Raw genomic sequence first — 143324 nt, 5'->3', positions numbered from 1 at the left:
TGTGATTCATGGTGAACTGGTCAAACTAATCTCAATCACACAGCAGATGACACCGAGTGATAACTGATTTAACAGATGGTCATCTGTTAGCTGTCCTGTCCTCTCTCACAGAAACAGGAACATTAATGAAGGACAAGTTCACTTATGCTTTACTAGGCATTTTCAAATAATATAAATATGTAACATAGGAACCAATTTTTTCCTTTCCTCTAATTATAGACTCTTTAATTGCATTTGACGAGTAATTGTGTATATGGCAACCCTTTGTGGCTTCAGGAAGCTGAGCTGCTGAGGGGTTTAGAAAGTATCTTTGGCATTTTCCATGAACATTTTTCAATTTACCATCATCTTGAACCAAAGCAGGTTCCTCACCCAAACTGAACTTGGGAAGTTCCTTGCATCTGTTGTAGCAGCTGCCCATTGCTGATCCTAAAAGGAGTGAGGCACGGGAGTAAACAGTTGTTAGAAAAGGCTTTCCAAAAATTGACTTGTCAGACTTTTAAAATGCTGAAAGTGTGTGCCCCAAAAGAAATCTTCTCTCTGTGTCTTCACTCTTCACCAGGTTTCAGCCTGCACATTTTCACTGCTGGACTCAGGTATTCTCTGCCAGGTTTAAAGATGCCTTACACATGTTCTGCTGCATCAAATCCAGAAATTCTCAGTAAGCTGTAAGTCATCTATAAATAAAATCAGTTGTCAGTTTTTCCTTCATATTTTTTATTAGTCACCATCAACAAAAAGTTGACTGAAATGTTGCTATTGATGATAGTGAAATCAAGAGGCGGAATTTTCCAGGTATGTTTTCCCAATTTGCTTTTGGAAACAGTATAATGAATGGATTCATTATCAGAGATAATGAATGAATTTTTGAAGTCTTGCAGTAAATTTTGTGCCACAGATTATATCCCTGTCAGGCCAGGCAGCAACTGCAAGATGCTTTTATGGCTGAGAACGATGGAGGTCTTACAGATCAAAAGAATTTCTACCACAAAAAAAGATCACCTTCATGAGCAGGTAACAGGGTCTAAATAAAATTACCTACTGTAGACAAAAGGTGGCTTTTGAACTAGAAATTCAAATCCGGTACAAAAAGCATTATGTGGTCTCAAGAGATACGTTCAGAAAAATCAGAAGGATGTTTCAGAGATGGTCTGTGACACAGCGCACGTGTCCAGCCTAGCGTGGGATGGCACAGAGCCTGTAGGGGTGGGGCTGCAGAGTGCCCCCCATGACGGGCTCCGTGCTGACCGTGGTCACTCCCTCGGGCAGGCGGAAGGTGAACGCCCGCAGCAGGCTGGCAAAGAAAATGAACAGCTCGGTCCTGGCTAAGTGCTCCCCCAAACACACCCGGTGCCCTGCAGAGGGAACAGGAGAGGACAGTGACTAAACAAACCTGACCCCAGCACCAACTGTTTTCCTCCTCACACAGCGCAAAGGTGTTTTTGCCAAGCCCAGAATTTCTGTAGGACTTAGTGCAATCAATGACACAAAGATTCATGTATTTCTTCCTTCAAAGAATTTTATCTGCAGCTTCAAAGAATTTTGTCCATGTAACCCTTCTGCTCCCTTCAATTACCTCAAAAGCCTCATCTTCATTTGACTGACAACTTTAAAGGATTCATTCCCCCATGTAAATGAAGAATAAGGGAGTTGTCATGTTCTAGTGTTGAATGCATAAAGAATCAAGAGGACTGCTTAAAAGTGCTTTCCATACATATGTCTGGTATGAAATGAGTGCCCAAAATCATTAGCAGAGAATGTCCTTCCAAAAATAGGGCAAGTTTGATGTATCTGTTTGTCAGGACACCTCTGATATTCCAGGTTATTATTTGTCCAGTAGAACATATGTTACTGAAAAGAATCATGTTGATTTAAGCAGTGTTTTCCACTGAAAGGTTTAGAATAGACAACCAATGGGTTTTTAGTAGACATCTTCATTCTACAGCCCCAATCCAAACTGTTGATGTTTGTGCTGTAGCCCACTCACCTATTGAGAATGGTAAAAAGGCTTCTTGAGCCACAAAGTTTCCATCCTTATCCATGAAGTGACCAGGGTTGAACTGTCGAGGTGTTTCCCACTGCTCTGGGTCATACAAAGATGAAGCAATATTTGGAAGAACTATGGTGCCCTGAGAGGAGAAAAACATTCATTCTGTTCCTTAGTCACATTCAGACCATAACCCAAAGGCATCCAGCCCCCCTTCTCTTGAGGAGAATGCCTGGCACAAATAGATTTTAATCCACACCATGCGCTATTGAATACAGGAAAAGTCTGTAGCAACTGAGAAACTGTGTCTGTACCTTTTTGAGGGGAAAGCCAAGCAAGGTTGTGTTCCTCACACACACCCTGGGCATGCCAACTGAAATGATGTTGCTGAAGCGTTGGATCTCATGGATCACAGCGTTTGTGTAGGGCAGCTCTCTCCGATCCTCATAGCAGATTACCTTGGAGGGACCCAGAACAGCATCCAGCTCCTTCTGCACCTTCTCTGTGGAAAATATTCCATTTCAGGCAGAACAACATAGCAAGTATTTTCAGTGATTTCATTTTCAAAGACATTTTCAACTTAGAACTATGAGAACAACACCACAATTAATTTAGAAAAGTGAGTAACTTCTTCTTATGAAGAAAAATAAAGTAGCAGGATGTTCCAACAGCTTAAACTTATGAGAACTCTGCTTCTGGGTCTGAAGTTATTTGATCATAGATTAAGAAAAGACATTTGTTTCTCAAAAATTTAAAACTAAGTGTTGCCTTACTACCACAAATCCAAGAGATAACAGATTTATCTTTGTGTTTTCTTTTGGCTAGGTGCCTCAAACTCCTGCAGCCAATTAGCACATTAAGCTCACAGGTCTCTGAAATTTATGCCAGGTGAGTCTGAGCCTTAAAAGTCTAATTCCTGTTAAAAGGACATTGTTCTCACATAGAGTGTCTGTTAAGTGAAGCAATGCCAACTAGAACAAGATTTGAATACCATTTTAAAAAATGGATCTACTGCTTGGCATCTACCTTTTAATCAAGAACAGCATGTTTTAAATTACTTATTGCACAGGAGTCTTGGGGGCATTAACAAAAATAAAACCTTTATTTATAAACTTCAAGAAAGGCAGTACACACATAATAAAAATACCTTAGATTTTTAATAAATGTTCCTGTCTTTTTTCAGGCTTTTTGAAGCAACAATAAGATGTAGGGAAGTCCATCCTGCATTGATCAGTCTGTGCCCATTCACATCAAGCATGCCCTGTGACTGCCAGCAGTCCTTCATTAAACTGACAACAGAGATTTAAGCACCTTACAGAATTTAAAATGTATCTTCAGAAATATTTTTAAGTTAACTTCCTTCTATGAAGAACTATCTTGCAGAAGCACTTGAGAATCCAGGTAGCTTGAAGTAATCAGTTACTGCCTCATATAAACACACATTTCTATTCCTGATTCAGTGATTAGGCAAAAACTTCTCCTTATGGTACAGAGTGGAACACTGTCACTGGATGTCAACACAGGAAAAGTATGAATGGGTTCAAAAAGAAGCCACCGATTATTTAAATGAGGACAGACATACTGGTGTCAGCTCGTTCTGAGAGCCCTGATGCAATGTGTTACTCAAGAAGCCCAGGAAGGATCACTCTGCACATGATCTGCTTTGCCAAGTAAGTGCAATATTTAGCTAAATAAAATTATACAGGTGAGTCAGTGCTTTCATAACTTTAATTAGAGTAAGTGATAGCAAAGCATGTGATAACATGAGATTAAGCAGAATTTCTTGTCTGACAGCTACAAGTTGACCAAATTTTTCTTACTGTCATCTCTTTCATCCATTTAAAATCCTGTTCTCCTCTGGGTAGTTGCACATATTCTGCAACCAAACTGTGAGATTTCTGTTATTCAACATAAGACATGTTTCTTCCTTTGGTTTTCATTCAGTGCTCTATTAAAGGGATTGGTGGTTATTTAAAAACTAGACTTAAAACCAAACTCCTTAAATACACAGAGATGTAACAGAAGAGCCATCTCTTTCCACTCCTGACTAGAATAATTTATGTTACAAGAAATCCCTGGATTCACTGATGCTGCCTAGGGCAGACCTACAAGTACAAAAAGGTACATGTGCCACTAGATGCATATGAGAATCTAGGAATAATTTCTGATCCATGAAAATGTTATGGAAATTGTTTTTTCTATTGCATGAAAGATATCTGTGATGGGCTTATCTATTCACCTTGGATGTCTGGGTTTGCCACCATATAGAGAAGGCCCCAGTTCAAAGTAGTGCTTGATGTCTCTGATCCACCCAAGAAAAGGTCGTTTATAGAATAAACCATGTTGTCTTCATTGTATGTTGACCTGGGTTCATCTTTGGACTGCAAATGATAAGAAAAGTTAGAGGCTTACACATGAAAGTTAGAAAAAACAGAATTGGATTAAATGTGATGTTATAACTGGTTCCAAGCTGCACTGTCTTCTCCTTATAGGACAATACTGAAAGACTGCTAAGGACTGTTAGACACCACAGATGGCTATCAACACAAAAATTAACCCTTCACAAACAGACAAGCCATGTTTGTTCCACTCTTAATCATAAAGATAAATTATGTTCTTTGAAAAAAAAAAAATTAAAAAGGGATTATTGGCCTCATGGGCAAACAGTGGTTAATTTAGAGTGTTTCATATGTAAATTTTGCTTTAAAGATGTGTACCAGTGTATCATTCTTCCTATCTCAAGTCAGAGTCCACCACTCAGTTGCTGTACCAAGCCATACAGTGACCAGGCAGTGAACACTGGGCTGAGTAAAGTTCTTAACCTGTGGCATTCGGGTTTCTTCTACACAAGGGCACAATGACTCATGTACAGCTGCTCTGGGGTTTTACAGTTTTCAATTAGGAGAGTGAGGATGTGTATGTATACACTGGAATTATAAATAAACATGGCTATGGTTTGGGGGAATTCATTGTCTATATTTAGGGAGATTTTGCTCAGGGGTGTTGAACATTTCTCTTGCCAGTGGAGCAATTGAAAAGAAGGAGAGATGCTTCTCCCTGCTGTAATATCATCTAATCTTTTTTTATTGCCCCTGTTCACCTATTACAGACAGTTCAATTTTTTTAATAAACAAACTTGGATGATTTCCACCCAACAGAGTCCCAGAAGAGCTCACTGAAACAATTTCTGGTACACTGATGTTCAAGTCTCATAAATTCCTAGAACAGCAATGAAAAGCTTTAGAAACAGTCAAATGCTTTGGAAGGCCAGGTGTGTTAGTGTGCTGATATAAAAAAAAATTAAAACAAGAGAATTTAAGGAGGTAGAAGCCATTTAGGCTGACATCCACACAGTACATAAGAACATAGCAGCTGATGTGGGAATTAATCAAAAAATAATTATCAGGGAGAGGTAGGTGAGTGCTGCAGCCCCAGGTTGTGGCTGCCTCTGTTGCTGCTACCAGCACATGAGAGTGGTGAGAGGGACACTGGCTGTCCCTGCAGGACAGCACTGCCCCCAGGAACAAGAGTCACTTCCCAGGGCCTTTGGCTCTCTGGGCCACTCTTGCCTTGCCACACCCCAGTAAGACCAGTCTCCTCTTGCCACTTTCTCCTTTTTCTTTCTATCACCAAGCAGAACAGGAAGATGAAAATATCCTGCCACAGGAGGAGAGGAGAAAATAAAGGAAAGGTGATTTAAGTGGAGGTAGGAGTTACAGAGGGGAAGGGCAACTGAGAGTCCAGGGATCAGGGCTGGGATCCAGTACCCAAGAGGTTCATACAAAGTGATCCTGGTATGGTCTAGAAAAGGGAGAGGTCTTGTGACCTCCTACAGCCCTACAGATTCCCACCTACATTTACTATGCCTGCCTGACCAAAATGCCCTTATTTGTCCCAGTTCCTTTATCTGGTTGACACTTCACTGACCCTGGCTCTCTCCTCTTCTCCAGTCTTGCCTGAAAGACTGCTGACTCCTAGGTTACTTCTCCATAAAATGTTCTCAAAATCCTGCTGTCCTCTTGCAAATTCTCTTGGCAAACCTTTACTGGGAAAATATCATAACCAGAACATCCCACTCTGTCTTCCAAAGGCCTTCCCAGCTCTCTTGTTCACTTAGTAATTCACGACTCTTTCCTGGAGACCTTCAATCATTTTACGCCTTGTGCCAATGAAAAAAGCATGCACTGTATTAACCTGCCTTTTAATGAAATGATTGCAGGGTGCTGTGGCATATCAATGATAAGAAAGGATTTAGGAAGATCCTGGTTATTGGATTCACATTACCATATCTAGAAAGGCAGAAGATTGTGGTGATTCAGACTGGTTGTGCTGATTCATTGGTCCATGTCGACCTTTTCCCCCCATGACTGTATAATTGGGCAGAAAAAACTTACTTTTTCAATGTGATCCAGGTAGAAGTCAATGAAGTCCTGCAGCTCCTCTGGTGCCCCACGCTCTGTGTGCATCTGGATCTCTCTCCGTGTGAAGTTGCTCAGGACATCATAGCAAGCCAGCGCCTTCTTGTGAGGCCCAGGGAGGCGGCTCATCAGCCAGGGGAAGATTTCATAGAGCTGTGGGAGGGACACACAAGAGGTCCTGCAAAGTCTCTATCACGACAAAATGCTCTAGGGAGGCCTGCTACAAAGAGAGGTAACGTTCATGTCAGTTTGGGATTAGGGTCTCATTGGTAAAATATCCTGACAAAGTCTGCTCTTGGGCTTTCAAGCTGTGAAAAGTAAACTGTATAATTTCTAGTTTTGATGTAAGATTCAAACTTCCACTGGCTTTCAGCCCAATCACAAGCCAAATCAGAATTACTGTAACTAGAATGAATGGTATTCATCTATGCAGTTACTCATATCTTCAATTGCTATGAGCTGCATTCAGGCATTTTAAAAGTGAGCTCCTGCCCTCCAGTGGAGAATACCGGGAAGGGAGAAGCAAAAGTTGGAAACGCCTCACCAGGATGCTTGCCAATGCAAGAGCTGGTCCCCGATGGCTGGCTTTACAGTAACAGGCTGGGTAACCCCCAAAGTACTCTCTACCAATCGACTTCTCAAAGTTCCTCCATGAAATTTCAAATATCTGAAACCCAGAAAAACTAAGGAACAACTTTGAGTACTCTCCTCTATAAAGAAAGAGTTAGCTGCCACAACTAGATTATTTTTTCTTCTGTTTTACAATTTGGGAAAATCTGGCCTAAGAAATAGCTGATTTTGACCTATTCTGATAGCTAGAAAGTTAATTCTGGTTTCTAGCCTACATTTATGTCTGGGTAATCTGTCTATTCTTGTATCTCCAACATACAACGTTCTCTTAATAGTTCTTTTTTTCTGCTCAAAATATAATTCTATTGTTTATTTAACAGCAGAATTTTTATCCTTTCTCAGTCTTCATTTTGCTGAGCTCTTCTTGTACTCTTTTAATCACACTACAGAAAACACATGTTTAGGTGTTTGCTGGAGTGTGGTTGAATTAGACTGTACTTGTATCTTCTTGGGAAATGAGTTCTTATTGTCAGACATCCAATTATACATTAATGATTGCCTTATCACAAAAAAAGTACTTGTCCAGTCCTTGGTAAATTCACTTAGAACTTCATATCCTTTTTGGTTAGCTCCATCTCTGGTATTTTTTTATTTGCAAAATGTGTTCAGAAGTCTTAGACACAACTGTGGTCTGACTAATCACATAAAGTTGCCAAGATAACAGGCATTCCTACTCCCAAAAGTCTGCTCTGTCTCCCACCACGGCACTCTAACTGTAAGCAGAATTTAGCTGTCAGTGTTCAAGACATGAACTGTGTCCATCCACATTCCTGGGTGCCTGCCAAAACTCCTCCTCAATTTATAGAGGGGCCCAATCCACAGTGTCCCCCTGTTCAGAGCCTGACAGCATGAGATCCACATAAAAAATGGGGATGTGGGTGAGCAATATCCACTTTTTTGCATAGTACTCTGTACTCGTCACATCTGGGACGTGGGGAGATGGTGCTCATCCCTCTGGAATGGTTTGATCCCCTGTTCTTATTTCCGCAACAGTGTCTTATTCACTGCACTAAACCAAATCAAAGCCAGGATGGGAAGCAGAGAAGAAAAGGAGGTATGTTCTCTGTCCTAAAGCCAGGTGTTCACCTGCCACCACTACACTCAACTTACAGGACCAAAGCTAAACAAAGAAAAAGGGACCTTGAGCATAACTCAGTGAAAAGAATGTTCCATGGGATATGGAGAGACATCTGTATTCCATGAATGGCTTATGTATTCTGTATTTAAAAGGTACTCATAAGATGGGTAGGACAACTTCAGCAGTGGAACCAGAACTCCCAGGAAATTTTTAATTACTTTTGTGCAAAGTAGGCCTCTAGTGTCAGATGCATCATTGACTCCCAGATTGTTTGATTGCCAAGCCTGCAGTTATATTTGCTGTCTCTGCATTTCCTGCCTTCTGCTGCCTGTGCCTGGAGCTGCTCCTCACTCCGGGTGAAGGAGTAGAATTTCTCTGGGAAAACTTCAAGTCTGTGTCTTCCAGAAGAAATGGAGATAAGTAGCCACAGGCAAAACACTTTGGTATTTGACTCATTCCTTTCTCTGTTGACTGTATAAAAAACAGTGTCTCAACTTGGCACTTGAGTCACACTTTCAGACATAACATTTAATATTTAGGAATCATGATGTCCAACACAGGAACCTGTGGTGTTCAGGGGTGGAGAAACCAAGTAACAAACATGACCCAGGAGCAGTCCATAAACCTGTACCTTATTGCAAAGATTTAGGGGCAAACTACCACAGTACCCCACCACAGGAGAATGAACACAAATGCCCAAGGCTGGCATGTGGAGCTTCACCATCACACTTTGAGAGAGTTCACTGCCCAGTAAAACTGCGTGGGGCATCACTCACCCATTCTAAAACTTTGCCTGATAGCTCTCAAATCTGCATTTCTCGCTCTGTGTCTTAGAAAAATACAACAGATCATTCACTTACATGATGGATAAAACTTCCCCCAAACTTGAAGAGATGTTCTGTAGCTTTGATCAGCTCATGAAAGCCCTCATCCTCTCTGGAGAAACGATGTCCAAACACGACAGCACAAATTACATTTGAGACAGAATGGACCAGAGGGAAAGAAGGATCCACAGGTTTCCCTGCAACCATAATAATTAATAATAAATATCACTGTTAATGTCTCCTGCTTTAGTGAAATGTGAGAGTCTTCTAAGTTACCCACAGAACTTTAAAGAAGGCATTGCATTTCACAGAGAAGCAGCAATATTTTTTTCAAAATTGTAGCATCAAACTGATTCCTCACAACCATGTTGCAATCCCGTAAGCCCAGGAATGTGTGGCATTCTAAAAAATGCCAGATGTGTAAAATATTGCATTATATGATAGAGCAAATTTGGGGGTAAAGGAAAAAAATTCTATGCAAATTTGCTTTCTGGCAAGATCAAAATATGTCTCAAGCATGGGAATGACTGAGAACACTATGGACAAAGGGAACCTGAGGGTAGAAGAGCAAGAGAGGCAGATTTTTCAGCAAGGACACAGGCATGCAAGGCTACTGTGTTTTGTCTGACCTTGCTAGAGACATCCAACCTCCAGTAAGATAAAATGTTGTAAAATGTTTTGAACTCCTTTCAACATATTGTGTCAACAGTATAATAACTAATTTTAAAGCAGTTATTTAAAACCTAATCCCAAGAAAACTATTTTGTGGTTATGGAATATATGGCCATTAAAAACTCTATTTGTGTATGTATTGATGCAACTGCCAAACATCCAAGGCACAATTCTGATTAGTAACTTACTGTTCTGGGGTTTTTTCCTTGCACACATGGTTACACCTCAGTCTCTCCTAGCTGTTAAACCATGGGATTGGACTCAATCTAATTATTTTTAATTTATACAACACTAGCCACAGCATGTCCTGATTTATTGTGCCTTTGCATAATGATCAGTATTGGGAAATCCAACTCACATGATCCTAACTGGGTTGATCAGGGTAGAATCTTGTAAAGAAGACAAGATTCTAGTCAGTGCTTTACAGAGTGCAAATGGCATTAATTCATCAGCACTGATTTTGTCTTTTTGTGCACCAGCACCATAAGAGAGCCAAAAATGTGCCCTTGAGGTAAAAGCCAATATTATCCTGGGCTGCATTAGGAAATTAAATGGTGCCAGGCCAAGAGAGGTGATCCTTCCCCTCTGACCAGCACTGGCAAGACCCAGCTGAAGTTCTGGGTCCAGATCTGGACTCCCCAGTATAGGGACATCAGCATATTAGAACAAGTTGAGCAAAGGGCCACAAGGACATTTAAAGAATTGAAGCATCTGGCATGAAAGGGGCTGAGAGAGATGGACTATTTAGTCTGGAGAAGGAAAGACATAGGGAGATATCTAAATATGTATAAATACATGGTGGAGGGATATAAAGAACATAGAACCAAACTTTTCTCTGTGGTATCAAGTGGGGCAAGAGGTAAAAAATGTAAATACATTAAATTCTGCATAAACACAAGGAATGTTTTTACCATACCACTCACTGAACAGTGGAACTGGTTACCCAGAGAGGTGGTGAAGTCTCCATTGCTGCAGATATTTACAACTCAGCCCTAAGAAACCTGCTCAGATTGACCCTTCTTTGAGTAGGGCTAGACCATCTTCAGAGATCCTTTTCCACTTAGGGTGCTCTATAATGTAAATAATCAATGAGCTCTGGTTTTTCTTCTCAATTTTAGTAGTTTTATAAATAATTTTGAGCAAGAATAGTCTCCTTGAAAACACAGGATGGACTGGTGGCTTTGCATTTTCAGTCCATTCCACACAGTGTAAGACCCTGCACACTCCCTTGTGTAACAAAAGCTGCCCTCCATTTCAGGACAGGACAGAGAAGTTCATACACTAAAGACATCAGACTAATGGCAAAAATGTATTGATATTTGTTGCAGAAATACCTTTCATACTTGCAAAGAAGTCTACCAGGTAGTGAGCTTCTTCTTGCACTCGGTACTCCAGACCTCTTTTCCCCAGACCAAGGTTGCGTAAAGTCCTCAGAGCAAACCTCCTCTGCTGCTTCCAGGTGTGACCAGTTGCCAACATAATCCCTGCATCCATTAAAGGAAGAGCTCCTTATCATGCTAATATTAATCATAGAGAAAGACTACATCAAAGGATTTACTAAGCCACAGCACATAATTAAACTGTTGCCTTGCCTGTGAACACAAAGGCACCAAGGAACAGCTGTGACCTGTAATCATGTTGGGAGGGCTGAAGTGGGCAAACTCAGCTGGGTATAAGATGACTTGCAGGATTAAGTTTGATCCCAGACAATCAGGTACCTCAGGATATCTCAGCTGCTTCTCTAGATACTCTTTGCAGTGCTTGCCTCACTTTCTTCTATGCATGAAGCTCACCTGAATGAGGGTAATGATTCTCATGAAGGGAAAGTGGTAAAGAGTCAGAAAACTGTCCACAGCCAGAGAGAAAAGTTCCTGTCTGCAGGGCAGGAAGGTTCAGTATTTAGGCTTTGTAACAGACTTAGGAAATTTCTAGTGTGGTTGGTGGTATGAAACCTAGAGCAAGGTTGAAACAGAAGCACACTGAATTTCTAGGTACAACTGTGCCAGCAGGAAAATATTCCCAAAAGGAAGGGAATGGGAAGAAGGTCCTACTGTCAAACTCACTCTTCATGGAAAAATGTCATAGTGGGAGGCAGCTTGTCCAGGACAAGGAACTGTTTTTTCCTGCTTTTTCTCCATTTCTCTGTGACACAACTCACCATTGCCTCATGTCATCACCTCTGAATCTGCCCCAGTGAGTATTCCATAGAAGATATTATGAATCCTTTTTCTCTTGCTAGTATTTTCCTCCTGCTATTTCTTTCTCCAAAAGCTATTTCACCTCTCTGTACCTTGCAATTCACCTGGCAGTCATTCCTCACAGACAAACCCTGCCTCTGCTACCTCTGAAGGTGGTCACAAGCTACAAAAGATACTGCAATTTGTCAAGATGCACTATTTATGTGCACTATTTATGCCAGGAAATTCTCACCTTTTCCTTTGGCCATTGCTCTGAAGAAAGGTGATACCAGCCTGCCAGAAACATCTTCAGGGTGTGTGGTCATGCCATCCTTCACTGCTTGAAATCCGTTCAGTATAACCACTGGGGCCCATCCAAACCATAAGGTGAAGATGTTGCCATGAATTTTTGCCAGCTAGAGATGGGAGAGAAGCCAGGAAAACACAGATGAAATCTCACACACTGCAAACAGTGAACCTGTTCTTGCACTGATTACAGGACCAGCCCTAAGGTGGAGTGATGTTCTCCGTTTTTCCCACCGGACTGCAATTATCATTGAGAAAGCATTAATGACTTTTCCAGCATTCACTGTTGGAAACACCTGTGTATTCCCACTTTTCAGAGCCACATTCCTATGTCAAGAAACATTAAGTACCTTTCATTACTGTATATAAGTCAAGGCTCAGTTCACAATCGTTCATGGGATAAAGGATATTTTCTATTTATTAATTTATTTCAAGAGGTTTCTATTATTTGTACAAGTAAAGTAGCACAAAAGAACACAGAACTGTCAGAGGAGTAATTAGCTTAGAGACTGGACTTTCTTCCTTCCTCCCATCTGTTTTTGATCCTGTCAATACAAACAAGCTGATACTGAGTGCAGGCTAGTATCTATTTACTGCTCAAGCTAGAGAGTGCCAGTGATCAGAAAGCTACAAATCCATGCAGTGAAAGTAATTTTTTAATAGTTTTTCCCCCCTAACTCCAAATCTAATGTATAATCCCTAAAGATATTTAATTTTCACATGAATTCATGACATTTAGTGGCAAGGGGTCATAGAAAGATATCAAGTTTCACACGCATTTCAGTGAAAATCAGTGTTAAAAGGGGACAGGTTTAAACACCAGAACAACCTTCACACATTCAGAAATTCCAATACCCAGTTTCTTAGCTTGGCAAACTACTTTACACTGCAATATCTTTTTCTTATTTTGCAAACCAAACCAGCAGTTCTGAACCAAACCAAGTGTGATATCACAGTGGCCAGTTAACAGTTACAGTACTACCAATGTAGTTTTGGGAGAGGATGTTTCGTGTAGCAAGCAACATGAGAAAGAAGAAATCACAAAGGCTTTTAGACAATTAGGAATATCTGAAAATAAGTACCTGCATGAGAAGATCACGATTAAACTGAAAGTTCAGCTGTATCAGTGTCCCAAGGATTGGGAGAGGGACTGGTCCGGGAGGAAACCGTTTCCGCACTCGCTGCAACTTTAAAAACTGCGTAATTAGAAGAAATACAGCCACTGCTACAAGGGCTTCACTTATGCTCAACATTTTTGTGTCTGCCTTTAGCAGCTTGCCTTTATTCAAAATTGTCTATTGAAGCTATTAAGGCTGGTTGCTAAACCAGTTTTTTCATAAGAGCTTGAATTCACATAATAAATATTCCCCGCCTCTAACCCTACCTCTTTATTATCAACCACTCCCTTTTTGTTCCACTCATTACATTCTCATGCTCCAGCATATTAATAGATGCACACCCTTCTTCTTCTCATCCAGATTATACTTATTCAATATGGATCACAGGATTTGTAGGAATGGTATCTTAAAAGACTAGGGCCAAGATTTTCCAGGCAATGGAGATGCATGTAAATTCTCCATCTAGTTTTTCTGAGCCAATTTTGAATGGTATGTGTTCCTACAAATACTCCAGGAATGCTTTTAGAAAAGCAATAGCCATACATACAAATTAAGCAGGCAAATATAAGTGGATATTAAATCTTGGAGTTTTTAAATTGGTTTGTATATGTTCCAGGTACACGTTATATCTAGTAATAGCAAGGCTGATAGAAGTTAAAAGCCCACATTTATCTTAAGATACATATACAACTATCTAATGCTTAATACAAAAAGCAAAATTTGTTACACTCTTGAACATAATTGAAAACACAACTGGATTAATGTATGACCTCACTTTTTTCCCTAACGTGTTAGCACTAGGAAAACTCACAGAGGGTTTTGTCTGCTTCTGCATTTCCCCATTCAGTCTTGACATAAGGTGAGCACCCCATATGATTTGAGAAATCATCAGAAAGTATGTGAGATAAATAACGCATATTTATGGAGAAAGTACATCTGGTGTTAAATATACAGATTTAAAAGACAAAAAAATTTAAAACATGGGAAAAACCTAGTAGGGATCTTGAGCTACCGCCAGAACCAAGGGCCTCAGCAAGAACTAGTCATGACATGAGTGTGGATCCTTGGTAGCTTGAAAACAGAGTCTGTAGCCAAGGTTCTTTGCCAAGCCTCAACACCAGCAGGAACCACAAACACGGCACCAGGGGAGTTCACAGGCTGCAATCAGACCATGGAAACCTCACAAGAGGGGTTCTGGGTACCACGTAACCATGACCATTGCAGTCCCTGCTTACAGATCCAGAAATGCTTCCCTCTCAAAATTGCCCATCCCTTGAGAGCAAAGCACTTGTGAAAGAAACATGTTTTCACTAATCTTCTGAGAAAACTGCCAAGACTTGTGCACCAGCTCACTTCTTGCAAGCTGACTTTGGGACAGATTTTGTGGCTCTGGAACACAGAAGACCCTTATCCAGAAAGAAGAGCCTGGAGTCTGCCAGCATATGGTTTACAAACCTCCAGATCAATTAGCCTTCTTTACCACTAATGCATAACTGATTAATGTGCATTAACCAAGGGATGTTTATAGGTTTCCACATAAGCTTTGTTTGTGTACACTAAAAAGGTGATTTTTCAAGACAATAATTTCTAATTTATCTCTCCCTTTCAACAGCAAAAGTAAAATTCTCTTTAAAAAGAAATTGGTTAAGTTTTGCCTTCTCTGTCTGCAGTGCAATCTCACAAACTCAGCTGCAAATTCCCCAATTTATCATCAGAACTTTTAATTTTGAATCGATATAATACATTCCCTTTTCTTTTAGATATGAGAAGATTTTCCATCTAAATGATTTTTCATCAGGAAAAGTCATTTTTGTCCACTGGAATTTAAGCCCCAGTGCCTTCACCCCACAAGGGCTTCAGTCTTACACCTTTAACCAGTGTTCAGCTGGAGCCAGCCTGGAATACAATTGTCTCACACTGGAAAAGGAAGATCACTATGGGTCGGTTCAGATCTGAGGCATGGGATTTATCTTACTTTATTTGATGGAAAATGTATTTATGAGATAGACAAGGCTCCATTTTCTTAATAATTACTAAATGCAGCCAGCAGCAGCATTTCTTCAGCACTATCTACCGGCTATTCTTTAGGATTAATGATTTTTATCTTGCCAAAGGCAAGCAACTGCTACCTCCCCAGATCCAGATGGATATAAATGAATTGTTCTCTTACCAGTGTGGAGCTACTGCCAGGGGAATGTTTGTAGGTCCAGTGTGAGGGGACTTCATACCAACCACCTACATGCCAGGACATGGGTAGAACAATCCCATAAAGGTAATCCTGCGGGACAAGAAACTGCAAACCCAGGTTTCATCCTGTATGCACATCCCTGCCTGTTAGACTGGGGTGCTTTAAAACACAAGGTAGGCAGAGGCACCTGAAACAAATACAGCTGTGATGATGATGTCAGTCCTGGAGATGGCACTGTCAGCTAATCAGAGTATAAAAATAATCCTTCCTATGTTGGCATGCAGTATCCAATTTGTACCTCATACAAGAAGAATGTATCCCAATGCCATAAAGGAAAATTCCTTGTTAACTGCCAGTAAGCAAACCAGCAAAAAACCTCCACTTCTGCCAAGTCCTTGGGCACCTGGCTCATAAAGGCTTCCAGAATTCTTCAGTAGTGCCAAATCTGCTCTTGGTCATGATGTGCTAAGTGAAGTCATCTAGCTGTAATAAAGAATCCATTTTAAAAAATGAAAGAATAAATTAAGGTGAATAAATTTTTGGAGGATCTGGAGCAATCATCACAAGTAGACTACCTGGCATGAAGTTCCCATGTCGTTGGCAACCAGTGAGCTCATAAAAAAAGATAAATTATCAACACTCTGTAATTGCTCACTGTTGTCATTTGCCTTCCAGTCCTTGCTCTTTGCTTGTGATATGAAAAGCTCTCCAAAACTGCCTGATGAAGCCACTCTTCTGTTTCATCAGAAGGGTTGAAATGCTACCTGGATTAGTGGGTGAAACCCTGAACTGTCTTCCTAAATGACAGCATTGCATACAACAGGCTTGCTCAACAGCAAACCATATCAGTCTAAGGGAATATGTTATCACAGATCATACTGCCTGCCTCTAGAAAGGTTCCTCCAAGAGCTTCTTTTACCTCCTGCACCCACTAATATCCCAAGACAGACTGGAAGACCTCTAAGCCTATCTCCACAAATGCAACTGTGGCTCATGAGAAAGAATCTTTATTCATGAGTCTTCCAATTCATAGACCACACTTCAAGATCATTCTCTGTAAAACCTCTTTCCAGTTGGTAATATATAAGTCCCAATTGTAATTCTTCCCTTAATGCCTTTATTTGTTACACATCACAAGAAATTTACCAATATTTTCAAAACAGAAAAAAAAAAAAAAATGAACCCTTTATAATTATAATGTTCAGGATGCAACTGTATGTCAAGAATCTTTCAGAGTAGTGATTAACCAAATGAAGAGGAAAGCAAAAATCTTAGGACATGCAAGAAGGAACTGACATACAGAAGCAGCTTTACAGAGTGACTCTTCCCTGAATCTGCCATTTCCTATCGAGGAATGGCACAGAGCTGGTAGGGAGGTGGCTTCATCGTGCTCCCAAAAACAAACTTGGTGTTGACTTCCTTCACTCCTTCTGGCAGGGTGAATGTGAATGCTTGTAGCAAGGTGGAAAAGACAATGAAGAGCTCCATCCTTGCCAACAGCTCCCCCATGCACACACGGTGCCCTGTGAAGAAACAGAAAAGGCATTTCAGCCACAGGATTTCTATCACACCTCCCTTTCTAAACTGCCTGGGATTTTCTTTGCTTGTTTTCTGCAGATTTTATCCTTTTCTCTTAAGTTTGTCATTTAATGATTCATAACTGAAAGGTTGCTTGTATTTCCACAAAAAGTTTCAATGTACATTTACAGCAGGCAGTAAAACATTATAGAAATTGTCACCAGCGTGGCACAATTCATATTTGCAGTCTTCCCAGCACCATGCATTTTTCTGTTACTGCTTTGATAGCTTGATCTCTTCTCAGAGAGAAACTGGATCTGTCTTCCAAGAAAGACTTATCTATGTGTCATTCCTTCTATTCCAATCGTTTTCACATACAACTGGACTTCTCTCTTCTTTGAGATCTTTAAAGCAGTTTGTGTATGCCCATTTGTAGGTGCCTTCCCAGTTATTCTGAGGAATTAATGGATCTGAAGTTGTCACCACAAGGAGTAAATAAATCCCTGTTCAGTGCACTTACCTATAGCAAATGGTAAGAATGCTTCTCTGTTTACAAAGTTTCCATCTTTATCTAGAAAGTGGCCGGGGTTGAACTGATCAGGTGTCTCCCATTTTCCAGGATCAGCCAGAACAGAGTCAATATTTGCTAAAACTACTGTGTTCTGAAAAAAAAGGAGCAGTGGCTTCAACAAAAACTGTGACTGTAGAGTCTACTGATATCTAGGACAAAGCCTTGTGAAAAGCAATCCACAGAGACAGTCAAACCTTAGAGGCACTAGAACAAGAGTTCATGATGTCCCCAGTCAGAAAAAACCTCAAAACGCTTTCTAAAATCATCTAATGGACCAAAGATCAAATTGATTCAAATATGCAGCACATTTGTACCTTTGGAATGTGATATCCCAGCAGCTCCGTGTCCTTCACACTCATTCTGGGCAATGCAATTAAGAGTATGTTACTGTATCTCTGGATCTCGTGAATTACAGCATTTGTGTAGGGCAACTTTTTCCTGTCCTCATAGCAAAATACATGAGAACAACCCACAACAGCATCCAGCTCCTTCTGGACTTTCTCTAAGGAGGAATATTCAGCTTTAAATATATAGCAAACAATCTATAAACTCTATAGTCATAATTTTCCCTGCTGCTTTTTGCAGTTAGAATGGCGTCCAACCAGAAGAAAAAGATACTTTATAAAAAATAATGCCTTCAAATTCCCATACAGATAGCCTGAAAAAATTTCATGTTGAGGTTGTTTATAGGTTGCATATATACTTTTAAAATAAGATAGCAGATGAGGTCATTCTATAATAATATGTGGGTTCCTGTTACATTTACTGCTCTAAGGTAATTTATAAAAATACTTTTATTCATATTTATTTCTACAGGCAGGGAGTCAACTGGAAAAAAATATTAATTGTGTGTTAGGGGAACAGTTTAGTAATTGATTGAGGATTGTTCTTCATTAAGAAACACATAGATTTTGCTTGTCATCTACAGGTTCCTAACTGCTGCTCTGTAATTACTTGCCTTAGGAAGCACTTACACAAATTAATTTTTCCCAAGGACTTCTTTTTATTTTTTACTTACAATCCGAGCTGAAATGATAATTTCTGATTATTTTTTATTAACACTACAGACTCTATCATTGCAATTAGAATTACCCTCACAAAACTTAAGAACGTGTTACTATATCCTGAGGAGATGAAAAAATCATGTGAAAATTCAGTTTGTGCAACCCAGTTTCAAGTCTTTTGAAGGTAACAAAAATGGGACATCCTTTCTTCTTAACACTTCCACATTTTCTATTTGCCAGGCTCCTGCTATGCCTGGTACTAAGCTTAGACTCTCAAATATGAGGCCTTTAAAATTAGTTTTGTACCTTCTCATCCTTTCTATCCCATACACTCTAGCTCTTCTTTTTCAGTCATTTTACTCTGTCAAACTATATCTTTCTTCTGTAAATATCCTTTTGTAGAAGCACACATTTTCAAGCTACTCCCCCCAGTATTAGCAACCCCACACTGCATTTAAGTTATTTCTGCTGCAAGAGACCAAGAGCAAATTGCTGCAAAAAAGAGTAGGAGTCAGGGATTTACAAGGATGAACCAAAGACTCCTTCGTGGAAATCTAAGCATTACTGTCTGTGGAGGGGTGATGGTGCAATTTATCTCATCTGAGACGAAATTCCTGCAGCTGATTAATTTAATCACACCCTGCATCTGTTAAAACAAACAAAACAAACAAACAAACAAAAAAAACCCCACCCTGGAATGATTAGCCTGTATGTGAGAAAGGATACAGCAAGAAACAAATTAATGCAGTTCACCTGATTCATACTTCAGTAATTAGTTCCTCTACTTTTCTTTGAACAGGCACAACCAGTATTTGAACTTGTGTCATTGCCACACTTGCAGACCTCTTTGGATGTGCTTACCTTGAATGTCAGGATAAATCACCATGTACAGCAATGCCCACAGTAAAGTGGTGGCTGTAGTTTCTGTGCCTGCTACAAAGAGGTCAGCAACAGTCTGGATCAAGTTTTCTTCATCATAAGTTGCATCAGCATCTCCTTTAGTCTGCAGATATGGATTGAAAAGAAAGTTATGGCACACAAAAGAAGAAGTAAACCACCTGGAGAAATCATATGCTTCTAAATTTATATTAGACATCATTATAATCACTTAAAATCCCTTGTTGTTAGTGAAGTGTGAGAGAAGTTCAGAAGTACTCACTTTATCTATCTCATCCAAATAGTAATCAATAAAATGTCGATTTTCATCAAGCTTTCCTTTTCCTTTGTGACTTTCAATTTCCTTTGCTAACAGAGCATTCACAAAATCTACGCAGGACTTAACCTTTTTAACTGATGGCAGAAAGTGACCAGCAAGCCAGGGAGACAACTCATACATCTATAAAAGAGATATTTTAGATATGTGATATTACATATAAATATGTGGCATTTGGCAAACTAAATTTCAATCCTAATACAGGCTTCTGGATAGTGGAAAAAGCAAGTGAAAGGTTGATGACTGAATCAGTATTAGATTGAAGGGATAGTGCCTATCCCATGATTCATTAAAGATTAAAGCCTTTCTTAATTCTATTTTTCCCTGGAGCAAAATTAAAATTTCTCTCAGTTTTATAGTATGTAGAAAGAATAAATGAAATTCTTCTCTACCCCAATTCTTTGCTAGGCTGAACTTTAGTCACCTGAACCAAGGGTCTCCAATGAAACCTCTCCCTAGTCTCACTTTATCCAACATATATATAATTTATGTTTCATCACTAAAAAACCAGATCCAGGCTGACTGCCTTGACACATCTGTTAAGTGAAAATAGAACTATCCAAATCCAGGTTTATTTTCTTACAGCAGGACTGTGAATGGATGGGATTTTACTCACATTTGTGTTCTCATAGATAAGAAGCAAATTGAACACATCTGTGTGATGGCCAAAGCAACTCAATGACCCAGAAATACTGAGCTGTGTGGATTCCCTCCCATTTATTCACTGTTCTAAACATATTCACCTTCTCGTCCTTATACTCTCATAAACCCACATATCAGCAGAAAAGAAGTAAAACAATTCTTACATCCATTCCATTCTTCTACTTCCTTTCACTTTCTTTTTCCCCCTTTTACAGACTGCATCATGTCCTTCCATTTCCAGAACTGCTGCAGTTCAAATTATCCATTGGGCCATAACTTCTGGGCTCACCTATTTAAGTGGCAGCTGCATTACAAAGATTTATCCCCTCACAAGCCTAGTCAGATTTCCAGCTCCATTTCTTCTTTGGCCTACTACATAATTTTCCTTAACACTACCTGTCCACTCACCAAGAAAACAGGTAAGTGCAGCCAGTCATTAAGGGATTGTACATTCCTGTGGAAACACTGTGAAGAGCAGGACACAATGAAATGTTGGACTAGGACGTTTTTGTCAGCTCTGGACACGCCATTAAGGTGTTTTAAAAACAATTTGTACAAATACCTACTGAGAGCAATTTGGAAATAACTGAACCTGTGTCTACCCTGATTAGAAGGGTAGCTTAGGGATTATTTCAGTGGCATCTTCTGGGATAGTTACTAATAAGTAATTTTATTTTGGCTTATCTACCCAAAGTATCAAAATAGTCCTTAAATTCTCTAGGACCTTGCTTACAGAAGTTTCCAGTTAGTCAGAGAGGGTGGAAATCATACAAGACACAGAACTGGATGAGTTCCAACAAGTTTTGCAGAAGCAGCTGCCTTGTGCACAGGTAAATTCACTTTTTGGTTAACCACAGTACTGTGGTTCCCCTTCACAAATGATCCATAACAAAACTGCCCAGGTCTGAGGCCACCTGTTCTGGCAGCTGCAGTCACAGATGCACATACAGAAGCAAGAGAATTTCTCTCTCCAGTGGACCAGATGTGAAGTTGGGAGTTTGTGCCTTGAATGGAGACAGATATCATGCAGCAGCTAAAGGAGGGTGACTTGCAGTGTCACTGTACTCTTGTAAGGATGTGCAGATGTGGTACAGGTGTTGCTGCCAAAAACTGTAGGGAAAAGCTGCCATTAAGCAATTTCATGCCATGTTACCTTTGCACAAAACAGTTGCTCTGCTCCACTTTCTATGAGGTTGGCTGACAGTAGAGAAGGAAGCAGTAAAAAACCATTTATTCTTGACATTTTTTGACAGCCATGTCATACAATAGAGTGAAGAAAGCCAGATTGCCAGACAGAAATGATGATAAGCCTATTTCAGAGCTTTTCAGATAATTTAACCCACATTTTACTACTGATTTCAGATATAGTTTCAAACTCTGGAGTTGTACAGGTAGCACTTTTAAAAAGAAAGTCCTTTGTACATCTCTCAGCCACATTACAAATCTTTGCATTTTCATCCCTGCCCCCCATACACAGGAAATTTCTGTGCCATGATGAAGCATAAACAATTGAAACAAGTTTTGAACTAGGCATCTTGAAGCATTGTTCTGATGTGCTCTCCAGAAATTCCAGGTGCTATGGTATTTTTTTTGTTTTGTTACGAAAGTAACAAGCAAGTTGCCTTTTTTCACTGTCTATCTATAGAAACCAAGCAAATAAACAAAATCGATTTTCCTCACATAAAAGGAGATGCTGTTCAAAAATGCTGCCAAGGTGTCAAAGGACTCAATCAGGCGGTGAAAATTCTCGTCATCTCTGGAGAAACGATGTCCAAAAAGGATAGAACAAATGACATTTGCAACCGTATGAACAACAGGCATAGTGGGGTCCAGAGGTTTTCCTGTAAACACAAGGGACTGCATTCACCATTAACACTTATTGTTCCAGCTTTTCCCACTGACAGGAGAGCTGATAAAATTTCATCAACATTTCTGAAGTTAATTAGAACACTGGACGGCAAATTGTATTTTATTAGTAAAAGGCTCGAGTAAAGAAGTAACTTCAGGCATCTAAAAAACACTGTTGGTTTAAAAAATGAAAAACTGCTGGTGGGAATGGAATAAGTATTAATTATAAAAACACCCAGATTTCATCAAACCTTGGCATCAGCAGATCTCACGTTTGGCAATAACCAGGGTACAAAACCAGCTGAGATGTTAAATACACAGATGAGTTGAGAAGAGAAGCACCTTCTATTCTTTGCTCATATCATTTTACACTAGAATATTTCAGCCTACCCTGTGCACCCTTGGTCAAATCAATGCATATTTTATGCATTTTCTTTTCTACACAGGAATAGGAAGCACTGTGACACTGATTTTTTTACTGTTTGCTGTTACCCTGATGCTGTTAACCATAAGTAATATACAACTGACTCAGAAGTAATAACACTGATAGGGACCAGAATATATATAGATAGATAGATAGATAGATAGATAGATAGATAGAGATATATATAGGCATATTATATATATACTGGTATATTATAAATATATAACTAAACACGTATATAACAAGACAGACTTGCTGTGGGGTTTCACACTTCCACAAGTAAGTATCTCATGCAGGTAGCATATACAGATTTTTGAGACTCAGCTCTGCACACACACTTTGAATCCATTTTAGTAATCAAATAGTTTCAAAAGTTACCAGTGCCCCATTCTCCCCCTGCACAGACTGCCCTGCCCACCCTCACATACCATTTGTTTTCTGTAAGTATTCCACCAAGAGAGCCGCCTCCTCTTGCAGTAGATAATCCTGGTCTTTTTTCCCTACTCCCATCTTCCTCATCGTTGCCATGCCAAAACGCCTCTGCTGCTTCCAGAGATGACCATTAGAGAACAAAACACCTAGCATCATAATGAATTAATGCTGTCAATACCTTATAAATTAATGGCTTGGTAAGGTTGATACATCCAAAAAGCTTCTCTTTTCTTCTAATTTTTTCACATTTTTTACAGCAGTCTGGCAACAACCCTCTTTTCTTTCTTTTTGTATTTTAGCCATTGATCTTCTGTATAGAAGCTCTTACATTAACTCTATGCTGTCATTATTGTTGTGACAGAATATAGAATAGAACTGTTTTTAAAAACTTGTGAAAATAGAAACTTTTTTCCTGATGTAAATTAAGGACTTTGAGGCTCTAAATCAGTATTCAAAACTAGGGATAGAACACATTAAAATAATTCCTGAGAATAAAAATTACCATTTCCACGTGTCATAATGTGAAAGATTTTGCTTTCAGGTCTTCCAGCAACATCTTCAGCATGGGTAGTCAGACCTTCCTTCACTGCCTGAAACCCTTGCAGGACAACTGCAGGAGTGTTTGAAAGCCATAAGGTGAAGATATTGCCATGAATTTTGGCCATCTGTAGAACAAGGTAGAATCAGAGTAACAGGAGTCAGAACTGGTACTTTTAAATCAAACAAGATGAGCCAGACCTTCTCCCTGGGCAGATGCCCTAAGAGTGACTGACTTTGAGAACAGAGCATCAGGTATGTTCTTACATACAATATAGTTTGAAATCAGGTTTCTATCTAAAGTCTCATTTATTAAAGATCATGATGTTTCTAAAATGTCAGCCAATATTGCCAAAGTCCATTATGTCATTTATTATGTCTTACAATTCAAATTCATTGTAGATTAACTCTTCCATCCTCACCACTTATTACAAGACAGCAGTAGCTCATGAATTTGATGTGAACCATCTACAGATGCCCCTTTGTGTGTCAAGTGTAGCAGAAACAGTTGAGGAGCTGAGTAATGCAGGAATCACCCTGTCCTTTCCAGCTCAGCTGTGTCAGCCTTGTCTTCAGCTGCTGTGCACACAGGCATCCCTGGCAGTGGGCAGGACAATCCTTCCCCTGGCTGCTGAATCAGGAAAAGTAGCAAAATAGGCTGGAAAGAGTGGTGTGTTTCCAAGACATCCCAAGAAATGCAGGACCAGAGGACAACAAAATTCTTCTGCCTGGGAGCAAACAAGAGGGAATGCTTATGCACAGTGAGCAAAAATGTATGTGCTTGTACTTGCACGTTTGTGTTTAATTTCATTTTTGTAAGGACCTGTTCACGGCTTTTGAGACCTTGGAGTGGCCAGTACTACTCTTCCTGTCTGGGATGTCAGAAATAGAAGAAAAACACAGCAGACAGGCACTAGCTGCTATTTTATGTTAGGGAATAATAACACTTTGCCTTGAAATATGCAGCTCAGGAGGACAGAACTGGCAGGACTTGGACATAACAGGGAAAGGGAAGGTTGAGAGTGAAGAGGAAGAGTGAGGTGTTATTACTTACATATTTAAATGTTAAATATTTAGAATAGCTGTATAAGAACTATAAAACAACAGGATGCAAACTTTAGAAGTCCTGCATATTACAACTGGACATAGAAAAAGTTTGAACATACTATGAATTATTTATCCATTTAAAAGCTCAGTCTTGCTAAGCAGACTGAAATCTTTTGTGAAAATCTGACCAAATGGTATGTCAGAAAAAAATTTATTCTAAAATCTTTCAAAAAATCCATTTAATAAATATTAAAAAATCATCCTTTCTATACTGGAAATACACACTCAGTAGTTATTTCATGGGATACTTAGAAAATGCCAGTGCAACAACAGTCAAAACACAGACATCCAAAAGACTGCACACAATTAGTGAGTTTACTTTAAAATACAGCTTCTTCCTATATGTAAGACAAGACTATTATCATTATTGTGTTTTTTGTTCATAAGGCATTAAATATATATTTCATAGTAAGTGCAAATTTTCACACAAAGAAACAGATATTTTAATTACCTCCACCTATTTCCACATTTATGCAATTTAGAACAAATCCCTCCCTAGCATACAAAATAAAGCCATGTTAAACATATTTACTTTCCAATCAGCTTATCAGTCCATTAATACATTGCCAGAAAATACATACTTTTTTAAGGTGCTCATGATGAATTTTGAAGTTCATCTGCAGCAGATTTCCAAAGAAGGGATATGGAGTTGGCCCAGGAGGAAATTGTCTTCGCATCCATTGCAGTTTTAGAAACTGCATCAACGGCAGAGACACCACTAAAAATACCAGCACCTCAGTCACTGTTAACATTTTAATTCTGATTTACACAGCTACGTTGTCTCTCTATAACTGCTGTGTAGGCAGAGGAGAGATCAGTTTATCTTGCTTTTGGGGTACCTCCCTGATAAAAGAAAAAACACTTGACGCTCCTGTGACTCATCTCTTTCCCTCTATATCACTTTTACTTCCCCATCCCAGAGAATTAAGCGTTCTTATTTTTAAGCATATATAACATCATTGTGTTGCAGCTACACATCTGTCAATTACCGCCTCTTCAAGGGACACAAAATGTAGGTTAATGATACACCTCCTTGTGCCATGACTGCTGCTGTGACAAAAATCTCTGCCCACGGTCCTGGTTTCATAAAAAAACTCTTCCAAGAATGAGAAATAAAAAAGGTTTCCTGAGGGTTGGCTGCACACCAAAGGGCAGTAGGATTATTGAAAAGTTCAGGCTCATCAATAGCCATCACATGCACCAACCATGTGCTCTGCTACTTAGCTCACCCCATACTGTTGATTCTGACATTCTCTGCTAATCCTTTAATGTTTTTCATAGTTTATATTGAAAGGTGTTTGGGGGATGGCTCTACCTTTTAATTTTTTGCTTAGAGCACACAGAGACCATAAAAGACTCCAACTGATCATTGGGTAACAGGAGTTTGTTGGCAATAGTGAGATAACACCAAGTGTCCTCCCACTCCCTGCCCAGCTGCACAGGTAAGTGGGGTTGCAGTCTCCTTGACCAAGCACAAAGCAAAATTTCTTCACTCCTCCACCTGCCTGTGGCTAATCCCCCTGGATTGCCTGCAGCAGGAACAAAGATGAGATAGATCTGCCTCTGAGAACTCCTTTCACAAGTGCTGTCATGCAATTGAGCAACTCCAGCTCTGCAAAGGGTGGCATTTGAACATGATCAACAGAGAGTTGGCACTTGTACAGGAACAGCATTAGCTTAGACTTGGCTCTGACTTAGGCAGGAGCATGTGGCACTCTGGGAAGTGACCTAGATTGGCCTTGCTGCTCATATACCAAACTTACAGAACTGGCACAGCTGGAAATAAAAGTTGTGAGGTGTGAATGACATTGATTTACTCCAGAAACGGCAGAAAAATAACATTTACCCATCCTGCTGGCCACTGATCGAACTGAGAGCTAGGATCAACCTGAAAAACTGAATTACCCATTTTGAGACCACTTTTGTGACTTTTAATTCCTTCACTGGTGTTACATTTTCTGTATCTCCAACTGCTCCCAACTGAGTTTAGTATTTTCCAAAGTGTTCCTGGGAGGACACTCACAGCCCCAAGGCTTCCCTGCCCTGCTCACTTGCAGCCCCATCTGGCCCCTGCACAGTCCTGGCTGGCTGCTCTGCATCTTCCCAGGCTCTCCAGGCTCACTCTGACTTTTCCACACACATTAGCCACATTCTGGTGATTGCACCTCCCAGCCTAGACATGAACTGCCTGCCTGTAGGAAGGCAGCTGCCAAACAGCTTTGCTAAATCTTTGGGAGATATGTCAAGGGAATACAAATTGCTTTTCTCCTCGTACAAGATGTGCTGGAGGACTGGGAAGAGAGAAACCTGATAAGGTTTTGTAAGCTGTATTTGCCACAGCTTCCATGAAGAGAATTGAATGCCTGGGGTAGCAGGGGTTAGAGCTGTCTGACGGCTCAGAAGAACAGAAAAGTATCCCTGTAACAAGTGAATCCTCCTCCTCTCACTCTTGCCAGGAGAGCTGCTGGCCCGTTCTCTTCTCCCCCTTTCTTTCAGCCCATGACACAATGGACAAACAGAGCAATGCCAACTAGTCCTTGAAGCATGCTTGTGATAACAATTGTAAAGTCTTTTCTTCAAAGAAGAAAGCTGGTAGAGCAACAGTAACCCTCACTCTGACCTTGAGTTTTAAATCTTATCGTGTGGGTAACAAGGCCAGTCTCACAGTGAGAGTGGCTTCTGGTGCTTGCCATCCACTAGCCCTGCTTGGGCACTGCTCCTGCCAGCTGCACCTTGCACAGCTCTTCCCTCAGTGTGCATTTGGACTCAGCAGGCTCAGCTCAGCTGTCAGAAGGCTGCTTGTGTGCAGCTGCCCCTGTGCTCACAGAAAACTCTCAAGAGCTGTGATTCTCCTGCAGCTTTTGCAGAACACCACATCAATGTCTCCTGCCCTGCCCCTCCTTTGCAGATGCCAAGCGTTGCTGCACAAGGCTGCAAAGACTGCAAGCTGCCCCCTGAGCTGTGCTTTGGGCATCAGTGAAGAGACATGGCCAACCTAATCTGCTGTACATCATTGTCATTACGAACCCTGGCATGTGAGATGACTCCCGCCTTCATAGAAATGCCTCTCAAATGCACCACAAGAAGTATATGTCAAAAAAAAAAAAAAATTCCAGGCCAGCCCACTGGTCCTTATCCTTATTCCACCCACTGCATTTCACTGGGGCTTCCCTCTGCCATTTCCAGCAGGCAATAGGGGGGGTTTGCCTTTGCTCTTGGCCTGAGTCACATGCCTCACAGCCAAATGAAGAGCTGCACTGTTGTGTCTCTGTTACTTCCAGTCTCAAGCACTCATCTGCCTGTGGTTCTTGGCTAAATAGACAAAGCTGCTCCCAGCAAGTTGAGATGCCCCTCCACAGCATTGAGTGCCCATGCAACCATACCTGGGAACTCTGGCAATGCCCAGAGCCATCACCTCTGGGAACAGCATTCCCAGCACACCATTCTGGATTTGAGAATGTAGGGGAAGACTGCTCAGAGTCTGGCCCTGATGCTCCTCCTCCCTCCAGTAAGATTCTGCCAAGACTGCACAGTGCAATAATTGTCTACATTTATTTCATTTGTAACACAGCAGAAAAAAAAAAAAGGTACAGACACTTTCCAGACACAGGAAAACCAGAGTATTTTTCAGAGCTAGCTTCTAAGGCATAAAACAACAAGGACAGATTTTCACTGAATTTGAGCTAAAAATGAGAACCATAAAGCTGCACAAATCCTAGCACACTACCAAACCTGTGTCTGTGTCTCAAATCTCTAATGCTGAGCAACCTAGCGCAGAACTGCACAGAGCTTGTATGGATGGGGTTTCATGGTGCTCCCAAAGATAATGTCTGTGTTGATTTCCTTAACACCTTCTGGTACAGTGAACTTGAATTTCTGCAACAGGCTGCAGAACATGATGAAAAGTTCCATCTTGGCCAATGCCTCTCCCAGACAAACACGGTGACCTGCAAGGGGTGAACGGAAAGAGAAGTCAGTCCCCACCAAGGTCTGTAACCAGCACCTGTTTTCCAGCTTTTCACAGGAGCATTGCTCACTAAGGAACAAAGAGCTTTGCTGAATTTGACAATTTCCTTTCAGATTGAACTGGACGTACAACTGAGATGTCTGCAATTCATTGTTGCAGGTTCTCCCCAGATTAGATAGAAGAGATACCAGAGATGCTTCTCAGAAGTTTCATTCTTGCTTCCTAATCTATAGGACTCCCCAGTTTTATGAAAGGGATTTCAGTCTTTTGATTCCAAATAAAAACAAGAAACCTTTAGGTTCCCTCACGGCTTCTGCTTTCTACAAACTGACTTATCTTCCCTAATAACAGCAAAAAATCAGAAGACAGAGGACGTTCTACACCTGATGAAACATTTTCCTGCATAATGGTTTCAGTGAAAACAACTTGCTAAAGAAAAATCTCTTCCCAATTTGTCAATTAACTCTGTCCAGGATATAATTCCCAGAAACAGACAGTGACAAACTCTGAAATGCAGTAGTCAGGTCATTCAATTTGGATGTGAGAAATCAATTCCTCTTCTGCTTAATTTAGACCAGAAACTTGAGCCTGACATTTTCACAGCTCAGCTAACAGCTCTGACAATCAGGCTATTCCCTCCTGGCATGACCCACCAAGAGGTTTTGTTTGTTTAAACTTCTATAAACTCACACACTAGTGAAAGAGTGATCCCAGAAACTCCACAGGAAAGACATAGACTTCTGGATGTATTTGATCCAGCTTCTGGATCTCCCATTCATCTCTCTGCACTAATGAATTTTGAATTATTTATACAAAATAAATCAGCTCCAGCACAGCAGCCTGCCACACAATATCCACTGTAATGGCATAACCCAGCATATACAGAGGAGGACCAAGGACAACAGGGTTAGGACTCAAGTTCCTAAGTGATTGGGAATTCTGGGACCTTACTCATTACTCTGGGACCTTCTCTGCATTTTCACAAAAAAATCTAAGATCAAGTGTTTATACAATTGCCAAACAACTTATTTTTGCAGTCAAACATTTTTCTTGGCTGGGAAAACCATGTGCTCCTGCAGTTTGGGGTTACACTCCTCTTGGGCCTTCTCCACAATGAAAATAACACGGTTTCATCTAACCCACACGCCTGGGCTCAGTTCTCAGTGCACTCACCTGCTGAGAAGGCCAAAAAGGCCTCTCGGGTCACAAAATTTCCACCCTTGTCCAAGAAATGGCCGGGGTTGAACTGGTGAGGTGTCTCCCAATAGTCAGGGTCAAAAAGAGCCGAGTCTACATTTGCCATGATTAGAGTGCCCTGAAAGGAAGAGGCAGCTGGCACAGTTCTGTCTCTCACACATCAAGAATAAAAGGACACAGATTCCAGCTATAATTCTGCACACAGAAAGGCAGCAGAAATTAAAGATTACATAATTATGGGAAAAACAATAATCTCAAGGGTTCTGAGGAAGATTTTGTCAAAAAAAAAAAAAAAAAAAAAAAAGAAAAGAAACTTCAGTGTTTTGGGTTCAGAGAGCTCCCTGCTGTATTCCTTCATGTCTTTTTTCCCCCAGTCTTAAGCAAATGCCACAGAATGTGTGGTCTGCAGTTCTTTAGTACCATATCCTAAATCTAGCAAAATGATCTTCTTGTCCTGAGCTGGAGGGGAAAGGGTTTAATGGCAAACCTTTACTTGTGGCCAAAGATCACACTGGAATAGAAGGGATATCTCTACCTTTGGAACACGATACCCCAAAACAGTGGTATCCTTCACAGCTTCTCTGGGAAGTGTGATTAAAACAATGCTGCTGAAGCGGAGGATCTCATGAACCACAGCATTTGTGTACGGCAGCTTCTTCCGATCCTCGTAGCAGATGAGATGGGAGGGACTCAGAACAGCATCCAGCTCTGTCTGGACTTTGTCTAAAAAATATTTAAATATCCATTCTAGATGTAAGAACATTGTTTTGGATGAAACAGCTTTTCTTTCCTTTTTGGAGTATAGTAGTGATAGAAAAAAATACAATATATAAATAATTTATACTTACCATATCCTAAAGTGTAAATACATTTGTATAAATGTATCTATGTAATGCATTTATATTAATATAAATGTATATATTAGTGCAATCATACATTTATACAAATGGTTATGATTTGTATAAATCATAACCAGCTAGTTGTGATTTTACTACACTCACAGGTTTTTATGTTCAGCCCCTCTTTCACCAAGCCCAGCAGATTTATGGAACATTATATTTAAAGGAGGGGGAGAAAACTGCAAGTACAACAGTTATTAAGACATCAATTCAATTAAGCTGTTGATTTTACTCTAGGTAAATACAGACTCACAGTACACTAATGAGGGTGTTGCAAGCAAACCATCACATCAAGCTGACACATGTAATGCTGAGAACTGAAACAGGATAATATTAAACCATCATCAAGTATTAATCTCTTTGGGCTGCTATCTAAGCTTTACTAACTAGCACACCTTATACAGTCTCAGATAGTTTGGGGTCAGATGTCATACTTAAAACTTAGGCTAGTAAGCTATGAGGAATTTTTTTCTTTATAATTTATCAGAATTCAAAGTGCATGTGTGTGCACAGGCTCTGTTCTTCTAGCATGAAAAGAATTTCTAGCCCTCAGCCTGAGAGTCAAGAACATGTACTTGGCATAGTAATTCATCACCTCTGAAAACCCTCTACCAAATCACCCAAAAATTCTGAAACTAATGCACAACTGTGCTCTTGTCCAGAATTTCTGGATCATCTTTTTGTCTTCCCATTATTGTCTTCCTTGTTTAACATTCCCATGCATTAGAATAAATATATCTATTTTACAGAAATTTGACTGATGTCTCAGTTAATTAACTTAAATAATATAACCTTATTACACATTCTGGATGCCAGAAAAGCATCACTTTGCCCTAACCCAAACTCTTATTTCACCTTGTGTGTTTTCAGACTGTATCTTCCATTATATGCTTACAGTGCTGAAACAGTCTGACAAAAAATCAACAGGACCCAATACAGTACCAGAAGCTAAAGATCCCTGAAATTATTTTGAAATCTCTGTCTGAAAAATTTTTACTACATTGGCTTATTAAAAGCAAAACTCAAAAAATATCTTTCAAGTAAGTTTGATCTTGAAAAACCTTAATCTTAGCCAAAAAAAAAAAAAAAAAAGTAAAACAAAAAATTGCTCCACTTGAATCATATCCATGCTTGTGTGTGCTACTCACCTTGGATGTCAGGGTAAACCAACATATAGAGCAGAGCCCAGCGCAGAGTGGTGGCTGTGGTCTCTGAGCCACCCAGGAAAAGGTCAAAAACAGACTGCACCATGTTGTCTTCATCAAATGTAGAATTGGGGACATTTTTAGTCTAAAAGTGTCAGTGAGAAAGGTAAAATGGAGTATAGCTGTGTAAGAGCACTGAGACAGACAGTGATCACTGCATCTAAAGGAACAAGATTTTTAGAGGACAAAGAAAATACAGATTCTTGAGCAGAACACAGATAGAGGCAAAGACTTTACTCAAATGAGAACAGTGGTATTGTTAAATTACAGGTGCTGTTGAATGTGTCAGGTGTATAAGTCCTGTTATGCTACCTTGTAAAGTGGCATGTTGACTTCTGTTAACTTCCACAGCAGAAAAACACATTTCTAGGTAGTTTTATCCCACCCATACCACTTTCAGCACATTTGCTGATTTCAGTAATTTATCTAATATATAATGTTATCCTTTTAGAGATTTATGCTTTTTTTCAGAGCAGAGCCTGACAACAATTTAAGATTGTCATGATACTCATACAGCACTACTAAGCATAAAAATAATACAAGGCAAGAATGAGAATTCAGCAGCCATCTAAATACCTGCACCTTTTCAAGGTCCTCCCTACTGCCCAGCCCTCACTAAGGATTCCAAAATACGATAACAAACCAATGTAAGTAATTTGTACTTCTAGAACAAGTTATTGAGCTAACTATTCAAAGTTCATATTTTGAGTTTGGCAGCAGAGTTTTTCAGCTGTGCTTGCAGAGCTCTGCAGTAATGTTATGTTGTTGTGGACAGACAACAGCAGGGAAGGGGCAGGGAACCCATTATGGTTGGATCTGTGTCATGCACTGCATTAATCACTCACTTTCTCTATCTGCTTCAGGTAAAAGTCAATGAAATCTTCTGGTTCATCTATTCTGCCTTTTTCCCTGTGGCTTTTGATTTCCTGCCTCACAAAGGAGCGAACAAAATCCCGGGAAAATCTTGCTTTATGTAGAGGTCCTGGGAGGTGCTCTGCAAACCACGGGAACATTTCACACATCTGGGGAGCAAAAATTCGGCACAGAGGCAGTTAGTGACATTGTAGAGAAGCCTTGTGATAGAGATAGAGCATTTCTGGTGCTAAACTGCTGAATTAATTTCTCTGAGAAAACTCCTGTGGCATCAAAATAAATGTTTAGTACATAAACACACATTAAAATCACAAATTAGGGACAGTACAGTTTCCACCCTAGACTTTTCCCATCCTTACTGTATAACTCCGTTTGTATTTGCCCTTTGTAATTCACCAACAAAATAATCTACTTTTACAGTTAGACGTATCAATATTAATAAATCTAATGTTAATAAACATTTATGTCCATCACCTTAGCACAGGAAAAAAAAAAAACAAACACCCTCCCCCAAAAAAAAAAAAAAAAAAAAAAAAAAAAAAAAAAAAAACCCAAAAATATTAATAAATCTAATGTTAATAAACATTTATGTCCATCACCTTAGCACAGGAAAAAAAACCCCCCCCCAAAAAAAAAAAAAAAAAAAAACAAAAAAACAAAAACAAACCTAAAAGAACCCAACATTCTCCTTTATTCTCACACAGAGTATCATCTTTTCACCTTAACAATACTGGTATTTCCATTGCAGAAAAGGTCATTATCCCAAGCATATTACCTTTGCTAAGACATTCTAATAAAGATTATTAATACAATATTCATAATTGAATCATGTCAAACCCAAAGCATTGCAGGTCCAGTTCATATTCACAGTCAGAATATTTATCAGTATTCAATAATGCAATGCTTTAGTAATATACATAGTGATATAATTATATTGCAATAAATAATGAGCCAAATGATCAAATAAGTTGCATGTTAGTAGTATTCTAATAAGTGATACATAATCTCATAAGTAATATTCTCACATAATAAAAGTGGCTGTTCCCAAAAGCCACTATATGATTGAAGGCTTCAATCAGCTGGCGGAATGTTTTATCCTCCAGTGAGAAACGATGTCCAAAAACCACAGCACAAATCACATTGGAGACAGCATGGACAATGGGGAAGGAAGGGTCCACAGCTTCTCCTGCAGACAGAGAAAAACATTCATCTCCAAAGCACTTCCTTCTCCTCCTTTGCTATTTGTGAGAACAAGATTACAGTGACATTTTGTAATAGATGTCCTCTGTGATATCTATACTGTTTATTTATACACAGAAACACCCACTATTCACTAGGAAATGTAAAAAAAGCTAAACCTCACTCAAAAATGAAGACAGGAAGGCCTCAAGTCTCTAACTCCTGAGAACAAGATTACAGTGACATTTTGTAATAGATGTCCTCTGTGATATCTATACTGTTTATTTATACACAGAAACACCCACTATTCACTAGGAAATGTAAAAAAAGCTAAACCTCACTCAAAAATGAAGACAGGAAGGCCTCAAATCTCTAACTCCTGGCCTTGTTTTTTTTATTTGTTTACATTTTTGCTTTATTTTTTTTCTTTTTTAATCTCAATCTTGGAATTGATCCCAAAATACAAACTGCTGAGGTCCAACTGTACAAAAATCTCAAGGGTTCTGAGGGGTTTTTTGTCAAACAATAAATAAGCAAAGAAACTTCATTATTTTGGGTTCAGGAATTTCCCTGCTGTATTCCTTCATGTTTCTTTTTCCAGTCTGTTAGCAAACGCCACAGAATATGTGGTCTGTAGTTCTTTAGCACCTTATCCTTAATCTGCAAATCTAAGGTGTGCTCCAAATCCATTCTATTCTGTACCAAAAGTAGTCTTTACCCTTATAGTCAAGCAGTGTGTATTGTGTCTGCTCCCAAGCACTGTGTCAATGCCATACCCTCCTTGTCTCTGAAGAACTCCACCAGGTAACGGGCCTCGGTTTGTATCCCACGCTCCATTCCTTTATTCCCCATTCCCAGTTTCCGGAGAGTTCCGATTCCAAAATGTCTCTGTTGTTTCCAGATGAGACCATTTGAGACCAAGATACCTTTAGGCATCAAGAATTAGTGTTATGTCATAATAAAGTTCATACAATTGTAGATGATAAACACAGTAAGAGTCATCTTCTCATCACGCTGTCGCTCAAAGAGGAGGGACATATCAGGGCAGTGTTCTTTGAATTGAATGTTGTTAGAGACTGAGAAAACATCTTGGTTAAGATATTACCATCCCTGCAAAAAAAACCCACTTGGACCTCTGGACTCACACACCTGCCTTCCAAACCTAGTCCTACTTTGTGTGACGTGTCTGCCTCTGGTCTTTGAGGGATCCTGTTCTACCAGGATCTTTATACCAAATACCAGGTTCTCATCCTGGAAAGGTCCCTTCTGGAAAGACAATGAAGCCAGGGCAAGAACCACCCAGCCAAAATGAGAAGAAAAAATAGGCTTTAGCCAACCTGCAAACAGCTTCTTAAGATCAAGAGTTCCTGTGGGGCAGAAAGGAATCCCAGGCTGCTCTGCTTGAGTCTGTGTTCTAGCAGAAACCACCCAGCATGAGCCATTTAATCTGCTTGGTGGGGAAATTCCCTCCACAAGTCTAGCCTGCAATTCCTCCTGGGAAAGTCAGCTCACTCCCTGAGACAACTGCTTCACCAGAGACTGGGATAACTGTCCCTTATTTCTTCTGCTGTCCTGGGAGCCAGGGAGAGGCAGGTGGTATTTGTGCTGCAGTCACAAATTTGCAGCTGAGCTGCAGCTGTTGGTTAAAGCCATCCCTACTACAAATTATGAGTTTTAGGGCATGTGTCACAACCCAGCTACTTTTCTGCACAGCACCCCAATAAAAAGTGGCAATACAGATCCTTCCAAACGGACTGAAATGGCCCCAGACTTAATAATCTCTGTACCTTAAAGTGGTTTTTCTCTACTTACATTAGCTAGCATTACAAATTAAAGCTTTCTGGACTGTAGTTCACATTAAACAAATCTTGACTGAGGGTAAGGCATCTTCTGTACATTCTCTGGATAAGAGGCTGATGGAAACAAGTTCAATTATTTCCGTTTTAAACATATCACTATCTTTATTCTCTCTCCACTGTGATTCAGCAGTGTTTGTGATAGCACAATACAATGCTTTGAACACTCTAGCTAATAAATTTAAAGCTCCACTGACCTTCCTGTGACTTTGTACTTCAGAACAAGACCAGATCAAAGTTCTGTATATGCTTTCTTTACAGCTGCCTTTGCTGTAAACAAACAACTGGGAGCATAAAGATTTACTTTAGTCTCAGCTTGCAAAGGAAGCTGCAGGCTCAGGATTATTTCAAATCAGGACACGCAGACAACAGTAAGAATGTTGCCCATGCTGCTCTGATAAGATTCTGAAATGTGTGACAGTGGGATTTGGAGACCACTTGGGATGATGCTTCACAATGATATGATTCACCTTCAGCAGACAGAAATAAGTCCGTGGGGAACTAAGGGTTTTTCAGTAAGAAAAGCACAAGAGGAAACAAAGAAAGTCAAGGGTGAAGTCCTTCCATGAACATGAACATCTTACCCTTTCCATCTGCCATTTTGTTGAAAATGTAGGTCTGCAGTCGCCCCGAAACATCCTCCGAGTTGTTGGTGAGACCATTCTTCACAGCTTGGAACCCATAGAGCACCACCATAGGTCTGTGACCCATCCACAGGGTGCAGATGTTGCCATAGGTTTTTGCCAGCTGCAGGTAAGGTCAGTGCCCAAATAAACCCCGTGGGAGAAACATCAAAGAAAATGCACACACCATGCCTGCTGCCTTCAGCACAACATTGCTCAGGGGTTCAGGAGGTGAAAAGGGACAGTGCTGTGTTTTGTGGTGGGGGTGCTTTCTGCAGGAAGGGTCTGGGCTCTCTCTGAGAACACACCACCCACAGAAAATGTGAGCAATGAAAGAATAAATGGTCCTTTTCTAGAACTTGGCCTGGGTTACCTTTGTGATATCAACCATAGGGCAAATGCCCTTGAGTGTTTATGGATCTGTACAAGGGTTTCTGTGAAATTTCACCTGCCCATTCTTGGTTACATTTTTCAATTCCATATTTCATTTACTCGTTCAGCAACCAGAATTTCTTGAAATTATGAATTCCAAGTGTAACTCCCCTTCTAGAGTTCTACGTACTGCAGATTTCACATTTCAATGGCAAGAACTCTTCCCATCTTATATACTTATATATATTCCCATCTTAACACTGTCAGCTGAGGCACCTAATAAGCATAGATCCCATCTCTGGGTACTGAGGGCTCTCAGGCAATGCTGTGGGTATTCTGCAAGGACAAAGTCCCTGTTGCTAGACCAAGAACCAGTACAGATCTGTCCTCTCACAGTCATCAACATGTACCCATCAGAAAACTTTAGCATCATGCTCTTTTAAGCTCCCTTCAGCTGCAGCCAGGTACCCTCTGACCTGCAAGTTGCACTTAGCACATAAGGAAAGGCAACAATTTGAAAAATATATTAACACACTGGGTTTTCTTGTGACCTTTTGGCTCAGTGGAGGATGTTGAAAACTGAAAGAATCTATATTAACAGGCTTAGCATGGACCTAATTCTTCCCATTGATTATTTCCTTTCACCATCATTTATGTCTTTAGTTTATCTGCAAAGAGCACATCCCAGACTGGACTTCAGAGAAACAATGGATGAAAGGATTTGGCTACATATGTGATACAATCTTGTTTCCATCTCATGACAGCAGAAGATATTCTGGTACACTTTTCACACCCTCTGAATTCAAGACACCTAGTTTAAAATTATTTTCAATATATGCCTATGACAGGAAATTTGAGAATCACTTTTTTCTTCCGAGGCCAAAGATTCTCTTAACAATATACATTTTTTCTGAGGCAAAATTACTATGTTCAGTTCTGTTTAAGCTGCACACATATATGAAGGAGACTTTCATGTGAAATTATTAGGTTTTCATATTAATTAGACTGTTTGCAGGATTTTTACCTTCACTTGTTTGGGCACTTCACTTCCACAAATCACCCTGTGCTGGATTCTCCCTGTTACCACATCAGCCTGTCAACAATCATCACCATTTTTTCCAGGTTTTGCCTCAATAGCTCTTTAGTTCACATCTGCAAAGACATACCTTTTTCAGGCTCCCGTGATCAGCTCTAAAATTTATCCACCAAACACTTCCAATGATGGGAAATGGTGTTGGTCCAGGAGGAAATCCACGACTCTTCCATTGCAAATTCAGGAACTGTGCACTCAGAAGAAACAAAACCAGGGATATGAGAATTACACTTATCATCATTTTACACTTCCAAACTCCTATTATAAAATTGCTACAAATCTGTCTGTTGAAATTGTTCTTCTGAACTCTTCACTGGCACATTGAAGATTTCCGAATTTTCACCTCCCTTCTTTCCTACCACTCTTTCTGATCCAAGAAAATGAGAATTATTTCCATTCTTGAGTGTTATTTAATACATCACTATGCTGCAATATGCTAATAGATGCCATTATTTTAAGATCCAGCAGAGGCTAGGTCAGAGAAGGTGGGAACCTCAGCCAGAAATGTCCCTTTGAGCAATCAGTTTGAGGAACGCGTCACTCAAAATACTGACTACATGCACGCCAAGAACTCGGGTACAAAGCTGCAGCTGTCAGATGAGGGCAGGAATACTCATAGGTAGCCTTCTTGGGGCAGAGGTAAAAGGAAGCAACCAGTAGCCTTGTACAACAGTGGGTGGAGATGCTGACTTGGGAACCAAGAGCAATGAAGTGTTGTAATTTGAGTTTTCACAGTAAACAATACAGATGAACTGCAAAAAGCACAGTGAAGAATCAAACATAACTAGTGCTATTGGCAAAAAGTGTAACAGACCTCTCATTAAACTCCATTTTGGGGCTGAGTTCTTGCCCCCTGTGAGGCTTTATGAATTATTTTCTGCCTTATCTAAGTAGCAGGAGCCCTGCTCAGCAGAATTAATTCCAGAGCCTGTAATTCTTTATTTTTAATTCACAGCACCTGAAGCAGCACGTGCAATGACCTCCTCAATACAAAAAAAAAAAAAAATCCCTACAAAGAGGAGCAGTTCTTAGAAGATTTCTAGAGCACAGCTAGTGGAATAGGGTCTTTGGGATGCTGGAACCAAGCTGCCTTATGAAGAACAGCAGACCTTATAGGGATGGGGCTGTGCAGTGCTTCCCAAAGGAATGCCTTTAATTCCATCAGACAGGGTGAATCTAAACTCCTGCAAAAGGCTGCAGAAGACAAAGAACTCCACGTGTGCTGTTTGCCCAAAAATATAATAGCCCTGCAGAAAGAACACAAGAAGGCAATTACTGACCTTAATTGCTGTTTCCACCCCTGCTGTCTTGCCTGTGCTTTCTCTGAGGCTGTTGCTCCTCTCACAGCAGAAATGTCCCTGCAGGCTGTCACTCTGTCTCAAGATTTGCTGTCTAAAAAACCTCAACTCATCCTCACAACTCCACTTGCATAATCCACTGGTGTCACTTACCAGCTGGCAGAAAGGACATCAGGCATCTTTTGAAAGCTCTTTTCATGTTTTATTCAACTCATCCAAGTCCTTCAGTAGCATTCAAGGCACCTATATCAACCACTGTTGACAAGAACACTTCCCTGGAAAAAAAAATCCTTCCTTACACAGTAACTAATCTGGGTTGGATTCCAGAAATTTCTTCCAATGCTCAGGAGTCAGTTGCAATATATATCAAATATATTTGCAATACTGTTCTCCAGCAAAGAAAGGGTTGGTCCTAGGCCTCTGTCGCTGGCAAATTCATCTGAACAGATCTTAGCTTAAATTTTCTGTTCTATCCACAGCTTCTGACATTCCAAGTGCAGCATCTGGGCTAATAGATACTGCTCTGGAAAATTGTCAAAAAGAATGCTGAGGCTGCAAATACTCAAACATTAGGAAATGCCAGAAGGAAAACTCTATACAACATTAATTATTTCTTCCTGACACTTCAGTGAGAAAATGGTATGTGCTATGGTTAATTTATTAAATTCTTGTCTCTGTTCAGCTCTCCTGCAGCTGATTGCAGAGCACTGCCTAGATTACACAGCACTTCACCAACCAGGGAGACTGAAAGGGCACCAGGCCCTGGTAGCTCCCACACCATCAGACACACAGCACCACAGCACTGGTGCAAGGTCTGCATTGCTTTCACCTGAATAACACTGCATTACAACACCAAAACAGGCAAAACTGGCCGACCTAACAGCTCAAATAACAACAGAAACAATGGGAAAACAAAAAGAAGACTGTTTACAGCAGTTGCTTTCCTTCCTAATAGCTAGAGCTCATGCTTTTTCTAGCTCTGTTCTCACTGCATGCCAGTGATGCCAAAAAGTTGGTAAATGTCTAAAAGATTAGATATACTAACTGGTTTTATTTTGAGATGACTATGTATTACTAGCAGGAAGAGAAAGTGATGGATGCTACAATTCATTGTTATGCAGAATGATAGAATTTAAATTAACTCTATCACTGTGCATGAATTGCAGGACTTAAATGCAGAAATTAAGGACTAAAATAAAAATAAATTAATTGTGAGATCAAGCAGGTAGAGGCAGATGTTTACAGAGAAGCTTTCTGCAAGTTGTTTTGGGGAAAATCAATTTTCCTTGTTCCAATATCTTCATTATATGTGAACAGCACCTCTCCATGCAAGCCTTACTCATTATTATCTGACACATACTGTCACAAGAGCTCCTTGGCAGAGAAGGAAGATGTTTAGACAGCTCAGAAAACCCTTTCTCTAATGAAGGTTTTAGAGCAGAGGAGTAGGAAGAAAATACAGGGAAAGAACAGAACAGAAATAATCGTACATGCCATCTACAACTTGACTTTCATTAGTCAACCTTCAAGCTCTTTCAAAAAGTGAACATCAGGGTTGATTAGGCCCAGAGAGATAAAGCAAGTTCATGGGATCACAGACAAGCTATGAACAAATCTAGGAACAGAATCTGATGTTCAAGTCCCATTCCAGTACTTTGTCTATGCAAACTAAAAAGCTCATCAATCTTCAAGTCCCAACAAAACAGATGACAGCAGGAGGCAAAAACCTACATACTTTATTTATAATGTATGTCAGCAAAATTCTCTTTTTCAGAACTGAACAGAGAATGGGAATTTCTTTTGCTGACATTTCCCAGTCTTGTGTTGACTCCAGCTGCGCTGTAAGCCACATTCTCCCTCTCAGTGTTTGCCCGGATTCAGAGTGTCAGTGTAACTCTCCTCCCTCAAAGAAATTCTGATGCCCCCATCCAATTAACAGCTCCTGTTATGAAGCTCTTGAATGATCAGGGAGTGCAGGGGAGGAAGAGACAGCTAAGTTGAGAAAACCAAATTAGTGTCTCCACTGGAAAGTGGGCGGGGGGAAAGAACAACAGCAAAAAACAAACCCACAAGCAAATCCCAAAACCAGCTGAGCAATACCTGTGCTGCTTAGCTTGAGGCCAGGCCAGGCAGCAAGAGCACCAGGCTGTGTTTTTTAATACATCTGTCTCTGCAACAGACAAAAAACAAGCCCTGGTTTTCTGTCAGAGCAGATGACACACGCTCTGGGCAGAGGTGTGCCAGGAACCCTCTCCACCCCCAGTACACACATTCATCCTTTGCTTCACACCATCCTAAAGATGATCTTCTCTTCTTCCCACTCCTGTGGCCTGAATCCTTCATTACAAAAGCAAATTTCCTCATCTGCTCAACACAATCCAACTTTATACCTGTCATCTTAAGTGGAGATGCAGCTCTTGCAATAGTATCTGTATCAGAGGAGATTGAGCAAGATTTATGTGAACAGCTACTACTCACATGTACTGAAAATATAAACATACACAGTATTGGAACAGCTTCCTTGCTTTTTCTCTCCTTGTGAACTTCAGCCCAAGCTTTTGTGAAATAACTTTGCCTCAGTGTATTTCAGTTTGCCCACAGCTCTCACCTTGCAGCAGGAAAACACACTGCCCACAGTGTTCAAAGGGTCAGGCACAGACTAACGCTTTTGGTGGGCACCAGACCCGCTCAGCTGGACCCACATTTCTCTCGCATGAAGCCCTTTTCTTCCTTTTTGTTTTCTTAAGTTGCATCATAATCACTGTTATTAATAGGCAACTTCATGGCTTAAATCATCTTAATTCTGGTAATTTTAAGTGTATAAATCATGCCCTCACTGATGGGCATGAGAGCATCAAGAGATTTCAGAGGTCTTTAACTGTTGCAAAACTTGCAAACTTAGTAAGTGACTCTGTGCACAAATAAGAAATAGAACAGCACTCACTTCATTTTAACCAGACAGGACCAACTGGATGAATTGGGAAGAAATAAAACCAATGAAGAAAGGAAGTTCTGATGCACCAGCAGCAAGTGAAGTTAGTTTCATCAAGTAACTCCTTTTAAAATCTCAAATAGCAGCAAAATCTGAAAAAATGGGTGGATAAATAAATGCTCAATAGCATAACTCAGTAACACTGCAATTTTTGATATACATATGGAACTGACAGAATTGGCTGGAAAAATCATAAAAGTTATTGAATTTCAAATAGCTTCCCTCCATTTTTTGTTGATTTAACTCTTCAACTGTAAGATTCATAGAACCATTCTGCTGGAAATTTTCCTGTTTCCATTTCTCTGCCCAAAACACCTAAACAAACAGATAACAGAGGCACACAGGCATGGTCCTTGGCTTCTGATGGTTGCTCCACTTCCACACTTCGTGCAAAAGCATCTGCACATGCAGCACACTAAAGCAGAAGTGCTGCATGGAACTGCACAGAGAAGTCAAGAGGTGGCTGCTCAGGAAGGTAAGGCAAGAAAATGCTGCAATGTCACTGCTGCCCTGTGAAACTGCCCCTGTTTCATGGTGGAACCTGAAATTATTACAATCCACCACAGAAAAAAAAGACCAATTGTCATCTCTCATTTTTTCAAGACTGAATCATGCAAGATTGTATTCACCACATTTTCTTTTACTAACCCCCACACGCAAAAAAAAATGAGCTCATTAGAAAACTAACTGAAATGAGTGTCCATGCATGTAACTATCAGTTTCTTGAAGCTTAATTCAGTCCTTAAGAAGCCCATGGATAGCTTTAAACCTTTGTATTTCAGGATCATAACATACATTGATTCCAATCAATAACCTTGATTTTACAGAAACTTTTTGAGCTGAAAAGTGCACACTGAAAAATCAGCAAGCCTGCGCAGAGAAGTTATGATAAAATTTTGAAACAGACAATTTGTACAGTTGTATGGCTTTCCTTCATCTCCTATTTAGTCTTGAAGATAACATTAGCTAAATTCTTGAACAAAATGTTGAAAAATACTGTGTAATATATCAGTAAGTATGAAAAATAAGTCTCAAGTTAAAGTTTACTATGCATTGGTACAAACCACTCTGGTAAATTTGTCGGATCCACAAATCAGTAAGGATTAAAAGTTCTGCCCATTTTTTCCATTCATTTGTTCTTTTCCACAGATCTAATAGAACCTGTGCATGGTTTCATCTGCAAAATTTTAACCAGAAGATTTTAAAACTCAGCATAAAATTAATTTTTTTTTAAAAAGTTAGAAAACCTCATATAATCTGATGGATAGAAAAATAATCTCTCACTGTGGTTCACATAATATCATAACCTAGGATATGATAAAAGGGCAAATAAGTTTTCAAATTATTAAATTACCTTTTGATTTTCTTATTAAAGACAACAATTGAGCTCTATGCTGTATATATTCATTCTTTTACACCTCAGATATTGTGTAATGCTTCTTCTCTAAAGTAACCACACAATAATTGTAGTATTTCAGAATGACAATAACTAATGCATTTCAATGTTTAGCTACATGAAACTGCTTGAGGTGTTATCACTATGCAGAACTCTTGAAAACCTTGGATAACTATTCAATAATTGGCACTTTGACCCACTATCAAGACTAAGAAGGAAATAAAATTTAAGTGAAAAAAGAGACAGGCCACAATTCCAGATCATAAAATAAGAGTGGGTGTGGCTTGGCTAACCACAAAGGATCACATAGTTTGGTTTTCTAGGGACTTCAGCTTGGGAAAACTGTAGATTGCCAGAGAGAGATGGCTACAGGAGGCATATCCTTAGAAAGAGTTTGGATTCAGTAGCAGAAACATCTCCACAAATCCAAATTTTCCCAAAAAGTCATAGACAAAAAAAAAAAAAAAAACCCAGTGAGAAGTTAAAATTTTGATAAAATGTTGGGGATTACTGAGATTTTCATAGCTCTAGTAGCGTGTCTCCTGATTTTGCAGTTCCTCAGGCTGCAATGGATACGTACCCAGCTTCCTCCAGGACCAGCTCCTCTCCCCATCATCGGAAATTTGTGGCTGCTGGACTTCAAACTGCGCCGAGAAACTCTCAGCAAGGTACTTATTTATCTCTGTGGCTGCAAATCAGTCTGAATCTATTTTAACTTAAATTGTGCATTGCATAGGAACAGCCTAAAATGCTATTTTTTTAAACCTCAAGTTTGATTACCAGCCAGTTTCAAAGACTCTGAGGACCCTGCAGTATTAAAAAGATTTCTGAGTAATAAACATCACTATTGCTTTAATCCTTGCTATTTTCTCTCTCTTTTGGTTACATTCTCACAAGCACTGTCATAGAATGGTATTTCATTGGCAGTTTCACTGTTTCTGTGTTATATCCAGCCCTGTAAGCCACTTCTAGCAGAGCTTTCCTTTCCTGACACCTATGTCACTGGAACATCTCCATTAGAAGATCAAACATGTACCTTAAACAGACACTTTTTTAACTTGTTTTTACAGCAAAAAGATTTCTTATCTGCCATAAACAGGTTACTGCTAAAACAAACAGGAAAATCTGATTGCTATTATGTTTACAACACAACCAATCAAAACTAAGTAAGGAATCTGCTTCCCACTATTAGAAGGAAAAATATAAGCATGATGTGAGGAATGACAACAGAGGAAAATAAGAAAAATCCTGTGGAAGCTATAGCAAAGAAAGCAAGAACATTTCTTTGCTTTCTTTGTAAGCTAGAGACAAGAAAATACCATCATTTTGTACCATTAATAAAATAAAGAGAAAAGCTCTGGGATTTTGCCTGTAACAATCTGTTCTTTGATTCATAGCTAACAAAGTAACCTGCTGGTTTTCTTTCTGTAAAATTTACAGAGGTGTTCTTCTGAGAGATGTCCTTAGCATCTATTCCATAAAGAACAATTACACTTCTGTTCCCAAAGCACATTAATAACAGAAAGATAGTTTTTTCCTAAAACCTGAAATTCAATTTGATGCCAACAAATGAGTTTAGTTACAACTACAGAAAACTCTTAAATAAATTGATATTTTAGTGCATGCTTTCCCTGGTTTATAGTTACAAATTTCCTGTTTTCAACTCTTCAGTTAACCAACCTCTATGGAAATATCTACACACTGTGGATGGGACAGACACCGCTGGTTGTGCTGAATGGATACAAAGCAGTAAAAGATGGCATTGTCACCCACTCAGAAGAAGTTTCTGGAAGACCTCTCACCCCTTTCTACAGGGATATGATGGGTGAGAAAGGTACAAAGTGTTGCACAAGAATGAGCTAGAACAAGGTGTAAAGAAGGAAGATGTTTTCTTGCGCACACACATCAGCTACTGCTGTACCAGGGCATAACTGGGCTCTCACTGCAAAAATGTTTCATGCAGTGCTAAGCACGTTAAGGAAAAGCCAAAAATTCATAGTCTTTTAAAGCACATCACTCAGTCTTTTTCCTTCCCAATAAATCCAAAGGAATACTTGCCTGGAGAAGCTGCCCTTCAATTGTATCATTTCTAAACCAGGAGACTGCTCATGTAGAAGATATCTACAGACAAAGCTGTTCAGACCTCACACCAAAACCCACTCAGCTTCCAAGGACACATTTAGGAGCAGCTGGTTGTCTAAAATCCTCAGAGGCAAAAATTCAGCTTCTAAAATCTAAAATCAGTGTATGTTGTTAGTGAAATACCACCTCATCTAAATCAAAAAGGATTTCCCCTCCCAGCAATGAACTAAATGTTTGTGTATTTTTCAGGTATTTTCCTGACAAATGGCCACACCTGGAAGCAGCAGAGACGCTTTGGCATGACAATTATAAGAACTCTGTCACTTGGTAAGAACAATTTGGAGCATCAAATTCAAAGAGAGGCCTGTCACCTTGTGGATATCTTCACAAATACAAAAGGTAAATTCACTAGAAGAACAACACTTATAGCTTTTCCTGAAATATCAGAGCTGGTAAAAGTTTCACAGTACATTTTTACAAGTGATATAGATATTGTCAATATTAGTAGAATTTTCACTGGCTTCTTAACTGCATTCTTTGCAAAAAATGTTTTGTCTGCACAGCAGGCAATTAAAATTGTTTGGTTTTAAATAAAGAGAGTTAAAAAAATGTTTATTATCAGCACAGCTGGTAATTATTCTTACACTCAAGGAGTACAGAAAAACCTCCTTAAAGTACACAATGTATGACCTGCTGGAAGTCATTCTAGGACAGCAGGCTTTCAGGATTTGGCAGAGAAAGAACCCCAAAACAAGGAATGTGTCATTCAGTTATCCAAGAAAATCTTCTTTTCAAGGTTTGGATGAAATAGAAACCAATAGAATTTTAGCAAGCTGCCAAAATAAAGCAATTAAATATAAATATTCTGAGCAGCCAAATCCCTCACCCACATCTTGTTCCATGTGAAAACACAGAGAGGTTGCCTGAGGTCTCTCTCCAACTCTCCTTGGACAAGGCCCATCTCTTTTCTGAGAGCAGCATTCACATATCTTTAAAATGTAGGAGATGAAAAAAATAATCTACCTCAAGTCCCTGTACAGCCCAAAGCTTTACCTTCTATGCAATCCTTCTTAATTTTAAACTCAGTAAATGTATTTACTCTTTCCAAGAACAACCAAGGGCATTGGACTGAAGTCAGTGATGTATTTTCCATAGAGGCATACTTCAAAGGTTGTCCTTGCCATTGAAATGTGTATTTAACTTATATTTTTCTGGATTTAATTATTTTCAATGGGAGATGTATTCCACTATATTATATGAGCTTTGCCTTCTCAGTATGTGGAAAAAAAAATACATCTATGGTTGCATTGTTAAGCTGACACTTGAAAACCAAAAAGAGATAAGTCATTTCAACAGAACTAAGAAATGAAAACTCAAGATTTTTTTTCTGGGTTTTTTTGTTTAGGGGTTTTTTTTTTGGAAGAGGGATGAGGATTGTTTGTTTTGGTTTTTAACTGCAAAACTTAAATATCTACTTCCATATTTGAAGTCATATCCTCCAATTAATTGCTTGTGTTTCCACACAACCCAGACCACTAGTCAAAGAAGGGAAGAGACTTGGTCTTCTCAAAACTGATTACCACTGTATTTATAAGAGTAAAGGGCAGATTGAAAATTAAGATTCCGTGCACTTACAATTCATGCAGTTAATATGTACTAAACTAGGCTTCACTTACGTGAAATTTTTCTAAAATAGTCTGATCCCTTGTTGTTTTTACCATTTAAAAAAAAGTCTTCCTCGTTTTTCTTGCTGTAGCCTATTCAGAAGTTCTCACAGCACCTCCCATATTCACAGGCAAACCTTTTGACCCCCACACTTCCATCGTCCGTGCAATTGCAAATATCATTTGTGCTGTTGTTTTTGGTCATTGTTTCTCCAGCGAGGATGAATCTTTCAGCAAACTCATCAAAGCTATTTATTCTGTGATCTACTTTCAAGGTACTATCTGGGGCAGGGTAAGAGCCTACTTTTTTTGTTCCTTAAGGTGCATTTTACAAGTCAAAAGAAATTAAAAGTCAGAGACAATTATTCACAAACATTTTCATTTCCAAATATACCATTGTTCTACAAGCCACAGTGAAGTAATAAATCAATACATACTTGGTATATGTAATTATTGGCTTCTAATTCTTCTTCATGTCTGTAAATCACATCCTAAAATTAAAATTCTAGATCATCGCTGCTTTTCCCAGACTTCCAATGAGCAATTATTCGCAGAATACTGTGTATTTAAAATTCTTAGTTCTTAAAATGAAAGCAGCTTCTAAAATTTCACCTTCATTTAGTCTTGCAAATCTAAAAAGGCAGTTAATAAGAACCAAATCTTAAAATTGCTGCTCTTTTGAAAAGAAATCTTGTTCCAATTCATATTACCATCAAGATCTCAGTTATTCTGAGCTTTCTGTAGAAAGATACAGGTTACAACTTCATCACACCAAGAAGAATATTTTTTAAGTTCTTGAAACCCTAGCTATTGTTTAACTTGTGCAGATTTTGGCACACTGGCATTGCAAGAGACTATCAGGTTCTTCATAAAGGGATGCCTAAAAAAACCAAAAAAATTACAGCAAAAAAGTCAAGGTTGAGAAAAATCTGTTTGTGAGTCAGATTCAGCACTCAATTACTCATGCATTTTCAGAACCCCTGTTACATTATTAAGTATTGATCCAAAAAGTAAAATATAATCATGATCCCAGTATTTCACCTCTCTTACTTGTGTCTGTTGCCTCTCATCCCAATTAGGTTGCCCACGTGTTGTGGTGACTTGACAGTAATCAGGAAATCAGAGCTGGGATCTGACCCTCTTTGTTTAACTCCACAGCTGTACGATGCTTTCCCATGGCTCATGCACCATCTCCCAGGGCCTCATCAGGAGGTGTTTGCATACAACGACTTCATGCACAGATTAGTCATGGAGGAGGTTCAGGCTCATGAGAGACAGAACACAGGTGATCCACAGGACCTCATTGACTTTTACCTGGCTCAAATAACAAAAGTAAGCATCTGTTTATCACACTCTCCCCTCCTTGGCTTCAATGCCTATTACAAACACTTGCTGTTCCAATAAGTGACAAAGGATTTTTACATGCACACTCTATTTGTGCAGCACTGAAGGTGTTTGATTTGATGGGCTGCATACTGTTATCAAACAATGACAGTTTCTATGTGACTGGTGAAATATCTGAAATTTCTATTTCATAGTCTTCTTGTGAATATGCCCTACAGACCAAGGATGACCCTACTTCTACATTCAATAAAGAAAATATGGTTCAGACCGTGGTTGATCTTTTGCTGGGAGGGACAGAAACAACAAGCACCACCCTTCTTTGGGCACTGCTCTACATGGTACAATACCCAGAAATACAAGGTGAGCAAATGCACTACCAGAGAGAGCTGCATTCAACACCACAATGAACATCATTAGTGTAAGTATTAGCTCAATCACTTGTAAGACATCAAAAAAACCTCAGCTGTGCACATGAATGGTGGTATATCAGCAACTGAGATCAAGAAAATGGAAGGTCAATAAATGAAACAAACAGGTGCTTCCCCATCTGGTTCATCAGCAACACTAGCAGAAATTAGCAGTAGCCACAGTTTTACCTCACTAGAAGGGATTGGCGAGATAGAATAACAAGTTAAAGACATTTCATATGCAACGTAGTCTCCTCCTAACCTTCTAAGTAGAAAAGTTTTAAAATATGCCTGATCTGATACATATTTATAAACAATGGAAATTATACCTGTCATTTCAAATTTTAATCCATTTTTTGAAACACAGAATTGTACTATCCTCATCACCAAGTAGGTGTCTTAAATGAGACACCATCCTGTGATTCAGGGAGATGCACTTCCTTGATCAACAGAAACCTACACAGCAGTCAAACCACATGCCAACCATCTCATAGCAACATAAATTCTTTTATTTCTTCAGACAGAACATTCTCACACAAAAATCTGCTGGAAATAAAGGAGGGAAGGAGGGGGAGTGCAGAAATGGGAAATGAGAGTATTTTCATGTGTCTGCAGAAAAGGTTCAGAGAGAGATAGAGGCTGTTCTGGAACCCTCCCATGTCATCAGCTATGAGGACCGTAAGAAGCTGCCCTACACAAACGCTGTGATCCACGAGGCTTTGCGCTACAGCAACGTCACCTCTGTCGGGGTCCCTCGACAGTGCCTGAGGAGCACAACTCTGCTGGGGTTTCACATTAAAAAGGTACAGAGGATACCCCCCTCTTTCTTACATCTTTGAGCTGTTAATATTTGCCATTTATACAGCACAGAGAGAAGGAAAATCTACAGAAAATAAGATCTCTGCTGCTTCCTGCAGGGCACGCTTGTGTTGCCAAATCTGCACTCTGTGGTGTATGACACTGAGCACTGGGCAACCCCTTGGAAGTTCAACCCAGATCATTTCCTAGATTTGGATGGCAACTTTGTGAACAAAGAGGCATTCTTACCTTTCTCAGCAGGTAACACCCTGACCTTGAATATTCCTGCTTACTCTATTTTGCAGCAAGAGTAAAAATACTATTTCTAAGATCTAAAATATTAAAAATATACATTTATAAAAATATATTTGACTAGATTGACTATTTGACTGATTTGAAAGATCTAAAGTCAGGTCTTTTGCTGTAAGAGCCACAAATATTGTGCATTTTGTATTTTTCATATATTCAAACAGAGGATAAGTATGGCTGGGAGACACAATGCTCCTTGGCACAATGCCAATGTTCCTTGGCATATGCAGGGTTCCTACCATAAGGATATCTGAGCTTCTTATCTCCTAATGTGTTAAATCAAGGCAATTCTCTGTTAAATCAATGTAATTCTCCTAAGTCAGGAAATTTATTTATTTTCACCTTACAAAAAGGAAGGCCAGTGACAAAAGAAACAGGATTTTTCAAAACATACAGAGAAAATCTGTGAAGAAGTAGGAAACCAAACCTCAGTCTCCCAAATCCTACATTAATAGTCTAGCACCATGTTTTTGCGTATCTGTAGAAAATTAGCAAAATCCAGTAGATTTTGTAGGTTTTCAGTAGAATTCTATTAGGTAACTAAAAAAATTTAACTTTTCAAAAGCATATTCCAATGTACGACTTAACTAACTTACAGTGCAAAATGCAGGGATTCAAAGATATGGAGGGGGAAAAAAGAGGGGGGGAAAGAGTGAAAAGCACTATAAAACAACTCTAGTGAGTTTCTCTATTCTACCAGTTTCTCCAACAAACTGATTATGAAAACCAGCAGCACAAAAGAGGAAAGTGGTATCATTACTAAAAATTCACAATAAAACCACTGGGAAACAGCTGAGGGGTTTTTTTTTTGTGTTACTGTGACATTATACTACTACACACTTCTTGTAGAGAAATAGCAAAGAGCATACTGAGCAACACATGGTCAGGTTAAATGCAGTAAACCCAGATTTTTTTTTAATTGCCTATATTGTCTGTAAATCCTAAAATCATCTTTGCAAAACAGGTACTTATCATCTTACCTTCTTCACTCACCAAATGGCTATGAATTGAGACAACTAATTTGGGCTCCCATTTCAACTGTGACATAGGACTATTTCTTTAACTTGTTCTGGTTGTTTTCTGTTTATGTAATCTGAGTATTTATATATCCTGAATACCTATCTTTGGGGGTTTTAGCCTGGAATATATGGATATCCTGAAATATTCTGTGTAAACAATATGCCAAAATGAGTCACTGAGTCTATACATCACTGCACATTTCACTCCCTTACCTCTGACAGTGTTAGGGCTACAAGGACCCAATATACCCTTCTGAATTTCTGTTAAAGAAATACTGATTACAGCCTTCTCCTTGGCTTCAGAACTGCATCCCACGATGCTCCAGCCCTCCCTTCTTAACAACAAAATAAGGCTCTGAAATATACGAATCTTTTTAAAATTGGGGTTAGCTAAGAAGCAATTCATGGCTCTCACAAAAAGAATTAACAATGGAAAGGGAGAATTGCATACATGCTCCAGGGGTGAAAAAAGATTAAACAAACCCAATCAAAACACCAAATCAAACACTTGACAGAGGTGCACAGTTTCTCAGTTAAATGTTTCCACACTCTCCTCCTAAAGCGTCTTCTGTTCTTACAGAAGGAAATAGGAGATAATTATCTTACATTAATAGAATTTATGGAACTCAGCAGAATTTTGTGCAAAATTCTTTTACAGAATTTAACTTTACTCAGCCAACTCTTTTGATTTTCCTCTGTAGGGCACCGTGTATGTTTGGGGGAACGGATGGCACGAGTTGAACTGTTCATCTTCTTTACCAATCTCCTTCGGGCCTTTACATTCCAGCTCCCTGAGGGGGTGAAGGAAATCAGTCTGGAGTACATTTTGGGTGCAATACTGCAGCCACATCCATATAAACTCTGTGCTGTTCCACACTAGTCTGCAATACACTAAAATGCTGAGAGCTTCAACCTGTTAGTAAGTGCAGATCCTTTAAAAACACGCTTCACTATCTCAATTCTCATCTACTGAACTTTCTGAAATGAAAGTCTACTTGCAAAACTCACATAATTGAGTCTTAGGTATACACAAACACACAGTATTTCCAAATAAATGTATTTTCACACTCACAGTAGCATTGAATTAGCTGTAGGATGCTAGAGAAATGGCCTGTATCAAGTAGTTTCCTGCATGTGTGCTCTGTCAGGTATCACACTCTTAAAATGGGACAACTGTTCATTTAGGATGCTTGAGTAAAATCTGCTGTTCCTCTTCTGAGTACACAGGTCTTTTCTTAGCTCTTCTTGCAGGAGGTAACAGAGCATACACACACTTAGTGTTGATTCCTTTGCCTTTCACTCTCCCACAAAGCATTATATAGTGTAGCATAAACTTCACTCACACAAAAATGATTGTAGTAGGGGGCCTCTCATAACCACAGCCCATTTAGGAAATCCTTACATCTTTTTTTTCACTTCCTCAGTATCCAATTTCTATTTCACCACAAGTAGGGTCCATGCACTTTCACAAACATTTCCTTCTGTTTAGAAACATTGTTGTATGATCCAATAATTTCCTATTTGAAGAGAAAGGAACAGCTTTTCAAGAAATTAAGAAAATAAACGAAGATGTCAACAGTTGTTTTAGTAGGTACAGTAGAGATTTATTACTCACGGCGTTTTCTTTTGTTCTTTTTCCACATCAACAGATGTGGAAGGTTTTGACCATGTAAAATTCAGCCAAAAGCTTCCTAAATCCTTTCAAATTTTCAAAGTTCATCAGGAGCTAGCAGAAATTCTGACAGGATGTAGTTAAAAGCAAAAGCAGAATTCTACATAATTCTGGGACATAAAACTAATGGAAGACTTGATTGTCCTCACAAGTATTTCCAATTATTCCCTTCCACTAAGTGAAACCTCAGGGCTCTAACACATGGTAATGTTTGCTACCACAGAACAAATGCATACTTGACATCATTGAAATATTTCACTTTTTAAATAAAAGTCATTTTAAAACTTTCAATGTCACTTTATTTTCATTGAGGAAAATATAACATTTAAAAAATCCTGCTTGAATAAGAAACACTTTCAAACATAAATTAAGAAAAAACTTTTAAACTGCACGTTTCTTGCAGCAAGGGCAGCTCTTCCGTAAAACACATTCTTACAGATTTACAAAAGCAGTCTGACAGGATAGTTCAAAAGCTTTCAAGTCTTGTCTTTTTTATTTCTGGCATTCATTAAAGAAAAACTCACCAAAAAAATCTTTCCTTTGAACCCACCATCTGCTTGGTTCCATAGAGGGCCCAAGGTAAAGTGCTCAGCAGCAGAACTGGCAGTGTCAGATACAAACTTGAACTTTTTCTACTCCAGTGCATTTTGTTGGTTCTTGAGGTATATCCTACCTAAAAAACAAACTCCAGTTTTTCTTCTATGTTCACCATCCCTTTGGTCACATGAAGTTATTCAGTCAGGCTGATTTTTTTACCCCCCAATAAAATATTATTTTGCAATCATAGAATGGTTGGAAGGGACCTTAAAGATCATCTTGTTCCAAACCCCCTGCCATGGGCAGGGACACATTCCATGAGACCAGGGTGATCAGGGCTCCATCCAACCTGGCCTTACATGTAAGTTTTATGGTTCTCTTCCAAAACCATAGCTTGGGTGAAAACATGCACATGTTCTTCACCTGTATTTTTGAAGAACTGAGGTACATGATAATTTGCTGTACAATGCTCCTTCTAAAAATGTGGGAAGACCAAATATTCAGAGTGTTCATGATTAAAGGAGGTATTTTTTACAAAGAAGTCGTTACAGGCCTGACAGTTGGTACCAGTGAAAAACAGCTGGGCTAAAAGCATCTTGTTATTCCATTTAAAACTGAGAAGAGCAAGTGATGAGGCATTCTCCTTGGCTTCCCGATGTTTCTTGAAAAGACAGTGTCAGAATTCCACACTACCTTTTCATCACAGTTGTAAAGGAAACCTATAAGAAAATGTGCAATACAGAGAAAAAAGCTATTTCATCAGGGTTTTTTTGTAAAGAAGAAATTAAAGTGAATCAGACAAAAAAATATTTAGAAACTAAGAAACCAAAATGCAAGCTTTTCATCTGAAACACCCTTTAAAAAAAAATCAAAATCTTTAAAACTCATAAATCCTATCACTTCAGTAACTAGAGAACATAGTTAAACTTTTAGAAAAATACACTGACATCCAGATCAGCTGTTGTTACACGTCTTTTAGAAACCACTAGCCCAAAGTGAGGCAGACTGCCTGAAACCCTCACGAGCTAAACCCCTGAAAGTTTTAAGTCCAGTCTTTAGAAATGCCCATATTGTTGAAGGTTAAATTCAGACATTAATTTCTCCCACTGATAAGAAAAATATTACTGCAATTTCCAGATTCTTGAAGCTGTCCTAAAGAATCTAAATTGTTTGTTTCTTTGATTCTGTTTCAATAAATAATATAAAGAAACATAAGTTTGAATAGATTCCTTTTGATGGCCTTGCAACATTTTGTTCTCAAAACAATGGTAACAAAGGCCCTTCATTACATAGTTCAGCTCCTAAATATTAAAGTAACAGGAACCATATGGAAAGTACACACAGGTCTGTGCCCACTTTGTGAAGCACACAAAATCCATACAGTTTGTGTGGTTTTAAGAAAAAAATGTAATCACTGGTCAACATGATCCACACTCAGAAAACGAGTAAGCCAATTCTAAATTCAGGTGAAGAGTTTTTCCTACAATTTTTGTTTTGTTCAAACCTCAAAGGGAAAGACCCAAGTATCTAGATGGTCTGGTTCCACCTAATAAGCAGAGTGTTATCAAAGACATGTTTTGATCCACTAACCAAATCATGTTCAAGCCACTGTTAAAATAATACTTTATTTTTTAATTAAAAACATTTTAACCAAGGTTCTCCTCTGTACCCAGTAAAAACACCAGAAGTATTAGTTACTCAGTATTCACATCCAACCCTTTGATACTACATGCCTATCTGATCAAACAAAACAAAACCAGAATCTGAATTAGATGTCATCAACTTGATCAAAACAACTTGCACTCCAGGAGGGATTATAATGGTGTGATACTGTATAGGCTGACTGTAGGGAAACAAATAAAAGCCTTATCTTCTCATTTTGCTGTGCTTTCCTAAGCCTTTACAACACTATAACATCATTAGAATTTCAAAATCGCAATACAGAGGATACCAAATATCAAAACCAATTAGATGGAGAAAGGATACTATGTTTTAACTTGTACAGTTAAAACAAGCAGATCTGTGGTGACACCAAGAATGAATACATCAAAATATATCACTTACCTCTTGTAATACTTGTCCAAGTGTCTCCTGGCTGTGAATGCGCTTCCTGTTGAAAACCCAAACCACACTTATTTCTGCACAAAGCATTGGGAATGTTGCAAATATCAAGTATTTATCCCACTTCAAAAAGAGAAGTTGTATCAGGCTTCATTGCACATCCTTTCCCTTAGCAAATCTTTCTGCAACTCTATTGAGTCTTACTGCAGTCTCATGGAATTTACAATTCTGATTCAGAGCTGTTGTCATTCACATCATAGTTAGGAACTACCTGGAATAAGGGTGGCTACTTATTGCATTTTCTCAAAAACAACTCTGAAGTTTAAAAGGCATTGGTAACTTTCAGCATAAATCCTAACACTGATGATTAATTACTTAAGTAATTAATTACTTAAGTGTCATCTCCTCCAGCAAGAGACATCTGATAGTTACCAAGTGATGCAAGAAGATTTAACAAATACTACCTTCTTAAGTCATTCTTCCAACATAAACAAAGTGTAAGCAGTGGCAAGCATTTTGCTTCTACATATAGCACTAAGCAGGCAAACAACAGAAATACAAAGACTTCACAAAAAGTTTCCATCAAGAGAATATGTTACTGCCTGTTGAAAATATGCAGTCATTTCCATGCATCCTGTAATACATGCACTAAAAAGACTAGAAAAGCAAATAAAAGGCAACATAATTTTACCTGTCTATTTTGGTTGCTATGACCACTGTAAAATTGCCTTCTGTATTGGGCAAGTATGTAGAAGGTATAATGACATAACTTCCTGCAGGAAGCCTGCAAAGTCTGCTGACTTCCTGGGAATAGCAGTGAGGAACACAGCTCACCAGTGGCTCCAAGTGTACAAAAGAAGTAGTTTGTGGTTTCCAGCTGCTGTTAGGCACCTGCAAAAAAGAATGCAAACATGCCTACTGTTTCATCTGTTTCAGTCTCACAAAGTTTCATTCCTAGGACACCACACTGTGATATGGTCCATCTTTATTCCAAATACTCACTCTGCTGTACAGAGCTAGTGAGAAGAGGAATGGAAAAGCTTCCAGAAAACCCAGATGGCAGTATTAAGAACAGATGAATCATTCCTAGCCTGTTTGTAAACAATGCATAGAACCCACTACACACATAGCTCTGTTTTCTAACCTCACTCTTCCCTGCTGCAGCCTAAAGCACTTGTTTTCTGCCTCAGGGATCTGATGAACAGACTGTGTCCTTCCTATATCTAGTAGTCATTCCTGTACTAAAAAGTCTTATTAGACTTCATCTCAGTCTCCTATAGGAATATACAAAATGCCAATCTTCCTTCACATATTGTGTACTTGAAGTTTTATGATTACTTCTGGTGGCCAACTCCAGACTTTTCACTTAAACAACACCTTTTTTTTGAAGCATGTTTTCTAAAAATAAAGCTACCTTTCTCTGCTAAATATTACTTAAGCAGTAGCTTCTCTGGTTACATTTATGCAGTTGAACACTGGCACACACATGTTGAATCTGTATCTATCCATATCAAATCAAATCTTGTTTTGTTTGTGATCACCTGCTCAAGATATCACAGTCCTTTTGATCCAATATCATTTGCCTATGGACATTTAATTATTAGACACAAAGAAAGTAAGTTTTTGTGATGAATTACCAAAAGGTCTGGTCCTCAATTACATCAAGAATTCTTTACAAATCCTCAAAAGAGTTCATCATTGCTAAAACTAATTAAGAACCTTGTATGAATTCAGTGGAACCAATTATCTGGTTACTATGCTATGTAACTACCTAAGTTATTCCATATCTTTCATGGGCATTACTTCCCAGAGTCAGTCTGTGTTTCTCCCAGAAGCAGCAAGTCCCTTGCAAACTGCAAGGAGCCCTGTGCTGCCAGGCTAACCTTCACCCCTGGCAAACAAGCAATCTTACTGACCAGAAGCCTTACCTGGAAAATATGGAAACCTATTGGACAACACTTGCTATCCAGGCAGTGCTGACGGAGGGTGACTTTCACACTGCTTTTCTCTGGTCCTGCAGGAATGGAGAGGGGAAAGCAGGGATTGGTATGGAAGGAGGGGAAGTTCCTGCTACCTCCAGCATTTAGCCCATTCTTCCAGCATCCATGCAGCTGCACTGTCTCCCATTCACCAGCTGGGAGTTCTTCACAGAGGGCAGCATCCATGGGTGGTGGCTTTAGTTCACTATCAAACATAAGGGAGAAAAGAAACAAAAATGTATAAAACACATACTACCAGAATATAAACAAGTCTGACCAGCTTTTAAACAGCTGCCAACACTACATTTTGCCTCTACATATAGCACTAAGCTGCAGTTTAGAGTAAAGATGCTACTTCTTGTTAGTATTTCAACAAGAGGTAATAGCAGTTTCATGACAAAAACAAGGAGCTGGGAAACTTGCATGGATTCAAAGACAATACAATGCTGTTATACAGCACTCTGCACAATTCTTCAAAATATTTTGAACATTTCCACTTAGTGCTATACTTGTATTTATGTCAACAATTTTAAGAACTATTCTGTTTTGTTTTAAACCTACCTGAGAGAGATCCTTCCCGATGAAAATACTCGAAGCAAGAAATTCCCTACTGCATCTTTCAGAAAAGTGCTGGGAACAACAAGATAAAAGCCAGGTGAAAGGTCACAGCACACATGGACTTCTCTATCGTAGGAATGGCAGACGGTACCTACAACTGGAGGAGCAGAGAGGGTCTTTGGAAGGTTAAATCGTTTCTTCTCCACCTAGAATAGATGCATAATGATGTGTGGTGGTTTAGGAAAAATGAGTAGCTTGTAATAAAACTAAAAACTATCAAATATTGTTCAAAACATTTTTAAACATGCATAAGTTTACAAATGAAACAAAGGCAAGAGTATGAGCAGATGACCTGAACATCAAAGAGAAGCAGGAAGAGTTAATATTCAGGAGTAAATTTAGGAATGGCTGCAAGTAATCAGCCCAAAATGTCATGCACTAGTTTGGAACAATCCCAAGTGCTCAGTGATAAGAAGAAAGTACTAGTCCAGTAATAGTTTGTACAGACAGTAACTGTGAGATAAACAGAACCATTCCAGCATAAACCAGAGACAGAAAATTTGCAACCAGTTGAATCGTATCACTGGCATGGGAAATGAATAATTTTACTCAAATGTTTCAGTAATGCTTTTAAACTTCTATTTGCAAAGAGAAAAAATGTCACTTTTGTATTACCTTCCAGACATGCAATCCCACAGCCTGGTAATTCTTTCCCTGTATGCCTTCAGTCAAAGATGGATTTTCCTCTGCTAGGCGGGTTGGATTTTGAATCCTTCCAGCCCAGTCAGTGCTGTATTTCCTGTGTTTCTGCAGCAGAGCAATGCACACCTCACTCGACTCACAGACCCTCAGCCAGAACTTGGGGTTGGTAGGGAAGCTGCTGTTGTTGCGGCAGCCACCTGCAGACTGGCCTCTCACCCAGGATCCAAAGAGATTCTGAGAGTGATACAGCACTCTCTCTAAAAGAAATAAGAAAACAAAATAAGAAATGGGAGGATTTCAGACATGGAAAGCTACTTAATTTTACACAACAGGTATATGGCAGAGATTCCCCAGCCCAAGAAAACATGCTGTGATAGCCTGACACTTCCCCAATGCAAAAATTCACGACCAAGATTTTGAGAAGCATAAAAATTAATGCCACAGTTGACAATAACAGACTGATGACATAATTTTTACAATAAACTGTTACTAGAAATCTCAAGTATATATACCATTAAAAACAAAACATCACAGGGCTGTCCAGAATAACAGCCTTCTAGACAGATTACACTAATCTCTCAACCAACTAGCAAGTAACTAGATTTCCTAGAAATAACAATGGTTTCTCTAAAGATCTTTAATTCCTCTTGTCCTTCTGTTTTTTTAGTAGGGACAGAAAAGGCCAATGGATCTACAGAAGAGGGGAAAACTGAGAAAGAGAAATTATGGTCTAGTTGTACCCATTTGCAACTCAAATAAATTCTTCCCCTTGACATAATGTTATTTGCATAAGAAAAATGCCTTCTCATATCATACCTGTATAGAGGCTCTGAAGTTGTCCTTCCTCGTTGACTGGAAAGCCCACAGTAATCTCATCAAATTCCCTGAAAAATTCCTCTTCATCAACCCAGAATTCTCCTTCTTGGATCTGTGAGAGGAGTTGTGAAGCAACTACTGGATCTAGCTGGTTCCATCCTTGACCACTGCACAAAAGACAGAAGTTAACATTCAGCTCTTTGCCTAGCAGAGTTCAAGAACAACGTTCTACCAAATATCTTATGGAGCACGACAGCAAGAGATTTCTTCATTTTATTGCGAAATAATTGCATTGAAAATTTCTCTGCACATTGCTGGTCAGTGAGAGGGATCATAGGAAACACAAGTCATAACTTATCAAAGAAAACCTAGAAACGGCCTAATACTACACTGGATGCAGAACAGACTTTTGGGTGAAATAGGTGCTTTGTTTACAACAGCTACTACAGTAAGAAGTCTGAGAGCAAAATAAACATTTTTAACTGTTGTTTAAAAATGAGGCAAAAATGTAAAACAAGCTGCATTGTCATTGTTCTGAAAGAATTTTAATGCTTTACAACAAAAACTGACATTTGTATTAAGCAACTTACTACCCTCATGAATCTGCTTGCCAAGTCTTGATAAACCAAAAATTTCAATGCCTCATTATAAACTAGTAGTTTCAACTTTTTTCATTGTTTCACTAGCAAAAAAAGAACAGTTCTGCACTTGAATAAAACAGGATTTTAAGGCCAACCAATGAAATCCCATCCTCTTGCAACTATATGGCAACTTACTCTGACAAAGAAACTACAAGAGACCAAGTGTATAACCAAAACACTCTCAAAAGAAAAACTATCTGCTAAAGTCTCAATAAATGCAATTAAATTATCTTTTTAACTCAAGGAAGAAAAATATTTCTACAAAAATGTTCATGAACATCACCATATTGCTAACATATTTTAATGCTGAATGCTTGTTGCTTAGGTCAAGAATTGCATGTTCTTTTGTATAGTCAAAACATGCTAACATTTTCCAAAATAAGCAAATAGGGTCAGCCCTTTCATTCTTGTTACTTTTCTATTTGAGCTGCTACACATATTTCTGCAAGTCCTTTACAACAGTTCTCTTCTTTATTTCTACTTTATATGGACTCAGATCCAGCTACTCCTACTTCAATCTACAGAAATGTGATCACACAAGCAACAAGCATAAGCATCCTTCCTTCTGCTATAGTTTTATAATTACTCCTTTGCTTGTTTTCTGCAGCTGAGCCAGGAACAAATGAGGAGAGGCAAGTAAAGCTGAATGACTGCAAGAAACAAACATGATCAAAGATACTTAGATCAACGGCAGAACAACAAAGAAGCACCAAAATCAGAAAGTTAGGCAACACCTTCAGCCTGTCTCTATAAAAAGATATGATGATTTGATAAACAAAAAAAAGTTATTAAAAAATTTAGATTGCAAGAACTAGGAGATGAAATTTACTAGACTCAGAAGCAATGAGCTGTGTAAACTCCCAGCTCTCTAAAGAATTGCACACACACTGAAGCCTCTTCTCCTCTGCTGGAGGCTATTAGCAGTGTTTGCCTATGCAATACATAGATAAGTGGTTTTCCACAATGGTTTTCCAAATGAACATAAAACTGCTCACCCCTCACACCAAGGCCCTTTCCAGCACCGCCTCCCCCAAGGATTTCGTATTCGTAGCAGGAAGATTTCCTTGCCTGACACTTCAGAAAGATTCAATGTGTCTATCACAATAAAGGCATGAAATTCTCCTAGTTCACTTGCACCTGAATAGAAAAAAAATACCATTTGAAAATAAATAAAAGAATCTGTTCCATACTTTACAATAACATTAGTGAAAGAAAGCAATTTTGCAATAAAATGAAACTGGTTTTAAATCTGTATTAGAACAGCACAAAGAAACCCCAATCAGTTCATTTTAGTGACTATAAAGAAATAAAGCAACATTGCAAAGTGTATTAACTTGCTCCTTAATCTCAAGTCCCTACAAATTCACTGTGCTAAAATTAATTGAGGTTTTCAAGGTTGTTTTTGAGATGCTTTTTCGAGGGAGTGCATTTTGGGGAGGATGCATTTGTTTTTGAGAACTGACCATATTAGCATCTAATATAAAAAGCACTACTCCAAAGCAGGCCCCATCCTGAACTCATTAGCATCATTAAATCTTCATTTATCCAAACATTTCAAATTGTGCCATGAAACTGGCATGGTACTAGAATCAGCTCTTGTATTTGTTGGCTGCCTTGTGCTTTGAAGCCTGTTAACACAGACATTTGCTATCACCTTGTCTGGAGTTGAGGACTGAACAGCTTATTACACACTGTTCCTTCAGATTCATCAATCTTCTAAACACTGCCTTCTCCAAGACCATGCCAGTCTTCCCTTTCTCCACATTTTTTCCAGGGTCTTTCAGGGTCCATCTTTCAGCAATTCCTCCAGTCAGATCAACCAAAGCATCTGCCACTTGTCCTGCCCACAACTGCTCATAAGATCCATGCACTCTAAAAAATTTAAACAAAAAAATTAGAAAAAGCATGAAGAAAAAGTTTTTACACACAGCAGAACAAAAGAAACACTATTCCTACAGACTTGCAACCCCACTCTGTTATCACAGTAATGACTGTGCCCGACCTCATGACCCAAAGTAGGCAAGAGAAAGCACATACTATTGTATTTATATAGAACACAACAACTAAAGAATATGTAAGCCATTGGATATTCCACTGCTTGATGGGAAGTTTCTTACATTCTCTCTATTCAAAAAACCATTGCCTAGTACTAGTCATTTGTACCCTATTATCTATGCTCTACATTATCTTTTGTGATATACAAACAGCATTCTGTATAAGTAAAAATATTTCTTCCTGTTTAATTATTCTTTATTCACTCTGCACAAATAACTAGAGCAGCACTTCCCTCAACAACCTAAGCAAAGCAAGAGACTGCCCCACCTGATGTAGCAGATGCAAAAATATAGCAGAAGAAGTCAAGACTAAAATAGAATTTTAAGACTGAACAATAAGAGCTCTGCAGGCAACAAATATTACATTTCAAACCTACAGAGAAGTTTTAACACGGCATTAGTGCTTCACAGCTTCTGTTCAACCTACAGTGAAATTACTACATAATTGAAGTCTGCCTCTGCCCTCTGCTGGCAATCATAAAATCTTCTGCTCAGATTCTTTGGGACATTAGATGTTTATCTTACCAGTGCATTTTGTCTCCAAATTGCTTTGTCTATTTGAACAGCTTTTCTGCTGATGTGCCATAAACCACTAAATAGCTGCATTTTCTTTCTAAAACAGTAAACTAACAAATTATACAAAAGTGCAGTGAAACTCACACAACCAAAGCTTCAACTAGCACAAACTCACTAAATGTTGTTGCTTTCTATGAAAACATCTGCATGCTTTCTGCTTTTCATTGAGCTCTCATCTTCCCTAGTAAAACATCTTCCTCTAACAAATTAGATAACTAATGGACAGAGACTTAACAAACATCACTTGAATCCTGAAAATTCATTGCAGCTTACTTTTCAACAGAATTATTTCCCTAAGACTATCTTACTTCAGATGCAACTGGAAGCACACCTTACAGACCTACAGTTTAAAGAGCAAGTTCTGCACAAGCCAGGATGGGACCATCAGCAGCCACAATGCTCAGATCCGTACCCAAAGCAGCTGGGTAAAATAAGCAAGCAGAAGAAATACACCAATATTGTAGTTCTATTTCCATCAACAGCAGCGTTCACATACTTTGCATAAGCTTTTTCCAGTAGTGGAAGCCAAAACAAATCCTCTGTCTGACACTGGGAAAAGCAGAGTTTGCCCCCAAGGCAAGGCAGGCGATCATCAATGGTCACTTCTACCCAGTGGCCAAACTGCCAGACCCGGCACGTGAAGCAGCCTTGATAGGATTCATCTGTCCAGCTGGGCTGACCTGGAGGGATCACCTGCAGGGCAAAAGCCAAAATCAAGGCAAACAATGAATTAACGAATTTCAATTTTTGCAAACAAAACTAGTTTAAAATATACTGAATTTGTATCAGCCATTTGGAACAAACACAGAAAAAATATGATAATAAAAGCAGTGAATCTGAGCATAATGAAGGCACAACACTCGTATGGCAGCCTGGGACTGCAGAACAATACACAAATGTCAATTAGGTGAAGAAAAATTTCTCTAAGAAGAAACTTGTCCATACCTTGTTCAGTAAGTATTTGCTCTTCTGCAAAGCTACACAGGCACACAGGAACCAACAGTCTCCCAGAATTCCTTGTTTCACTTGTACATCCTGCAGATTGTTTGAAAATAACCGAGGAGAGGAACATATGTCCTAAAATGAAAGAAAAGGAGTTAAAGCCAAATCCTACATGACATTCTAAGGAAGTCTGTGTTTCAGGGACTGGGAAGGCTTCAGAGATCTCTCATAAAATAAGGGAATTTTTACTTCTAGAAAATTTCCTTTTCATACACAGCCTAAGTAAGAAGTAACAAATAAATGGCTTGTGGCAGTATTTTGCAGGTACTTCATGAATGTAAACCTAGTTCCCACATTAATTTTAGCACACAACTGTCACCATCAGATGTGACCTTACCAAAAGCAGTAACAAGTGAAAGACAACATAATTCATCAGCTCCTTGCTAGACTTATGATCAACTGTGACAGGGCTGATGCTATCCACATTAAACTGCACATCCCAAGTTACACAATTCTCACAATTAGAACAAGGGAAAAACCTTTCCTAGGGCACAGAAAAATACATTAATTGGTAGCACAAGAGGAAATTTCAGATGCAAAATCCTGAACACTTAATCTGATCTGAAAGTGAGTTTGTGAAATGGTTCTCCTTACATGTAAATACTGCAAGAGATGGAAATTAACTCATCAGCCCTCAGCAGCAATTGAGGTGCAAAGTACAAAAGCAGGAAGCTGCACACTTGACTCCATGAAATCATTTGGTTGCCAATTACACCTGATAACCAAGAGTTCTGTCACTGTCCCACAGACAGCCCCATACACTGGGTAAAAAAATACAACTCAAGACAACATGCTTTTTTCCTCCATTACATTTTTATAGCCTTTGTTCCCCTTCTACACAAAGGCAGTATCATAAATACTTCACCTTAAATGGGTGTACTGCAGAAATGCATTCTAGTGCTTTTAGCTCTAATACAGCTTGCTCTGCAACCCAGCTATAAGTTGAAAAGCAATACAAGTCATATGACAAGTTATAAACTTTAAAAGTTTCCTTTCTTGTTAAAGAAGAAAGCAATCACAAAAAAAAAGGAATAGGCTTCAAAAAATTGTAAAATACAACTACTTATTTTCAAGATCATTATGCAATATATAAAAAATTTTGAAATTACATAATACTGTATTCTAACTTGGTATGCATGTAATTTGCATAATGAAACATATTTATAATAAAATATCTGAATTTCTCCTACTGCCATGAAATTTAAAAACTCTACAAGAGGTTTTAAATCAAGCCTACAAACAAGCTCCTAGACTAAAACTGTAACTCGTGTATTGTTAACACTGACAAACACTGGTTTTATCACTTCTGTATTTCCAAACAAATAAGCAAAAGCAGTAATTCAATGCTAACTTGCATTTACTACCTAAAAGCCAAATTCTGCTAAAATCAGCCTTTTATACCTTAAAACTCACCTTAGGTCTCAACCAAGATATCTCTCCTCTGAATTGGGCAAGCGGGGTACAATAATTAAAAAATATGGAGGTATCACTGGCCGGGAACGCGGGGTCTGTGTAAAGGTCTCTTGCCACCATTAACTGCTTTTTTTCTCCCAGCATTTTCAACACAGCCCTAAGCAGCTTTGCCGGCTATTCCTACGACTTTAAATCGCCCGGCACCAACCTGCAACAGAAGCGAGTATTACCGGGGAATTGCAACAGGGAAACAAACAGGCATGGCGGATTTATTTAGGGATGGACAGCCTCCCGCTGTAACACGGGGCAGCTGGAACCACCGCAGTGTTGCTTCTTGCAGCACCTGAAGCCACCCTACACCGCCCAGCTGGAGAGAAGGGGGCCCATGAGGAGACCTACAGCCGCTCAGGTCCCTTACCCGGCTCTGCGCGCACCCTCCACACAAAGCTACCCCCGCCCCACCCGTTTCCTCACACCCAGCCCGAACAGGGCCCCTCCGCACACGTCGCCTCCTGCCCACCAGCCCCCCGTCCCCACAAGAGGTGCCGGCCCGGCCGCCCCCGCTCCCGGTCCCCCCTCACCGCGGGGCGGTCCCGCCGCCATTGCCCGGGGCGGCCGTAACCCGGCAACGCCGGCACGCGCGGCCCCGCCCGTCTCGAGCATGACTGACGGTGCCGCCGACCAATCAGCAGACGGTACCTGCGCGCGCACCACGCGTTGGCCCCGCCCCCCGGCTGAGGGGAGCAGAGGAGTCCCCGGGATGCGCGAGGTTCCCTGGCCGGGAATACCCGGGGGAAACGGGAAATTGCAAACTGCTTGTGTGAGGTACGGGCTCCTACGGGCGGAAGAAAACTAATCCAAAGTGTTTTCATGAAGATTGTGATGGAGAAACCCAGAGAAATTGCGGGCTCTCATCGAGTGCTTTCCTAACCTCATGGCACAGATCACATTTTCGCATAGTTTAGCACCATATAGTCGTCCACGGGCTGAACCGTCAAAGGTGATATGTTAATTTCCGTATTCTGATAGCTACCGCTGACTAGTGAAATAGAAAAAGTGCCTTAAGAATACTGCCTAGCTCAGGAACAAAGAACAGAAATGCAGAAATAAGGGCCGAACGAGGCCGTCCTTCAGCACACCAGGGTTTTGGGTTTCAGGGCACATGAAGGAGGCTGCTGTCTCTTTCCTGTTTGGGCCTTTCACATCAGTGTTTCTCAAGGAGCTCAGGTGTGGTCAATACAGAAGCTGCTGAGCCACTGTGGAAGGACGACGTGTTTACCAAAAAATCTGCCATCACACTTGCCTGTGATGAAGTGTTTGACTCTAAGGTCACCTAGTCCTTGGGTAGAGAGGTCATCTAAAGGAGAGACCACAGAAAGCACAGGCCTGACTGGTTTTTATCAGACGTTAATGCAGAAATCCTCCCCTCGAGCCAACCCTAGCGGGTGGAAATGCTCTCAGGTAACTGCAGCAGCCGTCTATCACCCTGACATTCAGAAATAGCTTCTCTGCCCCCTGGCCATGCCCGTTGTACAGACACAAGGCTTCTCCCCTGCACACTGCAAATTTAATCAATAAACAAGACTTTTCACGTTGGAGTTTTGACCCTTTTGGGAGCAGAGGAAACATTGCTGGCAGTAAGAATAACCCTCTTGTCCACGGCTCATGCGAGGGAGCTGCAGCTGCACGGCTGTGAGTGAGCAACACAGGAGAGCTCTGTTGGGGGAGGGAAAGGGGAAGAAAAGGCCTCTGTGTCAGGAACAGTGAGGCTCTGATCTGTGTGATTTCACCCCTGCATTCTTTAGGAAAAAGCAATCACACAACTGCATAAATTCCATTAGAGGACCGATTCTAGAAATCAGGATAAATGTTGAGCTCTAACTGTAAATACAGGAGGTCCAGCCTGCAAAAATTAATTAGTTAAATACCTAACTATTTATTTCTGAAGCTATTAGAAGAAGGAAAGGGATTGCTATTATCTTGGTCTCTCAGATACCTGACATGCTTTCTCTGCCCCACTGCAAGGTTGGAAAGGGGCAAATTAATACAGTATACAACTGATGATTTTTTTTTTTTTTTTCTGTTAGCCTGAAACTCTTTGGAAATAGAGAAGCAGAGAACTTTCCCTGTTACCTCTTGGCAGCCCTGCTGGATTAAACTGTTCCTGAAAACACCGGTCTTTTTTGACAAATGTCTTGAAGATAGTATTTTAAGACAAAATTATATTTGCCTTGTTGTCAACTTGTTTCTCAGTGCACTTTAATGTAGGTGCTTAATTTCTCATTGGAAAAGAAGAAAAAAGACTGAGAGGCGTTGAGTCCCATTGCTATAGAAATTTAAAAGGGATTTGTGTCCAGCTTAATAACCAGCTCATTTCCCATTTCACATTTTAATGTGAATTAAGATGATCCTTTAGAATAGTGTTTGATATTTTCATGGTTGTTTGTCAGTTTTTGGGTTTCATCAATCCCATGTTTGCTTTTTTCCCCAGCTCCCAGTGGTTCAAGGACAGGGAGAGAAGTAAAAGTAATTGAACAGCAGTGCCTGGGCCCAATGTGTGTGTTTGTTTCTGCAAACACTGACACATGGAAGCTGTTTGCAAGGGAGCTCTTCCACTTCTCTGAATCCTGATACCAGGATTAGGAAGGCACAGCAATACTCAGCTGACAGTGATCAGAGCTGTATCAAAGGAACAGCACAGTCTTTTTGCTTAAGGGAGATTTTGGAGTGGGTATTTGGGGTTATAGACCTCTCTCACTACTTCAGACACACACAGAGGTAAAGCACAGCTCCAAATTTTCAGCCTGGCTACCACAGCACACAAGATGTTTCACCTCAGTAAACATGATTTTGGAAAAGGGTCTAGTGCTCTGCAAACCTCACTAATGCCATTCCATTTTTAGAGAAAGGCTTGTCTCTAGTATATTAGAACACCTTCCTTGTTGGGCACAGAGCATATTATGTTCAACATAATCATAATTCTCTGGACAAGAAATCAGAGGTCTACCACCTGAGTTTTCCAGTGCAGAAGTACATGCAGGAAGAGGACTAAAGGGAAGTGTTCACACAGGCTCAATCATTTATTGCAGCTAGCTAGTATCCCTCTGTATAGAGTGAAAAGTCACCTCCTGAATATGGAATAGCTTTACCCTCCTTTATCTTGAAAAGGTTCTTATGTCCAGGTAAGAGATATGCTAACAAGTGTCCAAATTACTACTGTTATTAATGGAAAAAACAGGATGAGTAGACAGTATTAGTAAAAAATTCTTTTAAAGTTGATGTGGAATATACAGCAGCAATTGAGGTAATTTTTGAGAAACAATGTGCAATTTCCACTTTAAAATTATATTGAAACATCATGCTCCACCCAAGCAAAATCAATACATGAAGTTGTGGAAGACACCTTGCAGCAACAGACCAATCAATCTGTTTTCTATAAAAATTAAAAAGTACTTACATGACAAAGAGGTAAGTAGTTTATATGTGAGTAAGTAGTTTAACTTTCACAAAAAAAGCAGTAGTTTCCAGAGCTGGAAGATAAAAGTAGACAAATCCAAACTAGACATTATGTATGCATTTCAGGAATGCATGTAATCAAGAGCTAAACCAATTCACTTGGGACTTCAACAAAATCAGTGTAAAACTGTGTCCTCACAACTGTGTCTCAGAGGACAGTGGCTTGATAAATCTCACACAGTGATTTCTAGTATGGTTTCTCTTATACACCAAGTCTGATATTGTGGTCAAAGTGGCTTTCAGCTTTTATCAATCTGTAGTAAAAAATGTGAAAAGAAGTGTGACGTGATTTTAGTGTATTGACTGTACAAACAGGGAGAGCAGACTGAAGAAGTGTACTTGACCTAAGTGAATTGTGCAGCACATGAGCTTAGATGTACAGAAGGTCCTGTGTTATCAAAAAAAGGTAATGGCAAGGTCACTGCAGTGCAAGAACATAAAAGAGTTTTGGTTGAACCAGAATGTTTGGGATGCTTGATACAATTGTTCTTGGTTGATGGAGTTCATGGTTAAAATGTTGCAATGTAACAGGACACCAAAATTACTGATACAAGCTTCACACATTGTAGCTAACAAGAATTATATTGAATGTATCAACCAACATGGCTATGAAATGCTAAAAAATTAAGTCACAAATATTCCATTCTGTTAAACAGTTTGGCTCTTCAGAGCTTTCCCACAAGTGATATTTCTAGATCCTCTGTTGCCCTGCTCAAAGCTGCAATGAAATAAAGTAATAGTTTTCATTTTCAAAATAAAAAATGATAATGCAATCTCTTGGCATCTGTTTGAATAAAACCACAATTTGATGTCTAATCTGACTCAAACGGATCAGAAATGAATGTACCAAAGATAAGGCAAATAGTTTCTATTTGATCACAGTCTAATTTGCCTGTCAATGTGAAGTCTACTGCAAATCAAGAGAGCAAGTAGCCTGAAGCACCAATTTATTTTCTGTCAACTAAAGGAAGGCTTATCTCCACAAACTTGCTGCCAGGTTTTTGTCTCTACAAAACAAAAAATGGACTCCTCCCTCACAGGAGAAACAGAAGTACCTGGAGGTGGATGCATGGAATACATTCCAAAAATCTTGCTCTGCTTCAGTGTTTCAGAAAACAAGTCCTAGGTCAAAAGCCATTTGATGGGATCTCACAGAGATGAGAGCAGAAACGCTAACATACATCTTGTGTTCTTTAACCAGGAAACTGTTCAGTTCAGCCAGCATTTCCTTGCAATGATGGGTGTCTGTGCAAACACAGAGCTGGGCTGATGTATTTCAGTCAGTTGTAGTAACAAGAGATAATATTTATTTTTGATTGTTTGCTTTTGCCACCTCTCCAGCACCTTCCTGTGTGGCTTTCAAAGAGCTTCCAAACTCCCTCTATGCTGCACCCCAGAAAAGAACAAAACAAAGACAATGTACCAAGTTAGCTCTTAGAGCAGGGACGCCAAAAAAATGCCCAAAAGGCTGAACTTGTCACAAAGCTTAGTTTAATTTGACAATCATCATAAGGCATCCATGTAAATGAAAAATTCCCACCAGGGTAACAAACATTCTCCCACTAAATAAAATATGTTAGAACAGAGGCCCGTGATTCCAAAAAAATGCTAGTGGTTCCTGGTCTCAACCAGGCTGCCGCTGCTGGCAGTGGGGTCCAGGAGACACAGCACCAACAGCGGCAGCTCCAGAAGTGTAAAGTCAGCTTGTACAAATCTCTTTCAATAAAACAACAAATGAAAAGGAAAGAGATTTGTGTAGAAAACATCATTCTCCATCCTTTCTGGGAAAACAAAACAGAATTTAAAAGATAATCCCATTCAAGGAGCAAAGAGCAGAGCTTGGAGTTCTGAAGCCCAAAAATGCTGATGGCCCATTTTTAAAACTAATGAAGCACTACAGAGGCCTGAGTTTATTATTGCTTTATCCCAGTTCAGCCCAGGCTAAGGCTATGGTGAAGTCCAAATTCATTTAAAGCCAGAAAATGCAGATCCAGTAACAGCACCTAAGTCCCATCCACACATGGGTGTAAACAGATACTTTTGGTGAAGAAAACAAAGCCCTCCCAAATTTCCTCCTCTTCCTGTCTATGCAGATCCCCATTGCAGGGTTCAATTTGCCCTGAAGTATAAAACAATTTCTCTCTCACATCTCTGGTTAGCTGAGTCTTTTCCAAATGTCTTGCCTTTTGTTCATACTATCCTGGTGATGCATCAGCTCAGAGATGCCTTGTGGGAGCTCACAGAGAGCACACAGGTACCCACATGTTAAAAAGTTTGTGGCACAGATCTAAGAACCATCACCTGTATTTTGCAATACCCCACGACACTTTGCCCTTGGCTTCCTGAGACCAAACAGCACAGAGGGAAGACAGTATCTTCTCATCCTGCATGGCTGGCCAGTGATCCAGAGAAACAGCATGCCAGGGAAATGAAATGGCACCTTATTCCCACCATAAGTCAGAAAACAGACTTGGGTAAAGCAGGACTTAAAAGTTTCACATTAAGAAAGATGGTGCTTCCCTCAGATTATCGTATGACAGGGCCACTGTTATTCAGGCAAACATTATTCAAGGCAGTAAAATCTTAGCATGGATATTTTCATGGCTTACCTACAGGCCAAGATATGCTGGGAATCTTAAAAAAATTACAGGTCTTGGTAATTCCTCCAAAAGGACAGAATAGAAGACACACAGAGTGCATGCGATGCATGTGCCACACATCCTGACACACGAGCAAAGGTTGCAGCTAGACTTGTCAAAATAGTTAAAAAGATTTAGGCATCCAGCTAGTACCAGAACTGATGGCATTTGGGAACCTAATTTTAACTTTGAAAATTCAAGCCTACACATTTCTTTATTGCTTGTCCCATCGAGTGCAAAGGGAAAACTGAGGGCAGGATTAACTACAGAAGGATTTCAAATCCATCATAATGTTTCCCTGTTCTTTTTTATATATTTTTTAATATATATAAAGAGCATTATTATTATTATTTAGCCACCTCTGGGCAGGGAGGAACAGGAGCTATTAGTTTCTCATTTAAGCATTAGTCCCCTTCCTTCCAAATCACAATACCTCTGTCACAGGAAGGAGCATAACATGAAAACTTGTTTGCTGCCACTAACAATTCCTGAGTCTCTCCTTTGCAGAACTTTAGCCCAAATATTAGGACAATGACAGCTTGACACATACACACTCCCCAGCAACATACACACAGCAAGTAGGACATACTCCACAGCCTCAGTGGCCTCAGACAAAAAAAAAGAAAAAAATAAGAAGCAAAAGAACACCCTCCCATCAAACAACAAATCCGAAGAAACCATCCAGAAGAGCCTCAGGAAAGGGAACTATCCACTTTCCATGGAGAAGCAACAGCCCAGGAGTCCCTGCCCAGTAAAAACTGAATCAAAATATTTGTCACACAGCTGGTGGAGATCTCTGAAACCTGGCAGTATTACACACTGGATACTTGAAGGCACATTTGCTTTGTGTTTTGGGAGAGAAATCCAGTTACAACACACTGCAGCTGCAAGGCTGAGGGAAAGGAGGCAACGCTTGGTATCTTTCCTCTGTTCCTGTCCCCATTTTCAAGCTTTGTGGCTGGCATGAACTGGTGATCTAAGCAGACACGTTGACATCCCTGAGTGAAATGGCACCATTTGTGGCCTCTGAGACTTTGTCCTCAAGCACCATTGCTGGTGTGTCTGTAGTGACTGCTGTAGTGTCTATGGCAGGAAGTGGATTCAAGCCCTGGGATAAGATCTGTTGGATCGTTTTCCGCAAATTGGGGTGCAGCTGGTTTTGGGTCTGGTAAAAAATTTCTAAGGCAAAAGACTTGAGAGTGCCAGTGCAAAGGTCCTCGTAAAGTGGAATTGTGTACATCCGAGACATCTACAAAAAAAGGAAAACAAGATAAAAATGTTTCAATAAAAGTTAAGAAGTTCAGCTCTTCTACAGCTACACTCAGTAGCTGTAACAGCCCTGAGTAACTTCAGACTGGAGACAAGCAACACATTTCTTCAAAACACAGATGAGTTTATTCTAAGTCTGATGCAAGGATTTTTATGAATGGTAATAAAAATATCTGCTCTCTGAGACTGAGCTACTTCCACAAATAACAGAACTATTTTTAAAGGCCAAATAGAAGAGGCCACACTGAACACATGCATTAACCTTTTGCTCCAGCACAATAACAACTACTGAAAAGAACTTGATGAGCCCTAGCCTTGCTTGAAGTGTAAATATTCAAATAATCACATGATTTAGTAGTGCAAAAACTTGTGGTCTGGAAAAGCCAGGGCTGCTACAAAGCAATACATAAAATGCATGGGGCAGAGCTGGGACAAGGGTATTGAGTCAGGCTAGAAAAGCAGAGATTATCTGTAGGCATTTGAAATTACATCTGCCCATTCCTCCCCACCACTAGCAGGTGAGCCATGCTCAGCCCCTTCGCAACACACCTGGGCTACACTTGGCCAGGAAGCAGAAGTTCCAAGGTCTTTCACGTCGCATGTCTCATGCACATGTCTCATGCACTGAGAGGTGCAGTGAGTTTAATCCAGCAGTTAGTACCTGGTTTTCCAAGAAGCGACGGACTTTGTAAAGGTCTGGATAATAGTCATTTCGGACTACAATCTGCAACCAGCGGATACGGATTTCTGCGTTCATGGAGTCCAGCTGAGAGGAGTAACATTCCGAGAGCTTTTTTATCACCTCTGAAGAGAGCACATACACAGAGAAAGAACTGTGACCTATTTTGTCAATTTTGAGGGTCATCAGATAATAACAACTCATCAAATCACAGAATCATCGAATCCGTTGGGCTGGGAAAGACTTTTGAAGATCACCTATTCTAATCCCTCTGTGACATGGCCAGGGACGTCAACCTGACTTTACGTGAATTATAATGTCAGCCAGAGGCAGGGACCTTTAGAATTCAATCAATTATTCCAGGGATAATTTTCTACTATCCTGGAAAGAGTACTCACCATGTGGCAGTGGTGATCCATCCAGCAATCTGTCCAGGAAAAGCACAGTTTGGAACGTTCTCCATTTAGTGAGGTCAACACTGCTGGCAGCAGCAACAGAGTCCAGAGGCTCTGTGGTCCAGAGTTTGAAGAGTGTCTCCACTGGTCTGGTCAGACTGGATCCCTGAGATAAGTCTGGCTCAGCTAACGGAGGTCCTGTAGCATTGAGCCAACGTTCAAACTCCAGTCCTGGAATGAGGAGCACCAAAAATGTGGAGCAGAGATCTCTGCAGGTGGCTTGGCTGCCTCAAAGTTCAGGACCGCTTCTAGCATAGTTAAGGGAGGTTGCAACAACAGCAACCAATAGTTACAGTGACACAATAGTCTTAGCAGCCTCATTGGGACAACCTATGGAACACCAGGAAGAGTGCCAGCAACACTGCTCCAAACCTCACTGTGAGTTTTCTAGAGCTCAACAGTACAGTAAGTACAAGAAACAAACATGCTCTTAAGGCAGCCAGGCTGACAAGTACCTATGTTCAAATTATGCTCTAATATTTGTGTGCCTGCATTTCTCTCTCAGAATTTTGAGAAAGACTGACAAATATGGAGAAAACCCATTTCATAAAAAAAAGGAGGTGAGATGGATGACTAAACTCCTCCTACCCACCAGTAAACCTAAGCAATTTATATTTATTTATGCAACTAATTTAAAAAAAAAAAAAAGTTTCTTCACAAACAGCAGAGCCTGCTTTCCAGCAGAGCTCTTCTTCTTGACCTTTTACCACCTCTGTACTTTTCTAACTCATGGCAATACTTCCTGTTCCACACCATCTATGCTGAAACTCCTACCTTCTGCATCCCCTGAATATTAGCCAGGCAAAAATTAGCAACTTCTGTGGTTAACTCATTAGCCTACCAGTGGGCCAAATAAAACACAGAACTGCTGAGCTCATGCTGCAGCTTTCCCCACAGTAAACTCTCTCCTCTCCACAGGCAGTTTCCTCTCCACAAAGCCTGCAGGCCCCAAGTATCCTTAAGAGCTTAAGTACTCTGCTGGTCTGGTTTAAACTGTCCAAAAGGCTCAACAGCTATTCACAGGGATGGACACATGGCAGGATAACATGAGTCTCATTTCTTTAAGAAAGTGAGATAATAAGCACCTGGTAGGCCACAGACCTTCCACAAATCCACCAACAGCTACCAAGAGGTGTTATAAGGGAAAGTGAAACATTCTGGAAGATATTTTATATGTATGGGTAGGATCTTGGGGAAGTTACAGTTCTCAAAGCATGTTTTCTGTTATTAAAATAGATGAAATTTCAAAGTGTGTTCACCTCTTCCCTGCATTTAAGCATGTGTAAATCTCACAAGCACTGATCATTCTGTCTGCAGAGTGAAAGGTGAGTTAATGAGAAAGTTAACCAGGGACAATCAGCAAATTAATGCCAAAATCATCAGCAGTTTCAGAGGTTCTCATTCCCCAGTGTAGAGGCAATAGCCACAAATTCTGTCAAGAACATCTGGTTGTTGCTGAACTATTTTGTTTGCCTTAGCATTTCCCTGTGCGTTCTCCAAGCCAAGCACAAAATTCATCATCCAGGTTTTCTACAGTGCTTACAGTTAACTTAGAAAATCTCCTACCTGCTTTGCTTTCAACACATTGCTCTTTCAGCTCTGGAAAAAAATTCAGGAAGGAATCCAGAAGATCTTGAGCCACAACGCTGGTAAATTTATACTTCTCAATGTAGGCCTAAAATAGTAAAGTGTTCAAATTATGATTAGGAACAAGACAGCTTCCTTTTGGTATAGAACCACTGCATGCCACAATAATAACAACAACCAAAAAATACAAATATAAGAGTAGGAACAATTATTTGAAGGTTTAAAAAAGATGAAGAAAAATATTCTCACTTTTCACCCAGTTAAATAAAGAAGCAGCACAACATGAAAAAAATAGAGTAGCTGCAAATACATTTGACAGCTGAGTATCATTTCATTTTCCTTTTCCAAAACAAGGCCCTAGCTGACCATTTTCTATAGGTTTTGCAAGTGTGCTTCCAGGCACCGACCTGCCTCAGTATAGTAGCCTATACCCTTTGTCACCCTGGGTAAAAAAACCCAAGTTAACACTTCTTAGTAGTGAATCAATTCACATTTTTCCAGTCACAGGCAAACTGTGCTGGAACAGCTTTCTAATTACTTGGAGCACAGAACAAGAGATAACAAACATATACTACTACTCTTTATCTAGCACCTCATGAGCTCAGAATCTTGGAAATCTTGTAGAAAGATTCATGTAAGTTGATAGACAGGCCCACAACTTTCCTCTATCTCTGACACACTTGTATTCAACTTGACCCTTAACAATTAGCCACAGTGAAAGAATCTGGGGGGCAAAAACCCAACAACAAAAAAATCAGCTCTAAATCTCAAGAAAACACATATTTACACTCACCCTTAGGAAGGAGTCAAAGTGTCTGGGGTCACCACAGAGCTGGGACAGGTAGTAAACAAAGCAGTAGCCTTTCTCATAAGTGAAGAGGTTCATTAAATTACTGGGATTTACACCTGAAAGAAGACAACATGATAAGCAACTAATGAGGAGAGTGATTTCCAGCCCTTCCAGTTATACAGACTCCTTAGAAATCACCAAGGTGAGACTCAGTGACTTTAAAAAAACTAAGCTTGTTGTCAGTACATTTAAGTTACTGCAGTAAATAAATAAATGCAGTCCAAAGACACAGCCTGAAAAAATAACATTTTTTTTTAAATCAGTCATTGTAAGGTAAGTAGTAACTCCAAATGGAATAAGTCACTTCAAACTAGAGGTCACTGAAACAGATCTGGAACTTGAAAACAAATCCTTTTTTCTTTTTTCAGTGCCAGGTTCTGGAAATCACCATACCACAAATTTTCAAAGATACCAATAAAAGGTAATCACCGCTTGCTCCTTTCTTCAGGGTTTCACACATGCTTTTCCATTCCATTTGACTCCAATTTGATCTCCACTTGCATTTTAGGTTGTTTTAAATATCATCTAGATAGAAGACTGCTTCACCCACCCAACTGTGACCACAGAACTAGAGAACTACCAGTGAAGGAGATAGGTAAATCTGGAGTGCAGTCAAGCATCTGGCTCAGGGAATAACCAAACAGCCTCTGCACAGCTCATCTTAAAGCAAGTACCTGTTTATCTGCGTGCTAAATACACACATAGTTCTTACATGAACACATAAAGAGAAGAACATTGAATAGCAGAGGATTTTATATTATGTTTCCAAATATTTCCATTTTTAAATACTTTATCTTACATATCCAGAACTGCAAACCCACATGGTTTTCAAGGCAGTTTTTCACATTCTTTCTATTCAGTAAGTCTCTTCTTACACAGAACAATACCTATAAAGATGAGTTATCCAACCTTGAAAAAAGTTTGAAAGCAAAACTTCCTTACTTGTTTTTAGATGGGTTTACAAACCAATATTTCTTTCTTTTTAATTTTTTTTAAAAAAAGATATGTGAATATTAGTCATTTTTTGTCAATATTCCACCATGGATATACAGAGGTGTATAATTTTGTGTAGAGCAGCCTCAGCCAAAAGCAATACCTGGCTCCAGTTTAACCTGAAGCTTGCTGACCGGGTTGTCTTCTCCAAGGAGCTTCATCTGTCTGTGGAGAGCATCGAGGCGGAATGCAGTCTCCAAACATGTGAAGGCAGCTCCTACCCCAGAAAGTAACTTGTTAGTTATGGGAAAATGATCAGCAAAAGCTGATCTGTGCAGGACTGGCACAGGGACAAACTAAAAGCTGCTGCAGGTGCAAAAGACAGAACAGTGAGACAGAATCACAGTAAGGTAATGGCAGAGAAACTTGAGTGCAGAACGTCCTTGTAATTAGTAATGGAAGTCAGAGCCTAACCCAATGTATTTCCTCACTCTGATCATGCACCAGGCTGCACTGGAAAACAAAACACCATGAAAACTATGCTAAAGTTTACATCCTTGACATCATCTCATCAATTCTTGCAAGACAAGGAGAGCAGCACTGAAAAAAGTATTGTACAGGTAACTTTCAAGGAATAATCAAGTCCCACACAATCATACTGTCACTGGTAGAACAGTAAACACAATTCCATACCCAGTGCCAAGGATATTACTAAGCAAATGTCACCTCTTGAGTGCAAAGAGAAAAGAATTGGATTTGGTTATTGTATTACAGATCCTGTGTATATTTTTTAAGCTTTATCTATCATCCCACCTGGTTTTTGCCCTAAGTATTTCACCTTTCTCTCATCAGGACTTTTTACAGTTGTGACTGGGTAAGCTCTTCCTTCTCCCTAACTGCAATGTAAAGCATTCCATGCTTTCAAACCAAACTAGCTGCCAAGTCAAGAGATCTTTCCTATGCCCTTGCATAGGAAGCTGCAGAAAATGGATTTTCAGATTCAGAAGATACTTAACATCCATAACTATTAAAATTTTAGCCTTCTTTGCTGAGTTTTTAACCTGAAGATAGGTTTGTTACATAGACATAACCTCAGAGTCTCAATGTAACACCCAAATCCCTCATAGCCAAATGTGAATTAAGAACCAGGATATATTTGGAAAACATATATTTTGGAGAACCTGTATGAGCAGGGAAAGAAATGGACGTGCTTCCCAGGGGAAAGCAAGAGCTAGAGTAACTAGTGTAAAGGGCAATTACTTCAAGCTACAGAGAGGAGAATTAAGCAAGATCCAAGAGGAGTGGTAGTCAGTGGACTCAAATTTCCCTGAACAATATCATTGCAAAGACGCCTATTTACTATCAACAGAAAATACTCCAGAAATTATGTAAGAAATGGTAAGATTTAGATCAAAGGTTTGTCTTGGAAACAAAACAGAATGGAAAAAGCACTTAGTAAACAATTGCACAGGGAAATACGTTTTTTAGTTTCCCAGCAAATGCTTCTTGAAACAGCCAGTTCTAGAGAACAGACCAAAATCAGCAAGGATTTTGTTCTATGTCGGATGGAACAGACTAAGATGATGAACAGGTTGATATCTGCTGACCTACCCACATTACTGCCATGCATAATGTGACTTAGGACAGTGAGTACTACTCACGGAGAATTACTCAACAAAAAACAGCTTTCAAAGATACACAATATACATTGTAACATCTCCATAGATACTCAGAGCACTTTGCCTAAACTTGCCATCAGTTCATGTCCAAAAACAATATACATGAATAAAAACAAATGTTTTCTTCTAAACATTTTTGCTGTCAAGATTTCTAGGAACTTTTCTAAGATTGTTTACATTGGATGCTTGAGAAAACACATGGAACTGGCTTTTAAGAACATAACAGGACAAACTAGAAAAGCATACATTCCCATTATTCACTTCAATAACAAGCCAATTAAACTTAAAAGAAAGAGGAATAATTTACTACTTATATATTCTAAAGACTGCACCATAAAACTGACCTGTGAAATTCACTGACACAAGCAAAGGCAGGGTTTACAATCCTGCAGGAAGCCTCCAGCACACAAACAGCTACAAAAATCTGCACTTTTTTTTTTAATGCTACTGCCATCATTCTTTTTAACAGCAGGTAGCTACTAACTGATCAGAATCAAAAGGACACTTGTTCAGAGGACAGTTATTTCACAATGTAACTTTTATAAGATTTCTTACACCTTTCTCTGAACTATCCTCTGCTGACTTTGCTCTGACATATCAGCACCTCCCTGGTACCCAACAGTAGTTCCAAGTCCCCACAGCATTGTGCTAACACACCTCACCCAAAGCCCCTGGTACCATATCTGGTATTGAGCAGACTAAAGCCAAGACAACGTCAAACTCTAAGTATGCAAGATGTTCAACACAAAGTTTGGGGCTGTGTGTGGGTGTGAGTTCCAGAAACAAAACAAAACCCAACTGAAAACCAGCTCCCTACAGACTTCTGAGCTCCAAGGCAAATCCTCCAAGCAGGCAGCTCTGAGTTTTGGCAAGAAGGAGCCCAAGGAGAAGTTTCTGCAGCTGTACCGTAGGTCTCGGTGGTGATCCGGCGCTGCGCGTAGGTGGCCAGGCCCTCGCTCAGCCACATCTCCTCCCACGTGGCGTTGGTGACCGCGTTCCCAAACCAGCTGTGGGCAACTTCATGAATGACGTCAATGATCAAAAACTCATCGCTCTCCAGAATGGAAGAGATGATGAAGGTCAGGCATGGGTTTTCCATGGCAACAATAGGGAAGGAAGGAGGAAGAAAAACAATGTCATATCTAAAATTAGGGAGAGAAGAAAGAAGAAAGGAGATGAGTAAACTGCAGCTAGAAGACACACAGTAACATTTTCTGTTTTCAGAATACACAGTAACATTTTTCTTTCTTTAGGGAAGGCTCTTCTGAGACTTTCTTGTGACTTCAGGAACAAACTTTCTATAGCAGTGGTGCCTAATTCTTCTGATCAGAGGATCACAATTTATTTTGTTGGCCAAGGACCTGCTTATGTTTGGGTGTAAAGACTTGACAGTCTTTTGATGTCATCAAAAGAAGCATTGGTTCCCCTCGTACACACAAACTCATCACAAGCTGTATTTCTGGGAGCCACAAAAACTGTTTACACTATAAACAGTAGTGTAACACAGTGTTGAGTCCCCAGAGGCTCCCAGGTAAGAGAGAGGCTAGGAAGCTGTCAGTGAAGGAACAGATTTCCTACATATGCAGTGTCATCAAATAACTTTAATCTGTCTGCTTCACAACACAACAGTAATATTTGTTTTGTTTTCTAAATTTCTTTACCAGTGATCAGCACTGAAATAATCTGAGAACACTGGGCCATGATTTCAGATTATTTCAAGCAATACTTGTTAAGTCAACAACAAGGCGATCTTCCGGCTTACCTTTAGCAAAGAAACATAAGAAACCTTTGTAAACATTCTCTCCCATCCAAAGAGTGCAAGTATTCTCTCAAAACCACTCTTTTTTTAATACTCAGTCAAGCTTTTCAAGAGCTCTCAGTGTTGGTTTGGAGGACTTGGACTCTCAATGAGTCTGTACTGAGATTTTCAGTATTCTCAGGCATGCCACAAAAAATGCAGACACATTTTAAATGGTGTCTGGCTCAGTGCTGGACTTACATCACAAAACACTGTAGTACGAAAACCCCCATTTCTCAGGAAAGATACTGTTTAAAAACCTCTTATTCAAACTGGGAGTTCCTAAACAGTGGATCTTTCCACTGCAAACCAGCTAAAACACTTCCATGCCCCTCCATGGTCCTTCCTGCCACTTGTGGAGACAAAACTCCAGAGTCTGCTTTCAACTACTACAATGCTGCCAGTTGAAATGCTAGTTTGTCCTCCTACAGGGAGAAAGCATGATCATTTCTCAATTCTGTTTTATTTTGTTCCCATTGCACATTCCCAGGAGACTGATAAAACTCACCTTCCCCATATATAGGGGCCATACAGACTCTCTGCAGCAGTCAACCAGCGTTCAACAATGCCAGAAAGCTTGCTGATGGCTGTTGGCAGCAGGCAAGGCTCTGCCCACACTCTGCTCCTGTCAGAAAACAGAAAACATCAGGTGATACTTCAGCAAACTGAATTATCTCTTAGGAAAAAAAAAAATCGCCTGACTGCTTACCACACCTCCATGTATGGTAATAGAGCAAGGAGACCTCCCAGCAGACCCAGGCCCTCCTAGACTAATGCTCCTTGGAACATGGCAAGAGGTAACCAAAATCTCTTCAACAAGGAAATGAGAAAGCAGCTGTAATGACTTCAGGGAACAGTAGGCAACATTTATGAAAGAGGAACATATCTTTGCCAGTGCAGTGCCATGAATTTCCTTATACCCAACTACACTTCAAACTCTCTCTGTGCTCACAGCTCATGAACCCAACTGTTCCCTTATCAATGACTCAACATCCCTGCTACTTTACAGTATGAAGCACTGTACAGAGACATAAAATGGAGAAGGAACTCACTGCAAATCTTACCTTGGACCTATGTCTGCATGTATGAGGTCTCCAGCCACCAGGGCCACTAGGTAAGCAGGAACTGGATATTCCATGTAAAATTGATATACACCTTCCTCTTCTAGGTAGGAACTTTGGGTGGCACTCATCAACACCTGTATGCCTGCTGGAGCCTGGAAGACCATCATGGTACACATCAACTCACCAGATAATCACAGCTGAATGACTGAACCACAGATCTCTGGTCCATTTTCATCTATGCCTGATGATGTACATTAAAAATAATCATTTACATAACACAAAAAGTAATATTTCTGTGAAGTTTTTTACCACAATCTGCCCAATCCATGAAAACATACCAACCAAAGATATTACTCATCCTATATGACAGCTGCCCCAAAAGCACCCACATATTAAATTATTTCATTTATATAAAATGCAACATTATTTGATGCTGATTTCAAAAGACTTCAGGTTTTTTCTTTCAAAAATTGGTACAATACAGTTGAGTGTTATCATCAATAACCACTGTTGGAAGGGGCCAGCCAAATTCTCTCTCATATTTTTATTTCACAATTACACTTTGAGTACAAGGAAGGCAAGACCCAAGCATGGTAGGCAAGAGTCACCTTTGTGGCACTACCCTGATTCTGGCCCAAGAACCAGAGTTGTACCTAAAAAATTCAGTATTCTTTATAACACTGAATCACAATATTTTTAGCAGATGTAAACTGCTAAAAATACATGATGTAACAACACTTTCACAAGTTAACAGCAACTAAGAGCTCCGTGAACCATTCACAGGCATCCCTTACCTTGACAGTCGCTGAGTAGGTGCATTTCACTGCAGGGGTGTCAAAGCAGGGGAAGAAGGAGCGGTTACACACTGAGTGTCCCTGTGTGAAGACAAAGGGCTTGGCATTGCCATATGTCAGCTCTGGATCCAGCCACCAGATCTGTTGAAACATGACGGGACGAAGAGGTGAGGGAAACAGACAACGTGACAAGGACGAACTGGCAAAAACAAAATGTGAAATCAAGAGGACTGTGGGGGAGAAGCACCACCTCAGCTGTCTGTCTCCCCAGATGAACACCTGGCACAGGGCACATTTCCATCTCTAACAACACATCTTTCTACTCTGGTTTATTTGCCGGGAACGCTCAGAAAAATTTCTTACTGTCTGAACACTGAGTGGTGACATATAACATAGTGAGTTCCAGCCATTCACTATTTCTGTTATATCAATTTGCTTGGTTAATAACAAGTCCCTAACAAACATCCACACAACCTTCTTCTCAAAGGGAATACTCTGGCTATCTCCATGTTTATAACTCAATATGAATAGGAATAGAAGGGGTCAGGTAATATAAGCTGTAAAGAAAAAACTGACCCAAAACAAATCCAAATCCACAAACCAAAAATCCCTGAAGCTGAACAGTGTACACAATATTATCTGTGACCCTGACACTGCCCTCCTGGCTGAAGCATCAAACATTTTGACACTATGCAAAAAAGTCGGTATATGTAAGAAACATCTGGTCAAGGACACTGGGGGCCCCTTTTTACAAAATGGATAAGGAGATTCTGGGTGGTCAAAAAAGAAAAGCCAACAAAACACACCACTGAGCACGTCAATTTTCAGTACCAAACAGCAAGTAAATCACAAGTCAGACCCTCAGCAAATAATTAGAATAGATTAAGAATAATAAGAAAAAGTCCAATTATTTGCCTTTTGGTCTTTCTGTTTCAAATATTTGTGCTTTCACATGCTCCCTGCCTCCAACTTTGAAGTGCAGGAGCAATTTTAAATAAGGGTTTCCTTGTAATCCTAGAACTCTGGAGCTAAACTCTGATGGAAAATATCAAATATTGTGAAATTTGCAATAAAATTTGAACCCCTGGAAGTTTTGGAAACAGTCAAGCGCAAGGAATAAAACTTCTGAGTCTGCTGAATTCTTAGATCAAAGCAACCAATAAATCTGAGATCAGGGAACAGCAGTTAGTGCACATACTAGTTCAGTTCTAGTCCTCAAGGGAAAGCAACGAAACACAGAAGGGAAGCCTGGGCACTAAGTCTGCTCACGTTTTAACAACACATTACAACCTCTGTCTCCTAGTTAACTTTTGGAAGTTAAAGTTTTCTCTGTCTCTTTCTGTCCTATAAGGTTACTTTTTGATATCTTCTTCCCTTGCCTTTAGACCTTTTTCCTCAGATGCCAGTGTGCTCCTCTCCCAAATCACCCACTGCAGCAGCACTCCCAGGGATCAGTGAAAGGTGAGGACAGGAAACAGAGTCAGCAGCTTTCAGTTATTCCCATGGAGTCTCACACTTCTGCTGGCAAATGTTTGGGGTTTTTTAGAAGGGAGGCATTACAAAATTAAAAACCTTTATCTAAAAGTAAAATTCATCTCTTGAAATTTGTTTTAAGATTACCCTCTTCTATTTCAAGTCTGTAGGGCCAGCAACAAGCCTAAAGCAGGACTTCTGAGGAGCCCTGTCTGTTCACATCCATGTGCTGCATTTCAGGGTAGCACTGCCCACAACCCAGGGTCACAGCCCAGGGGCACCTACATAGATAGCTACAGATTTCCACTACATTTCTCATGGATACCTGCTTTCCACAACAATGAATATTATTTCTGCAATGCCACATTATGGAACTAGAGACAGCTGCTCCAGAAGTGATTTGGGGACATACGTCTCATTACACACCAATAACTTGTAACTTCTACCCAGAACACACAATTACAAAAAAAATGAAGGTGCTGTATTTAATACAGGGTAGTTTCTAACGATCCAGGGAAGAGGATCAGAAATTAAATTTCAAAGATCTACCCCAATGCCTTTTAAAAACACTCCTCTGATCAGTGGCTTTGTGCTTGTATCACAAATCTCTATCACTGGCCCTGCTTAAGAGACTCATCTTCAAAACATTGTTTCCTTTGCTTTTTGAGAGACAGAAGAGGCTAACAAGGAAAACAGAGAGATAAGGCGCCACCACACCTAAGTTGCAACACTTGAGTAGGAAGGAAAAAGGGCTGACAGACAATGTCTTTACAGCAGAGAGACAAGGGGAAGTTCTCCCTGAGCAGTGCAGGAGGAAAACATAAGCAGGAAGGGAAGGGGAACTAAGAGTTGATTCTTGTTTACGAGAAACTCCATAAATTAAGGACAACTTCTTTTCAACCAGTCCTGCTTTATTTGACATTTGGTTGAAGTTAAGCCCCACAAGCCAAGAGGGAAAACATTTGCAGAGGATGAAGTATTTTTTTCCCCTGTTTTCTAACGTCTGCAGCTACATGGCAAGCCTCTGTCTCTCTTTCCAGACACACTTGGAACAATGATGAAAGTTATCCTGAAACAATATAAATAGATCTGTAATATAAATAGACCAGGCTATGCTGCTGGACAGAGACAGGGCTACGGGCTGGGGAAAATGAGTACAAGCAGCATCCCAGAAAGGAGTGCGAGGGACAGGGTGCTGCTGGGGCAGGTGGTGGAGCATAGGAACAAAGCAGTATTTGGGGCTGTATCATCTACGCCACACGCAAATCCCTCCTGCACTTCCCCTTGGGAAATACACATGACATCATCATCATGCTCTTCATTTTTTTCTAGCTTTTCATGTATACAGGAAAGCTGTTTCACACATTAAAGCTGTTCTGTGGTGCATTTCAATCAAAAAGACCTGCTGCATGATTCCTCTGCTGAAGAAGGGCTTTTGGCAGCACAGGCTTTCCCCTGCCCACATACTGCAAAGAAGTCCACACTTTATAAGACACCTGCCAAGAGTATAATTTTTATTGACTTAGATCATAATCTTTTGCCCAAATCTGGCAAATGACAAAGGCAATTAGCTAAGCCTCTTTTAATTTTAAACCTCTCCATGTTTCTACATGCATTATTGATGAAGACGGCAGGAAGAGCTGCAAAGCCACAGCTTCTGTTCTAGGCAAACAAGCTGCTCTATCTGATGACAAAGTAAACAGAACACCTGAGATGCAGAGCACGTAACAGAAGCAAGGCACACCTGGGCATCAAGTCATTCTATGGGGACTGAGGAATCAAGACAAATCTACAGAATTACAGGGAAGTTTCTAGCACTGCAAAGAGGGCTGTCCTTTCTGCTAAACCCTGAAGATGAGGAAATGTTATAATTTTTTGTACCAGAACCCAGAGGAGGATTTGCATTTAAGGAAAGAAAATAGCACTGCTGTTAAGATGTGCACTGCCAAATCAGAGAAATGACACAGTGGGCAAGAGATAGGTGCAGATTTTTCTCTCTAGGGAAAGAAAAAAGAAAACATCACACAAAAGAGTATTACCAACAAGGGATGAGGGAGAAGGAGAGGAAGAACAGGACTATTGTCCCTGATATATCTGATCACTGTGTGCCTTCAGCCCACACCAGGAGAGATACACAATGATTGTGACAGTCTTGCCTCTGATGGAAACTGGTGATGTACTGAGCATATGGTTTCCTAACAGCACAGGGAGCTGGAATGCTCTGTGAAAGGCAGATTTAATCTCTCAGCTGTCTCTCAATGTCCATCAAACAACCAAAGATCTTGGCTTCTTCCTCCACATGAGAAATAATGGGACAGTCAAATAACATGTCCAGATGGCTCAAAGCAAGTATATCAAGACAACAGGTTTCCAATTTTAAGCACTACTATCTCTGCTGCTGATCTTACTGCCAACACATTCACACTGCACTGTAACATGTATTTACTGTTTTATAGGTCCCACAGAAAATAAACCCTGACCTAAGGAGAAGACATTCCTAGAGTGGCCAAAGAAAATAGAACTTTTATAAGAGAGAGGTCTGACACTGTAAATCTGTGCCTCACTGACAGAGAAAAGGGATTGCCAGAATATTTACAAGACACAAGTATAAACCATTTGACCCTTATACACATATGGGTTACTCATCCCTGTTAAAGTGCAGGGCTCGGCCAAAAAACAGCAATGACAGAGAGCACTACAATAGCACCAAATCGCTTTGGATCCAAACAAAATAGCTCAGCATGTTGAACATGAAGGGCTACAACAGGTGCTACTCGAGGACAAATATTTTGCCAGCCAAAACCTACAACAGAGAGTGAACAAACATGGTAGGATTTATGTCAGTGAGCATGCCTGCTCCTGCTTTCCAGTACCACTTGGGAAGGGCAGTGCATGTCCCCAGTGCTGTGACCATCAATAATCTTGACATAACTTTGCAGCTTCAGTTCAGCTGAAGCAGGACATGCTGTTAAAGGTACAATAAAGACTTCAAAGAACAGTATAAAGAATAGATAGTTCAATTCTGATCCATGGGGAGCAAGACAACAATAGAGAGAATGGAAGAAATGTCCTCCTCCAGCATCCACACAGGACTGTGTGTGGGGCCAAGGAGACAACACATTAATACAAGGTGAGACTAAATGAACATCACATCAATCAGTGCCCCTGAACCCTCCAGTGGTTTTCACATTCTCAAAGCCAGATCAGTGTTGCACTCATTCTGAGATCACTTCTCCATAGACTCAGCAGGACAGGCTGCCCCTTTGGCAACAGGGCTGGCAAAACACAGGGGAAAGCACAGGCTGGCCTAAAATAAAACAATTTGTTCAAGAGGAGGAAAGCACGTTATCATGTACTTTGGGAGGTGTGGCTCAGCCAGACTGAGAACGACTACAGAGCACACAGCAATGCCAAATTAGCTTTAAAGCCTTCTCACCATAAACAAGGCGGAGAGTGGACAAAAGAAACAGGTTTCTTCATAAACCTGGGGAAAAAATAATGAACGGAATCTTCTGAACACACTGTGAGCTACATGGCAGAGTATTGTACAAGGAAATCCTAAAGCCAGGAATTCCAGAGGTGAAAAGGAACAATATCCAAGTGGATCTGAACTTTAAAAGTGACAGGATCTTCCTTCATTTTTGCACTTTTAGGGAAAGATTAGAACATTAATAAGTCACCATACGACCACAGGAAACTTCTGTCAATAAAAGGCTTCATGTGAAACTCACTATTCCAAGTGAGCCAATGTATTAAGACTATCAAGATCATTCAGAGGATGAAATTACTTTTGTGATCTTCTATGTAGTATTAAAATTGGATAGAGAAACACCCAGCAAACACATTCTAATCAGAAAGACTCTCCTATCAAGAGGAAAGGCCTACTATTTACTTCCTGTGGGTTGTTTTGCAAGAAGCTTTTGTTTTTCAATTCCTGCTCTTGTTAAATACATTGTAAAAGTCCAACAGATCCACACATTTACTGGTTTTGACCAGTGCAATAGCAACACCAAATCAGAGGACTGAGAGACAATTCCTCTAGGCAACATAGATGCAACAAAGTTGCAAGATGCTTATAAAAAATACACATCTTTTGTAAATAGATTCATGAACCACATAATTAAAATCAGTTTAATTTCCAACCTGAACAGACTGTGCAGTAATAAAAAGAACTGATGTTTCAGTGAGAACTTCATCTTTTCACTGTCATAACTTCTTAAAAACACAAGACCTGATAAGCAGCACCTAAAAGTCTGGGAATAAAGTGCTTCTAAATACCAGGAGTTTAAAAGAAACTATAGCATTTACAAAGCATTTCACTGCTGAAGAAAGCTAGTCCACAGACATGGAAGCACCTCCATGGCTACATCCAAAGGGGTGTTTTGGGCCATTTCTCATCCCTTTTTTCAGCAGATAACTTGTAGGAACCTGTGGAATCACCCCTGTTCTCAAAGCTCCTGACCACGGAACACCATTGGAACACCAGCCTAGCTGTGCAAGGCCTGATTTTGTTAGCAGTTGGCAAAACCCCCAGGGAAACTCCTACATTGTGCATGACATAATTTATCCTGAAGGACTGAGTCGAGGCAGGAGTTTGCAAATTTTCACTCTCCTTGCCAACAACTGCAATGTCCTTAAAAGAACTAAAAACTTTCAAATTATTATAGTGAGGGGGGATGAATAGCCTTGGGGTCCACGCGATGGAGGAAGACAGGAGGGAGAGAGGCTGGATCGGTACGGGCACCGCTGCTGAGTGCGGCGGGGACCGCGGGGCTGGCAGTGCCGAGAGCCCCTGCGGGCAGGGGACAGATGCTGCTGCTGCCCAGCGGGCTGGCGCTGCCCGGCGATGGGGCCAGGACAGGACCGGAGAGGCTGGCAGTGAGACACCTTCCGCCGCCTTTGCTGAGGAGCCGGGGCGCTGCCCCGACGGTCACTTAGAACAAGAGCAAAGATGCGCGACAGGCGCGGGCGGCACGGGAGGGCTCTGCCAGCCGCCCCGGGACCCGGTTTCCTACGGTACCAACCCCCGCCCGGTACTCACGGCGGGGCCGTCGGCCGTCGTGTAGCGGACGATGATCTGGAAGGGCTGGTGCGGCTGGAGGGCGGCGGGCAGGGAGACGGTGAGGGACGAGCCGTAGTCGGTGAAGGGGTCCACCCTGAAGCCGAGCGGGCAGGCGGAGCAGGGCGGCTGGGCGAAGAGGGGCAGCGGTGGCGGCGGCTCGGCGGCGGCGGGCGGCGGCAGCCTCGGCGGGCGAGAAGGCGAAGGCGCAGGGCGCTTCCCCGGCCGCGGCACGGCGGAAAGCGGCCGAGAGGACGCGCAGCGCCGGGTGCACGTCCAGCACCAGGGCGCGGGGCTGCGGGCGCAGCGCGCAGAGCTCCAGCACCAGGCAGCCCGCCAGCGCCCGCGCCTCGGGCCGCAGCTCCAGCCCCAGGTGCAGGTGCCTCAGGCTGAAGAGCTGCGAGCTGGACGCCGACGCCACGTCCGGCGGCGGCTCGGGAGGCGGCGGCGGGGCCGGCGGCGCCTCCGGCCCGGCCGCGGAGCCCTTGCGACAGCAGCACAGGCCGGGCGGCCGCGGAGCAGGAGCCGCCATGGAGCGGCGGCGGAGGAGGAGGAGGAGGCGGCGGCGGAGGCGGCGGCTGCCGCTGCGCGCGCACCCGCCCCGCCCCGCGGCGCCTCAGGCCGGCCCGGGCACAGGGCGGGCACCGGGACAGCCCCGGACAGCGGGGCGGGCACCGGGACAGCCCCGGACGGCGGCACCGCTCCCGGGAGAGCAGCGGTGCCTTCACTCGTGCCTTCCCTCGCTCACAGGCGTGGGTATCCGTGCGTGCCCCTTGCACAGGGCAGCTTTAACCGGCCCACACCGAGCTTCCCTCCTCTCCGCAAAGCCCAGCCCCGGTGCCCCGCCCGGACACACCGATCCCAGCGCTCCTGCTCTGGGGACGGCCACAACACCCCGCTCGGATCCCTCCTGTGCCCTCAGGGCCAGCTCTATCCGCCTGAATGCCTCACTGGGCCGTCCCCCGCCCCAGCTCCGCGGCACACACCCCCAGCCCTCCTCCCCCGGCTCCCAGCAGGGCTGGTTCTCGCACCCTCATCCCACCGCTAACTAGTTTGGCTTCCTCACTCCTCCTGGTCACACCCCTACATGGAGCTCACAGCTAACCCTAAATAGCCTCCCTCCTCCCTGCATCCCCCCCACACCCGTTTTTTAAATCCCTTCTCTCCCAGCTGCCCTGCCCGTAGTTTCCTGCCTCCAGCTCTCACTGCGAACTGGCCCCAGAGCCCAGGTCGGACTAAATGTGCTTTACTCTTCCCTAGAACTCGGGGTACTCAATCACACACCCTCTACTGCTGCCTTCCTAAATGGGAAAGGGCAGAAATCACAAAGTTATCAGCTTTGTACAAGCACTTGTTTCTCTGCACGGCAACAGCAGGAGTCAGCAAGCTGGAAGGAAGGAGGTAACTGTGACTGCACTCCCACCAGCCCAAGAGAAGTGCAGTCTCTGCCCCATGTAATGGCACTTCTGGAAGTTATTTTCATTCTAATTTTCACTCTTATGCTTTGCCTACCTCACTGCCTGATGATGCTCCAAGGCACATATTTTGGACAAGACAGGAGCATTTCTCACATGGTTGTGGGTTTAATGAATCCATAGTGGTACATTCTGAAAGCCTCCCAAGCCTTACACTAACAACTGCAGCATCTGCACCAAATTCCAGCTCAGTTTCCACTGCATCACCACACCAGAGGCACAAACTGTGGCCTCAGCACGTTGTGGCTGCAGTTACTGGCCCACCAAGGGTTAAACAAATCACAGTATCACCCTCCACCGACCTGAATCTAAAGAAAACCTTTGTGTAATCACTTATATATAGTAAAACACATGCTACAGTTGCAGTAAAAAATAACAAGATAGCACTCAAGCTCTTTGGTTGCTGCACACAGCACTCTGCACTTTCTCAGTGTTTTCAAGCACCTTCAAAAAGAAATTTTGCCTTTACAATAAATCCCCTCATAACTGAGAAAAACATTTTGTCCTGACATTTTTGCTGTCCATATCCTCCTTTAATAAATCAAATGTCCTGCTTTTATCCTTCTGACACCCTCTGGTACACTCGTACCAGCTGCCTTTTGAAAAAATTTGGCTCCCTCCAATTTTGTTTCCAGTGATGCACTAAAACCTGTTTGACATGGCTTTCATCTACAGGTGGTGGGCAAAGCACAGCCCCAGAAACCTCAGGATCTTCTGACCCTGCACGACCTTCACCACAGATGAGGGTGAAATGTCCTCAGGTGATCAAGCCAGGACAACTTTAGGGCCTGATTACACCAATCTAACTGCATGTTAACTCCACAGGAATTTTAGAAGAATCCTACCTGTGCTTTGGTTGAAGTCCCAAGCAAGTGCAGTGTGCCCACTCATCAGACAGATAAGATGAGGAATAACACATTCTCTTGAAGAGGCTCTAAGCTTTTGATAATGAATCAGGATCAGCTGCACTCACAGTGTTTGGACAGAATAAGCAAAACTGATATAATGAAAACTCCAGAGAACAATACAGTAACAAGTAATCCCAGGCAAATCTCTCCTTTTGCACACCTGCTGGTCTTGGGCCACAGCTTTTGCTGTAAGATATGCTGATTTTGGCTGGGCTAGAGTAAGTTTTCTTCACAGTAGCTGGTATCAAGGCTGTGTTTGGGGTTGGTGCTGAGAACAGTGTTGATAATTCAGGAATGTTGTATATCTGTTGCTGAGCAGGGCTTGCACAGAGCCAAGGACATTTCTGTTCCCCATCTGACCAGCAAGGAGGCTGAGGGTGCTCAGGGAGATGGGAGTGGACACAGCAGGGACAGCTGACCCAACTGACCACAGAGATATTCCAGACCATATGGCATTAAAAAAGCTGGAGAGAAAGGAGGGGAAATTCAATAATGGTGCTTGTTTTCCCAAGTCACCATTACACACAATGGAGCCCTGCTTTTGTGGAGATAGCTGCCCATGGGAAGTGGGGAATGAATACTTTGTTTTGCTTTGCTTTTGTAGCTGCTGCTTTCCCTACTAAACTGTCTTCATCTCAACTCTCAAGTTTCCTAGCTTTCACCCTTTCAATTCTCTCCCCCATCCCACAGGACTGTGTGGGGCTTAGTTGCCAGCTGATATTAAACCAGAACAGAAGCATGTGCTATCTCCATGCTATTTTGGGTAGGATCTCTTTAAAGAAAGTCTCTGTCCCAATCCCAGTGTCTTATTCTAGTCCTCACAGGATGAAGTCTTCTCTGTATATCATATTATAAATTCTAAAGCAGAATCCAACTCCTGAACATTCCAATCATCATCATCAACCTCTTGCAGAATGCTCCAACAATACAGATATTTGAGTCAGATTTGTAAATATTAGTATTTCTTCCTTCCAATTCAGTGACAGGGCCCTTGGCCAGGCCTCAGCTTGCTCCTGTGGTTCAGGATGAAAGTAAAAAAATTACAGCTTCCCCTGTGAGCAGCAATACTTCAGTACACCTGTGAGAAAAGTGCCAAAAGAAGCGCAGAAGTGATCACAGAAAGAACATTTCCTTCTGTCAGTCTCCATCTTTAATTCCAAAGTAACAGTGTTGCAGCCAAGGTTTAACAAAATGGTTGAGCTAATCCCTGCTATTCACATGTGACTGTTCTATTCCCGCTCCACCACAGACCCTTGTCTGACACCTTGCTGAGCTGTTTCAGCTGGCCAAAGCTGCAGCAAAGGTTCAGCTCTTAAGCAGAGTGTAACTGGGGAGCAGCAGTTTGGGCAGCGAACACCGAGCATTCCCTCTCACACCTACGCTACTGTTACAGCCAGCACCTGCTGAGAAGAGCAGCCCCACTTCACCTCCCTTCCTGTGGGTTGTGCCTTCCTGTCTCCTCCTTTGTACAGCATTCCTGCTTTCTGCAACTTAGCTTTCTGAACTGGACCACACAAGAGCCACTGCTGGCATCGGGAAGGGAAGAGGAAGTCCCAGCCTGGAAGAAGAAGGAGGATAAGATCAGGATGGCTCCCCTTTTGCCTAGACTGCCATTAGCTCAGCCTTAGCTGCAAAGTGAAGCCACACACTGACCCCAGCAGCATGCAGAACCAGGTACATTAGCCCATTTCCTTCAAGGGAAATATTGAAGTCCATGGGGTAAACTCCAGGCCTGTGAGCAGGGTAAGGTCTGTGCTAGTTAATTCTTGCTTTGGACAGGAGTTAAGAACAATCACAACAATGCTTTGTGCTACTTCAAGCTACAGTGCAAGCTCTGTTAATACCACAATTTGCCTGTGGTACTGGTAGGTAGAAATGCTTCTGTGGCTTTGCAGTCATGTCACTCTATAAACAGTAGTGCTTTCAGGTAAAGAAAATGGAAAATCTGAGCCTAAGAAGGTCTTCTACGTGACCTCAGCCCTTCTATTTGGCTTGAATACTTGCACTATAAATTATTACTCCCTGTACTACTCAACATACACGTATTGCAAGCTACCCCCATGCTGGAGGGCACAAAAATCACCCACTACACTTTTAAAGAAAAACCTTTACTTTGAAGGAAGAAAGATCAGAACATGATGCATGACAAGGAAAGAAACAAAAAAACAAAAGCCTGCAAACCTGCTCCCCAGGGCTCAAAAAGGTGCAAAGTTCTTTATGTGCCCAAAACAAACCACTTACACCAATAAAATTTACAAAACCCAAAATAGTTTTATTTACTTTTCAGATTTCTGCCTCAATGAGACATTTTGCAAACATGCTAAGGCTACAAAATGTCCAAGTTGACAAAGACATGCAACGCTGACCATTCAATAAGTCACAGCTATCACAGGAACGACTGTGTCCCCCGGGCCACAGGTCCCAAAAACAGGAATGGTGTACAGTGATCATGGCAACGCACTACGCAGGACCCAGTAACCTGAGGTAGGTCATTTACAGTAAGAAAACCATGTCCTACACCAGTGTTACATCCTGATCAACAGGAACCCCTTTCAGGTTCCAGAAGACGTGGGGTCGAGGACTGCTTCCTTAACAAGTGTGCAAGAAAGAAACAGGAATATCCATGTTGATTAATCTTAGTTTAAGTGAGCAGAACAAAGAGTTAGTGTTACCCATGCCAGAGAAAGCCAACCTAAACCTCTGAGGAGTGTTAGCAGCTTCAAGATAAAGAGTCAGTCAGCTGAAGCAACTCTGAAAAGGCTTTCCTGCCAGCATACAGGGTACAATTTGAACCTTATGATTAATTTGTTACAGATCATTCCACAAACAGTAAGATTTTGGTTGTGTTAGATCAGCGAAGCAGGAAGAGCTTGGGCTTGCTTGCATTAAAATAAACTCTGCTGATACAGTAAGAAATACTGTGTCAGGACACTGAGAAAACACAAGGCTTTAATGTGACCCAGGAGTGGTTCTCCATTCGGATCACTAAAAACCCTGCTTTGGAGAAGCATCATGGGAAGCAGCAGCCGCTGCTGTGGTGAGCATTAGCAATGCCCCAAATAGCTCTGATAAATTACAATGCAATAGTTACACCACAGAGCTCTTCTCTGCTGCGCTAGACAAAGATGTGACAATAAAGGACACTATTGCAAAGCTTCACTTCCACTCAGACACGCAGAAAATCTGGCACTAGGAAAAGATGAACTGTAAAAGACAAAACATTGTCTGATACAGTCCAATAAAGCCAGATCTCTGGTACCATAAACTGTACAAAATTATAGAAAAGAATATGCACTGTTATTAATACAGTGCTTATTTTAATATAAAATAAACAGCTTACATTTCCACTGTAAATATAGGCTATATACAGAATTATGTATAGATATAGCTACATGTATAAAGCTTCATTATAGGCCTCTGATACATTTATAACTGTGGCTCCCTGAGCCATTTGTAGAGTGCATTTAATAACAAAAAATTAGTAGTATGGAATAAATACAATAATAAAAACATGAATTCTTCTGACACGGTTTTTAAAACTCTCTGGCTTGACACATTGTGCTAAAAATTAAAAGATGAAAAGACAATCTGCGAGGAGGAGGAAGAGCTGGCCTGCCACAGGCAGGGAGCGTAGCTCTCCAAAATTAAAGTGACTTTGCCCTGAATTTCAACCCTTGACAGCAACCTTGTTCTCTGCAGCAGCAAACATAGCATAGAAGCGCGAGTTCTCGTTGGCCAGAAGGGCAGTCGGGGTGTCGAATTCCACTACCTGAAACCAAACAAGGCAGGTAAAGTATGTCAGTAAAATGCAGCAGCGAATTGACTTCCACCCCTTGGACTTGTGATGTGATGGTAAAGAGTGGAAAACAAAGCATTCATCTTTAGGTGAGACACCAGGCAGTGAAAGTACTTGCATTTAGGAATACTGTAACCTGGAATGCTTCAAACTGGCTGAGAAACTGGAAGTAGCCCAGAGGAAGCAGCCTCTGGTGGTTCTGGCAGAGGCATATGCTATGGGCTTTTGACTTCTCTACCTTTAAGGAGCCTTGCCCAATGTTCTTGCATTTAACTGTTTATGGCCCCCAAATGAAAGTCTGAAAAATATGTGAAGTATCTGCCATAGGTGTGCTTGATGGCACAGGGCTTTATGAAAGTAATGGGAAACTGCCACTGAGCCCCAGCAGAGATGTTTATGTTATTACCCATCTCAGAATTAACGTACAAAGGAAGCCTCAGAGATTTTTAAAGACAGACTGTTATTCTATAGTACTCTCCTAGTGTGAAAAAGAAATTTTGCCATCTTTGATCTTGTCACAGGCAGCAACTGATTCTACTGGACTTTTATTAGCAAGGATATGAATGAACAGAGAGGATTTTCTGCCCTGCAGTGCAGCTGTTCCCTCAGTTCAGTCTGCACACGTGGCACCAGCAGGCCGGAGGCACAGACGCCTCCCTGCTCACCTGTCCCTGTGTTAGCACCATGATCCGATCGCAGCCCAGGACCGTGTGCAGGCGATGAGCGATTGTTAACATAGTGCAGTCTGCAAACGCCTCTCTGATGGTCTCCTGGATCAGTAAGTCTGTCTCTGTGTCCATAGCAGCTGTTGCTTCATCCAGGATCAGTATCTGAAAGCAGCACAGAATTCTGGCTGTTACCCATGGTCACACCTTCCCTCCCAGAATATAAAAATACATATAGAGGGGGCAGAAGGGCCCCAGCCAAGTGTTGTCACAACTGGCAATTCTTACAGAGTTGTGGGCACAAACACAGCTTTTACAAGTACCCTTTCAGTTTTCTCTATGTAATTGCCTTCAACAAAGCCTATAGATGACACACTTTTATTGTCACATCCTAGAGCTACACATGGGTTATAACCTGGGCTTCAAGTTTCTATTACCTCCAATTTTATATTCCTAGATGAATCTCAAGCAGAATTTTTATATTCCTAGATGAATCTCAAGCAGAATTTTTACCAATAAATTAATTTGACACATCCCTGGTGGTGACATTCCTCCTGGAATGAGTCAATACAGACTAGGCTTAATAGCTTTCTTACGCTGGGTAAAAAGTCTCCTCCCCTCAGACAAACTGATTTGGACTGATTTCTTGTCAAAACTGAACATGCTTTGTGCAGGTACTGCAGAGACAGCAGTAACTTCTGCTGAGTAGTCTCACTTTAAAAACAGATGCAGAGTGAACTTTAAAAATATTATGATATGTCACATTTCAGAAAAAAGATTGTTAAAACCAGAATCCTGATAAATCTCAATCCAAAAATCCTCTCACTGAAATTGTTTGTTTTCCATTCCTGCAAAATCTTTCACTTGGCTAGCATAGCATGGTCCCAAATTCCACTTGGAGACCACATTTTAGTGGAGCATCATGTAGAAGAAAAACACTTGGCTCATATTCACAAAAAGGTGGAAAAAGGGAAGAATCTGATGCTCCCGAGTAACAAGACACTGAAGAAATTATTGTCTGACACACTATTGTTAGCAGCTACAAGCAATTCCTTTCCAATGGTAGGACATTACAGGAGATGGCTACAGATACTTTCCTGTTTGTTTTAACCCTACACCTCTCTGGGTTGCAGTAATCATTGCTGTGATTCCTCTGACAGACAAAGAATTCAGAAAAGGCTTGTTTAATCCTATAATTCTGGTATCTCTAGCTATTTCTCTCCCTGCTGTGCTCACCTTGCAACGACGCAGCAGAGCTCTAGCTATACACAGTAACTGTCTCTCTCCAACAGAAAAGTTCTCCCCATTTTCCATCACTTCTGAATCAAGTTTCATAGGCAACTGTGCAACCTGTGTGGGAAAGAAGAGGAAAAAAAATCTTAGAGCACTGCACAAAATCATATAAACACAAACAGATCTCCTGACAATCTTTGTCACCAGCAGAAGAGTGAATCTAGTCCCTGCAGGAACTCCTGCAGCTGTACCTGCTACCTGACTTACATGAAAAAGAACTGGAAATGTCAAGACTTACTGCAGAGGGCCTTGCAAAGGGCAGGTTTTAAGTTCAGTATAAGTTTGCACATGTGACACGTACAGTCACAAATGGAAATGCAGAATGCACACCTCAGGCACATACAGAAAAATATCACTTGAAATGTTTTAATACCCTAAGAATCCTTGTGATGAAGCAGCACTCTGCTATTCTATATACTAAAAAAACTAAAGAATATGGCATATCCCAAAAAAATCCAAAAATAGCAGTCTGATAAAATCATGGGAAAAAGAATAAAAAATTGGAATAAAAAATAGAGAACAAGGGGAAAAATGTAGAGAGATAGCTTAGATAAAGACCTCTAAAGCAGCTACTAACAGATTATGTTGCTGTGGAAGTCAAATGCAAACACCCATTACCCAGAGCACATAATACTTACACACTCCTTCATGTGAGTCCTTTCCAAAGCAGCCCAGATTTGTTCCTCACTGTACTGATTGAAAGGGTCCAAGTTTGATCTGGAAGGGGAAGCAGAAAACAAGGAGAACTTTAACTCAGCAATGAAAGGCAAACCAACAGTGTGCTAATTTATCCAGACAGGTGATTCCCATCTGGCCTTCCACTAACAGTTTCCTTGCCAGGGAAATCAGATGTTCCCAGCACACCGAAGTTAGGAGAGCCAAAAAACAAGAGTAGAGATGGAAGACAAAGATACTAAAACTTCAACCACATATAAGGGAAGCAAGATTTCCATACAGCATGATCACACCCAGTGCTGCACTGGGCCAGCTAAAATCATTCATCTGTGGGGTTTTTTTGTTTCAAAACCAGAACAGAAGCTAGGATGCCTGAGAGCTACCACCTCACCAGGCAACTACTGCATTTCAGGTATAAGCAGGAAGACTGCTCAGTCCCTTCTTGCCTTCTTGTGGCCTCACTAACCTCACAGTGCCACTGAACAGCACAGGCTCCTGAGGGATTATGGAGAGTTTGCTCCGAAGATCTGCCAAGCCAATGTCATTTATTTTCACTCCATCAATTTTAATGCAGCCTCCAGACAGTTCAACGAGACGAAAGAGTGCCATTCCAAGGGAAGACTTCCCTAAAAATGAGACAGGAAAAACATGACTGGTGTTTCTACAGAATCATAACAGTTTTCAGAGGAGAAAGCATTTTAAAAGCTGTCCACATCTAAGAAAAGTTTTAGAATACCAAAAAGTCCTGGCAAGCAATGCTCTGGTAAGTTCTGAGGTTCAGCATTTAAACTTCTGAGCAATTGTGGGGGCAGCTCCTAAAGCTCAAAGAAGTCATGCCTGGAGTGCTGCCCCAACCCCACTGCCAGAACCCTGCCATGAAAACCCAATAAAACAATATAAATTACTTATTTAGAAACTCATTTTGAGGTTGATTTAAGTAATCTCACAAACAGGGGTTTGGATTCTTCACATTACAGAGTTCTGAGACGGTTCAGAGCCAAACCTGCCTGCAGCATCAGTAGAGAATCCTTCAAGAGAGTCAGAGAAGCTGCAAGGAGCACATTGTAGGCACCAATCTGTGCTGGTCAGTGGCTTGGGGAGTTTAATACAATCAACATACTGGCTCCACATAGTAGGATATCCCTGTGCTTTAAATGGAAACTTGTTTTCACTATTGTTCACAGGGATCTTGCTTATGTACAGACATAAATGGAAACCTCCACCGACAGAGTGCTCAACCCCTCCTGCGCAACCAACTTACTCAAACACAGGAGAACCAATATGACTGCTCCAATCTGTTCTGTAAAAGTAATAATTTAACTCTGCTTAGTGTTTTTCCTTACCTGAGCCTGTCCTCCCCACAATGCCAATCTTCTCCTTCGGTTTGATGGTAAAAGACACTTTTTTAAGTACTAGAGGGAGGTTCTCTCGGTACCGCATCTCTGCATTTTCAAAAACAACTTCACCTTCCTGTGGCCAGTCCAGAGGAGGAGTTTTGTTCTTAATTCGAGCAGGAGCTTCCAGGGAAAGCGTCTTTTAACAAAAATACAGAAGTTCAGTTTCTAGTAAACAAAGCACCAAAGGAAAATTATCAGCTGCAGCTTTCAGCAGTTCTTCCCTGCAGACTCAGCCCAGATCATTTATGGCAGCTCCATGATGAGCTGTTTGGTTGGATGTGGGCACAGTGGTCCAGAAGTTTGCTGTATTACACTGACCACACTGTTAATTCCCCTCCTGTTGCCTCAGTAATGACATCAGTCCTCCTATACAACAGTGGTTTCACCGATGGAATTCAAAATGTATTTTAGGCCTATTATTTATCAGCACAATCCTATTGAGCTTCTTAGCACTCCAAAGACTGGATGCAAAAGCTGGTGCATTTGCTGTGCCACACCAAGGTCACCACTGTTGATTTTGACACAGAAGAGAATGTCCAAGTAACATAAATGCCACCCTCTTCCTTCTCCTCATGTTCCACTATTCTACTGAATCACTGAGTCAGTCCCTTCCAGCCTAGTCACTTTTGCTATTTCACTCTGCCCCTTATTGAGCAGTTCACAGATTAAACAGAAAAGCAGAACCTCTGAAAGCCAAACAAAAGGCTTTATAGCATGTTTAGAGTGAAGCCAAGGTCACTTTCCCATACTTGGCACAAGTACCCTCAAAGAATGGCAGCAATCCCGTCATGGGATTCACCTCATGTAACTGAACCAGGCCATGACAACTCCTTTATAGTCTCTACAAAGAGAGATCTCTACAAATGCTATAAAACAGCATTTCTGGAGTGTGATTTTTCTCATTCTAATATAAACACTTGGAACAGGTAATAAATTGCCCTCTAGAGACACCCATTTCCTGCACTGACCATAGAGAGATCCCACAGGGATGGCAGTTGTGGACATCTGCAACATCTAGTCAGAGGCAGATTAATTGTACACCAGAGGTTTGAGAGAAAAACAGCCATCTGCTAGGACAGTGCTCCAATTTTTTGAGCTTGGTGGTCAAAACAGCAACCTTGAGCCCCCACTGCAAAAAGCCAAGCCTGGGCTTTGGTAAGACCCAGGACCTGAATGGTGTTTCACTGACCACCCACCCTTCACTTCAGCTTCAAACTAGTTTTACAGTTTCATAAATGGCTGTCTAGAGATCAAAATTGTTTTAAAATCACAGCTAGTGTTGCTTGATAGTGATATAGAATGAGAGACATAACTCTTAAAAAACCCCAACAGCCTACAGCTGTAGGTTTTGCCACTAAGGGCCCGACTCTGATAAACCCATCCCAGCCCAGTGAGAGATACAATATTTGGCACAGTTGTCAACTTGTGTGATCACCAAGTCTTCCATGTGCAGAAGTTTTCTACTTAGATGCCTCCAGAGGATTTATTTAACTGGGGAAATGGACAGGTTTGGGGCTTTTTTTTCTTCTGTTTTTTAACCTTTAATTAAATCCACACATTTTAAAAAAGCTACAATATCAACTACTAAATAGCCCTTCTAAATGTGTCGAATAGATTTACCAAATAAATAAATGTATCTCCCTCTGAGTCACAGGAAACATTAAATGGAAAAGCCTTCCACCTCACAGACCAGACCCAGTAGGAGGCTTTCTCCTGGCTACACTGTCCCCACTGACCTACGCCCAGTTCTGCACACACAAATCCCAGTCACAAAGAAAGGGTTACAGATAATCAGAGCAGCTTGCTAAGCATTTAGCCTGGCACATTTATCATGTTCAGCTGAGCACATTTCTCATGTTTGCAGTAAGAGCATTCCCTTGACTTTTCAAGCATACAGAAATATGTTACATAAGACAGCTGTGGAAAAGTAGGCTTATTAGGCTGAAGTGGAATTACTTGTAGATAAAATAACAAACAGTTATCTGTTTAAATCAAGGAATTCCATTATGTTTGGACAGAAGGATGCCAGAACACCATCCTTTTGCTATAAAATAATGTTTTGAATCCCCAAGTTACCCCTTTCACACACTCCACTCTTTACTGTGAGTGTCAGCAAGCTTCCAATAGCTCACAAAAACCCAGCAATGCCTCTAAGTTTAGTTACCTACCAGCTCAGGGGCCATTCAGGCCCCCAGTGCTGATAAATGTGCTTCACAAAACAAACTCACTCTGCAGTGTTACAGCACAGGTTTTAGTGCCTTTCCAAGATCAGGAATGTACATTCTGTACTAGGGCAAACTATGCTGAGGCCAGCAACATAACACAAAATTTCACAACAGGCATTTGAATGTAGTCCTACCTTGATATAGTGGTCAATCCTCTCCACTGAGGTGAAACGAGCTTCTGTCTCTGAAGCCAGTCTGACTGTAAACTGGAATAACCCTGTTAACTGAAGAGGTGAAAGAAAACAGATTTTTAGAGCTGTGACTTGTTATTGAATTAAGATATGAATGTGGCCAGCAGGAGCAGGGCAGTGACTGTACTTGGGACTGGTGAGGTCACACCTTGAACCCTGTGTTCAGTTTTGGACCCCTCACTACAGCACAGATATTGAGGTGCTGGAGCATGTCCAGAGAAGGCCAACAAGAGCTGGGGAAGGGTCTGGAGTCCTGTGAGGAGCAGCTGAGGGAGGTGGGGGCTCAGTCTGGAGAAGATGAGGCTCAGGGGCATCTTATCACTCTCTACAACTCCCTGAAAGGAGGGTGTAGCCAGGTGGGGTTTGCTCTCTTCTCCCACTTAACAAGCAATAGGACAAGAGGAAACAACTTCAAGTCATGCCACAGAAGGTTTAGATTGGATGTTAGGAACATTCCTTTACTAAGAGTTGCCAAGCACTGAGACTACCCAGGGGAGTGGTGGAGTCACCATTCCTGGAGGTATTTAAAAGTTGTGTAAATGTGGCACATGAGAACATGGTTTAGTGGTGGGTTTGGCATTGCTGAGGTAATAGCTGGACTCAATGACCTTTATTGCTGTTTTCCAACCAGAAGAATTCTATGATATTTGATATTCTTGACATCAGGCACCATATAACTAAAGTGTTCAATGCAAGTTAATTAAATAGTTCATTTTAAAATCACCATAATTTATGAATCCCTTGAGAAACCAGCAGCTAAGAAACTTTTCCCAAGAGCAACAGTATGTTAGTGTCTAAGCTCTTCAATTTCCCCTCGGCACCACAAGGAGGCAGAAGAGGCCAAACAGCAGCTCCAACACGAGCGCTCAGAGCCCTGCAGCTCCTCTGAGCCAGCCCTAGATGCGGTTTGCTCATTAGCAAGATCTACATTAAAAGAGAAATTAAATATTACAGTATGTGGTCACACTCACCTGCACAGCATAGGAGATGGCCAGCCCAGCATAGGCAGGAGGGATCTGGCCATGCATCAGGACAATCATAAGGCCAGTGGTTGTGATCAGAGCAATGCTGATGATGTCCAGGCGCACGGCCAGCCAGCGCATCGCGCAGCTGAACAGGTAAAACGGGGCCTGGTTGTCATCCAGCAGCTCCTGGTACCTGCAACAAACACAGCAAAGGTCAGTAGACTCCATGAGCCTGAAGTTCTACAAATATCAGATCTACTTAAATTCCTGTTCCAGTATCAGGATTCAGGGTGGGAAGACTCATCACTGACCAAGTTTCAAACCAAAACATGATGGTAGGGTTTGCAAACTTTCTCCACCACTGCTCTTCCCAGTTTTCCCTTACCCTTCCATCTGTTCTCCCAGTTTTTTTCCCCAGAAAAGTAATTTTCAGTCACAGACCCAATGATCCATCAGACCCCAGTAATAAATCCTTCTGAACGCCAGAAGCTGTTGCATTCAGCTTTGTGCTCCACCATTCCCAGATGGATATCTTCACTGACCTGTGCAGAAATTCCTGTCCTTTGTGGTAGGCATGGATTGTGGAGAGGCCCTGGATGCTAGATGTAATGTGAGACAAGAATGGAGACTGTGTGATGTTGTCCAGACGCTTGAGCTCTCGAATAAAGACTCTGGAAGGAAAGAAGCACTTTGAGTTTTGTGCAGAACCACCACGTGCCAACCACTATGCTGTACTTGAAGGTGAAAGTATCTGTTCTTTCAGCCAAAGCAGCTGGTGCACTTACCTAGACACAACATGCAGAACTGTGAACAGGACAATGAGGGGCCCCACTGCCACCAGGAACCAGGGGAAAACCCCAGAAATCACCCCCACACAGAAGAACACAAGGATGACATTCTGGATGAACATTTCCGCTTGAAACGGCAAACGAACATCAACTGGGGAAATGGAAGGAAAAGAGGAAGATTTTGAGTACAGAAAACTAAAACAACCCATGGAAAACAACTCAGTCCAGCTGTACCTCAGTAACAAACACAGGGATTTCTCATAGTTTATTCAAATTAGAAATGTACATTTTCATTCGGATGTTATTACCTTATGAGTTACTGGCAGTCTAATTATTCCCATTTGCAGAAATAGCATTGATGTAACTCTGGCCTAATTACCACCTCTGCTGCACATCAGCTTCACTCTAATGTTTTAAGTTGCTCCTGCATTAACTGCTGAGATCCAACGTGCAGCCTGAAGGTACAACAGCAGCAGCACATTTCCTTCTTCATAAGTGGAGTGGATGCTCAGACCTGAGCTATCAGCTGCCTTCTAGAATCATAACCCAGGTATGTCCCAATTCCTGCTTCCTTTATTGCAAGTGCACATTTGGAAACAGACACAGGGTACAATCACCCCAACAGCACCAGACTGGAGAGTGTTCAGGGCCTAACTGGGAGGTCTGAATGTGGGATTTACAGGGCACACAGTGAGAGATACCTTCATCCATGTCCTTGGAAAACCTGTTGAGGATCCTCCCAGTGGGTGTAGTGTCAAAGAACTTCATGGGGCTACGCAGAATCCGTCGGAAGAGCTCATCATGGAGCCTTGAGGATGCTCTGAGAGTCCCCTGACAATGCAGAAAAAATTGCGGAGTTGTAAAGCAGTGTTTGCCCTCCTGCCACCCAAATATTCTACTCCGTTTCTCTCCAACCATAAGATTTTACTGCTTCCAACCAATGAAGGAAGCCATTAATTTGACCAGAAGTTCAGCAGAAACATGGTATGGCCTCAAGAGCTGGCTATGGAAATATTACAATCCATTATTGACTCTGGTTCAAAAGTCTCTCAGGAGATGACCAAAAGAACCACAGAGACAGCAATTTCCAGAAGCAGGAGTAGGGGGGAGACCAACACCAGCACTGGCACCTACCTTTACAAACACCACCCCACGAACAGCTTTCAGGATCAACATAACTGCCATAGACAGTGCATAGATGCCAGCATAGTAATGCATGTGAGGGTTATCTTTCATACTGTTGCTTATGACAGTCTCATTTCCCAAAGTCACTGTGGTGTTCTGCAGAAAAGTCAAGGTTTCAGAGGTTATTTAAGACAAGGATGAAGCATGTATACATTACGTGTGGTAGAATTTAACTGCCTTGTCTCTTCTCCCACTACATTTGATATTTCTTCTTTAAAGTACCTCAGTGACCATTGAATATATCAGAAATTTTTCCCTGGCAGAGATGCTCGACTTGTAGATTTGTAGCCCTTGATCTTTTTCCTACAACATCTTTCAAAATACTACCACAATGCCTTTTTAATTTGATTCCTAATATCTCATTTCATGCTTATTTCTTGTGTTCTTCTGAACGTCGTCAGATACGTGGATACCACCACAAAGCCATATTCACCTTGGATAGATCTTTATCAAGCACCTATTTCTGCCACTATGCAATAAATTCTTTACTGTCCCACTGTTATACATTCTCATTCTCTTTTATTCCTGATCTTTAAGTATGTTTAAGGACCTCATTGCTGATTCTAATATTGTTGGCCATCTGCACTTCATTATTTCATCTCTGAGATATGTATCTTGCTCTCTGTGCCCCCACAAAAAAACTCTTGCAATTATATTTGGATTTTTAAATACAACAAGACTTGCAATCAAAGACCTAAGAGTGGGAAAAAGGCCAAACCATCCCAGGTCATCAGAATCTTCAAAGCCATTTCCAAAAGGCATTTGACTCAAAGCCATATTTTAACAAAAATTTTCCTGTTAGGTGTAGCATCACATTTAAACAAAACACAACACTAAAATTAGCTTGTTGGCTCCTTTCATATTTTCACTTCCTTTTCTTAGACTAACCAGGAAAAGGAACAAGAGGGCAGCATTAAACCACATAAGCTATTATATCTTTCTTATTACTGGAGCTCTCTTATTCCTGGAGACGAGCTCCCTCATGAGAGCACTTCCTGGGGAGCTTTACAACTTATTTAAATTAGGAAGCACCAGTTGGTCTCACAGGACTGCTTGGGATCAGTCTAGCAGAGCAAACCCCCAGCTCATTAGACACAAGAGTAGAAAAGCTATTGAACTTACTCCACTGCCTTGCTTGATCCAGAAACTCAGCCACCAGTTGCTAAAAGCTGTGCTGCCCACATTTAGCACAAACAGTGCCATGATGATGAGGAATGCAAAGGGGCCTCCAGCTGCCTGAATGTAGACACCATAAACAGACCAGGGCACAGAGCCTTTGCCTTTCTCTTCCAACTGGACCAACTGGCCTGGGAAACAGAAGATGAAGAGGGAATGAGGAAAGCTCTTCCATCAAATTCCTGTAAATTTGTGAACACTCACAAAATTAGTCTTTCAAATGGTGCAGAGTACTTTCAGAAACACACACTTTAGGTCACACTTAGAACTCAGTGGTTCAAACAGTTTTTCCGGAAGTCACATTTCTTCTGCAGAATCATTTAAGTTATTGTAGAGCTGAAAAGCCTCATCAGCACAGACTTAAATGTTAGGCTGGGATCAGCCTCACTATTGCTTTTTAAACACTGAAGTTCAAAGCTAACATTAAACAGAACTACAGAGGTCAGACCTTCCCTTCATCCCTAAATGCCACGTCCTGCCCAGGACTGAGTGCCAAGCTGTACACATGGCCCTCTTAGGACAGGAGGGAGAGGTGGTGTGGGAGACAAGGCAGTACCAGCTCCTTTGTGCTAATGTCATCTGACTGAACTTAAAAACATTGTACAGGCACCCACATTTAACAAATTAATGAATGTTCTTTGCCCACTGCCTGTCTCCTATCAACCACACTAAGTGATTAGGATTGAGACAGCTTCCAAAGCCTGAGAGGTAAATTAACAATATACTTTGAAGCACACGTTTTGAGCTTATTGGAGTATAAAATAATTACAGCCAGAAATTTGATTACATAGTTACCCTCTTCTTCCTTCTTTACAACCTTCTCCTTCTTCACAGACCCTGTTTTGGTACTTTTATCCTGGGGCCTCTTCAATGAATTGTTTGTGTTCTTCTTTATGTTAATCTGCAGGAAAACAATGACACTAAACAGTAGTTGGCTTTGACATTTTCATATCTAAACACAAACTTTTATTTATCTGCCACCTAAGGACAAAGGCTTTCAATAGCTCAGCATTCACATCAAGGAGACTATTAACTTCACAGTTATTACAGATGATTGCCAACTCTGGTGGATTAAATATTCCTCCTCTATTAATCTGAACTACCAAGCTGTACAGGTGGAGTGCAAGGGTAATTTCCAGGATCAGTGAAATTGAGTGTACATGGTAGAGGAATGATATCCCTACTACTGCAAGATATAATCTCCCTAACCCTTGTAAAAATAACTCACTTTTTTTTTTTAAGAGGCTTTTTCCCCAAGCACCCTAGCACTTAGACACATTTCATGAGAGCTTTCTTAAGAAAAGTCAGGTTAACTTGATCTTCCAGAAATCCAATATCCAAACACTAAAGTAACACACAAGCACTGTTCTAAACCCAGCCATCTTTCCATAACTGGGAGCTACTGCCTGTTCAGAGTCAGCCTACACAGACTGAAACCCCTTACACACCATGTTCAGGGTTGCCTTCCCACACTTGACACGAGATCAAAGCACAGAGAATCCAACTGATCATCCATTTATTCTTATCCCATAGGGAATGCAATTTAATGGTCTTTCCATGAGCTAATGTTTACAGCAACATTGAAGGTCAGCCAAGCATGAAAACTGGAGAATCTCTTGTTCACTATCATTATATTAGTCTTAAAATGGCAGAACTATTATCTCCATGCCTCAAAGGATATGCAGAGCAATGCTTTATATCCTTTTGCTTCTTTCACAAATATCTCCCAGGAGAATGTGTCAAACTCCTTCTGTATCTGTAATTCTTATAATGCTTCCTTCTCAGAAATGTTTTGCTTTAAATGTCTCATGAGTAAGGAGCCTTTCATCTCTTAAAAAATAAACTGTTGATGTACTTTTAATCTTTTCTTTCTAAGAGAAAATGCACACAAAATTTAGACAAGTTATTATAAATCAAAATGCCAAGACCCTTACTCTAGAGATTAACTTCAGGAAACAAAGAGCAGAAGGGTGGGGAAAATTAAATTGCTGGAAATTTAGATATTGTTGTACTAAATGCTTCTTGTTATTTTCTAGATTTACAATTTTTCCACCAACTGAAATACTAGAGCACATATTCAACTTTGCATTTACAGACTTTTTTCATAACAGAATTAGTGTCAAAGCAAAACATTTTTTTCTCAAACTCCCCCAAAACACAGCATTTTCAATTATGCCTCCAAAATACTGTCACATCTAACTTTTGACAAGTTGTGTCACACCTGCTGTGCCTCAGTCACACTCCATTGAAAACATAGTAACAAGCCAGTAAGAATTTTTTCAGAGAAAGGTTGTTGAAGATCTGCATAATTCAGAGGTAAATTAAGGAGTGCAGTGTACAGTAAGAGAAGAACTTCCTGCTCTGAGCATCACCAGGGGAGACACTACAATATTTTCATTAACTCATGAGCTCCTTGGCAGAGTCCTCTCTAGCACACACTCCCTAAAAACAAACTGTGACAAAGCGCTAATGAAGCGGAGATTATTCTATAGGAAATCTATTGGTCAGATCAACACATGAAAATGTGTGAAGCCATTTCCACATTTTCAACATCACTTGGTTCACCTCAGAATAGTTAAGATTCAGAGCACTTTAAAATAAACAAGTACCTCAATATGTGGTGTGTCTCCCAGCTGTAGGCTATTAAAAATAGTTGCATAATCCCCATTTAAATTCATCAGCTCCTCATGACTGCCTCGCTCGGTAATGCAGCCTTCTTTCATGAAGATCACTTCATCACAGTCAACAAGATACTGGGGAAAGTGGCAGCAAGAACAAGTCTCTATCACGATGTTCAGTAACCAAACACTCCCACACAGCCCTTCCCAGCAGCTTGTAGACACTGGCACACAGCACACCTATGCCCACACAACAGAAAGCTGATTTACAGAGGTCCTCCTCTGACTAGAGCACCATGATTACTCACACTACACAAATAAAAAGTTTTTGTGTCCTATCAAAACCAATCTTTTCTGGAAGACATGACTCAGGATACTTAAACACTGCAAATACTGACAGACTAAGCACTAATATTTCTATGCACAGAAGGCAGCAAAAAAATCTCACGTACATAAATTCTGATTTACTAACACCAAATATAACTGTTTCTGTGATGAAATAGCTTTATAGCAAGCTAGCAAAAATATTTTTGAACAGGTATTTATTTCTCTGGTAAATTTTATTTGGCCCAAGGTTAACCATTCCCAGTCAGACACCAAGCAGCACTGGCATCAAATAATAAAATTTGGCTCAGTGTACATTTGCAAACCTAGTTTATAAATGTAAACCACATATTCTACACACAGAGGGTTGTCCTGTCACAGGTCAGGGCACAGAAATTTCCAGTATGAAGGCAACTGTTTAACAAACCATTTCAAGAAAGTCCCAGTAAGAAAGTAGGGGAGATTCAGTACCTGAAGCTGATGTGTGATGAAAAGGACAGTCTTTGACTTCAGGTGCTTCCTTATTGCACTGTTAAAAATGTGATTTCCAACGTGAGCATCTAAGGCACTAAGGGGGTCATCGAGGATGTAAATGTCCCTGTCACTGTACAGGGCTCGAGCCAGACTGATTCTCTGACGCTGTCCCCCACTCAGGTTAGCCCCTCGTTCACCAATCTGCAGAGAACACACCCATCATTTTATTTCTTCAGCACCATGCAACATAGATGACCAGATTAAGCAGACCATAATACTCATTTTTATGTATTTTGATATATATATATTCCCCCACAACATTTTATATTAATACATATATGTATTCAAGTTTAAGTGTCCACTTTGTGACATGTTTTATACATTCAAAGTCAAGGTTAATATGCTTGAAATGTGGTAGTACTTTCCTTGCTTATTTTACCTTTTATGAATTAATATAGCCATTTGTTTTCTTAGCTATTTTAAATTAAGTTCAATTAGGTCCTGTTAAGGCAGCTAAATTTACAACACAATAAAAAAATTCCCAAACAGTCAACATCTCAGTAAAAAACAGGGTACAACTCTTAACAGTCCAGGGCCCACTAAGGTTAGCTCAAGAAAATGCATTCAACAGCTTGGCTCATATGCACCCCAAGTGATGTACCCTCATTCCAGTCTACCCTGTCAAACCAAAACTCTTTTCTCCATCTATTAATTTGTTTAGTATAAGCAAAACATACCTCTGTCAGGTCCCCATTTGGAAGGATGGCCAGGTCAGGCCTTAGACAGCAACCATTCAGCACCGTATTGTATCTGAAGAACAAATAGATAAATAGTTAAGAACACTGATTTTTCCCACAATCATTTAACTAGTACAGCATTATATAATTTTCTACACTAATAGCAGATATTCTGGCAGCCTAAAACAAATTACCAGTCTTGGAGTCTCAGGAGAAAACTGAAGTAAAAAAAGTAAAAACTTTTTTTACTTCAAAAGCATTGTTAGGAGAAAGAGACAATTTGTTTTCAGGGATAGCTGGCTAAGGGCCACAAGAGAGTCCCTGAGGGGAGGGGGGCCATGGAAGACGTCAGTACATTGCACACAGCAGTTGTTGTGTTTGAAGAGGGCAAGGCCAGGACAGTAAAGAGCAAATGCCACTTTAGTGCTGCCCACAGCAGCTGCTGGTTTTAACCAGAGGGCCAGGATGAGGCCCAGCCTCACTGCAAGGAGCAGGGCCAGGCACACTGACAACCACCAGCCCCAGGGCCACACGCAAGAGGGGCAGGATCCCAAATGGGACTCAGAGGAGACTTAGAGACAGACTCCAGAAGGGCACAGAGACTTGATCTGCAGTGTACTCTGCATTAAATTCTTCCCACACTTGGGCCAAGAATCACTAAGCTTCCACAAAAATCAGCAAGCAGCATGACAAACCTTTCCTCATCATACTCCTTGCCAAAGAGGATGTTGTCCCGCAGAGTGGCGTTGAGGATCCAGGCCTGCTGGGCCACGTACGCGAAGGTCCCGCTCACTGCGATGCTGCCCTCCAGCAGGGTCATCTGCAGTACACACCAGCTGTGAGATCATGCTACCCCGTGCTTACAACACACTGCATTCTACACAGTACAAATAAGTGAAATAGGAGATGGGAAAGAAGAGCAGAAATACTCAAAACGGGATTTCTCACCTGTCCTAAAATTGCTGAGATGAGTGAAGTTTTTCCGCTCCCGACACTGCCACAAATTCCAACAAGTTTTCCCTATGCAGAAAGGAAAAAAATTATGGTACTCATTTCTTAAGTTCACCATCCCTTTCAGAATTCAGGCTACCTTTAGTATCTCTGAGAGGACAGTTGGATATAAATGACAGCTCTAAAGTGACATAACAGACAAGAAAAGCAAGAGTCAGCATCTTAACACTCAAATTGTATACAGTGAACACAATCCCACAGTGAAATAAAACTGAAATCAACTCTACAAGTAAAAATAAAGGTTTTTGAAGATCAGCTTCCTTCTTACTACAGTTACAGGCCCAAACCAAAAGCACCAAGGTCTGCCTGAACAGAATGCACTAAGACGCTTTTGAGAGTGATAAGGAAAGAGGAAAAGTCTGAAAGAAAAGAGAATTTAGCACACAGGGGTCCAGTCAAACTCCTTGCCAATTAGACCCAATTTGCTATAGAACATGTACCAAGAAAATACTAGAATTTAGTCAATTTGAAGAATTTCTCTGCAATAGAATAAGTGGGTTAATATCCACACTAAACAATTAATTTATCAAGACTATTTTTATTCCTTTTGTAAAAAATGTCAAGTGAACAAGAAAGGTATATAGACACTTGTGGAACACATTGCTGGCCTTCTCTTGACAGCAGAGAAAAACAAACCAGCTTTTTTTTGACTTCTGAGACAAAACCAGCCTTTACATTTCCAAGTAACTGTACTCCTATTTGAGGCAATTTTTTAAACTATACGCATTCCCCCCCAGAGTTTAAAATATAGGTATTTTTACTGTTTAAAATAGCTTAAACTATCCCTCTATTTTTATAACTACATAAGACAATTTAACCATGAATACCTTCATAAATATACGGATGCCATTATTGCAGCATCCAACTGCCAGACTGCAAAGCTTTTGTATGTGTAGATAACGTCATGTATTAAGTTCAATGCTTTTTCTTTAACATCTTACATGCTCTTACCCACCTTGGAGCAATAGCTCCAAAAGCTTCTACAATTCTTGAAAAACTGTATCCACCTGTACAAAAATTCTGAAGGAAGAAAATTGCACATTCTTCAATGAAAAGCACTATTATGCTCCATTGGAACACCTAATCACATAAAATGCTCACCCAGAACACAGATGAAACTGCAAAATTATCTAACCACTGCAGGAACACACTGTTCACCAGCAGCCACTGGTACCTGGTGCCCTGCAGATTCTCTGAGCTCAGTGGCTCACACACTGTCCTAGGAGCTGCAAACCCCTCAGCTGGATGTGCAAGCTATACAGCCTACCCTTGTTTCACAGGCTGTTTGCAAAGATGTAGTTGCTAAAATGGCACAGCTGTTTACAGCAAGATCAGACACTGCATCCTGGATACTGCAGTTGCCATGGATATTACAGGAGTGCACAAAAGCAATATGCTCCATTTCATGCAAAATGAAACAGCACACAGCTCTGTTCCAGGGGACAGCTATAATGAGGCTTTTGAAAAGCTCAGATTTCCTCCTCTGATTTCTTCTTACCTTTTCTATCTCCAAGTCAATGTTGTACAGAGTCCTCTGAAGCCGAAGGCTAACCAGGTGGATGATTTTGTGCTCCTCTTCAGGGCTGTGATGGTCATCACTGTCCACTAGAAGATGGCCCTTCTGCTCTGCCAGCACAGCTTGCTGTCCCTCATTCTGTAGCTTCATTTTCTCTTTCTTGCTCTTGGTGACTTTCTTGTCTTTTTTCACTTTGGGGGTCAGCTTTGGTGAGCTCTGGACGCTGGCGTGGGAGAAGTCCCAAGCCAAGGTAGCATTTTTCACCTCTATCGCGGTGTGAGGATTGGCTGGTTTTTTCTTTATCATATGAACCTCTTCCATTAGAAATAAACTCTGATAGGAGTTGTGAGAGAGGTGTAAAGATGAGACACCTGATCAAGACTGGGAGACAAGCCTACGGCACACTCACGCAGCAAAACACATCAGGCTATATAGTAGGAGGAAGCTGAAGAGCAAAAGGTAGCTCATTAGTGTAAACTAACTCCAGGTCTGCTAAGTGGCTGGGGCATTCCTGGATGTGGTGGAAGCACTTGGATACACTTGACTTTCACAGAACTGCAATACTCTGGATGTGATGTGACAGGCCTTCTTCCTTTGACACTGTTTGCAACTGCAGCTCTGTATGTTCCAGATTAAAAACATGAGCGGAACGCACAGGTTGGAGAGGAGAGCTCACTTGGGACAAAGTGACTGACTTGTCCTGCACACCAAATCGTTATGGAAGGAGACAGAATGGCTTTCAACTTGAGCCTTTATCCATCAACTTTTCTGCTGGGAAAAAGCCATCTTGCACAAGTGTAACTGATCTACCTGAGGCTGCTTGGCAGGAAGTCAGTCAACTGTATCACATTTTCCACCACATCCATCAGTATTTACAATCAACAGATTAGGAAGACATTTTTCACACAGTTTAATTACAATATAAAATGCTTGCCACTTAAGCAATTTGTTTTGAACCAAGTAGTTTTTTGTGACTAAAACTTCTCAATTCCCAGCTTTATTTATTCTTGCAATTGCTATGTCTGAGTCACACATTGATAAGAAAGCTCAAACTCATTTACAGAGCCAAAACGTCAATTAAATTTTTGCTGTGATGTTAGAGTATCCTCACCTTATGTTACATTTCCTACACAATTTATAGACAAACTGGGAGAAATTCAATTTCTTTTCCTTCTCTTTCCTCCCACAAAATTCCCTTTAGTGCACTTAGATTTAAGCTAGGCTGATTTTAGGCTGACTCAGAAGATGAAGCAAAATTGCTCAAAAGCAATGGAATCTCAAAAAATCACTCTACAGATCCTGGTTTTCTCACACAGAAAATTCATTTTTTCATGAATGCATTACAGGGAATCCACGTGTCTGTCAATGCTTGTGAAAGTTTCTATTTGAAAAGGGCTATTTTCCATTCTGGAAATTTCCACAATGTGTAATGCACTGTTATCTTCAAGAGACAAGACAAAGTAAAGGTCTCCCCTCTGCGTTCATAAAGTACACAGTGTATTCATCCTCCAATCCCCATGATGGAAGATAAGACTGTTCATCATCAGGGTTTTACATTTTCTGCCATAGATCTGTTTTGCCAGATCACAAATCCATTTTACTGATATAGAGGAATTTCAGCCACTTAATATGGTCTGGAAATATAAAACCTCAGAGTTCTAGGACTACAGATAAAACCCCACTGTTTTTTGTTAACCTGCTTACCTAACACCTGATATTTTCACAAAGCTTTATTAGCAAAGCATAAAATTTCATTGTACACATCTTGCAGTCTTTTCATACAGATGTTCTTAAAATGGAGTTAAAAATTATTACACAGTGAGCCACTGAGTCCTTCACTGTTATCTCTTCCTATGGCCAACTTCAAAATCATAAAATCTTTGAATCAGACTATTTTGCTTCTCACACTGGTATTATTTTATTCTTAAACTGCTAATATTCCTTCACTACATTTGTATCTCTTGAGAATCAAATAATCTAGAATGCTAAGTGTAAAGAAATAAAACTTCTCTGCCATTAAAATCATATTACCTTCCAAGTGTTCCCTTTGCATCTACTGAACACATACAACACTCCACAACTACAGAGAAAACTGAGGCCAGAGGACTGCTTACCTTAAATCTGTCAACAGAAACAGATGCCTCAGACAGAGACTTCACTGAGAACGGAGTTACTTTGAGAGCAAAAGTCATTGAGTTAAAGACAGTGACCACTGTGAATGCCTAAAAATGAGACAAGGAAAATAATGACACCTGGATGCAATATTCTAACAGCTCCAGCCTTCTAGAAGCTGAAACGGCACAGCAGCAAGTCAAAACCATAGAAAAGGCCCAGTCCAAGAACAATCATTTAAATATTCAACATATTCTCAAACAGCAGATCTACCCAGCTCCTCCTATAGTGCTTTTAACAGACCATGACAGACTTGTTCTGTTTGTAGGTCAAATTCTGCATTAACCTACTAGTGAAGACAAATTCAAATTCTATTTTTAGACATTTGTGCTGTTTGCATCCAAGCACACTGCAAAACAAAAACATCCAGTAATCCCCAGTGCCCCATCCAAACAGGAGGACTTATTTACATTCAGCCCAAAACCTGTTCTGAGGAAGGTCAGGACAAAAGAGCACTCAGAGCCTTTTGTGCAAGACTCCACCTGCTGCTGTCACAGCCATCAGGTATTCACTTCTGTGAGTGAGGATAGAGCCCGGCCACATGGGCACAGCCACACGAGAAATGGCTCTGCAGAAAAGCTGCAGAAGCAAAAGCATAAAGAATATTTCCAACAGCTTACCTGAGCTGCTGTAAGGTCGTAGCCAAGGATCATATGGACAGAAAAGGTCACCACACTGGCAATGACAACAACAATGGGAGCCACTCCCACAGTGATGCTCTGGAAGTAGCCTGCACGCTCCAAGATTTTGCGCTCCTCCTCACGAATTTCTAGAAATACAAAGAGGGGCTCCACGTCTGAACAATGATTCAGGGGGTACATACACAAAACAGACAGCACCATAGCACCATAAACACTGAGTAAGAGGCCTAACTCTACACTTTAGTGTTTATCACATTATAAACATTCTCATAAGGAAAGCAATTATAGAGGAGGAAACTATAATGGCCTAATCTCCACACAAATATAGGAATTTTTTAAATTATAAAAGAGGAACAAAATTGAAAAACGTAATATTAGTGTCGTGCCATGAACATCATTACACAAGGTGAAATTTTAGAAGCAGGTCTGTTTGTCCAACCCACTGTGCACAGCAAAGGAGCCTGAAGGATGAGTGTTCTTACACTGCTTGTACAGCAGCACCTACAGCACAAAGTCAGGATGCACCAGGCTACAAAGCAGTGGGGCATCTGCAGCAAAGGAGACATTTACAGATGTGGGAACTCACTTTGAACATTCTGAGAAAACGGTTTGACCCAGGCATACATTTTAATGAATTTAATGTAATTAAGAACTTCATTCATCTTTTGCACACGTTCATCTGTTGTTGCTACACATTTTCTTCTGAAATAAGCTGTGAGGCGCGACACAAACATCTGAAACAAAAAACAAAACCATGAAACACTGATGGCAACTCAGAAAAAGCAAGTATCTTCAATTCATAATTATCAGAGAAAATTATTTTTTAATCTGAAAAGGGGATTCAGGAATAGGGCCAGGCAACTGCTGCTCTAACATAAAACTCAGGCTGGAAACACCATTCATTTCCTCCTGCCCCATCTGCACCAACACCAGACTTGCGAGAGCAAATTTCAACAAAAATTTGAGAATAAAGGTGTGCACTTTTACCAATATCAAATAGTACCAGTTCAGTTAAAGTTTCTGAAGCACAAAGGTAACCTAAAGACACATGAAGTTGACCCCCACTTTAGCCAGCCTTTTAACCTGATTCTGTAAGGCAAATCAGGACTTTGCCCAGTCAGATCAATTTCTAGTCCATGCCAGTGCTGTGAAGGTAGTACAACAGTTTTTAACATTTTTACTAAACTAATCTAAAAGCAGAAAGCTGTTTGACATGTTTTAAAGTATCTGCTACTCCTAGATTCATCCCATTCCTGGTCTGAAACTCAAACCCAACACACTACTGCAGAAAGTTTTAGCTCCTTGCCTTTCTTTACACACCTGCAAACTCTTCTGAAGTCCCCCATCAATAAAGGAGAGCTACTGGAAAGAACTGGAAAACAGGTTCAAACTCCACTCCTCATTCCCCTCTAAAATGCAACTCCCACTACATAATCCTTACTTTTAGCCAGGTAATTGGACCACAGTGAGCCTCACAGTATTCAGCCTCCATGGTTTAGAAAACATGTATTATTAATACAGTGACAACTCTTCAGCAGTCTTACAGACATTTTATAGGCAAGATGATTTTGGCTTGAACTAGCCTATTTCACAGCTCAGCAGAAGCAGGAGTGCCTCATCAAGAACAAGCTGGGCCAGATGTGGTGTTTTTCAACATCTTGCATTGAATCAAGAAATCAAGAACACTGCTTACGCAACACTGAGCTCCCATACACAAGCTGGAGGCCTCACATCTTTCCAACATCAACCATGAGCACCTGAATATTCTGCAGTTTCATTTAGCTATGAATATTAGTCTCAGCCAAACCTATCAGCTTTCCTATCCCCATTTTCTAACTTTATCACTTTGAGCTTCCTGATTCCATATTTCTGCTTCATACCCTATCTTGTAAATGCCTTCAATAAAGCGCAATGCCATAAACTGGCTAAATCTAGCACATTTCAACACCTTTTATTCAGAACTACACATTTGTCTGACCTAAGAAAAATTAAGCAAGTCTTAATTCTTTCCAACTCACCATTGCTGGGTAGAAGAGAATGAAGACAGCAGATCCCAAGAAGCCTGTTGGACCCAGAATAATCACATTATAAACCATTCCCAAGATGGCCACGATAGGGCCCCCAGCCAACAAACTGCCAACTGCTGCAGCTTCAAACATCCTCTGACCATCATTGGAACAAACATTTATGAGCTGAAAAACAGAACAGATAATTTAGATTTAAGGCACACCTCATTCCCAAAGGAATATATTACACATCCCTTTCCACATTGCCATTTCCAAAACAAGGCTGCAGCTTACCTCTCCAAGAGACTTCTCCTTGATGTTCTTCAGCTTAAGGATTTTCTTGAACGCCATTGTCAGGACAGCCCCGCGCAGTCTGACCCCCGTGCGATAGTTCAGCGCCCAGGTTAGTGCCAGGGACCACGATCGCACCACTTCCGTCATAAAGATGCCAAAAACTAAAAACAAGCTGTACTGCAGGTTGGACTCACTCTGCTGGGTATACTCCAAGAGGTGTTTCACAACGAATGCCTACAGGAAGAAATGCAAGCTTGCATGAACACCCCATCATCCCAGAAGACCACACAACAACTTTATGTTAAGTTAGAAATAAGTAGGCTACTTTGCTTTTAAAAGAGCCGTTTGAAATAGAAAGCATCTTCTTTCCAGAAGTAAAAGGTGTCAATACAAGAAGTACTGTAACACAAGCCCTGCTGAGAGCCAAGCACTGAGTCAAATTTAGTAAGTAAAGAGAGTTTAATTTGGAGCCATATTCCTTGCAGCACACTCCTAATCCTCCGTGTCTTCTAACTTAACATAAATGTGTCAGTTAGCTGAAAGCAATGCATTATCATATAGAAGAGTTTTAAAATATAGTCACTACTTATACATCTGCACACATTAAGAAACATTCCTTTACGTGACATTAAGACCTTTTTTATTTTATCTTTGGTTTGCTTCAAACGTGCTTATTTGATAAAAAGGAACAATGTACCTACAGTTGTAGAGGGGAAGAGTGAGAAGGACATTTGCAAAACATTCCTGGAAATAAACATCAGCAGTTTAATAGTAAAGAAAAAAACAAGCAGAAAGCACAAGGTACGCAATACCACAAATCATTGGGGATAGGGAGAAAAAAAAAAAAGACGAAAAAATTAACCATTCAATCCCCCCCCATACCCTCTTCCCCCAAAAACATAAACACTTTACCTCAGGAATCACATTTCAAACATCACCTGCAGAAAGAGGACAGCCCCCAGAACCACCAATTCCCAACTCCAGCTCTTTGTGGTCCAATGGCAATATAACATCATACAATTCACAACCACCAGCATTAAATATTATTAACTGCGAAACAATAGGCTTTTATTTGAAATGAAGAGTCATCTTAAATGGTAACATCTCAAAAACACTATACAACAGGTAGACCATTGTATAAACATACAGTCTGCACATACAGGATAATTATAAAGAGCTAATATCTAACAGTCAGTCTTAGCTTCTAACAATTTAGATTTAAATCTATACACAAAATTATAAAGATACAAAACTAGAATGGGTATTTGTTCACGGAGTCCAAAAGAAGTCAAGCTTGAAGGTACCAACAGAGGAGGCTTCTGAGGCTGCACAAATTCTGAAATCTGATTTCAAAAGTATCCTACAATAAGGCTTCACAGACAGCAAGAGACTTCCTAAAGAGCTTTTCAACAAATGATGCTTAAAGATACTGGTGCTTTCTAGTACAGAGTAGAGAATTACCTTTGCCCACAAGAAAAATCAACAAAAAAAACCTGAGACCAAAGAAAATATTTGAGAAGCCTTTCACATCATAGTCCGTTGAAGTCCTCTTGGCTAAATCATGTTTTGCAAGTAGGAGTTCTGTATAGTTTGAAGAGAAAAAAGAAAACAAAACCCCACAACTCCAGCAAAGGTTTTGATAGCTACAGCCCAGCACCAAATAACAAAAAAAAAAAAAAATGGAGATCAAATTCATCTGTTCAGAGGAAAATAATTCTGCACATCAGAACCAAGGAAACATGCTGTAAATAATTTTGCTCTTTCACAGGTGTGAATTAAAGCCAGATGTCCATCAGGTTCTAGAATGACCACTGAGAAAATTTACATACCGATCACTGAACAAATGTGAGGAGCTCACATTCACAGATCTGTTGCATTCCAACTTTCTCCTGATTTGATTTAATTTTACATGGACTGTTTGGATCACAATTGCATACAGTTGGTCTGCAGTTACTGTGGAGATTACTGACTTCTTTTTCCAATATTCAATCCAACATATGCAACTGAGTCACTGAGCAATTGGGGTGAAAATCCCCCTTTTTCCTCACGAGCTGTAACTCAGCCTGGTCGCAGACTGCAAGCATTTTCTCACACACCACAGCATTGCTGAAAGTCTCCAAGAGAGGATGTATAAAGATAGCAGATGTTTCCTGGGGTCTCATTCCTCCCAAAACTTTAGTGCAATTTTGCAGCACTGTTTTATAGATTCTCCCATGATGAAATAGAGACCAGCTTACATTATAACCCAATTTATTTTTGTTCCGGAAGAAAGAAAAGAGGAAACAGCAGATTAAAGAATTTTGAAAAGGGAGGGGAAAAAAGTCACAGAAAATTAACATTTACATCTGAACAAGTACTATTCAAGTTCATATTAGTTTAATGAAAAGAATCCAGCATAAAGTTATTTACAAAACAAAAACATTACAGCATATACACTAAGCTAAGGGGGAAAAAGAGCTCCTGTGGCTATTACCGTAGTGGTTGGTACAAGCTGCTCGGCTGTCTTAAGCATTCCCATGGAATAAACATTACCTTACCTTTGCTCTTGGCGGTGGCTCTGGCCAGCAGGAAAGCCTCATCCTGACGCAGAAAACAGCCATCCTGAAAATGCTGAAGAACAGCTTCTGTCACTGGTCCCACTGCAGTGCCGGCGTCCCTGCTGCAGCCAGCGCGCCACAGCACGGGGCAGGCTGCAGCTGGAGCCAACGGGGAAACTGGAAAACTTACCTCCCACAGCTTACCACTCCCCCCTCCAGTAACTGACCAAACTGTCAAGCTGTGCTCCACTAAAATAGCAAGTTTCCCCATCTCCCAAATGGGAATAGCTCTGAACAGTAGCAAACAGGTACATTGTTCAGACCTGGAGTTAAACCGATTATGTTTAGTAATGAAGAAACCTCTTTGCTCCTCCACCAGAACTTGAAAGTTTTGGTAGCTGATCAAATAGTAGCAAGTATTTATTGGAGCTAAATAATATATCACCTTTACATTCTGATGGTTATTATAAGGCAGTCTGACACATGCAGCTGACTTACCAGGTTATAGGTTTAGATTCTGTGCCAGATGCAAAATGTATCAAAATAAAAAAAGAGGAAGACCCTTGAAGGATCTGATACCAGAAAAAAAAATCCCAACCAAAGCAAAAGAGTCCACACAGGAAATCTGGAACAACTCCTTTCCAGTTATAACCATCACAACGTTCATCAGCAAAGCCACAGCCATTTGCTGGCCTTTCAAGATCATAGACATTCAATTAAAATGTTTGAAGTTTAATATAGTGTTTAACTCCACTTTTATAATTTTCCTCCAATACATGAGGTCAAGTCAAGTGCTTTTCCTGATCTCTGTTCTCACCTTCAGGCGACTGAAAGGGTGTAACAATACAAGAAAGCACTGATACTTATGAGGAGACAGCATAGGCATATCCCTGAGGCATGCCATTTTTAAAAACAGGGAGGAGGGATGGTAACGACTTATTCTCATGCCAATGGTAGAAACAAAAATGAATTGGGCCTTATTCAGAAAAATGAATAAGGTTGTCTGTAAATGGGCAACTGTCTATAGATAATTTTAAGTTACCCATATCAAGCATCAATTGCAGCAGTAGCCCCCAACATAATCAAGCTGGTGTGTTTTCTCCTTTCCCCTCTGGCTCTCTTTCAGCAGTCTGGCTGAGACAAATTGAAACCATTACGCTACAGAAATTAGGGGTAACCCTGCTGCAAGTTCTTTGCTAAAGATAAAAGCAGCTCCTCAAGCCCTGTAGTGAAGCAATGACAGAAGCTCTTCTTGGGAAAAGCTAGTGCTGTTAAAACCTTAATCATAATTTATTGTTAATTACCAAAGTATGTTCACGTATTTTATAAAAAAGACAATTATAAAATATTACAAAGAAAACAATACCACAGAAACGTTCATTGTTATTCATATTACATGAAACAAGGCAAACTTTAAGAAGACTTAAAAAACAGAACATCATTTTTTGATAAGACATTTAAAAGCAGGAAAACATTTTAAAAAGACATTTCACCTAACAGTGCACCCAAGTGTACTTACCCAAGAAATGAACCTCCAGCTTACCAGCACACTGAAACGTGTACTACTAGCAGTAATACTGCTCCTACTCCTCAAGGGAAATGTGTAGAGAATAAATTTAGTCAAAATTTCAACTTTAAATCTGCACAGCATGTGCAACAAACAGGTGACAAAAAAATGGTGCGAATGTCAAGTCCCATGTTGTTATCTTCAATACGACCCTTAGCAACAAGCAGCAGCCGTTCCTAGAGGCAACAACATTTTCTAACACTTCTACCTGAAACCTGTCTGGCCATTCTCTGTAGGATCAGTAAAAACTATGCCCACAGACTTCTTGAGACCTGCTCACATTAGTTTTTAAGCAGTGCTCTCACAGAACTGTTTTGGTCCGCTTCTCGAAGACTGTTATTAATGCCAATAATTTAAGATCAGTGTTTTGTCAGACTGAATTTTATTCCAAGATAAATTTACAGAATTTCAAAGAGAAAAACAATTAGAAGACCTGCACATAAGAATCTTATGAAAAAACCAAGTTACGCAGTTAAGGTCATGCAGTTAGAGGAGAACTTTAAACTATACTCAAAAGCAAAGAGAAAAACCAAAAGGTCCATTTTCTCCAGGATACCTAGACTCCCCTCCCTTCCCCAAGAACTTGCCTGGGTATTCAGTAGCAACTGATCCATCAGCTGTAGCAATCCTATCTTGGATTATTGAATTGCTCTTGAATTCTACCCCAAAATTTCTAGCTAGTCAAAACATTTAAGTGATTCTGCAATGAAACCTTAAGATTTTACAGTTGGCCATGAGATGGAGCCCTCTGGGGTTGTTAAAAAAAGGATGGATATTACTTACTGGTCCACTGAAACCCGCGAGCTGCGTGATCATCAGACACACTATGGAAAGGATGAGCCTGGTGCGGCAGAAAATCCACACAACCCTCCGGAGAGAAGCATCATCAGGCCCATTTTCTTTTAGTTCTTCCTGCCACAGTCTTTCCAGCCTAATAAAAACAGAAGACTTGTGACATTTACTCATGTCATAAATTTTTCACCATGAGAGAAGGTACAGTCTCATACATACTTTCTTAAATCTCTAAGTGCTTCCTAGCTCAGAACAACAAAAAATAGTATTAAGAGAAATAAATACACTCTGTGAGGTAAAGAGAAAGATCTATGTAGTGTTACTTCCATAGGACAAAGGGATGAAAAACACAATGCTTTTTCTTTGCCTGGAGTCTCTTTGGCAATCTTAATATACTGACAGTCTTTCTCTGCTGAACTGACTGAAGACTGCAAAGTCAAAACCTGAAGAAATTCTCATTAACCATAGAAGGTAAGCCTGATCAGAAGATCTGATCCACATTCAAATCACCTTGCTACTGACAGTATTATTTCTTATTTTAGCCCAGGAATTTTTCACTGTAGCCTTGAGAAAAAAGTTTGTTTTCATAAAAAGCCAGATTAAAAGTCATGCAAAAATCAGAATAATTATAGGACACTCCTAAAGATATAATCCCCCTAATTTCACTAAAATCAGCAAGGCTACAGAAACTGTGATGAATGAGAAAGTTGTCTCTGAAAAATGAAAGTGAATTCCACCATTCTGAGAAAGGCAAAACAAAATGTCAGTGCTGCTCTTCTAGGGCAACACTATACCATTGCCTGCATGTAATGACATGTAATAAATAGAAACAAGAAAATAATAGTGAACTACATGTCTTTACCTTCTGCAGTTGACATCTGAAGACTCGTGCCTTGACAAAGACCATACATCATCCATAAACAATTCCCCTTTCTTGTATGCTCTGTGGGCCAAAGGAGTGAGCCAGGAGAAGGTCATGGAGGAAAAAAGCCCAGCATTGTCAACCGGGTGCTGGTGTCTAAAAGAATTTAAAAAAAAGAAAAAAGAAAAATCACAAACAAATGAAAAAGGAAACAGGAAATGTAAATCTTCAAGAAAAACAAAGCCTCCTCTCATTGAAAGCACTCAGAGTACCAAATGGTCCATGCCAGCCACACTTGCTAAACAAATTCTGATGTTTCCAGTACCAGTCAGCAGACCTACATCTGCAATTCTGCTTTGTCACTGGTTTGAAAAGCAAATGCTGTATCAGTTCTGTGGTAGCCTAAAGACGTACTTGGAAGTGGTCCGTATGGGTTTCAGTGCATTCAGACCATGGTGGTATTTGCCCTTGTGATGCTCTTCATCCAGCATTCTCAGCTGGGAATGCACAGAGATGTCCAGTGGCAGGCCCTCTGCCCGAGCTGCTGCTTCCAAGGCATCCTGGCATTCAATCTGCTTTTACAAGAAAGACAACAGATTCAGACTTCAAAACTACATTTGAAGTCCATGACTCCCATCTCCAGCAATTTTGCACCTCTTTCTTCTGCAAATTATTGTGCAACAATCACAGTCATCAATGTCTTAGACCACAGGCTTCATCCCAGCAGCAAAGCCATGGAAGGCACAGGTTCTAGATCTGTGTTAAGACTGCTGCATTTGTAAAACATAAATTAGTACCAGTATTGCACGTGTGCATTCAAAGGATAAACGGAGAGACCAGACTAATCCTGCCACAGGAAATACAATAGAGAAAAATTACAGCATCAAGTACCTATGATATCAGAACAGGAAGTCAATGACTGGCTTATGCAGTGAAATTAAGACATTTTCTTGATGAACTTACAAATTCAGATACTCTTATCCACAGAAAATACAAGGTATTTTCAGAATGCTACTAAAGTCCCTTCTTCAAAAACACTTTAGATTAGATCTCAAAAACCTGCACCAAGCAGAACTGTACTTACTTTTATCATGTTTCCCGCTTTTTTCTCTTTTTCCCTAATCTAAATGGAACAAAGATGACAATTTTCTCTGCTCCCAGGCACAGTTTCTCAATAGCTCAGCAACTTTGGTAATAGCCACTTACTCAAAAGGCAAATTTTATCTCAGGGAGGGTTTCCACAGCCCCAGTGAAAGGCAGACTTAAATGCTAATCCAAGAGGAGAAACAGCAGTGATACAGGATAGTCAAAATGTTGCAGAGTTTCAACAAATCTTTTGATGAGCAGTCAGATGAGGCAAAACTACAGAGGAGATGAGCCTGTTATCTGTACTGGCAGAGGGCCCTTGACTGGTTCTGCTAACTTGATGTGCCATTTATTGCAGCACTATGTTACCTGCTTGTATTCTAGTTTATTGCAACTAAGCTACTTTGTAGAAAAAAAAAAATTCTGAGGCAAAAATCTTCCTGAAGGTCTTACAAAGATACTATGATTCTACCTTTATTAGCTGACTTACCAGAGCCAAGTTAGCTTATTTCCTTGAAAAGAAACAACTGTGATGCTTTGTAGCCTCCAACAAACACTAAATGCAAGCACTTGGTTCCTGACTTCCAAGTCACGTCATTGTTTTTGGAAATGTCACCAATTATCTTGGTCTTTGTCTGTACTATGTTAACAGGTAATAGTATAGCACACTAAGACACTGTTTTCACCCATGAGAAGGACGAGAACAGGAAACTGAAAATGTCACCAATCTGTCCCTTACTTACTTAACCAAAGTAGTTAAAAAGTGCCTAAGCATGTTGTCAGCAATCCACAGTTCTACCTCAAAAAACTTATTTGCTAAGCTATCACCTAAAGCTATGGTAACAAAGGATAGCCAAATAACATGAAAACAAAAGAACATTAAAATCTTATGACACATGGAATGACTCAAAAATACACAGTACTTGAAATCTGAATTCAAAGACTTCTCACTCAATTTATATTAAATTACTGACTCACTAAGGCAACACTGCCTTACTAAACCCTATGCAAATCAGCATTAATAAGGGACTTGCCATAAACATCCCAAAGGAGCCAGTAGCAGGGAAGAGTTCTGCACCACCTCTTTTCTGGATACAGCAGAGGAATTTTTAACTGGTTTGTTGTGTTACCCTCACAAGAGGCCCAGGGCAGATCTGCCCAAACATCTTGTTGCTGATAACACGCTTGTTTCTAAGTGATGCCATAAGCTAGTTATATAAACATTGCTTTTCAGAGCACAAGGAAAAGTGCCTATAAGTAAAAAAAAAAACAAAAAGTCCAAAACAGAAAACACTATGTTGATGAGCATAAAAATAGATTTTCACCCACTTAGAAACAAGAATAGCTTTTTAATAAGTAAGCACAATTGCAAGGGGTTTAGGCAGTCCAAAGATAATATTCATAAATAATCACTGTGAAAAATAATTAAACTCTCCAGAGCTGCTCAAGAGTTCTCTCAGCAAATGTGGAAAAGCTGCATTGATAAAGATGAGGGCACTGCCTTTGAAAGGCCTTTACAATGTCTTGCCATAGAGACAAATACAAGCACAGACCCCTCATTGAGAGCCCTGCTCATCTCCATCTTGGTGAGATTGTCAAAATCCCACATGTAAGACTAGCAAGAAACAAATACACCACACCACGGTACAATTAAAATTTAAGAACAACTCCACAGTTCTGTGTAGTTCTCTGAAGATTTTCTAATCTTCAAAGCAAGTTTATCAGGAAGAAGTGAGGCTCCTAAGTTGTTCTACAATGCACTTCAGAAACAAAAGACTGAAGTAAAAAAACCAAAACAACCCCAACACTTAATTTAGGTTTCTGATTAGGTTTTCTGATTGCCTGCATGTGTGCACAGTTTTCTTGGAAACCAATGCCTTGAGTCATTATCAATGTGCTACAACAGGCTCCAGCTCTGCTCTTGAAATAAATGTCAAATAAACAAAAATAAGTTAAAATACAATTTTTCTAATTCATCAACTTATTAATATGCCAAAGCAAGCAATGAAATGTGATACAACATGGTACTGATAACTCCAAAGAAATGCTCACAGAAACAAAACTAGTCTAAATCAGATATTGCTAACTGGAAGAGGAAGATTCATTCAGACATTTATTGAGAAAAAGCAGATGATTACTCAGCAGCAACAAAAGGTCAAAAAAACAATGAAGAATTGTTACAAAAGACAAGGGATAAAACAGAAAACATTATCATAACACTTAAACCCTAGGGTTTGCATCCTTTTTGAGCACCAGACTACGCCCCTTGTCACTTCAATTCAAAAAAGGTATTAAATTTACTTTCCTTGATCAATAATAACAATGGCGTTGGGATAGCATAAACTTAAGATTTTTCAGCTGGATAGATAAAAGGAATAAAGATACAGGTATTTGAGAGGTCCATAAAGCCTGTTGAAAGAGAGTGTGACCACCAACTGTTCTTACAACAAAAGAACAAGGCACACCTAAATTGAGAAGTCTCTATCAGAGGATACTGTAAGGTTCAAATGAATAAATGGACTAAACACTGGAGAAATAAACTCACATAGGATAAGCATATCATGGCTTAAACGCATGACAGAGAGCAAGAACAGTCATTGATCCAGCACCTTATTAATAGCTGGTGAATGCCAAATAAATTTGCTGCAGCCATTGGCATCTCCTAACAGAGCAAAACAGTATGCACTCCACAGGCCATGAAGCTCTGACACACCTGAGTAGAGGCTGATACAATTCAATAAATTACTATAAGAATTAACAGATTAAGAAAACAGTTAAACCTTAAATCTTGGGCCAAGTCCCCAAGAGTGCGGCGGGCACCAAGGAAGCATCACTGCACACATGATCTTCCTTCACGGGTGGGTCACAGAGGGGCAGAGAAAGAGAAGCACAGTTGGCGCTGCCACCACAGAGCACACCTGCCCTATCTGACATTCTGCAGCTTAGGAAAACAACAAAACCATACAAGCACCTGTTGGCATGAATTCCTTGTCAAAAAATTGGTCGCAGCAATGGTAAGTACATAAGGTAATGAAAGCCAGAAAGATTACACGGTTGACTCAAGACATGACAGAAAGCCTGAGTGAGATGAGGAAAATGAGTGGTTTAGGGGCAAGGGAAAACTATTTGCTCATTAAATTAGAGACAGACATAATCTACAATCCAAGGTCATGAAAACACAGGAAGTTTAGGAGGCAAGCTACAAAGCTGTCATATACACGTGATGTCAGAAGTTCCACAGGAAGCAAGAATGACATGAGGAAACTTAGAAAGGCAAGCAAACTCAAGTATGTGAACTTGCACACCTCTGAAAATGTGCTAAGCATGTAATATGGGCATCTGAGGATGGGGAACAGGTAAAGAAAAAGGAAGTAGCTGTTATGTAGGTGGGAAGCAGAAAGCCACCCAGGTAGATTCTAGCCTTTCACACAGTCCTATTTATATAACAATAATAACAATCTCCTATTTAAGAGAAGGTAGCAATTATTGGTTTGACAATTGTAACATGACACAACTGCAAAGCCAGACAAGACCAGAGGCAAAGCAAAACAGATTTTTCCACCCCTTACTCGTCTTGCAGAGGAAGAATCTGATGTGTGCCTACAACCCAAACCCCACCAAACAGCTTTGTCCCTTCTTCCCTAAGGCAGAACATCTTCCAGGGCTCAGATCACAGCAGGGAAGAAGCTGCATCTCTTCTGGTCCTTCCAGCAGCTGACAGGAAACTAGAACAGACCTGTAACTACTTTTTTACTAATCCTCGCAGCTGACATAGAATACTAAAGCTACTGTGGTTGACTTATTGTTATGAACTTAAAATTGATTTATTTAAGTTGTAAAGGTCTCTGAATTGGCAACACTGCAGAACAAAACTCCTACCTCTTGCATTTAGCAGCCAGAGCTCAGCAGGCTTCCTCATGCCTTTAAAGTTCCCAGCAAGGAGAGGCAAATGGGAAACCTAGAGACTAGAACAGCAGAGCTCAGAACTAGGTGGGCATGTGATGAGAAATAATTCTATCATCATCAGTGCTGCTCAGTGCTTAAGCATTTGCCATATTACAACTCAGGATGAAGAGCAATTTAAAAATATTTAAGACTTCATTAAAAGATTGGTGTTACAAAACAAGATTAGTGATTAGCTTGCATGGGCTGGGGAAGGGAAGAAAAGAACCAACTGTTCTATTTAGCTTAAGCACAACTAAAATAAAACAAGAGTCTAGGAAAAGATTCTCTGAAATTGTAATTACATTATTCTTCCCAGAAATTCCTCTGGGTCCAAGAATACTCCCACTAGAAAGGAGTAAGGGGTATATAAGCTGCTTCTGCAGGTAGCACAGGCAACCCCTAAAGCACTGTCCAAACTGCAAGTCATCAAACTCCAGAGCATCTGAAAATCAAATATATTTGCAGGTCCAAACATTGTCAAGTCTGCAGCTGCTTGGTGAAGCAGCAGAAGTGCCCTATGAACTTTACAGTCTACTAAGACAATTCTCTTCTTTCACTGGATTTGATGCAGTACACAATCTATAAAAATATTAATAAGGGGATTTGCAGCATTAGGCTCCCAGCCTTCTCTGTAGCTAGGATACTTTATGATACCTTGCCTGATTAAAACATGAGCCTATTTAAGACTAGTTTGGTGTATCATCCACCCATACCAGCTGTCTCCCTGATGCTGGGGCAACAAGGAGCAGGCACTGGGCAAGATCAGACAGTGGGTGTCAGGAAGGAGGCACTGATCCTTTAGGCATCTGCACAGATTGATTGCAAAGTACAGACAGCACAGCTGCAGTCACACAGCACCAAGGTGAGACCATCAGACAGTGTCAGATGCCTAGAAATTATGACTACAATTTCCATAACTGCTGAAAAGAACAAAATCAAACAGACTCCATTTTCTTCAACCTCCTGAAAGGGGGGTATAAATAAAACCTCACATCTCTGCTGCCTTCTCAGCTTCTGCTACCTGAAAGAACAGCTCTTCACAGCATCAAACACATAGCCAAATGTAGGAATAAGTACAGCTGTGCCATATTTCTCTTGAAATATACAAACTAACTGTTCAGAAACATGTTCTGATTTACCACAGCAGTTCAGAGATGGAAAAGCTTGAAGTCCAGCTATTCACTTTAACAGTTACATGTGACTTGATCACACCAGATCCATTGTTACTTTTCTTGGCCAGGATTAGCAGAAGTTGTATTAACACTGGAGTCATGGTTTCAAAGCTAGCCTGAATTTATGCATCCTCAGATTAAAGCAGAAGTTTCCCAATAGTAATTGGTATTGATATCAAGGCTCTGTAGCGAAACAAGGTCAGGCTAAGTACATCTGGTAAGTCTGAGTATTTCAGTCACATATATTGAGCACTTTCACTTGAGGCACAGGAAGTCCTTGGTGAGGACAGGTATATCAGCTTCTTACAGGAATATTTCTTATTTTACCTGGCCCTTGAATTCTGGCCAGCATCAGCTTTGAGGTGAAATGTTCTCAACTCTTTCCTAGCAAATCCATTTATTCCTGCAATCCAAGAAATACAGAGTTTGGCATGAAGCGTTTGCTTTAGGATTTTGCAACTGTAGCTGCTATGAATGCAGTTGATAAGCAGCTGTGCATGTGCTTAGGCTTGTGGTATCCATGAATTCCTGTCTTATCTTTTGCATTAAAACCAGTATTCATGATCTTGTAAGCAAAGGTTTTAGGATTCATTCAAAACTAAGGCTGTACATTGATCATCCAGCACTGGAGCTACATAGCTCATGCACAGTGACAGCAGACTCCTTTGGAATTATTAATAACCAGCTTTAGAATTGGCACCCTACATGTCTCTGCCTATAAAGATGGGAAACCAACTCTTCATTAAGCAGATCAACCTAGCACAGCGCAGGCTGAGAATCTGGCTCCTGCCTTGCTCAGGTAAGCTCTGCTCTCCTGAACCACCCCAACACCCTGCCATGTGCTGGGGGTGTTCTTCAGCAACAAACTTTATGCAGGCCATGCCTAAGCCAGAACACAATAGAAGCTACACAAGTGAACTTTGTACACCACTTTGAGTATCCAGGGAGGTTTTGAACTTAAACTCCTATTGAGTGGAATCACCAATGAGTGACAGCAGAAGCCTTGACACCACGGCATTCATCAAGCCTAATACAACAATCTTGTATTGAACTCACCTTCCTGCACCAACACATGCTTCCACAAGCAAACAGTAAACTAGGAAACTCAAACAAAACATCTCAGGGCTCTAAACATGTTGACTTTGAAATTCATTAACCTTCATCCTCAAAAACAACTGAAACACAGATTTTGTTTGTGGAACAGCTTGCTTGCCATCTGTGGTTCAGAGCACAACTAACTATTCCTTATCAAAAGGATACGAATTTTCAAAAACTAATAACCATCTCAGTGTCCCAAGACATCAGAACCCCCACATATATGCGAGTTTTAAGTTGCTTCAAGCTAAGTTCATTAATAGTTTGGGATAGATGCAGTGAATATTTCTGGAAACACTCATAGCTGTGCACTGAAACAGCCATAGAGCAGAGTGTATGCAGCACTAATATAGAACACCACAATGGAAAAGATACTGCAAGATTTCCTTCACTGATAGCTAATCTACTCCTTGCACACTTCTGGTCATGAGCAGGCTGATTTAAAAATCTGCTCTGAACAGAGGAACAGCAACCCACAGTAGTCAAAGACAATACCAGCATATGGCCTGAGCTGAGGTTTTATGCTGTGGCTAAGACTTAGAAAAAAGATGGCTGTGCACTAAGGAAGGCAGTCAAGTTCCAATGGAAGCTGTGAATTATCCAGAATATCGATGTTCCTCTATAAAATGTCTCTGCCTAGTCACAGACCTCACCTTTTTGTTCCTCCTGTTAAGTGGAAGGTATTCTCTGATACCACAAACCCTCCTCCAAGTGTCAAATAAACTTTTGAAACATGACTGGCTGTGGAAATGCTCCTTTCTCAGATGGTGATATGTGCATTTAGGCATGGAGGACAAGGCAGAGATAACCCTTCTGCAGTGTGGTTAGAGGGTCATCCTAAAGCATACACCAAACAATTCTAGGATCTTCTATCAAGTGATCCTTGACAGAATCACCTGATTCTGTGATTACTGTGTCAGTGACTGCCTTACTAGCAGAAGTTCAATGATAAAACAACTTAACAAAACATTATTATAACCTCTTTGGGGATATCATGGAATTAATGCATCTTTAGAAAGCACCACAAATGTTTGCTTCTGCACTTAGTCTGTGTTCAGAGTTCTCAAAGATAATAGAACTGCTGCTACTGCAAAAAATCAGATTTTAAAATTTCGTTTTTATTTGACTTGAAAAAGTAAAGTGTTTACTTGGTTATGAAAATATGCAGTCATCTGGAAAAACGCAGACACATCCAGCAGCTTCAGCTACAAAAAGCAGTTTATAGTTAAGCTGTCTAGGACTGTTCTAAGCATGGAGTGCACAGGCAGAAGTACCCAGGCTACACTCACACCCCTATTTTTAACCTGTTGTTCAGTTGACTCAGACACTCAGATGCTTCAGAGAGGTTGAGGCAGAATTGATCTATTTAAATACTCAGTGATAAATCACTTCAAAGCTATCAGTGCTTGAAGGATTTACATCAATTCCAGCAAGTTCTGATCACATTCCCTGCTGTCTTGGGCAAAAGATGTCAGAAACAAACCTGAAAAACAAGAGATCAAGGTAAGGACAGGAATATTAGTAGGGCTTCTGATAGCTAAAGTTAGCAACACATTTCCTGCATGTTTGAAGTGATCTCTACAGTTCCCCTGGCTGGTGCCTTGAAATGCAGCAATTTTCACTTGAGATTCACCACAGATGCAGTCATTATCCTTCAGCAGCAAGAACTTAATCCTGAACAGTACATTCCAGCCAGAACCAACTACAGCTTGGAGTACAATTTGTAAATAAGTGCTGTAGCATCGTTAACGTGGGGAGTCAAATTCCAAGAATTGAGTTCTCATAAGCTCTGTATATTGTAGAAGCAGCTTGTTCTCATATCCTACTCTATTGTAACTGCAATGGGGTAGGAAAGCTAAATTAATTGCCTGCTATACCACCAAATAAATGCAAAATCTACATTTGAGACAAGCCTATTCCAAAAGCATTTAAAAACTTTTTAAAAATAAATTATTTCTCTTCCTCAGTTGTCATTTCATAGCATATTTCACGGACAGTGGGGTCTGCTCTCCCCAGGATACACTGCTTCCATGAGTAAAACCATATGCAATTATCTCAGCTGCAAGTAAAGGGCACAGGCACATTCTGAGAACAGAAAGTCCTAAAGGTGTAAGTACAAATCAACGTTTCAAAACATCCCGTAATTATTACTCACTGGTCATGTAACAGCTTTTACAGATGAAGACCACTCACTGTAGTGCTGGGCAGCAAGTGCACCTACAAGTTCTCCAGCAGAGGCATGTACCCACATACAATAAGCCCAATTAGTATGTACTATGCAGGGGGAACATGTAGTTAAGACTGTTTTGTAAGCTACATTAAGGTCTCCAAAGACTTAAAAATCAATTGTTATCAGAACACACTGCAGACACTTACTCATGAGGTGAATACATGTATTCAAAAGCTGAATAAATTTTTTCTTGAATTTCAGTCCCAAAGTGCCTATTTCAAAGGTCCATATTTCTATAGCAACATTCTCATTAAGTACCAGGAAATGCTGGATTAGACCTACTTATATTGCAGAATTATTTCAATTATGATTCCAGGAAGCCTATTTGAAAAGCTCCTGTCTTTCAGAGATGTGATCTCTCAAGCTGTGACCAAGCAGCATTTAAGCTTCCAAGGAAAGAATTGCAAGTTCTTTTTCACTATTGTCATGAACACACTTGCAGTAGTTTGAAACAGCATCCTTTCAGCAGGAAATAAATACAAGAATGGAGGTTTCAGACAGAAAATGGAAAGCTGAATATAACCTTTATGCAATGCAAAGAAGAGACATACAAAAAAAGCTCTGGGACCTTGGCTCAATTGTAAAACAGGTCTTTCACCTGTAAAGATCATGATTAGAAAACTAACTAGGCTTGTCTGCTTCAAGTTAAGAAGGATGCAGAAAATGCAGCAATACAGGCAACAAAAAACCCCAATGAGTCATATTATTGATCAGCCAAGTGTACTTGTAGCCCTGCCAGAAGCAGTCATCACCACTGGCCATGAACCAGTGGCCCTTGACTGCTGTCCCCAGAGCATTCTACCTCACCCTGTAAGGGTGCACCATGTTAGCAAGAAGGCTACCTCATGCAGTGAAATTCTGCTGCAAAACAGCCTTAAACTTGCATTCCACAAAGATCTAAAGTTAGTGGTGAAATAACAGCCTACATCTGCTTGCAGCTTGTTCCTGGCAATACACATCATGCTTACAGCTTAGTCATTTTATGGTCAGCCTAATTCAAATCCTGAGCCAGATTTGCTACAAGAAATTTGAGAGTCACAACGTCGCTGCTGATGGTACACTGGACTTTGTTGTCCAAGTGACAGAGCTCCACTACAGCTTATCCCTCTGAACTGCTGTGGTCCTACCCTTCCTCATCACACCAGCCCTCCACTGTGTTCTGTCACCAGCTGTGCCAGCCAAGTCTATTTAGGCATCTCACCCAATCCAGGATCCATAAAAGATACAGTAGCAAAGGACAGAGTTCCTTCTCTTCCCTTGACACACCATTTTCTTCCCAGCTTCTACCATTTTCTTACATGCAGAGGGAAAGTGCTTAGCCAAACAGACAAAGCTCAGCCTTACGAAAGGGAAGTTTTTGCTCTTCCCTAAGCCAAGCATGCTGCTGAAACCAGAGCTTGTTTCAACTAGAAAGGGAAAAACTTGGTACACAAACATGAATGACTAACTTAGATAAGGTGTTATGAATACTGCTCCTTTTACTTAACCTTAGTATTCTGCAAGCAAGCAGGATTTAATCTCACTGACATGTAGCAACAAATTCAGAGCTGTTTGTGTCTGTGGACTATATACACCTGAGCTGCAAGGCTAGCAAAACAAAAGTGGTACCAATGTATGAGCTAGAAATTAACACAACCTTGGCATACTGAACAAGATAACTACCAAGTAAAGTGGGCTATCAGAACCAGAAGATTCCATTAGCAAAACAAGTTAAGCTCCTTCTTCTACTCAAAGAGAACAAACAAGATAAAAGTTCAATATGAACTTGGGTAAGTTAGGGCTTGGGTAAGTAAGCCTTTCTCTTACATCAGTAATCACAAGTTTACAGAACCCGTCTTTTGCAATCAATTATCTGTGTGTACCACCCTGTAGTCATAGGCAGCACATCAAATGGTAGGGGTAGAAGGGTAAAAAAGACCAGCAACAGAGCTAAGCTGACCTGAAGCTGCCTCAGTTAGAGATTTTCATGCCAGGCTGTACAGACATGCAGGATTTGGCTTACTTTCAGTCTTCACAAAAGAAAAAAAAAGGAGCAAAAAAATGTAAAGTACCCACAAATATGCTGGTTTCATGATTTCATTTAATTAAAAATTTACAGGTAAGATAAGGATTGTTTCCTTTAAAAGTTAAATCCTGATTAGACGATGCAGACCAAAAGGGAGAGATAACATGCAATGATTACTGCTGAACTCCACTGCCAGTGGTCAGGAAATAGAGCTGCCCACCAATAGCATCACTGTTGTCACCAGCAATTTGACAGAGCAGATTTGCTACTGGACAGGGCAGGGTCGGTGGCAAGCCCATGACATCAACATCATAAAAGCCGTTAAAAATCCGCACCGTGACTCCGGAGCGCTCGCGGCTCTGCATCGGTGCCTGCTCTAATGCAATCAGACAGCACCTTGCTGAACACCGTCAGCAGCACTGTGCTGAGTCATAGAGCCTGTGGGGACACCCGAGCTGCAGGGCCTGCCAGCCAGCCTGCACTCAGCTGCTGCAGAGCTGAGCTCTCCAGTCCCAAACTCAGCAGTGCAGCACTGGGAAACCCTCAAACCCACTGAAACGAGGGAAGCGAAAATACAGACTATCTCAGCATCTACTACAACACAGCAGAGATTAAGCCTTTTTAGAGGCCTTCACAATTCCTTCATACAAATACAGCAAGTTCCCCTATTTCCAACCCTCTCACAGGCAATCTATGTGGAATGACCAGCAGCACATACGCAAGGAACTCATCATTGTGAAAATCAGACAGAAGCACTATTAACTTTATTTGTCTTCAGAAAAATCTACAGTGTGTATCTGTGTGTATACACATATATATCAGTCCTTGGAGTATTTCAGAAAAGGTCAAGAGCAGGATATGCAAGAAAATATTAGCTGCTCTGAATGCTAGCACTGGAATATCTTTAACCTTCTTTAGCTAGCAGAGGTTATTAGTTTCTGACCATATCTTTCATCAGCGTGGGTGTTTCCATTTCTCTGAGCCTTTTTTCCTTCTAGCACTTGGTAGTATACGCACTCTTCCCAGTGAAAACAAGCTCTACAAATTAGAAGCTCTGAACAATGACAAGGCAGCTCTAAGCCAGTGGTTATTTCAAGACCCAGTTCTCAAAATAAACTAGAATTATGACGGTGCCTCACCATGTTAAATACACAGATGTTCAAGAAAGTGTTCAATAATAATTACTTTCATCTGAGGGGAAAAGTAAAAAAGTCATGCTACTAGAAGAAGTTAGACATCTGTTTTAGAAAATTAATCCTTGAAACAACCATGGCATGATTAAGAGTTTTTTCAGCTGTCAACACTGAATGGTGCGTGATTTGTGCCGAGTGCTTCGCTGCTCTTGCTTGGTTGTAATGATTCTCTAAAACACAAAGATTTAAAAAATTTCCTTGATTCACATCAATAGCTGAATACTAGAAAAAAGTTTTGTTCAAATGTTACTGAAAAGCCACATTCAAAAGTGAAAAATGCTTAATAGGTGCTAAGACCTGTTACCAAAATAGCTACAGCATCCCTTGGAATGACCTCTTCCACACAATAGGCAATACTCATTATTGACCTTCAATGCAGCAAATCTATATACAGCTGGCACAGCAAAAAGGCTGCTGCATGCAATTTAATAAGCATAAAGACTGCAAAATAAACAATGAAAAAGAAACTGACCTTAAGTTTAGAATGTGGAAAATTAGACTCTTCCTGCTCTTCATGCACCGAGTCAGCTCTCTCCCTCACACTCCTATACCCAGGACTGGGTATAATGTACTCTTTTCCTATGTCGATGTCTTTCATCTTCTGTAAACGCCAGGGTTTACACGTGTATTTTCACCTCAAGTATCTGAAAAATAATGAAATTCCCCTTCATTATGCACCATGCCAAATATACCAGTTACTTTTAGTTACCTATTTTTAAAGTTAATTTTCAAAATCAAAATCGATAAGCAATTACAAATTAGTTATATTACAAAAAGCTGTAATAACATGGCTTTCGAAGTCCACGCAAGACTAACTTCTCATGAACTAGTTTAAACATACCCTGAGATAACCAAATAGTACAATGATCCTCAATGCACTAGAGTGCTGTCATAGTTCCTCCCTGAGATCTCTGAAATACAATTATGCAATCTGACAGATTAAAGTAATAGCTACAGCATTTAGCTGAAACCCTGAGAAACTTTACTGGGAAGATCAAATCCCCAAAATCTTCTGTAAAGAGTTTGAAATTGCATATATCCAATAATGTATTGGTACAAAGTTTTGCAAAACCAATCTCTCTGGAGAGATCAGTTGATAAAATTAGTCAGAAACTGGAGAAAGCTATGTCCCTTCTCTATAGCATTGCTCACTTACTCCATAGGCTTGAGCTATTATTAAGTACAGACATGCACAGGAATGAGTCACACCTTCAGTGTTGCAGGTTTCCACCCAGTCTATCAAACTGCACTGAAAGGTCAGAAGGAGAACCAGAGTCTGGAAGACAAAAATCACTCCCCTCTGCAGGACTCCGGTTTATAACTCGGTTTAATCGCATTCTGCCACCCGCCTGCAACTAAGGCGATGGGAGATGCCTGGTTGCGCTACGCTGGCCAGACTGCACCAGCAGCTCTGCCGGAGTGCGCGGGGCTGCCAGGGCTCCGCCGCTGCAGCATCGCCGCCGAGAGCACCGCGGGGCCGAGCATGCTGCAGCCGCGGGCTCCGCGCCCCTCCCGGGCGGGGATGCGGGACAGCCCCCCGGCCGGACACCCCCCAGCAGCCCGGGGGGAGCCCCCCTCGGCTCTTCCCCGACGTCCCCGCCGCGCTGCCGCAAACACGGGAGCCGCCCCGCCCAGGGACAGGTGCCCCCGGTGCAGCCGAGGCGGGACAGAGCGCGGCGGGAGAAGGCAGCGCGCAGCCCCCTCACCGGGGGCGAGGTGAGGGGGCTGCTCGGCCGGGCTCCTGACAGGAGAAGGGACAGCAGAGCCGCCTCCTCACCACACCAAGGCTCGCCCGTCCCCGGTACCAGCCGCACTCACCTCCGCCCGCCGACGGCCCCGCCGCAGCTGCTCCGCTCCGCGACCGCGAACCCAAACAACGCCGCTTATAGCGGTTCCGGCGTCCCCACTGCGCCTGCGGGCGGGCGCTGCGGCGGCCGCTCCTTCCTGGTGCCCCACGGGAGATGTAGTCCGCCTCTCCGACCTGGGCACTCACTTACTTCCGATAGCGAACTACACTTCCCCCAAGGCCCCGCGCGGGTCAGCTTCGTTTGGCCGCGCCCCCGTCCCGCCGCGCCCCGCCCAGCCCCGTCCCGCCGCCGCTGCCGCAGCGTGGGGGGTCTGGAACGTTCGCCGCCCGTCGGGGCGGCCCCGCGGCGGGGCGGGCGCACCGGGGCACCGCACCTCTCGGCTCTAACCCGCTCGGGAGGGCGGCAGCGCAGCGCAATGCAATGCAGTGCAGTGCAACGCAGCACAACGCAGTACCGTGCTGAGCCGTGCCGTACCGGGCGGTACCGTGCAGTGCGGGACGGACGGGTCCTTCCACCGAGCCAGTGCCGGTGTGAAGAATTGGGGTCCTTTCTGTTCGGACACCGCACGCATAGCCGAAGGGCTGGCTCGGTGCTGGAGAGGGCGAGGGGAGTCTCGGTTCCCTCCCGGCGGCGGGGCTGCCGCAGGGCGCTGCCCGGTTTGCAGAGGCGGAGCGGCCGCCGCTGTGGCGGACAGAGCAGCAGTGGCGGCCTCGGTGTGCGCCCCTCCCGGCCGGCTCGCAGCAGCTTGTCACTGCCGCTTATCTACAGCCCCTCGGCCGGGGAAAGTGCCCTTATCTGGGGGCTCGACCTTGGCCGCAGCCGGGGCCGCCGTCAGTAGCGGCTCCGGCCGTGCCCGGCAGCCACTGCCGCAGGCCTGCGACGCGCTTCCCGAGGAGCCGGGAATGATTCCCTTGCCAAGCCCCAGCTGTGCCCTTCCAGCTCCCTCGGACCACCTGAATGGACGGGGAACTTGTCCCAGGGCTTTCACAGCCAAGCTTTGGCGGCTGAAAGGGATGGAAGCCGCGGCTGTGTGTCCCTGTGTGGTGGTGGCTGAGGGCCAGCAACCCTGCTTGCCCAAAAGAGTGTGGCACAGGGTGTCCAGCCCCGCCTCAGGGGAGTCAGGGAAGGAGATGGACACAGCTGCGTTTCCTCTCACAAAGGGCTGTAAATATCCTTAACAAACCCTGAGCTGTAGCTTCTCCCCTGCTGCGTTTAAATACCCTGTCCTCAGCTGACATCCTCCTTCCACCAGCCAGATTTGGCTGATGTCTCATTTAAGTGGTTTATGTAACGAGTGCCTGTTTGCACCGCAGTCCTTGCTCTCCTGTCAGGAATGTTGGTGAGAGTCAATTTGATAGAAATGCTGAAATGAACTCAGGTAAACAAGGGAGATGGGAATCTGGAAATAAAAGTGGACCAGAATACTCCCTCCAAGCCCACAAGCCAGAGGGAAAGCTAAAAGGTGTCACTGTGCAAGTAACAAGGACACCCTTAAGGAGGTACCAGAGAATCCCTGTAGAACTCCCTGACACACATGGTCACACATCCTGCAGATCTCTGACTATTTCTGGAAAAAACGAGAATCAGCTCTATTGCAGGTGCTCTTAACATTTTGGGACAGGGGAACTGACAGACAGACATACCTTGCCCAGATACAGGAGCCAAGAACAATTGTAACTGCTGCATTTTTCTGCTCTCTCTTCCCCAGACAGGGGAATCATGCACAATCACAATCATGCAGTTTCAGATTGGACTGGCATTTAGTTGGGGAAGACACTCAAGGTGCACTTCATGCTTTATAAATGCTATGTCCCAGCAAAATGTAGATTTTAGGACAGAAGCCAGGAGGCAATTTACAGTAAATCCCTGAACAGTAATTAAACTGACCTTTGTTTGCACCAAACGCTCTGGAATGTAGGGGTAAGTAAATGTCCAGATACTGAGCTGTGTAGTTAAACAGCATAAACAGAAAGGACAAAGAATGAATGATTGGGAAAATTAAGCTGTCTTAAAGCTTTAAAGTGAATTACTGGTATTTTCAGGTGTTGATCTGAAATTGTTCTGAGTGTGAGCATGTCTTTGGGCCCTGGGCTGTGGAGGCAAACAGAGCTGCTTTTTGGAGGTGGCTGGCTGGTTTTTGAGCTGCTGACATGTTGAAGCCCAAAGGCTCTGCATCACATGCCTGGAAAAGAAGAATATAAACCTCCATTATGCCAAAGTCATTACAAAATGAGTTCAGAAAGATGAGCAGAGGCTGTTGTTTAAGCCAAGGGAGCCAGAGCCCTGCCTACACTTGTTCTGTCCTCTATTTCTCCAGTGCTGGAGGAAGCCTGAGAGTAAAAGAGAGGACATGAGTGCTAGTAGAAAACTGCTGGTAAGTAATGATGTGTACACTCTACTGGGCAATGGGCTGGCAGCAACATCGGGAGCAGCATCAGGAATGTTTTCACACCTGTGGTCCTACGAGTATATTCTCCCTTAGTACAGAGGTGGGATGAAATGCTTAAGTAGGCATAACCCACTTTTTAGTGTGTCACAAGTCTCCTCCAGCGTTTGTTCTAAAGGCTATAAATGTCCTGGTGCTACCAGCCAGAGGAGTTACATCTTTAGCTCCAGTGGCAGCAGCTAATGCTTTTAGTGCTGCGAGTCCTGGATTCATCCCTGAGGGATGGGAGCTGTTACATAAACAAGGCCTGTACAGTATTAAAACTTGCCCTGATTCAAGATCTGGGATTTGCTGTAATCAGACCTGACTGCAAAAGAAAAGCAGAGCCAGACCAAAGAGCCAGCAGCAGCTTCAAAGACAAGACCTGCAGACCCGGGCAAGGAGGCAACATCTCACAATTCGTTTTCTTAGAGGGGTCCAGGAGCTGCTCCTCTCCACCCCAAAACAACCATCAGCAACAAACCTAAAGCAATGCTTGAAACAAACTGATTTGAGCCATTGGAGCAGAAAATGGAGCATCTCCAGATTGATCAGGAAAACTAAGGTTCAGTTTGTGGGAGTGTTGGTCTTTGTTCATCTGTCTCTCCTATTACATCTTCCCTGTAGGACCTGAGGACCTGCTTCTGCCTTTTGGGGAACTGAAGCAGGTACTGCCCAGGTGAATAAACTGAGCTGAACCCTGGATGAAAACAAACTTCTCAGGACATCTGAGCTTGAGGAGCATGGCTGCACTCAGTGGTCAATGTTTGGGTTCGTGTCATTGCAATTAAGACTAGCCATGCAAAACCCTGTTACAGACAGGACTAGGAAGCAGAGAATTCCTTATGTGCTGGAGGGATGCAAATGCCTAGTGAGCCCAGAAGACTCTGGCTGCAAAGGCTGGGTGAGTGACTAACAGGATGGTGAAGTCAGTGTTTTACTACTGGTAAAATATTGCAATGAGGCACTGAGATAACACAGCTTTTCTCTTTGCCCTGAAAGAAAAGCTGTTCCCCAAAGAAGCAGCACGATGTGATAGGACTGATACCCATGGAATTATGGAGAGTACCAGGAGGGTGAACAGGACTGGAGAACTGTCACGGCAGACTTGCCCCACACCCACTGCTTCCTTTCAGGTCTGTGGGCTCTGTGAGCTGTCTGGGGAACACGATATGCTTTGGTCAGTGTGGATGGTCCTTGAGGAGGTGTCTTCCTTTGACACAAATCTGGACACTGGGAAGACCAGTTCTTCCCCCTCTCCCAGATCCCCTTTCCTATGTACCTCATATGCAAAGGACATAATCTTCTTACTCTTCCCCACTGTGATGCTTGGTGCAGGGTGCTGACACTTGCATTTTCAGCATGAGTTTCCTGAGTGTGTCCCTCCTGATGAACATGCTGACAGTTGTTATGCTTGCTAGTGGTTTTCTACTCTCTTGCTGATCAGAGCTCTTAGCCATGAAGTGCAGAAGTCACAGATTAATTGGACAGCTCAAGAAGAAGTCCCATGACCAAATTTAGCCTGTAGCACTGCAAACCATAACAAGCCCAGAAACAGGGAGGTCTGAAGAGACTGCATTATCAGCTTGTTCATGATTCTCTATCCCTGTGCAGTGGCCAATCTTTTATAGTCCATCATGTCCAAGTCTCCCTCCCACACACAGCCTGTTCAGGACTTTGAGCTCCCAGAGCCATGCGAAAAATTGCCCATTGCATTGCAACTACTTCACATCACTCTTCTGGAAAGTAATAACTTGAGCCACCAATCCTTGTGGGCAGCTTGGCAGATTGAAACAAGCTGCCCACATAGGTAGGTATATGTTGCCAGCAGCTGGAGGGCAAAGAGACATTGCTATTCATTTTCCTTTGTATCTTGTATCCACTTCCATAGTTCCAGAGGAAAGAAAATTTTTGTAGCAAAAGTATCAACAAGATCACTGAGGGTAGTCATTCTTAATCCATCATACTTGGGCTACAGAGTTAACATCCTGTCTGGAGGCAGGGAGGGGAGCAGAAGTCAACACGGTACTTGTATCAGGGCTGTCACAGACTGCTGTGGCTTGCTCAATCATTCCCCTCTTCAATCTCACCAGAAAATAAACAATTTGGGGACATCAGTGGGCTGAGTTTGTCACGTGAAAACCACAGTCCAGTTTCCTGCAAACAATGACGTTAATAATCATCAATAACATTGCACAATATGTCATTATTGTTACATCAAGAATTGGGTACGATTGCTTTTAATTCAAGTAAAGTTATGGTATCTAATGGATTTGATCATGGCTTGCAATTGAAGAACTAGAGGCATAAATACTCCCTGGACATATTTAGTGCTGCTAGCATCAGAGTCTTCCTAAATATCCTTCTACACTGGTCTGGAGAGGGTCATGAGCGCTGCCTTCCAAGCTGCCTGTAGCAAAACCTGGATAGACAAAACTGTCCATGCTGTGCCAGGCATCTCCCTGTCTGCTGGACATGGCTACTTGTCCACAAGACTATGCACACACCAACCATACACAATTCATGCCTACCTGGTTCCATCCAAACACACAGCAGAGGGCTCCCTACACGGATGTGGTACCAAAACCTCTCCCCATCCCAGTCACAGCTGCACAGAGGGGTTAGCACACTTGCAGCACTGAAGACCCAGTGCCATGATCCAAACATCTCCTGGAACTCAGCGTTTTCCATGCAGCTGCTCTGATTGTCAGGGCATGTGAGGCGCAGGAACTTGTGGGATGCTCAAGACCTAATCAACACCACAGGCATCCCTCACTTCACAGAATGGGCACTCTCTGAGCTCTCACTTTTTCATTACTGCAGTTTCATTGTGCTTACAGCTCTGCAAATGACTCATCCAGGCATTCAAGTTCATGTGCTTTCTGTTGGTTCAGTGCTGAACAATCTGTGTTGCTGATCAGAAACTGGTGAGAGTGAGGGCCAGCTCACAGAGCACAGTGGAGAGCCATTATTTCCCCACCCTTTCCCCAGAAAAAATACTC

At 41.1% G+C, this 143324-nt stretch overlaps 7 protein-coding genes across 21 annotated transcripts; 1 reads left to right on the top strand and 6 right to left on the bottom strand.

Moving 5' to 3' along the window:
• Positions 1-1176: 1176 nt before the first annotated feature.
• LOC121353730 (cytochrome P450 2J4-like) lies at positions 1177-13345 on the bottom strand. Its single transcript, XM_041467828.1, has 9 exons — positions 13175-13345; positions 12040-12202; positions 10944-11093; positions 8974-9134; positions 6382-6558; positions 4227-4368; positions 2302-2489; positions 1988-2129; positions 1177-1355 (listed from the first exon to the last, which is right to left on the bottom strand). The coding sequence occupies exons 1-9, from the start codon at positions 13343-13345 to the stop codon at positions 1177-1179; spliced, it is 1473 nt and encodes a 490-aa protein (XP_041323762.1).
• A 3397-nt stretch (positions 13346-16742) lies between these two features.
• LOC121353736 (cytochrome P450 2J6-like) lies at positions 16743-25492 on the bottom strand. Its single transcript, XM_041467835.1, has 9 exons — positions 25276-25492; positions 23553-23715; positions 23047-23196; positions 22027-22187; positions 19651-19827; positions 19353-19494; positions 17802-17989; positions 17437-17578; positions 16743-16921 (listed from the first exon to the last, which is right to left on the bottom strand). The coding sequence occupies exons 1-9, from the start codon at positions 25444-25446 to the stop codon at positions 16743-16745; spliced, it is 1473 nt and encodes a 490-aa protein (XP_041323769.1). The 5' UTR covers positions 25447-25492.
• A 2735-nt stretch (positions 25493-28227) lies between these two features.
• On the bottom strand, positions 28228-38199 carry LOC121353750 (cytochrome P450 2J6-like). Its single transcript, XM_041467861.1, has 9 exons — positions 38032-38199; positions 36455-36617; positions 34791-34940; positions 33861-34021; positions 32808-32984; positions 31906-32047; positions 30394-30581; positions 29835-29976; positions 28228-28641 (listed from the first exon to the last, which is right to left on the bottom strand). Exons 1-9 carry the CDS (start codon positions 38197-38199, stop codon positions 28463-28465), a joined length of 1470 nt encoding a protein of 489 aa, XP_041323795.1. The 3' UTR covers positions 28228-28462.
• A 5942-nt stretch (positions 38200-44141) lies between these two features.
• On the top strand, positions 44142-52342 carry LOC121353721 (cytochrome P450 2J2-like). Its single transcript, XM_041467814.1, has 9 exons — positions 44142-44312; positions 45316-45478; positions 45976-46125; positions 47522-47682; positions 48549-48722; positions 48953-49094; positions 49757-49944; positions 50059-50200; positions 51969-52342. The coding sequence occupies exons 1-9, from the start codon at positions 44142-44144 to the stop codon at positions 52145-52147; spliced, it is 1470 nt and encodes a 489-aa protein (XP_041323748.1). The 3' UTR covers positions 52148-52342.
• Positions 52343-52540: 198 nt separating this feature from the next.
• CAPN10 (calpain 10) lies at positions 52541-65929 on the bottom strand. 4 transcript variants are annotated; one of them, XR_005955199.1, is made up of 13 exons: positions 65279-65651; positions 63809-63940; positions 63360-63556; positions 61888-62105; positions 61229-61370; positions 59593-59759; positions 58750-59033; positions 58078-58280; positions 57466-57721; positions 56229-56428; positions 55541-55586; positions 53464-54195; positions 52541-52784 (listed from the first exon to the last, which is right to left on the bottom strand). XR_005955199.1 is itself a non-coding variant. In XM_041468027.1 (13 exons), exons 2-13 carry the CDS (start codon positions 65420-65422, stop codon positions 54166-54168), a joined length of 2019 nt encoding a protein of 672 aa, XP_041323961.1. In that variant the 5' UTR covers positions 65423-65486; positions 65860-65929; the 3' UTR covers positions 53221-54165. The 4 variants fall into 4 exon arrangements, 2 of the variants coding, with proteins under 2 accessions (XP_041323961.1, XP_041323962.1); XR_005955200.1 differs by lacking the exon at positions 52541-52784 and having other exon boundaries at positions 53221-53612; positions 54044-54195; XM_041468027.1 differs by lacking the exon at positions 52541-52784 and adding an exon at positions 65860-65929 and having other exon boundaries at positions 53221-54195; positions 65279-65486.
• A 4339-nt stretch (positions 65930-70268) lies between these two features.
• RNPEPL1 (arginyl aminopeptidase like 1) lies at positions 70269-89649 on the bottom strand. The gene is given in 12 exon segments (XM_041467717.1): positions 70269-72682; positions 73364-73506; positions 73780-74007; positions 75403-75511; positions 76217-76329; positions 77370-77483; positions 79792-80027; positions 81192-81308; positions 81748-81899; positions 82542-82682; positions 89056-89265; positions 89267-89649. Coding segments are annotated over 12 exon segments (2175 nt in total). The 5' UTR covers positions 89606-89649; the 3' UTR covers positions 70269-72409.
• Positions 89650-92581: 2932 nt separating this feature from the next.
• Positions 92582-138022, bottom strand: ABCC5 (ATP binding cassette subfamily C member 5). Of its 12 annotated transcripts, none has more exons than XM_041468054.1 (32): positions 137908-137974; positions 137299-137365; positions 136562-136733; positions 123778-123938; positions 123364-123519; positions 122493-122640; positions 117606-117839; positions 117324-117497; positions 115892-116039; positions 115285-115433; positions 114607-114714; positions 112475-112825; positions 110914-110985; positions 110661-110785; positions 109966-110038; positions 109226-109429; positions 108422-108565; positions 106608-106713; positions 105759-105943; positions 104586-104732; positions 104153-104282; positions 103449-103602; positions 103206-103334; positions 102670-102856; positions 101642-101731; positions 99229-99418; positions 98352-98511; positions 97849-97927; positions 97154-97267; positions 95918-96082; positions 95142-95225; positions 92582-93014 (listed from the first exon to the last, which is right to left on the bottom strand). In XM_041468054.1, the coding sequence occupies exons 3-32, from the start codon at positions 136685-136687 to the stop codon at positions 92880-92882; spliced, it is 4428 nt and encodes a 1475-aa protein (XP_041323988.1). In that variant the 5' UTR covers positions 136688-136733; positions 137299-137365; positions 137908-137974; the 3' UTR covers positions 92582-92879. The 12 variants fall into 12 exon arrangements, with proteins under 12 accessions (XP_041323988.1, XP_041323989.1, XP_041323990.1 ...); XM_041468055.1 differs by having other exon boundaries at positions 123778-123935; positions 137908-137973; XM_041468056.1 differs by lacking the exon at positions 137299-137365 and having other exon boundaries at positions 123778-123935; positions 137908-138022.
• Positions 138023-143324: the final 5302 nt, after the last annotated feature.

The sequence above is a fragment of the Pyrgilauda ruficollis genome, unplaced genomic scaffold (assembly GCF_017590135.1).
Source record: "Pyrgilauda ruficollis isolate IOZ18807 unplaced genomic scaffold, ASM1759013v1 scaffold21, whole genome shotgun sequence".
Classification (NCBI taxonomy): Eukaryota; Metazoa; Chordata; class Aves; order Passeriformes; family Passeridae; genus Pyrgilauda; species Pyrgilauda ruficollis.
This window is presented reverse-complemented; position numbering and strand designations above follow the sequence as displayed.

What these genes read in the sequence shown, in the direction of transcription:
- LOC121353730 (XM_041467828.1), bottom strand. Translation starts at nt 13,345, where the DNA reads ATGTTGAGCATAAGTGAAGCCCTTGTAGCAGTGGCTGTATTTCTTCTA. An exon ending in ATCGTGATCTTCTCATGCAG is followed by an intron (nt 12,203 to 13,174) that starts GTACTTATTTTC and finishes TCCCATCTCTAG; the next exon opens with CTGGCAAAAATTCATGGCAA. An exon ending in ACCTGGATCACATTGAAAAA is followed by an intron (nt 4,369 to 6,381) that starts GTAAGTTTTTTC and finishes TATCATTTGCAG; the next exon opens with TCCAAAGATGAACCCAGGTC.
- LOC121353736 (XM_041467835.1), bottom strand. Translation starts at nt 25,446, where the DNA reads ATGTTAACAGTGACTGAGGTGCTGGTATTTTTAGTGGTGTCTCTGCCG. An exon ending in ATACTTACAGAAAACAAATG is followed by an intron (nt 22,188 to 23,046) that starts GTATGTGAGGGT and finishes TTGTGTTTACAG; the next exon opens with GAAAACCTCTGGACCCCACT. An exon ending in ATTCTTACCATTTGCTATAG is followed by an intron (nt 16,922 to 17,436) that starts GTAAGTGCACTG and finishes GTTTCTTCACAG; the next exon opens with GGCACCGTGTGTGCATGGGG.
- LOC121353750 (XM_041467861.1), bottom strand. Translation starts at nt 38,199, where the DNA reads ATGATGATAAGTGTAATTCTCATATCCCTGGTTTTGTTTCTTCTGAGT. An exon ending in GTTCTTCAGAGACAAGGAGG is followed by an intron (nt 34,022 to 34,790) that starts GTATGGCATTGA and finishes CTCTGTCTGCAG; the next exon opens with GAGAAGCTGTGGACCCTTCC. An exon ending in GGAACAGCCACTTTTATTAT is followed by an intron (nt 32,985 to 33,860) that starts GTGAGAATATTA and finishes TTTGCTCCCCAG; the next exon opens with ATGTGTGAAATGTTCCCGTG.
- LOC121353721 (XM_041467814.1), top strand. Translation starts at nt 44,142, where the DNA reads ATGTTGGGGATTACTGAGATTTTCATAGCTCTAGTAGCGTGTCTCCTG. An exon ending in TGGGGTTTCACATTAAAAAG is followed by an intron (nt 49,945 to 50,058) that starts GTACAGAGGATA and finishes TGCTTCCTGCAG; the next exon opens with GGCACGCTTGTGTTGCCAAA. An exon ending in ATTCTTACCTTTCTCAGCAG is followed by an intron (nt 50,201 to 51,968) that starts GTAACACCCTGA and finishes TTTCCTCTGTAG; the next exon opens with GGCACCGTGTATGTTTGGGG.
- CAPN10 (XM_041468027.1), bottom strand. Translation starts at nt 65,422, where the DNA reads ATGCTGGGAGAAAAAAAGCAGTTAATGGTGGCAAGAGACCTTTACACA. An exon ending in ACTTCAGAGCCTCTATACAG is followed by an intron (nt 59,034 to 59,592) that starts GTATGATATGAG and finishes TATTTCTTTTAG; the next exon opens with AGAGAGTGCTGTATCACTCT. An exon ending in ATAGCAACCAAAATAGACAG is followed by an intron (nt 55,587 to 56,228) that starts GTAAAATTATGT and finishes GGTTTTCAACAG; the next exon opens with GAAGCGCATTCACAGCCAGG.
- ABCC5 (XM_041468054.1), bottom strand. Translation starts at nt 136,687, where the DNA reads ATGAAAGACATCGACATAGGAAAAGAGTACATTATACCCAGTCCTGGG. An exon ending in TCGCGGGTTTCAGTGGACCA is followed by an intron (nt 117,840 to 122,492) that starts GTAAGTAATATC and finishes TTCTTCCTGTAG; the next exon opens with GCATTCGTTGTGAAACACCT. An exon ending in GTTCTGCATGTTGTGTCTAG is followed by an intron (nt 103,335 to 103,448) that starts GTAAGTGCACCA and finishes CTTTCCTTCCAG; the next exon opens with AGTCTTTATTCGAGAGCTCA.